This window comes from Chroicocephalus ridibundus, chromosome 1 (assembly GCF_963924245.1).
Source record: "Chroicocephalus ridibundus chromosome 1, bChrRid1.1, whole genome shotgun sequence".
Lineage (NCBI taxonomy): Eukaryota > Metazoa > Chordata > Aves > Charadriiformes > Laridae > Chroicocephalus > Chroicocephalus ridibundus.
The window spans coordinates 67491730-67635908 of record NC_086284.1 but is presented as its reverse complement, the minus strand read 5'-3'; positions in this window follow the sequence as shown (position 1 = coordinate 67635908).

The following is a 144179-nucleotide window of genomic DNA, read 5'->3' as shown; positions in this document are numbered from 1 at the left end:
TCTAGAAACTCTTAAAGAAAATCTCAAAACCTTTAATTTCTGACAGTACCTCTTTATATCATGAGGATAACCAGTATTTTCTCTAACAAGCTTGACGCAAACAGAACATTTAACAGATTTGGTGTCCTCATCCCGATTTATTACTCCTTTCATTCCCTGAAAGCCTAGTAGAACCACTGATTCTCTCAAAAACATCCGGTTCCACAGGTATTTCCATAATGCGTTATTTTGTGTTTTTCTATATGTGCTCCTCAAGTTCCCTCTCAGCTTTCCTAATTCCTATCCTATCTTTTACCTCTCGTAAATTGTGCTATTTGCTTCAACTGGGTTTGAATTCCATTCTCCAAAAGACATGGCACTGATACAATGACAATCTGGAAGCCTGCCGTCTAAATGTGTTTTTTTTTAAAGAAAACTGTCCTTTTTAGTTCCTTTTTTGTTTAGTTACCTGTGCTTCCAGTTAATCAATTGTAACATACCCAAGTGGTTACCATGCTGATTCTACGTGTCTGCTAACTCTTACCATAGAGCGTGAAATTAGATGAGAATTAAATATGAATAAGCGTAGATTTGTTTTTTAAAAACATTATAATCTCAGTTTTAAATCTAAGTAAAGTTTGGGTGAATTTAGCTCTAGGTCAGCATGAGTTAATGCTCTGTCCAAAGCAGATAGAGCAATCCTGTCCAAAACTGCAGCGGCAGGAATGCTATGTACAAACACTAGCGTATGGTTATTTAAATAGAAATCCCTCCTGCTTTGCAGTTTTCATTAGTTTCCTATATTTAAGTGAAGAGCCTGTGAGTAGTGACTGAAGTAGAGAAAATGGGCTGTTTAGGTCTTTGAAAGGATTCCAATGTTCTCCTACTTGCTATGAATAAAGAAGTCAAATATAGCATATCTAGTGATTCAGAGATCTTGTAGTGATTAACATTGCTTGGATGATCCGAAACACATCTTGATTTCAAGACTGGCTTCACTGCATGACTACGAAAACTTCAGATGGAGAATAGTATCATTTCCATTAAGATGCTTAAGGCAAAGACATTTGGATAAATGTATTAGCATCATGAGTTATGAAAACACCTTTCATGCCAAACACTGTCTCTTTTCATGTTTTTTAAATGATTCTGTGATATCAGAACCTTTAAAAACAAATTCTCTTGCACTGTCTGCCAATGTTCAGAGATATACATAGGCTAGATGTCCCAATTTAATTGCATGTATTGAATATTGTCAGAATTATTCTTCTGGTGTGTCTTTTCACTGTCATAAATGAGGAGAAGCACTGCCTGAGGAAAATATTTCTATTCACAGAATTCTATTCACATTTGAGTTCTCCCCTACAGCTGTATGTTGAAATCTGTGAAAAGGCAGGGGTGTGTTAGTGTTGATTGCTGAGGCCATCAGGTTGCCCTTCAGCCCAGCATTGTTCCTCAAGGTAGCCAGGCTTCTGCAGCAATGGGGGGAGAACGCAAGGGTCCTACAGAGACCTGTGGCAGGGCCCCATCAGCTCAGAGATCTTCAAGAAAAATCTGTTCAGTGCAAGAATGGAGAATGATCCATGACTCTGCTCTTGGCAATAAATATTTTTTGTTCCCTCAGCATATTCACTTCATTTGGTGTCCTTCGAAGGATACTGAGCTGTGTACATTTTTTAGCCTGAAGCTGGCATGGCCATACTTTATTGCAGAGGCAGATGAATTGACCAAGAAGCCACCTAAGCTAGAAAATAAAAAAAGATGAGGTGAAAGAGCTGCTTAAAAAGACTGCAGTTCTCAAGAAGGCTCAATGTTGTGCTGCAACGGATTGTTCCCTATGTCTCTGCTGTGAATCTGCTCCTGAAATCAAGTGTCTGTAGAAACCTGACCTTTTCCTATCCTTTACCTTTCCCTTCCTCCCCTACAAATAATAATCAACTCAATGACAGTGACAAACTCATTACCAAATAGTTTGGGAGAATAAGAGAGGAGATCACTCCAATCTCTTCTCTGCCTGATGGAGCTTGAACCCCCTCCAACTATGGCAGGATCCAGGCACTAAGTTCAAGGTTGTCATGTCCCACCCTCTTCTGACGAGACCTTTCCGCTTTGCACATAACACTTCAGCACACTAAGGAATTAGAATGGATTCCACATTCCTCTTTCTGGGTCAATGACAAAATTACTAAGCTAGTGAGATTTTATCTGACTTTCTCTCAAAAAAATTCAGTAACTTCTGAACTACTGAAATGTTTAGTAGGAAATGAGAGATGGAGGGGTACCCCAGCTCCCAGAGTACCCTGCCTTTTAGAGGGCAGTCAATTTATGGGAGCTGAAGCATATGTAGTGTTGTCTCTTCAGATACAGGAAGGAGCTGAAGCTAGCTTTCCATACAGACAAGTGTTCAGACGGGAGGGCAAAAGGGTGCTATTTATGTTTTGTGCCACTGCCAGGCTAGTGGCATTTTTTTTTTAAAATTCATTTGGGTTTGGGCCTTGTGGGTGAGATGGGTGTCTCTTTTGCAAAGCCCTCAAGGCCTTAGACAGAATCACGATGCCTAGGTGCTCCATGCTACTGGTGGCTTGGCTGCACAGGTGTGTGTGTAGTCACAGGGGTGAAGGTACCTTTGGGACTTCTCTGGTGTGTGTACATAATTGTAATGCTTCGGTGATGTACAACAGTTTTGAACATCAGTATTTTGAATCCAGCCTACACCCTATAAACTTGTGCTTCCAAAAAGACCTCTGTTGGACAGGCAAAGTCTTCAATGCTTTCAATTAAACTAGTGCCTTCAGAAACTGAATTCACACATTAAATGATGGGTGACTGAAAACAGAGTGAACTAGATGAAGAAATTCATTGAAACGATATTATTATTATAATGCAGAAACATGCCAAATCCCAGTTTCATTCTCAGTGTCGTGAATCCTGTGCGCTGAGCCCAATGCTAAACATTGACCATACTAAGCCATGCAGCACTCACAATGTATGTCTTCTGTAATGTTTCTTCAATTTTCCCAAATATTTTGTGGTGTATCTGGGTCCTAAAAGAGATAATTCCAGCCAGTAAATATAGCAAATAGCTGTGTTTATATTTTAAGACCTGATGAGAGATAATAAATGTGCTGTCATTGAGTTTTGTGTTCCATTCTCTCCACATGGATGAGCACTGCAAACAGCAACCACGCTGTCATACTGTAGTCTCATTATCTGGAGTCATCGCGCCTGCTTGAATATTATACTGTCACCTAGCCCTCTCCCAACACTTCTCACCTGCCTTTGTCTCTTCTACAAACTGAAATATTTCTGAGGCAAATACTGCTTGTGTGATGAATATATGAGCCTCTTGTGTGTATAAACAAATATAGCACTGATGGTTTTTTTTTTATGTCTTGGGGGAGGGATATTTTTTACATATGTGAAAAAAGAACCCCAATTCCCTTCTAGCATGTCAAAGAATCATAACAGTAAATCAGGTGGACAATGACTTCTGGAGGCCATCTGGTCAGTCCTGCATTCAAAGCAGGGACAACTTAGTAGTCAGATCTGGTTGCTCAGGGGCTTGTCCAGCAGCATATTGAATATCTCCAAGGGGGGAGATTCCACAGCCTCTGTGGGCACCTCTGCCAGTGCCTACCCACTGCCTCCTTGGCACTTATTTTCCTTGCCTCCTGTCAGAATTTCCTGTGCTGCCTCATGTCTTTTCTATCATTATCTGTTCACCTTGCCCCACACTCCAAATCCTGATTATTTGGTTTCTTACAAGAGGACTTACCCACAGTGCAGATACCTAGTTCATATTATTCTATGTTAGAAAATGTCAGTTGCAAACTCTCTTCCTGCGGTGCCTTTCTCCAGCACCGGGAACTAGAAGAGTTCTAAGAAGTCTGTGTGTATGTTCTTCGCTCTGATGCCTCTTAACTCTCTGAAGACTTAAGGTTTATGCCAGGTTATCTATAAAAGTGTATCCTGTTCCAGGACATGTAGGCTGCTATGTAGCCCTAAGGGCACATGGCTCTTAGAAGCTTATGGCTGGAACGGGGGGGTCCCAAGGCGTGGGTCCGTACCACAGGGCAGCATGTCAGAGACCTCGACTCATGGCAGTGTCTTGGTGCTGTTTAAGCCCAGATGCGTCAAAAGCTTTCAGGTCCAAACATGGGCCCGGCTTAGAGACCATCTCCGGAGGCAGGTGACTTTCCAGCAGGTAGCGACAAGATATAGACAAGGACCAGATACAAATGGAACCTTAAAAGCTGCTTTTGAGCACATCCTTTTTACCGTTACAAAACAATAAAGTAGGGAAGGTGCATTTAGCCATTCATTATTTCTTTCATTAAAATGCACGTAAGGCTCTTCAATAGGACACTATAATGGTGTTGACACTTCCCTATGATGGTAGCACTATGTCAAAATCACTCTCCAGTGAAGAACCGCAGGGGATTTGGAAGGCTTGAGGGGGCTTTTTCTTTTTAATGTCATACTTTGTTTTTTCTATTTCATAATGCTAAAAATGGAAGGAGAAAATCAGGTCTGTGACCTTCTCCAGTTATCCATGTAGAGTTAGTTCTAGTTTTCCATTTTTTAACGTATTTATTCATGATAATGCCTGAATGGGTACTATTTTAATTTGCTTCTCTTGCACTTCTTTCCTTTACAGTTATGTTAGTTAATGCTACTTTATGAAATACACTCATCTCAATATACAGGAATCTGACAATTGTAATCTTCGGTGATAATGGGAAATATATTTGTATGCCTGCAATACACTGAATTAAGATATTACTCATTAACAGTTCCCCCTCCTCTGTTTTCTCTAGATATGAGCCTAGATTTTGTCCCTTCCAGGACTTCTTTGTCTCAAACTATGATACAAGCTTTGTTTTAAAATAATCTCACTGTATTTTTAAACAGTAACTATTCCATGTTCTGTATTTTTTTCTGACTCCCTTTCTTTGTGTTTGTGTTTTCATCTTACACAGAAATAAGCTGTAGAAAGTATCTCTCTCCCTCTCTCTGTGCATGTATAATACATATGATATATCTTTAGTATTTCTAGAGGCTCATTTGTATAGGCACAAAGAGGTATTTTGTGGAATATTCCTCTGGGATATATTAAAGTACCTTGAGAGGGAAGGGTTTGTAGTATGCTTTATAAAAAGAGAAACACAACAAAATTTCTGGATATTAATTACTCCACTCTGCAGGTGGTCAGAACATGGAGGAGCCTCTCCGTGGACCTCGGATTTGGTAAAAGCAGAAGTTACATAGGCTAGAAAGCTGTTGTCAGTAAGTGTGCTTTGGAAGTCATGGCTCAAAGGTCTTCTTCCCTCTTTCGAAACAATCCAGTTTGTTCACATGCATAAACAGTGTGTACCAGTGAGTTCTCAGGAATCACTGATTTGAAAGATGGTTCCCACTACTGGCTTTTGAAGCAACTTGTAAAGTACTGTAGCACGTCTTCTCTTTAACAGGAATGATTAGTATCTGCCAAAAAGTGTGCCTTTATATTTTCCCTTGGAATAAAGGGTGAGCACAAATCCATGTATCCACGGATACATTCCTTGTGACCAAAAATCTTATGTATGTGTAGGAAGAATAAATTCTGGAAAAACTTTATTTTGTATAAAATGATTAGAGCTATTTTATACACCAACACAAATATTATGACCAATAGTCGGCAAACTAGTAAACGGGTAGTAAAAATACCGGTACGACTACATGGATTGCAACGAAAATGTGAGACCTGCTAATTATTGATGTCCTAGGTCTGTACCTCTTCTCAGTGATGGCACAGTGGCACTGCTCCTCACTGTCAAGGACTGTCCTGCAGTCCTTGGTGGAGGTTTAAGATCGGCGTCTGCCTTTACCTCACCTGCATGGCAGTAGTGCCTCCATGCCTGGATAAATATGTATGTGCCTGATTTCTTGGCCTGCCCAGTGACTGAAGGATAGACTGGGGCTGGAGGCAGTAATATGTAAGGAGGAATCATAGCTGTAGCCTCCTGGCACGCAGGTCTATGGTAAGTCTTGCTGCAGGGTTCACGGGTTAGGTGATGAAAGTGAGAGGTTTGCCAAAGTATTTATTTCCAAAAAGATCAGGGGGTACGGAAAACTGAATTCAGGTGGTTTCTAGGAACAGGCTGAGAGAGCTCCACTAAGGTCAAGTGCCCACAAATTATTCCAACAGCTGGAGATGGGACATTTCCTCATTCCTGAGACCAGGTCACTGCTGTCAGTACTAACTAGCAACATTTATTCTCTTTGTAGTTCCAACAACTAAGATACAGCTGTCTGCTGTGTAGTGCTCTTACAACATGTAAGACAACCTCTGTGCTTTTAAGGTGAGCATAAGCCATCCTGGCAAATACTTTTATTTTATTCAAGTTCTAGACACATATTTTAAAGAAAAATATGATCTTTTCTTTATTCCACTTCTATTCACACCTCTGATATTTACCAATAGAGAAAAAGAGGATGCCTACAAAAATGTAACATTTATAAACTGGTAAACAGTTAAAGAAATATGATAGTTTCTATCCAATTTGAAAGAGGTCAAAAAAGCAGGCAAGAGAGGTAAAAGTAGAGTTACTAACGAGAGCAGTGACATGGATAATATGGAGAAGTGGATGTGGCTTGCAACAAAAACAAATCCCAGTGAGCATCTACCATCAACTGTAGGCCACAAGAGGCTGCTGGCAATAATACTTTGGGGAATAATGGACATTTTGTTGCAGGGCTTTTCTACTGTTTTTCTCCCCAAATGCCATCATTAAATCAAAAACATTCCCAAAAGCTATTACACCTAATGTGTTCAGAACTGTTTCTGAAACTAGCTGTTGTCCGTGTTCTGATTTCAGTTGTTGGGTATCTACACCAAAATCACTGCGTTTTTAATTGCCATATGCTGACAGATTTTTGCCGCATTTTATAGACAAATACGGAAAGTTAATTCCCCTCTCAGCACTATGCTTCATCCATGTGACAATTGCAAGTCATTTTTAAGAGCAGATTTACAAGAAAATAATATTTCAGGATAGATGATCTTGCAGTCCTGCAGGACACAACTTTTTTGTTGAACTGTACTAGTGAGCAATACAAGCAGGCAGTCTAATATTACCTGAAAGCTGCTTATGTGTCCGCGCAGAGTACTTTTTGTAACTGCTTCCTATAGAGAAAGCATATGACATGTGGGGCCCAGAGGAGAATCCAGGGCCACAGCTGGAGCATACTGGCAGTGATGGCTGCTTGGAGGAGTTTACATTTCATCTGTTCTGTGCAGAGGGAACTTGAATGTCTAGCGGTGGCACTCTGGACAGTCCCTGCCTCCTGTGCGCCATGATGCTTTCAGAGTTCATTGTTGATCAATTCTTAGAGCCAGTTCAAGGCTTCATAAGGCCAAACCCAAATTAAATCCATCCGAGGGATGAAAAAAAGCTTAATTTTGGGGCACTATCTTTGCAAAGTTGGGGAACCGAGGCTGAGTGAGTATTGCTTGCCCCTAATGCAAGCAGCCCTTGCTCTGCTGCCTGGGCAGCCAGTCTCAATTTGTGCCTGGCAGCAAACAGCCTCCCCACCAGCCCTGGGTGAGTGTGTCTGTCCCTCAGGCACTGTGAGGTGCTCCCAGGCAACTGAAAGGTGCCACGGCCAACTTCCACTATGCAGCTTCCTTTGTCTCCTTCCCTGCTCTTGAAGCATCTACGAACTGCACAGCCAGGTCCCTCAGCAGCAGCAGCAGCAGGTCACAGGTGGAGGCAGGCACCAAAAAGGGAACAGCAGTGCAGTCTTGGTGGTCTGTTACTTCAGCTGGGGAGCTCACTCCGTCTTGACGTCTTGTAGGTATTGCAAGAATAGGTCACAAGAGCAGTACCTCAGAAGAATGAGGCTACAGCTATGAAACCGTGGAGTTTTCCCCCTCTCACTTTAGACCATGATTTTGTTGCTGGTATTTGTATGCCGTGCTAGGAACCTGCTGCTTTGCTTATGCCTAAAGCATACCCCCTCCATGACATGACCTGAAATGCTGGCACAAGTATAGCTTGGTTTTGCTTCAAGCTGCACAGAGGGATAAGGAATGAAAATTCCGAAAAAGGTAAGCATTTTGTCAATGGTGTATTTGAGGAAATTTGACATAGACATTTCCCTCATATACTGCCATCAATTTGCATTTAGTATGGACAGATAAGACTCATTAGACTTCAGCTCTATAGATCTTCAGGACCATGATTCTGGATATGACTGGCCGTCAAGAAAAACAGTACAAAAGGCAGAGAAAAACAAGCAGCAAAAATAACTCTATAGGCTAATAATAATTTCTGTAGAATCTACTGTAGAGACGCGTAGCAGTGTTTACTAGCTCCTAAAAGAGTAGCTTTGTAGAGATAACAGATCATTAAAATGAGAATAGCAGAGAACCTGAGTTATTTTGCTGATTCATGAAGTCTGCAAACACAAATGCTGTTAGAGTAGTTATTCAGTGTGCTTCCATTACATTAACAGAACTGTTCTGGGTATTACTACTAGAAAAAACAACCTATAGAATCAAGTACTTAGGATCTGATTTTCAAATTGCCCTCCTTTTTGCATTTGCATTGATGTTTTGCATTTGTTTGAAGCTTGCATCTGCTTCCAAACAATAAGCACTAATTTTAAACCTGTTTAGTACTCATTTAACCCAGATAGTTCTTTTGTGGCCATTTCACATGCATCTGGGATTCAGTGCAAAGAGGTTGCATGGAACAAAATGAGAGGAAAATGCTACTAACCGGCAGCTGCAAGAAAGGGCCAAAAGAAAAAAAAGTGAAAACACCATACGAATATGCTACCGTTATGACTTGAGAAGCAGGCACATAGATTACGATAGGTAGACACCGCTGTGGATGATGACTGGCACCTGGGAAACCTAAGCTTAGTTTGTGTGAGATATACTTCTCACTGCTTCAATGGATCTTTGACGTGCTTTAAATAACTTGCGTTACTTACACATCACTTGAGGTTCAATGAAGGTGGCCAGAGCTTTACACTCAAAAAGATATTATAAAGAACAGAATGCCAGATAATATAAACTGGCAATATCAGGACTCCATTTCCTATATCAATTAAAGCATCCACTGGAAATGGTTCTCTTGTGGAAGTTCCAAAAGGATTATGGGATTTATTCATTTAAGGGGCATGTGCTTGCAGTGAGACATGGGCTACCACCATCTCATTTCCTATCCCTCTGTTTGGTCTGGTGCCCAACTTCCAAACACTTTGTTCACCATATGCTGATATAGATTCTCCTTCTATTGGAGTCAAGATTCCACTAGGATGCCAAACTGTTGCCTGAAATATTTGGGGTGAGGGTGTGTGTTCCCATCTGCTGTCTCTGCTGCCAACCACAGGCAAAAAGGCCGTAGAAACAGTTGGTTTTTAGAACTTAGAAACAGAAGGAAATCAGCTTGTTAAAATGCTGTTCATTTGTTCCCTGTATGAGAGTCAGAACCCAAAAGTACCTAAACGTCTAGTTCACCTCTGACCAAATCTATGGTCACTTTTGATATTTGTAGTCATAAACCCCAAAGCCGAGGACTGAATGGCTGAATGCATGTTACCCAGATACACCACGGTCCAAATGCAACCCTCTTTTAATCAGATTAACTGGAAGCCAGTGATGTGACCTAATCAAATGTCCACTGAGGTTAAGGATGTATGTGCTCACTTAGATTCCTACATTAGGTAATCATCATGGGTGAGAGGTGAGATGTTCACTTGGTGTAACCACCCGTAACACAATACAGCGTTGCAAAGTCTTCGTGGTCCAAACCAAAATAGATGCAAGTTTGGAAACTCTATCCACTGGTGATCTTCTAAGGTAGCATTTGTCTGCTTTCATTACATCAATGTTAATGAGACTTGTGGGTGACGTGGTCCTTCTCAGCCTAAAACAGGGGTTGTATTCCCAGAGCAGCACCTGTCGTAAGGTGAGCTCTTGCAATCTGCCACCCCTGCTCCCACACTGGATTTCTTATTACCTTTTTCCTGCAGAGACTCAATATATAACAGTGTGATAGACATCTGGAATAAGTCACGGTGCCAAATGCCACATCTGCAGTTCCATTTTAAGGCAATGAGAGGACTTGATGTTAACAGCTTCTATCTGCTGTCAGCCACTGACATCATTTGGGAAATTAATGGGAAAACAGTGATGCCAGAAATTTCCCTTTATGTATATCTGAATATGATTTCCCTTTCACCTGTCTGCAAAGGTAGTTGATAAGTTGTCTACTTTGATTCCAGCATATTATCTTAATCTTAACAGTATCTTACCATTATCTTAACACAGTGAGCCGATCTTGCTCCGACTCAGATAAAAAGCAGGGGGAGTGTTTAGGAAAGCGTACAATCTTTCGGTACCTAGAACTTTTTCCCTGCTGTACAGTAGGAAACAGAAATGAGGGTTTGTGTTTTCAAAGTAGTGTGTGTAGAAGTGAGACTTTAGAGTTTCATGGTTCTTAAGCAGCTGTTCCTCCTGAGATTTGTGGGGATTTGCAGGAGTTCAACACATTTGATACAGTTCTCTTATTTAATGCCACTCAGGAAACTTAGAAATTTAATTAAAAAGATATCTTTCTGGAAATTTAGCCTTGAATTAGTTCCTCTTTTTTAAGTATGGAGAAGGTATTTATACAAAACAACCCCCACCTTTTGCACCTTGCTTTCATGGATAAAACGAACAGGTCACGTAATAAGTAAAAAAAATAAAATAGATTTTTTTAAGCACCTGAGTTTACTGGCTGTACAATCTAGTGCAGCAAAAATGGGTCTCAAAATAAAAGCAGGAGACCATCAGTTGCCTCTCCTTCACCCAAGGCTTACACGTATTACTAGATCAAAAACATGAAACCCTTTAATGGAACACTACCCAATACAACACATGTAATTGAATAACCTTGAGAAGAAAGATTGGGGAGTTAAGGGAGAAGATCAATTTAAAATCACTTAATGGATGGAGGCATTTAAAATTTCATAGACTGAAGAAGGTGAAAGGTGCTATGGAATAATTGCTTCCATCCTCTGGAGATAGTGTCTTAAGATGTAAATGAGAGTCCATGTTCCAGTGATTTATCGTATGAGAAATATATCATCACCAAAGGAAAGAAAATTGTAAGATAAAGAAAGAGTAATTTCTGAGCCCTGGAAAGACAACCTCACCTGAGGCTTGGTCCAATGTCCACTGTGATTAGTGGGAGATTTTATTCTCACTGAAAGATGCCAGTGGAGTTCAGTAAGTGTTGCATGAGACCCCTTATGATGGTATAGTTTTACAGAAGAGAAATAAATTGTTATGAAATAAGTGCCAGCTCCTGAAGCTCAAGCCCATAGCACAAACAGGCTCCCTGAAATGAACACATTTGGCCACAGCAAAAGCAAAAGTTTTGGAAGCAGACAGTCTCAGAGGGTCTCTCTAAACTGGTGGACATGGGTACATGGCCTCCTCTCTGCATCACATGCACCGCATCTTACAATGTGCAGCTACATTGTAAGACTCAGGACATCTGCAGCTCAGTAGATTACATATCCAATAACACCTTGTTGTATGCAGCATCATGAATTTATAACTAGGGCCCTGCACTGGCTGGTCTGTCATCAGTTTGATGTTTCGTGTCTAGGAGGCAGTCTTGGGCATACGGCAGTCTGAACAAGTCTGGTCAGTCATGCTCAAGTGTGGTCCTTCCATGCTACAGATAGTCATGGATGTTTGGGACTGTCCTAAGGTTGGCATAAGCCCAATTCTTTGCCTTGCTATGTCCTGGAGCTCATACACATTCCCTATGTGAAAGCATCCAAGTAGTATCAAACCTTGGGACTTGCTGGCTTCAGTATATAACTGGGCCTACTCTTAAAAAGCGATATATACCTTGCCAGAGTACGTGGGAATCTGATAGCCTTCTACGATGGCATGACTAGATGGATAGATGAGGGGAGGGCGGTAGATGTGGTCTACCTTGACTTAAGCAAGGCGTTTGACACGGTCTCCCACAGCATCCTCATAGGGAAGCTTAGGAAGTGTGGGTTAGATGAATGGACAGTGGGGTGGATAGAAAACTGGTTGAAAGATAGAGCTCAGAGGGTTGTGACTAGGGGCACAGAGTCTAGTTGGAGACCAGTGACGAGTGGTGTTCCCCAGGGGTCAGTACTGGGTCCAGTCCTCTTCAACATATTCATCAATGACCTGGATGAGGGGATAGAGTGCACCCTCAGCAAGTTTGCTGATGACACCAAGCCGGGTGGGGTGGCTGACACACTGGAAGGCTGTGCCGCCATACAGAGAGACCTGGACAGGTTGGAGATCTGGGCAGAGAGAAACCTTATGAAGTTCAACAAGGGCAAGTGTAGGGTGCTGCACCTGGGGAGGAACAACCCCATGCACCAGTACAGGTTGGGTGCTGACCTGCTGGACAGCAGCTCTGTGGAAAGAGACCTGGGAGTCCTGGTGGACAACAGGATGACCATGAGTCAGCAATGTGCCCTTGTGGCCAAGAAGGCCAATGGCATCCTGGGGTGCATCAAGAGGAGCGTGGCCAGCAGGTCAAGGGAGGTCATCCTCCCCCTCTACTCTGCCTTGGTGAGACCGCACCTGGAGTACTGTGTCCAGTTCTGGGCTCCCCGGTTCAAGAGGGACAGGGAACTGCTGGAAAGGGTGCAGCGGAGGGCTACGAGGATGATTAGGGGACTGGAACACCTCTCTTATGAGGAAAGGCTGAGGGATTTGGGTCTCTTCAGTCTGGAAAAAAGACGTCTGAGGGGGGACCTTATCAACGCTTATAAATACTTAAAGGGTGGGTGTCAGGACGATGGGGCAAGGCTCTTTTCAGTGGTGCCCGGGGACAGGACAAGAGGCAATGGGCACAAACTGGAACATAGGAAGTTCCACCTAAACATGAGGAGGAACTTCTTTACCCTGAGGGTGGCAGAGCACTGGAACAGGCTGCCCAGAGAGGTGGTGGAGTCTCCATCTCTGGAGACATTCAAAACCCACCTGGACGTGTTCCTGTGTAACCTGCTCTAGGTGACCCTGCTCTGGCAGGGGGGTTGGACTAGATGATCTCCAGAGGTCCCTGCCAACCCTATGATTCTATGATTCTATGATTCTATGATTCTATGAATCACTCTTTGGGAAAGATGTGTCTTGAGGGTGGAGTCAGTTGAGACACAGCCAGTCCAATTTTGGATAGCTTCTTGCACATGGTGCATTTCATCTCATACAAGCAAACACAAGAATTCTGTAAACAGCTCTCTGTGGCTGGCACATGTCACACTTTTCAGCTGATAGGAACTATATGACATATTCCCCTTCTTCTAACATATATCAAAGTATTGCACTAAAGTCCTATCCTTTCTTTTCCTTTCTGTGTTTTGTATTTACTTTATGATTTACCTTTCCCCTGGTGACTAACCCATAGGGGAAAAAAATCACATAACCCAAGAAAGTTTTCTTCATGGAGGAACTGTAGTGTGGAAAACTCTCCCCACTGTATGCCTCTCTCTTTTTAAGTGCATGTCAGCTAATCTCTGCTGGCCTTGCCAGAGGCTGAAGAAACAAATTTACAAGGTAGATCCTCCTAACTGCTATCTATCTCACTCTCCCAGGCCCTGCATCTCACAGGAAATGATTCTTTCTCTAAACTCTGACACTGCTGCTGCTGAAGTACACTTCATTTTTGAACACGTTATTCTACCATTCATAGGCCTTTGATCTGTTGCTTTTAAATGTGGCTGTTGAATTAATGAATAATTTTGCCAGGTGTTAGAGCACATGAAGGGAATACCAGCCATACGCATTGGTTGATCTGTGCTCATTTTTACATTACAAGATGTTTATTACGGTAAGATAAAAGGTCTGTCTCATTCCCATACCTTTAATATGAAATTCAAATAATGAAGAGAGATAGGAAAAAACTTTTGAGAAATGAATAAATAAATGTGATTTACAGAGCCAAGGCAACGAAATTATTTGTTTATATGCAAAACTCATTAAAATATTGCTTGTTTAATATGACTTAGATTAAAGGAACAATGCTGTTATACCAGGTTGCCATCTTTTCTGATGAGAACCATGACATATTAGTGACTACAAAATACATAAAAAATAAAGAGACTTCAAGTGTTATAACACCTGAGGTGCTTGATTTTTTGGAGGAAACTGAAAAGAGGTTTGGTTGCCATTCATTTGCTGGTAAATGAACATCTATCTTTAGACTTCTGGCTGGCTGCGGCAGAAGCCATAGAGGAGTAGATGAACTGCTTTTGAGTGGTGGCATGGAAGTAGAAGGATTTCTCGTCTTTGAAGTTTCAGAGGAGGGCCTCACCTAAGCACAAGCTCTGAGTGGGTGGTGGTGCCGGAGGTGGAACTGTTTGTCTTAGTCTGTGCCTGAACTTAGGTTTTGATGTATGCTATGACATGTTTAGAGGTCCTAGTCTCCCACTTATCCAGAATAACACCTCTGTAGGACATGGTCTGTTCTAATCTGGGTTACAGGTCAAGGTTTCCCCCATGTAGAATTCAGGGTACAGGGAACAGGAGAACAGTATCTTCCCAAGTCTTTCTCCAGCATCACCTGTGTATACAGAACTGGAGGATGCTCACTGTGTGAGCTGGTATAGATTTAGCCATAATGATACAAAATACCTCTCCGTGGTCACCTGTCATGTTTTGCTCGCAGGCTTACTTTAATGGTCACCACTTTTGTAGTCCAGAAGGAACATTTTCTCTTAACAGGATTGACAAAGTTATCAGTCTCTTTTATTTTCTTCTGACATGTAATCCACTTCCTGGGATGCCTGGATAACTGACAACATAGACCATAGGATATTGACTACCCTGAGATCATTACCGTTCTTTTCCAATGGCAAGGCATAGCTTTTGTGGCTTTTGATCATTTATGCTACAGTTTATATTTCAGTACTACTGATACTTAGCTTTCCTGATGTGCTTTGTCATCATGACCACTATGGCATTTGAGTTCAAGAGAGCAGCGAAAGATTCACACTATCTGGTCTCCGGGGCTTCTTGCCCCTGGCTTCCTCTAAGCCAGTGAAGAGAAACAGCCTTGATGCTTAGGCACTGGCAGTGACTTGCTGGAAGGGACTTGCTTCTTGTGATAAGGCACTGCTTTGTGGCCTGTTGGGTAAGTGTCCTGGGGAAGTCTTCTAGGTTGAATCTCCATTATATGCCTTCCTCTAGTGTGTAGGGTTTGGTGGTCCCTTTCTAGTCTGTTTGCCAAATCCTCCATGCGCACAATTCTTCCCCCGGAGGGTGACAGGACAGAGAATGAAGAATGTGCAACAAAAGTTGGTCTCGTTGCTCAAGGGCAGCTCAGCATCTGGACACACAAAGGCAGTGTAAGAAGCTACATGGGAAATAAACCTTACAGGGAAAATCTGAGAAAACATGATGAAGAAATGTATAAGCCACAGTGTTTGTCACTTTGTGAAGTTTATTATGATGTGCTTAGATCAACTGTTTTGCTATCCAAGAAACAGTGCTTTCCCCTCCGCTGGCCTTTCTTAGCCAACAATTGCTACTTAACACCGAGAAACAGGCATCTTAAGGAAAAGGACAAAGAACCTCTCCTTGAATACACTGATATTAAGATAATGAAAGGTTTCAATGGTAGTATTATTAAAGGCTGACAATACTGGGTTTTATGATTCTCTTTATACAGTTCAGATAAATTAAATAAAACTTGCTCTTATCTGTACAGCTCCTAAAGCCACACTGTAACAATAGTTGCAAGGTCATCTTCAGTAAGATGCCTGAAATCAGGGCAGGTCTGTGAGGAAGGAGCGAATGTCAGGTGCAGTGTTCAGACTACTAAGAGAAGCACCAGCAGGACCTGAAGCAATGACCTACAAATTTCCTGTGTGTTGCATGTACATCAAAAACAAAGGAAGAGTGATCAAAGCAACATGGTAAAGATAAATACGACCAAACTTAATGGTGGGTGTAACACCACTGACGCCTTAACTGATAGCTCAGTGTCAAAGATATGATGAACATGAAGCTCAATGTAAAAACGTCAGCGTTTTTCAGGTGTGACATCTATGCAGGACTGACAGACACATAGGTCAAATTGCAGCTTCTGCTCCTTCAGCCATTCATCTTTAATGCAACCCCAAATATCAAGTGATTAAGTAGAGCCTAGGAAAGCCTTCAGATGAATAAACTATGTTTAAAAGCATCTTCAACTTCTCATTGGTAAACACTGTGTCTGTCTACTAATATGTATTGAGAAAATTAGTGTTTTCATGCAATGTTTTATGGTACATTACCTAAACTCAATGAGTAACTCACACTCTGTGTTTCATTGCTAACACTGGATCACAATGTTTCACTACCAACTATGGGTGTCACAGCAATAATTTGACAGGCAATAAAAAGAGAATATGCTGTTTGGTGCAGTTTTTACAGTCTATTCTACACAGTTTCAGTCACTGAAGTGGAAAAAATGAAGATGTACAGCTTAACCAGTATGTTTACATGCATCTAACTAGGTATTTTCTTTAAAAATTAATTGAATTACGCATAAAAATAAAAATGCTTTGGTTACGGCTTTATGAATATGAAGGAGCTTTGAAAGAACTGTCAAGTTCAGAAAGGAAAAATGCTACATTTTTCTGATACTGAAAAATGGCACTTTTTTCACATGATGAAAATGTCTTTTTTCTTTGCCAGTTTCCGTTATACTAAACCTTGAGTTCTTCATTAACTATTAAACTAACTGTGTGATTTTTGATTTCCGGATGAAACTGAAAGAATCCCATCAGATTCACAAGAGAAAAATCTCAAACTGTTTTAAGGATGGCCAGTATTGTCTCAGCTCAGCAAGGTACTTGGACGTATAAAATCCAATTGGATGGCGCACTCAGATTGGGTATGGGCTGATGGGATCCAAAGCAGGGCACGTCTGGCTGTTTGTTTCTTTAATACAGTTCCTTAAAACACTGTTAAAGTTGCACAGGTAACAATTAAAAATCAAGAAATATGGGAGAAATTATGTGTAATTTCCCCATCTCGCCCTGTACCCAGCACTGGTGAGGCCCCACCTCAAGTACTGCGTTCAGTTTTGGGCCCCTCGCTACAAGAGGGACATTGAGGTGTTGGAGCGTGTCCAGAGAAGGGCTACAAAGCTGGTGAGGGGTCTGGAGGACAAACCTTATGAAGAACGACTGAGGGAGCTGGGGTTGTTTAGCCTGGAGAAGAGGAGGCTGAGGGGAGACCTTATCACCCTCTACAACTACCTGAAAGGAGGTTGTAGAGAGATGGGGGCTGACCTCTTCTCCCTGGTGACAAGTGATAGGACGAGAGGAAGCGGGTTCAAGTTACGTCAGGGGAGGTTTAGATTGGATATTAGGAAACATTTTTTCACTGAAAGGGTTATTAAACATTGGAACCGGCTGCCCAGGGAGGTGGTGGATTCACCGTCCCTGGAGGTGTTTAAAAAAAGGGTAGATGGGGCACTTAGGGACATGGTTTAGAAGTGGCTTTTGTCAGGGTAGGTTAAAGGTTGGACTCGATGATCTTAAAGGTCCCTTCCAACCTCAGCAATTCTATGTGGTCACTCTTATCCCTTATGTAGTACAGCACAAGGTTTAGTTAGTGGTTTGTGTGCTATTCCTTCAAACTACATGACTTAATGCCCAAGAACTGTCCTTACATGCTTGATGGAGAAGGCGGCAGTTGGAGCTAATGGGCTAACTCTTTAAACATCATCATAGTCTTTTTGCAACACCCAAGATGACAAAACTACAACAAAGCCTTTACGACAAGAAGAAAAAATTTCCCCAAATCTGGGTAGAAACCACTGGTGGAAAATGCTCATGGCCTAAAGGGATTTGTTATGGGTGCCTCCATACCCTTATTGAGCCTTACAGAATGACAGTATACTTTTTTGACCAAGACGACTTTTACAGTAAACCACTTGAAATATGGGGGTAAAGATGCTTCTGGCTGTAGTGACTGAATGGTTTTAAATGAACTAAATTCCTCTGGTGATTTCTTCATAACCACATAAAGTTCTTGATACCTAATTTTTGCTGAATGACCTTTAAATTTTATAATCCTTTGTGTGGATATGGATATGATACCAAACTGTGTGGGGCGGCTGACACCCTAGAGGGCTGTGCTGCCATCCAGCATGACCTAAACAGGCTGGAGAGCTGGGAAGAGAAGAACCTAATGAGGTTCAACAAGGACAAGGGTAGGGTCTTGCACCTGAGGATGAAGAATGTCAGGCACCAGTATAGGTTAGGGGTGGACCTGCTGGAAAGCAGCTTTGAAGAAAAGGATCTGGGGGTCTTGGTAGACAGTAAATTACCCATGAGCAAACAATGTGCCCTTGTTGCCAAGAAGGCCAATGGAATTCTGGGCTGCATAGGGAAGAGTGTGGCCAGCAGGTCAAGGGAGGTCATTCTCCCCCTTTACTCTGCACTGGTGAGGCCACAACTGGAATACTGTGTCCAGTTCTGGGCTCCCCAGTTCAAGAGAGACAGGGAACTGCTGGAGCGGGTCCAGCGTAGGGCAACTAAGATGATTGAGGGACTGGAGCATCTCCCTTATGAGGAAAGGCTGAGAGAGCTGGGACTCTTTAGCCTGGAGAAGAGAAGGTTGAGGGGGGACCTGATTAATGTTTACAAGTATCTAAAGGGTGGGTTTAAGGAGGATGGAGACAGACTCTTTTCATTGGTTCCCAGTAACAGGATGAGGGGTAATGGGCACAAGTTGGAACATAGGAAGTTCTGATCAAATATGAGAAAAAACTTCTTTACGGTGAGTGTGACAGAGCACTGGAACAGGCTGCCCAGGGAGGTTGTGGAGTCCCCTTCTCTGGAGACTTTCAAGACCCGCCTGGATGCAGTCCTGAGTAATGTGCTCTAGGCAATCCTGCTTTAGCAGGGGAGTTGGACTAGATGATCTCTAGCGGTCCCTTCCAACTCTGAAAAATTCCGTGGTTCCATGATATAATACGTTGATGCACCTCCTCGGTGATTCTGGCACTGTATCTTAGAGTTTTTATCCATTCCCAGGCCTTCTTGAAGCTGCCTGCAATATATTGGGACCGCCTCCAGTATATTGGAGAGTAAGGATGACTGGAGAGTGAGGGGTGAGGAAAGACAGGGCAAGTAGGCAGGTGGCCTTGCAAATGGGCAAACACTGCTCCTTACGGAACTTAAGCAAGTGCTTTGCTGGTAGCAGGGACACACGGCTCAAGGACATCAGCAAGATCGGTCACTTAGAATTGAGACAGTGCTTGAAGCTTGTCCTAAACTGAGATAGGTTTCCTTTGAATATGTGTTCAAGTAGTTTTTTGAATCGTAGCCCCAATTTTCAGATAAGTCATCACTCCTGCTGCTCCTCTTCAATTTGCCAGCAGAAGAAAAAAAAATCTGTTTCATGAGATTTGTTCTAACAACTGCCAGTGCTTCCTTTTAACACGGAGGGCTTTTTGCCTATTTGGGTTTTCCAAAGCAGCCTTTTGTATTAAGCTATATAGAGGAAAAATTGGGAAGCGATGAGACATCTAAATTACATAACTTGTAAGGTTTTTGAAATAGAGCTCAAGGCCTTAACAATGCTATTAATATTATACAGCAGTATCTGCTAGTAGCTAAACTGGGTTTTTTTTGTCCCTAAAATCATACACTTTTAAAGTTGAAGACAAAGCTACATTTCTGTGTCATCCTAAAAAGAGGATTTTAATAAATAATGTATGATTAAAGAGGCTCATTGGATGAAAACATAAAATAAGTCCCTGGCTATTAGGAGTTCCACTGAAGTTTAGTGAAGTTTAGTAAACTGCAATATTAGCACACACGAGTAAACATTCCAGTGCAGACAGCCATATGTGAGATGAAGTGAGTGAGTTCAGATGTGGCTTAAATTCTCTAATGCTAACCTGAGTGGTACTTTAGAAGGATCAGCAGAGTACAAAGGGCGGAGCAGAACCAGAGGGAAACACGTGGGAGATAAACCATCCTAACACTGGAGTCCTTCTGGAAATGGAATTGACCTGGTAGCAGGAGTTAGCAATGAGCCCTGAAAGATTGTGCAGGAGCCTGCAGTTTGGTAGGTCATAAAGGAACTGACTGTAAAATATGCTTGTATCTAGAGGGTTTTTTTGGAATATATTGTGGAAATAAATAGTAATATAAATAATTGAATTCAGATTGGTCCAAGGTGTATTTCAGTCAGCAAATTTGTTTAGAATCCTAACGTGTTCTCTTTTCATTGCACTTGGTTTAGCTTTTTGGAGAAAGATTACCCTAACTCTTGCAGCAGAAGGGATATCTGGCCTCTGGAACTTGCATGGATAGTGGGGTATCCCTTTATGGTCTACCTATCTGAGGAGCGGGGGACATGACACTCCAGCTCTTTGCCTCTTCTTTTGACTGTTCAACTTTATGGCAAACCTGAAGATCTGTTAGGCCAGAGTTAGGAGTGATTAGGAAAAAGCACGTCTGGAACCTATCTGCTAGGCAAGCTCATATGAGAAGGGAATATACCTGTTTTTTAATCCTGCTCCAAGTAGTGGTTTTTTTAACTGTTTTATATATAGACCCTGTCTAATCTATGACATGAAAGCAGTTGCCGAGAGTGGACTCCAGAGCTCCTAGGCTGTTTCAGGACAGGCATGTGATTGCCCAGCCACAAGGCAAAAGATTGTCCCCTAGGCTGTACTTATCTCTTTTTTTTGGGCGCATTAGATCTTTAATTCATTAATAGAAGTGATACTGCTTCAGCACAAGGCACCCAGAGTTACTAAGTTTTTAAGCAGAGTGTAGTGGCCTCTGTACCTTATGTAGTACTTGCTCCAAAAGGTGACTTCAAAGAGCTCTTACTGACTGACTTGGACCTCTTAAGAGTCAGCTTCAAGAAGAAAAGAAATGCCTCGGTGGTAGACTACAGGGGCCTAGGTGTTTGGTGTCCATAATGATGCTGAGATACACACACACACAAACACACAAATAACAAGACAAATGTAAGACAATTTAAACGGCAAACATTAAGGAACTTCTGCAGTTAGCAGCTCAGTGGTAGTTTGAAGAGATTTGGATCTCCGGCATCTAAACCTCGCCGAAGTCTCACTAGGATTTCTATGCAGCACAATACAGTGCCTTGAGAAATACCGGTCATTTGGTGTAAATCAGCCAAGGCAGGGTATCGTACTAATGTGTCTGTCTGACATCTCGTGCCTGAACCAACTCATTCGGGGCTAAGTCGGGCATTCGTGTGTGCTATGTTCTGTACCATCTAGATGTGCCCTTTATGGAGAAATACCTGAAAGTATATTGCACTGCTCTAGTGCTCCAGAGGGAAGTCATCTGCTGCTGATATACAGTTACACATTTTCCCTGCTGTGATGATTCAACTGTGTTAGCTGGCACGCCGAAGGGAAGAAGCCAAATCTCCACTCATTTCCTCGCTCTTCCCACTCACTCCCCGTGAAGAAGAGGCATTAGCAGCTGTGCAGAGGCTCTGTTATGTTGCTGCCTGCCGCTACAAGCAGCCCACACAAAACCAATAACGCTCTTGCTATTAGTAAATAAAATAAATGCCAAGATCATTTAAAAATGATAAAATAACTCTTAAGTGAGCATTTAATGTGGGCTGACAAATAGAGGTAAGTTACAGTGACAGAGGTATCTACCTCACTTTATAACTCATTGCTCATAACAACGGAAATGACTCCATGTTGCGATGATGAGATTGCCAGACTGTCTATTTTTAAGGATATGTAGGAAAAAACCACCATAAACCTCCACAGAGGAAAGAACCCCAGAACTGGAAGGACAGATGCTGAAAGAGAGAGAGTTTCTCATACCTTAATTCTTCCTTCAGTCTCATGGGCCTGGGCAAAAGAGTCCTATTGCTGACAGCAGTGACATGGACTGTCAGGGCTGGAAGGGACATGACGGGATCATCTGCTCACTTCATGGTCCAAAGCAGAAAAACGTCCAGCGACAGACACCACAATCTCCAGACCACCAGCTGCAAGGCTTTACTACTCTTATCTTTAGAAGGTTTTCTGCACATTCAACCCCAGTCTCCACTGCCACATTAATTTAAGGAGAACAGATGCTCCTATTTTTGCTGTGCAGTGGTGTTTCATGTACCTGAAGGCTGCTACCTTCTGCCCCTGTCATCTTTTCTACTGATAGCAGCCCAAATTTTTTGACATTTCTTCACAGATTTTGCCTCTCCATCGCTGCTGCTCTCCTCTTGACTTTCTGCTACTGGTCAATATCTTTCCTGACATGTGTTAATGACAGATGAGTTAAGTGTTGCAGAAGGGACCTCAAGCTGCACAGAAAACCACAGAAGGTTTTCTCTTGTTGTTTTTAAGTAACCACTCCACTTCTTTTTTTTCTTGGTCTGTCATGGGAGATGTGTTGCAGTGAATTGTACCTGGTGTAAATGAAAGAGCTCACACACACCCAGAGGGATTTAATAAAAATTATTCCCAGCTGAGTTATTGTTTCAGACATTTCACTTCTATCACAGAAGTAATTACAATGATGCAGTTGAAATGCATTTTCAGTTAAAAATAGTGAAGACAGATGTTTTTCTTTCAAATTGTGCTGTGTCCTGTTGGTGACATGTTCATAATTAGTAACTCGCCTACAAGTCTTAAAGAAGATTTAGCAAAGATACCAGAAGAATTGTCTAACTGAAAGTACTTAAAACTTCTTAAAATTTGGGGAACCCCAAAAGAACGGAGAGTTGCAATGAAATTTGGCTCTTTAGAGGAGTCTGACCAGTGACTGAGGGCAGCGGGGTTGATTCACTTGTTTCATGAAAAGTTAATTTGTGATTCTAGCAACACAGACATAGAGATTAAAAATCTAATTAATGCCAGTCAGTATGGTATCATGGAAAGCAGGTCTTGTCAAACAAAACTGATAGCTTTCTTTGACAAGATTACAGGTCTGCTTGATAAAGGCAACTGTGCTGACATAGTTTACGTGGATTTCTCCAAGGCATTTGCCGCAGTACTGCATGATTAAAAAACTTACATTACATTGGATTAGCAGGTGCAAGTTGGATGGATTAAAAATTGGTTCAGAGACAGGTCTTAAAGTGTGGTTGCTAATAGGAAGGCATCAATGAGCGTTGCTTCCAGGGCTTCTAAGCAATCGTCCTTGGTCTCACAATATTAAGTGATTTTAATGAGCTACATAGGCCAATAGTTCCCAAACGCTTCTGCTTGTGGCTTTCTGCTCCCCTCAGACTTGCAAATATTTCCCTGGTATAAAGAACTTAATATCTGGCAGCACTCAGCCCTCTTACTCCGCGTTCACGCACACATAAGCACACACTTATTAACTGTTGCAGCCCCACTCAAACTCTAATTTGATTGCCACCATTTTCGGTAAAGGGAGACAATGTTTTCTAGCTAATATTTCTATGTGGCAGACTAGCAGATTAATAAATAATGTGGATCAGAGGGTGGACTAAAGTGGAATACACTGATATGCTTTATGTGGAATGCACACCTCTAGAAATAAACAGTATTATTTGGAAATCTAGGAATGAACATTATGTATGAAGATTACAAGTTCTATCTATAATGTAGAAGCCTGTCTTGGAAAACTCAGAGGAGGTGTTTCCATCAGTTACTGAGTTTTATTTGTGATGGTGTGACCAATGTAGCCCTTGGATAATTAGAAAAACGAAATAGAAACCAAGAATGAATATTTTCTTTGCCTTGATGAGACTTCTATAAAAATCTTTTTTTTTAAAATAGTTTTTAAAATTTTTTTAAAATAAATATAAAAATAAAAAATAGTTTTGCTATACTCTTTCCTAGAAGGGTAGTGAAACACTCAAAAGAGTTCAAAAATGGAAGCGCAATAATATCGCAGAAGACAGAAAAAACCCCATGCAGTGTCATTCTTGGGAAACTCCATCTATGCAGTTTATTAACAAAAGGGTTGATAGGCAACCTGATCACTGTCTTTAGTTTATCACACACGGAAAAGATATTCTGTACCAAGAACCTATTCAGTCTTTCAGACAAATGCATAACAATAGCTGGAAAACAAAGTGGAAAAAAGTATTTTCCTAGCTATAAAGTTACCTAAATGCTGGGGCTGCTTACCAGGGCAGGTAGCAAGCTCGTTAGTCGCTGGAGTCTTTAAAATGGTCTCTTGCTGCAAGACATGCCGTTTCTAGGAAAGGGACCATGTCCAGTACGAACAGGTGATCCAGCCAAATACTGCAGAGTTTCTGCTCTCAGAGTCTATGGATTTCTGAATGAGGGAATTAAATTCAGAAAGACTTTTCCTTTTTCTTTTTTTTTTTTGTGGGGGCTTACACTTTGAGATAGTCTGGTGCAGGGTTCACTCACATCAGCTGAAAGACTCGTTTAACTTTCCTACCTTTTTTAAAATTACGGCTTATAAATTCCAGATATTTTCATGATAGGGTATAATAGGTGGCACCATCGGCTGCCAGATACTGGTGGCCTAGTGTCCATTCTTGGCAACACTTTCCAAATTGTTGTAATGTTTTCTTCTTGTGTGTGTTGACAGAGATTAACACTGAGTAGAAGGATCTGTGTTAGCAGTTAAGCATTCTGTCTGCCGAGGTCTTATATTAGGAGTCACTTCTTTAGGCTGAATTGCTTGTAAGGATTGAGATACTGATGTTAAAAAATATCTTCCAAATTGCTCTGGCCTTGTCCAAGGTCTACCTCTTGTACCTGCCTTCTGCCTTTTCAACCACAATTAGTGTTTCCCATCCTTTCCATAGGAATCTAGGGAGTTTGTTTAGTCTCAGAACCTTGGGGGTGCCCCTTCCTCCTGGAAAAAAGCCATTCATTTTGGGACAGGGTTTGAGGACTCTTCTCAAAGGGCCTGTGAAAGATATCTAAGAAAGAAAACTCCTGTCAACAGCCACAACTTTGAGCATGGACAGAATTTAGGTTTAACTAATGGGTTATGGAAATGATGGGGAAGGAGAGAGCAAAAAAATTATTTTTTTCTCATTCTCACTCTCCTTTAAGTGTTGTTGTAGATCATTTATCCTCAACTGACTTTTAACTAGTATACTTGAAAATACATTATGCAGACTGTATTTACTTCTCCCACTTCTAACAGAGGAAAGCAAATACTAGTGGCTCTCCAACCACCGTAATGGCAATTGCTTACGCAAAGAAGCAAGGGAAGAACAGCAAACCACAGACATCAAGGATCAAGAAAAAACGAATGCATTTCTGAATACAATTACCAAGAGGACATGGCAAAAAGAAATTCAGTAAACAGATTAACTTGACTCTGGACAACTCCGTGTAGATTCTTCGTATGACTCCCATCACTGAATTATCTTGGGGATAATTGTTTAGTGAATATAGACAACAAACTAGTCCATAAACACAAATAGCAGGCATACTTGTGCCATGAGAAGGTTACAAACACATTAGTTTGGTGCAGGGATACAATTAGGAAACATTCTACTGAAATGGCAAGACTTTGGATGCATCAACCTAATTCAAGATTTACTGCTCTCTGCCTTTTTCCAGGGCTCGTATAATGTTCACCACTTCACTCAGTGAGAAAGTTCAACCACCAAAACCTTTCCAGCTGTACACAGACATAATGATACTAGACACTCCCTTGAGTCTAGGTAGCAAAATTCAATCGGAGCCAAAGAAAAGCCTTGAAGAATTATGTGCCATTCCTTTGAAATGTAAGTAAGTTTTGGTTTTCTTCATGTTTATGTAGAAAAGTAAAACTTAATTGTACTTCTGCTAGAAAGCCTGAACAAAAACAAAGTACGAAGACATTTTGACATTTTTTCATGGTGTTGAAATAGGCATAACGTATTTCTCCATTTCATGTCATGACATCAGGAAGATCACTTTGCTATTCAACTAATAGCCGTTCAATCCCAAGCTATTCAACAGTGACTAAGAAGCAACAGGAGAAGCAGCTTGGGGAAAACATTCTGCATCTCACCCAAGTATATTATCTACCTGCAGTAGCTGTTCTATAAGAAAAGCTTAAATTTTCGGAATTTATGAGTGGGGTTCAGTTTCACAGTCAGACACCTACCTGTGGGTGTCTGCAATGCAAAAGTCTTTATGGGAGGAAGGTGTTTAAACTCTCGTTGTACACAGGACATACAGTCAAAAGACCCTAGAGATTACTTTGGGTGACCAAATGTAGTTGTCTTTTTTAGATGAGCTAGACTCTACATTGCGTTCCAGTTACATCTACTCTGAGTCTGGAATTGATCCTACCATAGTTGCCAAATACCAGTGCTGGTGAGAGGATTGAGAAGGTGGCAAGGAAACATGAATTTATAGCTCTAATTTTGGTCAGTGGAACTAGAAAGTTAAGAAAAACGAAGAGGGAGGGTGTTTTTTTGTTTGTTTGTTTTTTTTTTTTCATCAACTAGAAAATATATATCATTTATGTAAACTGGTTAATTATTTAATTACAACTCATTCATGAAGTGTATATTAATAATACCATATTTTTAATGAGAAGATAAGATACAGCTCTATGCTCCTGAACAGTGAACTTTCACTATACGGAGACATACTGCAGTGAGTGGTTCCTAAGCTTTTCTGACCATAACCTCTCAGAGCTGAGTTCATCGTCTCATTTGGATTCATGTACCCTCCAATGTATCAGTGCTAGAACTTTGACTTGTAGTTAATGGTTGGTCCAGTCAAAGAGATGAAGCACAGAAGCAAGCAAACTGAGTATGGGTATTCTGCAAAGAAAACACCGTTAGGTAAGATGAAGATGCTCAGGGTGAAGTATGTATTTCATTGTTCTTCAACATAAAAAGTAAAAGCAACCACCAGGAAAGACAGTGCTTCAAGGGTGCATGCTCTAGCTGGAACAGGCCAGACTACTCCCAGCTCTTTGATGATGCACCTCTGCTGGAGTCCTGTAAGCTTGAAGGGATTTTGGTTCACTTTAGTAACAAAGACTAGTTTGGTGCATTGCCTCCCTGCAACGCCCTGCAACTTTTTTTGCCAAGTACAAGAACAGAAACTTTCCCACCCTGTGACATTTCCATTTAGACCTTGCCCAAAGCTGCATTCATTTGGTAAGACCAGTCCAGCAGAGAGCTATTGGACACTGCGAAGCCTACCTCTCCCTTTCTGCCCTCCTTCTCTTATCTCTGCTAAGACTTACCATTTTTAAATAGCCCTTCAGAGCAGAAAGCTGCACCCAGGGCGAAAGCAGTGGTTGGTGCACTGAACTCCTGGAGGATCACAGGCTACAACAGGTCAATGGGAATGACCAGCTGAGTGGGAGATGTTCTGCTGATTCCTCACAGTGATGTAACCTTTAGGAAATATTGATGCAAAATGCAGGCACTGGTTGGGTCTTCAAATGAGAAGATACCTCATTTGCAGGATTATTTTATTTTTTTAAGCAGAAGCAGCTGTGGTGCCTCCTGGGGCCTCTTCTGAAGTTAGTTGGAATATTGATAATCAGGTATCTGTTTAACTGCAGCCACAGTTTTTGCTGCAAATTGTTTCACAAAGTATTTTAGCTCAAAAAAATGCAGTTATTGATCTTAGATTTCTTTTAACTGATACGTTCTCTTTGTAACCACAAGAAACAAGAGATTTTTAACAGCCGTGTATAAAATAAACACAACTTGGATGGACTCTACACAGTGTTATCTATTAAAAAACCCCAAACCCTAAAATCTGACACGTAACACACTTCCTTATGTTCCTCTGCATATCATGGAAAGAAGACAGCCAATATAAGAATAAAAGCAATTACTTGAGTACGCAAGTTTAAGCAGTTTATCCTGAAGAAACAGAACAGAGTGCTCTTTGGTGCCCTGTTCAGTTCTGTTCTTGATGACTACAACCTACTTACAAGAAGGCATAAATATTACTCTGGAAGTGCCTCTGTCTGTCTCCAGAGTTTAGGCTGGACACTTGACTTTTGGATGACTACAGTTAGTTGAGATTAATCTTCCCCACAGTTAGGGTTGATAGTAACGTTGTCCACAAGCACATACCCACAGACAACCATTGTTGGAAGCCCTCAGATCAACCTTTACCAGTAATCTGGCATGAGATTCATAAAATTCTAGCTCCCATCTAGTCCTCCTTCTTTTAATATTTTACCTGGATTTCATTCATATGTGCAGGTTTTATGCGTAGCAGAGCACATAATGGGCCTTTTCTTAACCTCCTTGTCCTTCAGTTTCCCAGTCCCCTGTTCCTGTCTTCTGGCACTTCGGACTGTCAACTTCCATCTTTCTTCTGCCTGAGAAACTGAAGCAAGCAGTCCACAGCCTTCTTAGGAAGACTTTCCTCTACACTCTTTATCTGTATTACTCTGCGCTCATGGAAACATGATATCTTCTGGTTTTCTTCTCCCCTCTCTCTCTTTACTCTTCAAGACACACTTTCGCAAGTGATACTTAAAAAACTGAGCCAAAAAATAGTGGTGGAGCAGCTCTGTGATGACAGAAGTCATTATTTATTCATTTATAAAAGGGATACTTGAAAATTATTCAGAATCATCAAGCTGTGACATTACTAACCTATGTAATGAGTAGGAGCCCACTATTCTTTCTTTCTCTCCTTTCCTCGTGCATGCTCACCTCTGTCTTGGATCAAACTGGAAAGCAAGCTCTTCAAATCAGAGACTGCATCCTTCTGTATCTTGGGGACTTGGAGTGCAATAATCTTGAGGAACCTAGGTTATGTATAAAAGCTATGATTCATTGGAGGCATGAATAAATTGTGAATAATCAAAATTAATTATATACTCTGGGTCAAGAATGATGCAGCTTGTGAATGATCGGAATATTAGAATGATCAGCAAAATCTTGTATCTTCCTCTGGAGGAAGATCTCTCAGTTGTGGCACTGAGCAGGGAGGCAGAGGAAACAAACGAAAGGTGAAGTAGAAAGCAGAAAGTGTATGTTTGTACAGTAGCCTGTTTACTGCAGAAGAGTTTTGGAAGAGAGTGAGCAGTAAATGTGATCTCCTTTTGTTACAACGCCAAGTAAGAACATAATTATTTCTGTTACCCTGAATGGAAGGCAGCCAATATGTATCCCAGCTTCAAAGATGCTACCCATACCCTCCAATGTGAAATTGTATGTAGGCTGACAAATGCCTGTTGCATCAGTGCTGAGGACACTTTTGCAGAGTGTTCCCGAACACACCAGCAGGCAGAAGGGCCAAAAGACTGTATGAAAAGTTGCACCGTCAATCTGCAGTTTTCCCCACATTATATACCCTTCAGCTATCACTTACAGTCAGGTTGTTCCTTTCACTGAGTTTCAGAAGGTTTAAACAACAGTTCAGAACCTGATGTAATTTCTCGTGTTGGGCATTCATGTGGTAAGTAAAGTAATGGAGGTGATTTATCTGGAAAGGATACTGACTTTCACCACTGAAAGGAAGAGCAGGACAGGGACATCAGTCCCACGCGGGTATGGGAGAATGCTGAGTGTATACAGATCAGAAACCTGCCCTGGTAAAAACATTCCCTGAATAGCAAATATGGGCCCCATGGATGTGGAGGCCACGTGCTGGAAGAGTATGTGGTAAAGTTAGTTTCTTGAGGGTCTTGTCAAATATAGTGCTGATCAAAAAAAAATCTACATAAAATTCATACTCTCTAGAAGGACATTTGGTCTGAAAACAGCAATTACTTTTGGCAAGCGGTTTCCTTTGTGATTATAGTGCCTCAGAAGACCAAAAAAAGGAAAATCTCATGAAAATTTGATTCCCGCTGTAAATGCATATTTTATGGGAGCAAAGCTTAGCTCTGTCCACTAAAAGAAATACACATATGTGTAGATATGAAATACATATCAACTTCTTCCTACTTGTCAAGTCCTTGATGCACACCTAGCTTTCCAGTCAAAAAGGCAAATTTTGTGTTAAGTATTAGTGTTAGCTTTTTCACCAAATTCAGCATGGCCAGGATTTTGGCTACACACTAGTAGATATTGTGCTTGCTAATACAGTACATAGGATGTGTCTGTATGAAAGAAAAATTAATTGTGACTCATTGGACAAAATACTGTGGTTTCATGTGAAAATGCAGATCTATCAACTCCAAAACATTGTACATAAATATTTACCAAACTTGAAGTGTAATGCACATAAAATAGGTTTCTGTTAGAAATCTTCCTGATTTCTGGCCGCCTTCTCAGTAGTTTGCAGGAGAATTTGTTGCTATATATATGTAAACAAAGAAGATGGTTGATTTGATGTTATGAGAAGGGGATAAATAATTTGCAATTGGCCAATTGTATATAATATTTTTGTAAGTGACATGGTAAAAAACATGAGAGTATTTTTTAAAAAAATCACTTCAAAAGTTACTGTTACTCTGTTATACAGGAATAACGGACAGACTTTGTTTGGTGAGTTGCATCACTCAAGCAGAATTGTCTTCACTCCAGTAACAAGCATTTTTATACGGAAAATTTACTAGCCAAATTCTTTTCTGCTGTTGAAATTGAAAGTAATTTTGCTGAATAAAGTAGAGTCACACAATGGCAAATGGGAGAAGAAGAAATCTGACTCGTCGAAACACCCTGAAAATTGAAATGTGTGATAGCATGCCATTATACTTTTAAAGGAAGAACTTATGTAGTGCATTATATTTGCTTGGTAACACTTTCTACACACCTTTAGTCATAAACTGTGCTAGAGAAAAACAAATCACTGTGTCTCAATAACAAAACAGATTGCGTAAAGGCAGAACTTCGACCATAGTTAGTAATTTTGAGAAAGATGGTAATTCTACAGAATTTTCCTAAACTGTGCTATGATTTGAATCATGTGATACATCTCCTAATCCTACCAGCAATTAATATGATCTTCAACTTTCATTTGGGTACTGAGCAGCAAAAGAGAATGAATGAACACTGGTACTATGTTTGGTTGAAAGGATGCTAAACGTTACAAAAACATTAAAGTCAGAACCACTGGATAGTTGATATTTGTGCCATTAACCAGAACCAATAAGACCATTGAGCAAGTCTGGGTTTTGTTTGGCCACCAGTGCGTTTTATTTTAATTGTATGATATGTCCACCAACATGCTGATATCAGTGAACAGATCCATGTTGGGCCACTAAATTACCAGGCATCCAACTTGAAATTTAGGCTCCTATTCTTCTCATTAAGATATGTAAAATGAGTAAAATAAAAAGAAAATAAAAAATAAATAAATAAGTAAAAAAAAGTAAAATAAAAAAAAGTAAAATAAAAAAAAGTAAAATAAAAAAATAAAATCAGTAAAATAAAAGAGTGGATTAGAGCACCGTTGGACTTGTCCACCCATCACCAAAAGACATTGTTGGGTTTTGCTCAGAAATCTGCAGCCGCAGATATCTGTTGGCCTCGCTTCTGACCCTTCGAGCAACTATTGATTTGTGAATATATTTTATTCACAAAAGTCCCTACTAGACTCAGATCCCAGTCACAGAGGTGAAATCCCCTGGCACTGATATGGAAGAGTAACCCCCCGCCTGCTGAGCACGCCCTTGCCTCTTGTACCACCACCACAGCCTCGAGCGCCTCATCTCAGATAATTATGCTGCACATGAATCATTTTTTAATGTTTGGTTTAATACACACAGATTCTTTAAACAATAAAAAAAAATCAGCAAACATCATCACGATCTGGAAATCTCTTTCTTAACTTAGAAAACGGTTTCTTAATGGCACAGGGGGAGAACACGACAGCAAGCTTGACAACATAATTAGAAGATTGTTACGAGGAAAGGGAAAAGCATTCTTTATACAGCTCTTACTACTTTCAATAAGATTATTCTCGCTGAATAGCTAATCAGCTTTTCTAGCTTCCCAAATCCATGTGCTTTAAGCTGCTCTCACAGTTCTTCTTAGTTGCTAAATGGCAAACAGTGACACCTCCAAAAGGGAAATTTAAAGTGTTAACCAAATGTGAGCAAACAGCATGATGGAGACTGCAGATAAAGAGATCTTTGGCAGATTAGCAGCAATTTAAGAAGATCACACTGTTACACCTGGGTTGACAAGAGCTGACAGGGTTTGTTGATCTCTGCTCCTATCTCCAATTTGAGTGTCATGTTTCAACAGAAATGAGAGGAATACAAAAAAAAAAATCCTTTCAGCACCGAACATTGGCTCCACAGCAAGTGTTTATGGCAGCTGAAACAAAAAGGAGCTAAAGAAGTAGATGAAAGGATTAAAATAAAACTGTTCATCTCTAAGTGCACAGTCCTTCCTCCTAATGCTGAGCATCCCATTCTCTCCCTCGACAGAACCTCGTCCCAGCCACTCACTACCTACTTTGATGTACAGAGGCTTTTTCTGCTGGCAAAATCTTGCAAAATAATAAAGGTTGAATTAGAACTAGGAAGGAGGAGGGGAATAGCAAAAAATTCTCAGTAAAAACAACAGCGAGGACCTGTTTTGCATTGCTAATGATACAGCTTGTTAGGAGTCTGGTTTTGGGTTTTTTTCTCTAAGTCAGCTACTGGGCATTTCTTTACTGAGACTCTGGTGCTCTCCACCTGCTACCTCCGTCAATAAAGGAACCCTCTTCAGCTGAACTTTGTCACCCTCCTCCCTTATTTTTAGAAACCTTTATTGCTAAGAATCCTTATGCTGGTTCCCTTCGAAAGAAAATAAATTATGACTCCTCTCTAGTAGAGAATGAGAGGGACATGAGGCTTCTCAAACACCACTGAACTATTTAGCCACATAAAATAAATAAGGAAGTAAGTAAGAAACCCAAAATATAGCTGGACATCTATAGAGAAACATAGCTGGGAATTGACTAAATCTGTCTTCCCCTGGGGCTCACAAGCACCATTCCAGCAAACTTAAAGTGGTCTTAAAGTGGGTATAAATATAACTTAGCATCCTGGAGGGTCAGATACATGTTGAAATCAAGTAAGTAGCTCCATGTGTACCTTGCTTTATCCAGCACAAAACCCTGCTGGGCAGATGGTGGAAAAGGAGCCTAACATTCCTTAAATAAAGACACTACCTTGGCACAAGAAATACACTGATATTATCCACACAGCGATGGGGCGAACCCCTAAAACATTTTGGGGTAGCTGTCATCCTGTGCAGAAACAACTTGAGCTCATCTTTGCTTTTCAAGGGTGTGATTCAACTTTGCGCTTGACCTAAGTGCAGCTACTGCTGACCAGTGCATTCCCAATTTATTCCCATCACATGCGGTCTCCCTCTGCCTCTTCCCGGGGCTGTGCAGCTGTGTAGTGCTCCAACCATGAAATACAGACTAGTTTTCCAGTAGTTCAGCAAGCTGATCCAGGTCCCCACATGGTCACTCAATGGACCAGGGACCTTGGAAGTGGAAGGAAGGGAAAAGAGAATGGTACTACCCTTTTGATGACATCTGCAGTTAGATCACAGTCAGCATGATATGAAATTGCACCATTAAAGAGTGGCTTTGGGATCAGATGAAGCCAGTCTAAATCCAAGCTTCTACTAGAAGCGGTGGCCGCGCTTCTTTCCAAACTTAGCTGTATGGTCACAGACCCTCCCTTGTGCCTGCACTGATTTTTTTGCAGCCATGATGCCATGGATCCATGGACTGGATCACGAAGCTTCCCTGCTTAAAAACCTAGCTTTTTTTTCCTAGTTAATTTTAGTGTCTCATATTTCGAGACGCAGCTGTGCGATTGCTTGCACCAGCAGGAGGAAAAGGTGACACATGGCATACAGATGTCCAGTCAGGAGCGGTGGGAAAGATAGCTGCTTCTTTGGTGGTGATTATAGCCTTAGTTGATCACTAAACTTTGGTAACTTTCTCCTATTATTACAAGCAAGTGTTATTTAATCTGTGGCCATTGCAAGACACTAGCTGAGGAAGCCAATGTTAAAACAGACCAAATTCCCACATCATACTTTGCATGTAGTTTTTCAAAAACCAAGATTTATAGCTTGGTCCTTCAGCCACTGCTACTGACATCAGTAAGTGGAGGTTCAGGCCTTTATTTCACAACTGTAATCTTGGAATAAAAGGTCTTTAATGCAAAAGGTTTTGTTTTGGTTTTGGTTTTTTTTTTTTTCTGCTCAGTATCTCCACAAAGACAGTGCAGACTGTACTTTCCCTTACTGTGTGAGCAGACAATATGAAATTTAGTCATACCATCTAAACGGAGAATTAACCAGTGATCAGAGGAATGGAAGACTGATGGAGAGCTGGCACTGTCAGTCATCTGCAGCAGGACTTTAAGGCCTCATTTTCCTAAGAGGGAATGCACTTTCCAAATTGCAGTGCAATTTTCAAAAAGTGGGAGCTGAATATTTAAATGCTTGCTTCCTCCGCACCACTGTGTTAAGCACCCAGCTGTGCTTTCACCTAAAGTCAATTTGGAAACAGCAATAAAAAAACATCCTGCATCTAGTTTACACATATAATGGCATCCCTAGTAGTGCACAAATCCTTCTAACTACATTAATAGTCCCTTATTTTTAATACACAACGTTGAACCCAATTAATGCCACTTACATTAGAAATATTAATATTCCAGGCCTCGTTCCAATAGTGGATCTTCATGATCGTGCCAGGTCAGCTAAAGAGATTACGGCCAAGACACAAAATATCACTGTATTTCATCCTACCTAGTCGCAAAATTTATTTTGTTTATTAAGGTGAGCTTTACTCAAAGATATCCTCTCCTCCCTTCTGGCATGATGGCAAAAACTCCTGGAAAGTAGGAAGGTGAAGTGCCTAGTTTAAATGGGCACCAGCGTTTTGGTTAGGCGGAGGCTGTAGAGTGAGTCTGAAGGTGAGAATGATGGCTGTTTGGGCTTGTTTTGGCAGATAACCAGAAAAGGGATATTTCTGACCCTCACCTCACAGCGAACTCAGGCTGCAGGACTTGGTACCTTTTCATTTAAAATGAAACACAGCAAACCCAACAGACATCAGCATCCATGTGTGCCAAAACAGATGTGAAATGGGACATTGGAAGTCACCACAAGTGATGTCTGTGAGGTAGGCTTGAGGAAAAAATAGCTTTAATCTAAAAATTTGCTAATTCCATTCAAATCGTTTTTAGCTGTCAGGTACGGCACCTTGGAGAACTGCGCAAACTGCAGAGCATACATTTTCATCTCTCCTTTTAACTGTCCTTATTCCCAGCTACAGCAACATCAAAACCTTACACTAGGACACTATTTTTTTTCCAGGGAAACTATAAGGCTCCTCATTTCAGAAGCCGCAGGGCACCCTCTAACTGGCGGTGGCTGTGATGCTCTCTCACCTTCCCACGACACTGGCTGCTGGCAGGCACATCACGGCGCCGGCAGACAGAGCCAGGGCCACCGTGTCCCCAACAAAACATGCTAATTGCCAGCCAGCCGATTTGATCCGGCTGTTGGCAGGTTTTGGGGGTGCACTTGTGAACACAGATTTTGCTCAGAAAAAGAAGGGAGGCCATACTTCAGGATGGGAGAAAAGAAGAATTATTATGGACTGTTCAGAGGCAGAAGATTTAAACCACCGTCAGCACAATATCCCTGTGCTCGTGGAGGAGCACAGGGAGCAACACTGGGAGCTGAGTGTGTAGCTCTGCTGATACACAGACCAGAATCTCGCTCGCCCTCACGTTCATCCTCTCGCGACCAAATTCTCCCTGAACATCTCTCATAAGTGACAGAGGTTCTGGAGTTAATCTGCTTATAGGAAGGTTAGGCTGGGGATATTAACTAACCGCTCCAGTTTTTTTCGCTTCACTGTAATTTGGCAAAGCTGTTGCCATTAGATTACCCAGTCCCCTAGTCAATTATATTAGCATTGCCAAAAATAATGCCAAGGCTGTATCGTGTTTGTTGTTGCCAGCTGAGGAGACTATAATGGCCATTATATTTATGGATTTTCCATATCTTCCGAAATAAACTAGTCTATCTTTTTAGACAAGCAGCCTTTCTTGTTTCTTTTTTTTTAAGTGATATTTATTTGTAAAATATAAAATACATTACTAAGGAAAGCCAGAAATATTTCACAGCTAATGTAAAATAGGAAGGTGGATTATTTATTTCCACTGCTGGCTTCCAAATTCTTTTTTTTTTCCACAATTTTAAAGGCAGCCTTCATTTTGCAATCTGAAGAAACAGCCCAAGGCATAAGAAGAAGATTAGCTGAATATTACATTGATACTGAATATATTACATGAGTTCCTACTCAGAAAGCAAAACAGGCCAAAGATTACCACAATGAGAACAGAAAACTAAACCAGGCTAATACTAAATACACATTGGTACCAGAATATGAAACGTGAGAGATGAAAGAGACGAAAGATCACGCAGTCTGTCTCCCTGTGAGTGTGAGATTATCTGCTCTATATTTTTGCCAGTGCTAGGTACATTTCAGTTTTTAAAGGCCTTTTTACTTCCCTTAGAAGAAATTTTCACAGCTTAACAATGGAGGAGTTTTTGCAATAGCCTTTTTCAGGGTTTTATTTATAGTGTCATCCATTAGTGTTAATTACAAAATGCACGGTAATCACAAGAAACACTTCCTCCTTGATGTCTATATCCACATAAATGGATATGTTAATGTTATGCCATTCCCTTATTTTCCTCCACTCCGCCTATCACCTTAGTCATTGCTTAATCAAGCAGCAGTTTCTATATTTACGTCTATGCTTCAGTCCATGCAGTCTTTTCATCAGTTGTATTGCTCCTCCAAATTCTCTTCAAATTGACAGTATCTTTCTTGCTAAGTCATGGATGGCCAGGGTTGACTTCAGTTGTCCAGGAGGACTCACAGAAGTTCCTTTGGGAAAAGGATGCCTTTAAGTAGGCAGTCCAAAATGGCATTCAGGATTATTCCAGCATTACAACAATGAAAACCCCATGTTGAGCACGCTATGCCTTCCACTCCATTTTTTTTTTTTTTCAGTGTTACTGCTTTCTGGGTTTCACCTGAACATTGAGTCATATGTTTCAAATGATTGCTACCTACAGTGCAATTGCTTGCATTTTCCTAAGGCAAACCTCATGTTATTTCCATATAATGCCGATGTTTTCAGGGTCTATGTGGTTCTTTATTATTTCTCTGTTTTGGCAAAGTTTGCAGTCTTATCTTTAGTAGTGCTAGATAAGGGGCTCACACCATCTTCAAGAGCTCTGCGGGAGTGCAGTGCCTCAGACAGCAAGGAAATAGCCACACCTCACTGGACAATCTGACCAGCTATCTACGCTGTGTGGCTACCTGCTTGCGCTCATGGGCATAGGGACTTCTGGAGCAATGTGAACATGCGGGGACTGTGGTTTGTCCTGCTGATTTTCAGAGAAGGGTTCTTGTACCTCTCCCTCCAGTGCTTGCAAGCCCCTATACAAAGGGCATTGGTGTTCTTTCCTTTACTCCTTTTTCATGATCCTTGGTAAAGATAAAACATGGGGACCCATCTCTGAACCCACAAAAAGTTTAACCATCTGTCTGACCCGGAACATGCAAAACAGATAGCATTCACCACGCAGAGTTTGTGGAAAAATCACTCTAGGTTGGGGAGCTATCACCCAGCACATCAGATATGCCAGACTCCAAACCAGGTTCCTAAAGATGTCAATCATACGAAGATGTTTTCTGACAGAGGAACACAGTGACTAGGACAAATTCTACAATTGCCTCAAAAGTGTGATTGACAGAATACCAAAACACAACTTACACTTTGTGATGGGTGACATTAATGCCAAAGTAGATGCGACAACCAGAGAATGGAACTAGCAGCAGGGAAACCTGGGAGAGGAACATATCAACCCAAATCCAAGGGACTCGCATTGTGCTTCATGTCTCACCGTGATCTCATAAGTAACCTTTTCCTTCTAAAATGCAAATATGCAATTTGCCAGACAGCAAGAAAATCCCAGAATAATGCAAACCTCTGCTCTTTTCATCCTCCCAACAGACCAGCCACATTGGTATCAATTTGAGATCCAAATGAACTTTGCCAGATGCAATGACCTGTGGAACATTCAAACCCAAAAAAAGCACCCTTGAAACCCGTGTGTCATGAAGCAACACCATACAGAGAAGGCAATGGTTTGTTTATCTAGGCAACCTATTAGTAGTCAAGGCAGAGCTTAAGAAAGGGGTAACATCAAATAGACAGCACAGAACTTGCTCAATTCACCAGTTACAAGACTAGAGATATATAGCACCAACACACGTCAACATGAGGTTGCAGGAGACAGTGATCTACTGTGGCATTAGACAAGAAACTGGGCAACTTTGAAAAGCATTGACTGTTTTAAATTTCTGGCCTTTGATGGAAAGACTTTATCACCAGCTGAGAAACTCAGGTACTACCCGTTAGTTATGAGCTCTATTAAAATCAGATGGAAGCACTGAATGTAGCTGGAGTACGTACTTTGGATACCAGCACACAAACTCTCACTTGAAGTCATCAGGTGGAAAAAAAACCCGGAGAGTACTTCCCACAGCAAACAAATGGAAATGGAGGTTTGCACAGATAACCTCCAGAATCTGTAACAAATAGCAGCAGCAACAAATAATAGCCCTTTGCCTGAGCTGCTCCAACAGCTGTGTTACCACTATCAAAAAACAACACCTGTAAAACTATCTGGATTTGTCCAAATGAGCTTTCATCATCGTGATTGTAAGTGTAAATACACTTGAAGCTAGAGATTGAAGGAGACTTGCAGTAAATGGCCAAATGGGGTTTCAGTTACTGAGGCAGATTCAATGGTTGGTATGAAGCCTGGCCAGAACTTTCTAAGCCTTGTGCTCCACTCCTAAATAGGGCTTCAGTAACATGAACAGCTACAGGACAACTTCGGCAGCATGAAAAAGCAAATATGGAAACATAACAGAAAATGGAGATCAACAGCGAGAAAGAGAACAGACGAGGCTTCTTCACAATTCTGTAGACTTTCTTCCTATAAAAAAATCTCTTTCCTAACTTATATGGATGAAGTTATTGACTAGTGGATTGCCTTGGAAGTAATTTACAGTTTCATAGATATCAGACTAAATTTTGTGTTGCTCCTACAAGCACTGAGCAGTGAAATAGGACAAGTGTTAATACACCTCCATTTCTTCTGGTTTCTTCATCAGCGACTCTGAGCTCAAGGCCAGCTTTTTAGGACAGGTCATGTGAAAAAGATTGCCTTTACATTAGATATTCTCCTGTTTACTTTAGCCTTTAGCACTCATACCATTGATATTTATATATAGTAATACTGTGAGAACATCTTCCTTTATTTAGGAATGTTTTAGTGATTAGATCAAGACCTACAAGTGCAAGAAGAGCGAAGTTATAGAACAGGATGAGAAAGTTAAGAAAATCTTACTCAAAAGAAAAAAAAAAAGAAAAAGAAAGAAAGAACAAAAAGGAAGTGATGGTCTGCAGTAATAGAGAGGCACTGGAACGGTTTACAGTATGTGGAATTAGTCTCTAATGAGATAGACAGCACTCCTTGATGTGCCTGTCTTCATTCTTGCTCAGCTCAGTGTTACACATCCAGAAAAGTATAATGTGTACAAATATTCAAGGAACCCCCTCTTCCAAAATTATGTGTGTGTTAGCTGTCACCCGCATCTGAACCAGCTGAATGAACCGCGCATGCTTTTTCAAAGAACAGATGAGGTTTCATCCGTTTCACCCAAGGACCTTTACCAGCAGCTGGCCTAAGCAAATCATTCTAGCACATCCAGACACGGAGGTAATGCTTCGGCTTCACCGCCACAGTCAAAAGGTTATCTGCCTTTTAATGTATAACACACCTCTTCTTTTTTTCTTCTATTACACGTGCTTCGGTACAAATATTTCATTCTACCATATCAGTTTACTGTGGAGTGTAATGTAACAATTTAATGCCAATGTGACACATCTAATACAAAGAAGTACATTACTTCTTGCACAACCAGATACTTAGTACCAGTCCAACTAGTGGTGCAAGCTGCTGAAGGCGAATGGACAAAGAAATGTCTGTTACAGATGCCAGCTGGCAGGTCATCAAGTACTCAAAGACGATCTCAACTTTCAACAACAGGAAAAGCAATCGGGTAGCTCTCTAAACACTGCTATTATCTTCCTTAATAGTGTCCACTGTAAAATTCCCTCCACTGTTATTTACAAATTAATATCCATTCGGGTATAACAGTGTAGGCAACATTTAAAGCTCAAGCTAGAAATGGTTTTCCTCCCATAGAATATCATTTGTGAGTGTGTGCACATACATGCTTGCAGACATATGTACAGCTACATCTGTATGACTAAAGACTTTTGAAACTTTGGCCAGTTTTGATCAAATTTGGCAGATTAGAGATCTCAGAGCTACATGTTGTATGGAAATAGATTGCCAAGTAGAGAAGAATGATTTTGCCATTGTGGCCCCTCTAGAAAAGGGCTCCTATGTGAGCTCAGCCATTACACAGACATCAAAAAATCTGCTCCTCAGTTAAGTTTTCTATTCTGTGTAGATTTTCAGGCTTTTAATACAGCGTAAACTGCAAATCTCAAACTTTCCCACATTTTCAGCATTTGTAACGTCTCTCCTGTATGGATTCTCTGGTGTTTATAAAGAATGTTTGTAAACTGCATCTATTAGTATAGATCACTTAAAAAGTAAATTAACAAGGAAACAAATCCATTGGAAACATACACTCCAGTTTTCAGGGAATGATTTCTTTATATTAGACAACATTACTTTTCAACTAAAACTGCTTAAAAGGATAATATGAAAATATGTTGCAACTGAGAAGTTGTTACAGGTTAACAAAACTCAGCTGAAAAGTCATACCACGAAGATTTTCCTAATTTTGCTAGGAAAATGCTCCTTAAGCATTCAAGCCCCTCCTTCTTATTCATTCCTTCATATAAAGATTTCTCCTCATATCAATAGGAAGACCTCCTGTGGAAATAGTTCTCTGGCAAAAATTGCGTTCTGTGTTCAGGCATTAATAGGGTTCATCCTGCCCAGTCTGAGCCACTCCACTGGGGAACCAGCACCAGGAGTTTAGTCAACAAGGGCTGAATTCTTCCTCTGTCATAAGAGAAGAGTTTGAGCAACTCCCAGAGAAAGGTCCCTGCGTCTCTGCATTGACTCATGAGGAAGTCCAAGTCAACTACAACAAAACTTAAATTTCTTAGCTATTTACATTTATTCCTGGCAAGATGATGAAACTTTATTAATATTCACTTCTTAAGTATCTGCACTGTGTTCCCTCTCTGGTGTTAAGCAGCTTAACTTCCATCATGCTCCAAGCCACGGTCCCCTGACTGCACATGCAGAAGTTTAGCTGGCTCTTGGGCTTGCTTCCAGCCTTTTCTCTTAACAAGGAACTGTGGGCACTGTTGAAAAGGTGACACCTTGCTTCAGGGTCTGCATCTGACAAGACGGTATGGATTCAAGCTGCACCCCAAGCTGGGTTCCCTGCTCTACCAAGAGTCCTCCAAAGTTACTTCAGTTCCTGCACTCTCAGGCAACTCCATACTCCAGTGTGTCATGCTCTGGAGCAGGAAAGCTCGTGTGATTCTACGAAAAGACCATCTCTGACAGACTGCAATATCACTTACTTTGAGGACCAGCTCCTTCACTGCTGCAGAAATAGGCATCAATTGCTGGGACAGAACATCAATCCCTGCTAGGAAGCTGTGTTTGACCCCCTGCCTATGAAGTGTGTTTATGAAGAGCCATCTAAAGCTATTGTAGATTATACACAGCAAATGACTTGCCATGAAAAAACAAGCTTGGATCTCTGGCTTCCATAGCTTCATGGATTGCTTACTTCCAGACCTCTGTCTCAGATGCTGCCTAACAGGACAATAAGAGAAGCCACATAAACCAGCCTGTTGCTGAACTGACTTCTGTGGCATTTACTTTATTCTTATTTTGTGTCATTTTTTCAACTGTAAGAAGCACTACTGCATGCTCCAGAAAAACAGATGTGAACTGCAATCTGCCATAACATACATGTATTTTGTTTACTCTTGTTCTCATCATTCAGTAACTTAAACATAAACATGAATCAGGTGCAAAGGTCTGAATCTCTCAGATGTGAGAAAAAAAACTGCAAATCCTAAACAGAACCTAAACAGAAGGTGGGAAAAAGAGCTTCGGCTGTTTTAGAGGCCCTATGATGCATTAAAAGTATGTGGATTTTGTTTGGGGATTTTTTTGTCCTGCCTTATCATTTTGACAGCTTGGGAAATAGGAGCATTATCATATGCCTATAAATTTGCATGCAGATATGGCAGAGCAAATCCACCTGAAGAGACACTTTAATGTGAGGAGAAAGGATTATGAAAATAAACGACAACAACACACTGGTTCTGTCTTAGTGTGGAGAACTGGACGGCAACCATAAGAGATATCATGATCAAGGAGTTGTGCATAGTTGAGCAGCCTGGGAGCAATCTAGAAAATGAATGGTGACTCAAAGTTGCAATTTGGTCACTTGACTTTGCTTGGCTTTATGTTGACAGTAATTTGAAGCAGCACCTTGCCAAGCCCAGCTTACTTCTTTCTATTAAATGGTGCAGTGAGTCTGGGCGGAGCCCTGGGAGATAAGTGAAAAGAAGGCACAGCCTATTCCTTTCTTGTGAATTCTCCATCCTTTTATGGTGAGCTTTCAGACAGATTGCCCACACAGGAATGCAAGGGTGAGGAATGATTTTGCAGCTGCAGAATGAATCCGGCAGAGTTTCTTTTCTCTCTCCCTCCACAGAATACCCGGTCTATCAGATCACACTTCAGCAGGCAGTCAGACTGTGAGATTTGGTGCTGGCCTCTGGCCAAAGCTCTTGCTTTCTAGCAGGGATCCCTTGAACCATGGGACCCCTTAAGTAGCATGCTCTGATTTCTAGACAGCTTGCCAACCACCCCTGTGCATTGGCATCCTGCAGACAAAGGTGACTTGCTGCCCAGGCCAGGGCAGGACCCCTGGGCTTGTGCTGTGAGCCACACACTGGAGGAATTTCATTCAGGAACTAATCATATGGAGTCTTACTCTCTCTGTTGGCAAGTCAGTTTTGATAATGGAACAAGTTTCCCTCATTTTCCGTGGATTCAATCTTGATATTGTAAGTTCGGACCAAAATCTGCCATCTTTGTTCATGTCGAATCGTAGCTTTCTCTCCGCATAGGATGCCTGCTCCTGAGGAGGGTGTCTCTAAGCTGTGTTGACAGTGACTTGCCAGGGTACCTCATGGGAGGATGGTTTTCTAAGGACCTGAAACAAGGCATCAGATGGAAACTGCTGGAGCCACTGCCCTGGCTAAGGGTGGAGGATTTCTTTCTACAGCAGCCAGGAGGTGGCTGAGACAAAGAGGTTTCACTGGGATGTGCTGCCAGAATGTGGCCAACATGACGTGGTCACCCAGACTTGGGAACTGCAAAGCGTGCAGGAATTGGGATGATACACACGCAGATGTCTCTCTAAAGTGGCATCCTCTCCCACATAAGTCTGGATGCAGTCTGTTTCAAGAAGCACTGTATCGTGCAACACGAAGGAGGCTGGTAGGAATTAGCTTTATATCTCATTCATTCCAGTCCTGAATTCTTTTTCACAGTTGTTATTTACAGTCTAAGCCTGTAAATTTGAGCCGGCAATATAATTATGATATAAAGATTAATTATAGAAAATTTCAAGAGGGAAAAGCATCTTTTTTTCAGAGGAAATTGCTAAAAGCAACGATCTCAAATCCCATCTTTTCACAAGCTATTACAAAGAAGGGGGCTCCAAGCTGCAGTGGCCTTACTTGTGCACAGACCGGAGGATTTATGTTAGTTTATATGTTTTCATTTATTGACTACATTTACAGAAAGGGCAGCTGTCAGTCCTGAATTGATATCCCTCAGACTTGAATCAGTGTTCGGAGAAACCACTGCAGTCACAGACATGGGCTAACACAGAGGAATGTACATTTACAGGGAAAAATAATCTGCCATCAGCTGTCTGGAAAGGCTGGCTTTTCTATTACATCATGCATTGCCATGGCAGGTGGAAGACCTCTCAGGACGGATTGTCTTCCCCCTCCCAGACCTCAATAAGCAATGCCAGATGCAGCATTCTCAGTTGTGTGTATAGTAGCAGCTACACAGCTTCCCCTGATTCCCTCAAGCAGCTGCTGCTGCTCCTGGGTATGTTTAGTTTCAGGGTCAGACCCTGGCATGGACTATGTGAAATGACATATGTGCAGGAATTACTTGACCACAGAAACCCTCAGAGTTAACAGAGAAGGCAGAGAGGATAGCCAGAGCTCAAGTGTGGTGAGTAGGACTAGGGAAGTGATCCTCCCCCTGTACTCGTCACTGGTGAGGCCCCACCTCGAGTGCTGTGTCCAATTTTGGGCCCCTCACTACAAGAAAGACATTGAGGTGCTGGAGCGGGTCCAGAGAAGGGCAACGAAGCTGGTGATGGGTCTGGAGACTAAGTCTTATGAGAAGCGGTTGAGGGAGCTGGGGTTGTTTATCCTGGAGAAAAGGAGGCTGAGGGCAGACCTTATCGCTCTCTACAGCTACCCGAAGGAGGTTGTAGAGAGGTGGGGGTTGGCCTCTCCTCCCAAGTAACAGGCAATAGGACAAGAGGAACTGGCCTCAAGTTGCACCAGGGGAGGTTAAGACTGGACATTCAGAAAAATTTTTACACTGAAAGGGTTATTAAGCATTGGAACAGGCTGCCCAGGGAAGTGGTGGTATCACCATGCCTGGAGGTATTCAAAAGACGGGTAGACGTAGTGCTCAGCGATATGGTTTAGTGATGTTTTTTGTCAGAGTTAGGTTGATGGTTGGACTAGATGATCTGAAGGGTGCCTTCCGACTTAGGCGATTCTATGATTCTATGATTCTAAGTGATACTTTGAAAATATTTGTTTACACCTTTCAATAAACTACTACAAGCACAAAACCAGAGGGCAGTCATAGAAATTTAGTCTGTACATTCATAAATTACAAATGACCTTATAAGTAATTTTGCTTTAGAAAAGGCTTTCAGAAAGACATTGAGGTTTTCTGTGTGCGTGTACTACAGTTTCCCTGCACACTGGATAGCTGACGGTGTTGACGTTTATCTGCACAATGTGAAGTTACAGGCTCAGTCCGTTGCAATGGGAAGAGGAAAAGAGGGTAAGTCCCTGAAAATCTTTTTTTTATCTCTTACAACATAAGCGCTTAAATTTTAATCCTATTGTATCAGCTCTTACAAACAGCGTTTCCATAACTGAAGGAGATTTGCTGATATGTGTGATAGCAATACTTTGAAAACTCAAGCACCAGAATAGCCTCTAATAGGCAGCTACTGAACTGACCTCTCATCCTGTCTTCAGGATTTCGTGGATCTCCAAGTACTGATGTATGGCCTATGGTAATGAAAAGTAGGTTCTTTTGGATTATTGCATCTGCATTTAGAAAACTGCATAAAGAAAAAAGGTCTTCAGGGAACTTGTTTGTATAGAAAACCTGTGTACTGCCTGGGGTGTGTATTATAGGGGATACCTGCTTTCATAGTTACCCTGCATTAAAATAAATGTATAACTTTATCACTTCCTATTTATTAATTTACATGTTGATACAAGTAACTACTCTCTAAGGTACTTGGCTTTGTCCTAACTTTCCTCACTCCGAAGGCAATAGTTAAATTTGTACTCACGTCAAAGAAAGAAGAATATTTAAAATGCATAAGGAAGTGAAAGGTAAATAAAGGAAAACCTACAGAACTTCTACTAAATCGGCAAATAAGTATTAATGAGCCAAAACCAGTTATGAACAATACAGACCTGATAAAACATTTGTATCATATTGCTTTAGTTTTAAGTCTTTATATAGAGTGCAATAGTAATACAGTTAATGTATTATAAACATGCATATGCTGCAAACACATTAGTGTGTTTCTCATTTCAAATCAGATTTGCTTTCTGTATTCCTGCCTTCATTTCCACTGAGCTGACCTTAATTATAGTGATGCTGGAGAAGAATACAGCCTAAGTTTCCAAAGGTGGTGTTGAAGATAACCAGGATTAATGCACAGATCAATCAAGAAGAGGGAACCAGAAGAGTTAAAGAGACTTAAGGAGAGTTTTGTAGTTAGTACGGCACTGAAATTTATGTTAGAAGGTCATTAAATGTTACATAAATGCAGACATATAAGTACTTAAATAGTGGCTATGAGACCAAAGGGGAAAGGTACGTAGGAAGAGTAACAATTTGTTCTCAAGGAAGACTGCTCTGCAGCACCGTTTAGCCCTGTATTAGAACTTGTTTGACCCAGGAGGAGGGATGTACACCAGGGGAATGAAATTTGTTGATGATACATACTAGGAAGGGGCAATCAATAGAAAGAAGAAGGGCAAAAAAGTCAAGATGACACTGACAGAATGTGCCCAAAGGAAGATAAGTGCCTTATGCAATTAAATGCAGAGAAGTGTAAGATAATGAGATTAGGGACACAAAATAAGAGAAGGCGCTTATGCCCTCTGTAATCATACGGTACAAGATACTGAGTAGAAGCAGGATCTTGAGGTAGACTGAGATCAAAAAGCTTCAGGATAGTGGTTAACAGTAATATAAAATGTTACCATTGATTCAGAGAGGTAACAATAATATCACAGATGAAGTTATTCCAGCTCCTGCATAAGGGATTTATAAATGAAGCTGCATTTGCAATACCGTGAGGAGTTTTGTATGCCTTATAAAAATAGCAGAGGCAAAGGGAACTGGACAATAGAATCAGGTAGACAGCAAACTTAATTTTTCATAAAGGTCAGAGAACAAAACAAAATTGCCTGCAGTCTTCACAGAGAAGAAGAAAGAAAGTGGATCTTACTGAGGAATTCGAGGTCTGGAAAATTGTAGTAAGGATAGAAGCAATTGCACTACAATTTGATCTACTAATAAATACAAGAGTAAAAACGTGGTTGGAAACAATGAAAAAGAAAAATGAACAAAAGTGCAGAGTGAGGTGTAATTAATAAACGTAATACGTTGCCAAAGCCAACAGCTGGATCAACAGGAATAAGCATCATTCCCTGGATAGCTATTTGTTATCCAGCTGAGATTTGTTTCCAATTTAACTTTAGGTAGCTAATATTTTTAGAAGAGCTGAATCCTAGATGAACTACCTCGCACTCTAAAAATTCCATTCTCCCACAATTAAATAAGTAGGGAGCCAAAATATATAACTGCTTGTAACTCAGACATGTTTGTCAGTTGCCTAAATTTTGGTAGCATGAATGTGGGTTTCAAGAAGGATATAAGTACTGGAAATGGGACCTCAATGGTATGCAAGTGTCTGTCGTAAGAATTATGATCCTGAACTCCCAGACTGAGCTGCCTCTTGACTTCGGAAGCACCTATATTCTGCTGGCATCATATTTAAAAGTTCTAATTTCCCTTTACGCGTGCAGATACTTGGTTTTGATAGAACTGCCTAGCATGGTTATGCTTAACTGTAACTGGAGTGCAGAAACAAAATCTTTGGGATGCATTCACATGAGCACACTGCCTACTGAATGCAGTTGCAGCTATTTCTTTCTGTTAAAATGTGGTGGCTCTCCTCTTTTAATTTAACAGCTGTCCAGCTAGAAAACCAACAGATATGGAAGCAGGAGGTCTACGGCCATCTTCTTTCATGAAAGGATGAGAATTTACATCTCCCACATGTCCTAATCGTGGGCTTATGAGCTCTCGTCCTGAGGAAGAGGACACTGTTCAGGTAAAGAATTCATTCTTTATGGGGCCCAGAAGGGTTTGATATATCCTTGCTGTTCAGAGATAGCATTAATAGTGCTCCTGGTCTCTAGGAACTGTATTTATTATTCAAAGTTAGTTCCATTTAACCTAAAAGAGAAAGTCCTAGGCGGTCTGATCATAACTCAAATCCCCCTTCTGAGGTGATGGTTAGACAGCAGTCATTCTCCCTTGGAGGAATGACTAGTTTCCCTTCTGATCAATTTTGCATTCTTTTCTTAATATGGTCACAAATTAAGCCTGAATGATGGTGACTGTCCCATGTACCCATGCCTGGAATAAATCTTTGAGCAGAGATTCAAATTCACTGACCTAACTTCTAATTTCCTAGGCAAGTTTTAAAGTCATCTAACAATTGTATAAAAATTTTATCGCAATGGCTCTACCAGCCAGGTTTAAAAGGCAAAAAACGAACTGCAAGCAAATGAGCCTATAAGCCGACCTTTAGCATGTGGGCTGTGAATGCCCAGGGAGTAGAAGGGGTTGCTTGTTTCTCATCTTGAGCAACACTGGGGAAAATGGGAGATTCGCCTCATCTGTCACGTTTCCATCCTGGCTCTAAGCTGACCTTAGGTACCTTAGTCGTGTGTCTTCTGAGCTCTCAAGTGCTCCCATGGTAGAGGCTCATATAACCCAGCGCAGCATAGTAGATCTGAGAGGTCTTAGAGATCTAAGGACTCCTGAACTCTCTTTATAGATTTAGCTCTGAACCCATCTGAGGATGTTTGTCTATGTGAGTACACGCACGCATGTGTGTATGTGTACTTCTGTAAGCTGAGGGCATGTGTGCATTCTGCCTCACCTTTCATCTAGCGCTTGCCTTACCTCTTCTATTTCTGGCTCTTTGATTTGAAAGCCTAAGGACTACTGCAGTGGTGTTTCTTCACTGGTTGTTGTTATCCTTTCAGCTTACAGCCTGGATGCGTTGGAACAGCTGCTCCCTCTTCACAGGCTAGGAAGGACCATATGCTTGATATCAACACATCCCTAGCATAACAGGTGGCAAATGTATTTTTGTTGTTAACAAATTCCCGCTTAGGTTTTAAACTGCCTGAGCTCCAACTCCCTTTATAGCCGTAACACTTCTGAATTCAAACCTTTGCTTTCTGGAAATCAAAATAACATGAACTGGTTCTGTTTGTTTTTACAGATTTTACCAATATAGTGTTTTCTGCTGGTACCCATATCATTACATTAATTTCTAACATGCCAGGTTATGACTGGTTTTCATAGATTTCTCACTTCTTTTCACATGACTCTGTTTATTACACCATTATGATACAATTAAACTATTATAATACAGTAGTGTGCACCGTAAACACAGGCTGCCCAAATTGATTAGCTTCCTAATCAATTCAGTCTTTTAACTATGAAATGCTGATAATGGAAAGGGATAATGTTTTAATGACGTCTAAGGCCCATGCAGGCATGTGCTTCCACCAAAATCTGTGGGAGCAAAGTCCCTTCCATGGCTTTGTCAGTAAAAACTTAAATGCTACCAACTTTCTCTCTTACACTGATTTTTTTTTAAAAAAATGAAACTTAAAGTGCACCCCTTTGGCATTTTTTTCCCCAGATATTTTCTTTTTATGAGCTACCTAGAGCTTGAAAAACTCTTGAAGGCATAGATCCTAATGTTTACAACAAATGAAGGCAGAAACCAAATAGTCTGCGTTGTTGACAAAAGGTATCCAAACTGGTAGATTTTACATTCCCAAAAGCTGTTTCTTTAGTAGATATTGCTGAATTGCACTCTTCAGCTCAGATAATTAACATTTACATTGAAGAGAAGGAAAAAATGCTATTTGCCAATTTTTAAGAGGAATTACTTTACTTCCTCCAAATTTTATCATCACTTTTTCCCCCTTTTTGCAGCCTTCATAATGGCTGGCAGCGTTTGGTATGTTTTTGTCATACATTTGCTATAACTGTGTTTCTATTACTGTGTCTATTTTCTATCTAAGTACATCAGGAGGCAGAAAGTGTTGCCTCTGATCGTCAGCAAGGTTATAACACTTGGATGTGCTAGACTTTATAGTAATCCATGAAAATAACTGATGAAAGTGTATCTTAACAAATGCTTTACCTCTCTGTAAACCCTTTATATCCAAATTTTAAAGTCTGGATGCCAGTCTTCACAAACACAGATGAGCAGTAATGGGTGGGTGGTGTACACGAAAACACCTGTGTATATAAAGAGGGAGATTCTTGCTCTATCTTTTGAAAGAGGAATAAGTATGTGATGTCATGAGAGGGTTTTAGGTTCGGGAACTTGAACATGTGAGGGTGATTGCACACCCATCTGGCGATGCCCCTCCTGCAGGCAGATGGTTGGGTGTCCACCCCGTCATGTCTGTCTCCTCCTCACAGGCACTGAAATGCGTCACTCAGGGCAGTAGCTTCCACTTGGGCAACCAGGGATATAAAAACAAAGAGCCGGCCCTTTGCCGTTGTGGTAGCACACCAACCACAGGATACCTGCCATGCAAATTTGGGTGCCCTGCTTCAGCTGAAGGGAACGAGAAGGTGAGGATTCACTTTGCATTGCAGTTTTAATTACTACCAGTTTGAAAGCTTGGAGCATAAGGTGGCAGTTTGGAGTCAATGGGTGACAGCAGCTGAACAGAGCAGAAATATCTGGATACCAAGAAAATGAAAGTGTTGATATTCAAAGCTATTGGCTGTTATTATATATTACTATTATTACTTATTGTGATGTATTAACGATCACAAGACAGGTAATTGCATTTTGAAATTTTCTTGATTATACTCAGGTGACACTTGATGTCTACATCATCTGTTTTTCTTTCACAATTCTGCTGCCTCTTTAAATTCCTATAGAACAATGCAATCCTACTGTGGAATATCATTTGAGATCCATGTGCAAGCAGAAGAAGATTTTAAAGCTTTCAGAGATACATTTTCATCTTTGGACTGCCATGAAGATAACATTTATTTGAACTGTACAAAGAAGAGAGATGCCTAAACATTTGAACTTGATATCTTAAGTTAGATTTGTTAATCCATTCACAAGCAACAAACAAAAATCAAGTTTCCAGGGGTTTTGAGCATGTCAAGATGGTTTGTTCCTTTGTGGGGAAAAAATGTTTTTAAACTAGTATTCTCACTGTCTTATAAAAGATTTTTGCAACACAAAACCACCAAGAGCTTCCTTTCAGGATCAAGGTCTCATCATGCTGAGCACAGTAAAAGCATTTCTGAGAATATGATGCTCAGAAGAATTTAATATCTGAAAATGCAGGTAACACAAAGACTGAGGAATAAAATTGATATAGTATAGTTTCCGTGTACACTCACATTTATAGAAGTATATAGACAGGAGTGACAATCATTGTACAATTATTTCTGTCATAACAAAATAACATTGTGGTACCAATGGGTCCTGAGGAAAGACTGGAAATATACGTGAGAAATGGGAAGGTTTCTACATATGTAGGAAGCAATAAGCTTTGTATAAATGAGATGACAAACAGGAAGGACACAGAACGGAAAATATGCTAAAACCAAATAAAAGACAATGAGAATAGTGTATGTTTGTGTGTGTGTGTGTGTATATATATATATACACACACACACACACACTTGGTTTTTGATATACGCACTCAGACACACACTTGGAAATGTATCATAGACTATTACAGAAGTAGCTAATATAGTAAAGATGCTGAAAATCACAACTTATTTTCTCCAGCAGCGCGGTCACAATCCACTTGAGAGTCAGATATTTACTACATCTTAATCTTGATCCAAAGCTACATGAGGTCAGCAGACATCACTTCACCTCCTTCCGTGGACTTTGTTTCAGCTCTTCATTTTGTGCCCAGGCACTATATGGTAATAGCTAGATTTAACACAGTCGCTATGATACCTTATTGCCACTCTGTTTATTGGTTCACTGGTCTTTACCTTCACAAAGCACTTATCTCAGGAGAGCATATGCCAGAAATGGGCAGTTGTTTCTGCGGAGCTTTGCTGCAGGATATACCTCAAATTTATTTCACGTAAACTGCATGAGCAGTTGTGGAGATCCAGCTGTGGAGCTGTGTTTGTTCCTGCTGAAACCATGGAGACTGTCTCTTCTGCCATCAGTAGTTAAGTTTCAGCATAAAACCCCTTTATCTTTAATTTGAGTTAGACTGACTATCATTTGCTAGTTTAAGGCAAGATATTGATTGACATGTGGATATGGAAAAAACATATTTGGAGATGGAGCAACGATAGCGGAATACCCATGACAGAAGAAACGTTATTCTTAACAAGACAGCACTTACAGAACAATGTCAAAGAAGACAGAGGCAGAAAACTAAACAGTTTTCTAAAACTACATCAGTGTTGAAAAAGAGATCAAACTTTGCATGAACCGTGAAACTTTAAAATGAAGTAAAGCTTCAGTGTTCAGCAATATCATCTTTAAAGAGATGTGCCAAATAGTTTGGGATGAATTCAAATATTTCCTCAAACGGAGACAAGTGCAATTGGTTTTGGAGAAGCTTGGCAGTGTAGGAGGATGTCTCCAGAGTAACGATAGATACAAGACATATTGCTGATGAGGGTGGGACTTGGTAGAAAACACCTTCTAAGCAAGAAATAGCAGATAAAGTATATTTTACAGAATAAAGTCCTTGAAATAAAGTCCTATACTGGGAGGAGCAGCAGAGGAAGACCACTATCCTTGTTCTTTTCTGTATTTTAGGCTTTAAATGAGGTTTGTCTTTATTATACATATTTTAGGATATAATGAGGAAGCAGTCATGAAGATTCAAACCCACAATGATTCTCTCCAGGTTTTATTCTCATATGAGATTGGACACTTGGGTTGCACTTGGCTGTGGCTATACTTGATTTTACCAAGTTAAAAAAAAGCATGGGGGATAGTAAAGTTAATTAAAAAAACCTCAAAACCTGCATTGTGTGAGGGGGTTGGAGTTACTGTTACAGCACTGCCTGGGATAGCTGATGGCCAAATCACACTGTCTCAGGGAGAGAGGAAAGTTACATCCTGTCTTTCCTACACAAGAACCTCTAATGGATAGGTTGTTAATGCCAACATTGTAATGCTGTTCCAGGCTGATCCCCCTTGCATTCAGGCAAGAGCTTCAGGGAATAACTATTAGAAAAAAAAAAAATTATTGTAATTTTTTGTCACTCACATTGTCAAAGATTGTCAGTATCAACAATGCTTCTGCCATTGTTGTCCACACCTTGCTTGCTGTAGGACCTCAGGGCTTCTGAAGCTTCTTCCGTATGTGTGGAGCATATGATAAGTAGGGCTGGACCTTTAATAAAGGTCCATCAGAGTGACACACAGTAAGACAAAGCAATATACATGAGTATAAAGATCTTATTTGATTTTGAGGTTTTTGCCCATTTATTCTAAAAATGCAAAAGTGATCAATAGTTACCACCTGAAAAGTGTCCATATTATTGACTGATGATAAAACTGCCCTCATTCATGAAGTGATTTAAGCAGATAACTCACAGATTAAACAGCTCTGCTACAGCCTGAACCTTAAAATTGGCATTTAACTTAATTTTTCCATCAATATAATCTACTCACAATTTCTACCCAATACTTAAAAGTCTATGATTATGAGGAAGTAAAGCAGACACTAACAGATTAAAATGAAATTTTAAATTTTTTCCTTAGTGTTATTCAATATATTTCCATGCTAAGTCTCTTTCCATCTACAGATATGAGGAGGAGATTTGCATCTTCTTTTTCTTATTATTCAAGCAATTATTCATCAGATATACAAAAAAAAGGCAGTAGGGAAACCTATTGCTTCATATCGGTCTATCATATTGTGGGGCGATGCTTTATCCCAGGAGAGAGGAGAGGGAGCAAGGCTGTGCACTTGCTCTCTGGGAAGGGGCAGCTAATAGCTGTGGCTGCTCAGCCGAAAGCACTGCCAACCGGAGTTGCTCTCCTCTGCTCCCCTCTTGGAAAGTAAACTCTTGCATTGGCCTGAAACACCGCTGCCAGGGGTCAGGGCTGGCCGTTGCATGAATCTTCCACCCACAAGTAGGGGGAAGAAGTAAAATGTCCTGCCACAGCCTGGGGAACGGCACCTTTTGTCCTCCCACAAGACCAGTGTTTTCCTCGGAGTGGCATGGGAGTGGTGGGTCAGGGGATTCCCTGGGCAAAATCTGGGACCCAAGCCCGGCACAAACACAGGGAGTAAGTACAATCTCAGGTTCTTAAATGCAGATGCCTTAAAGCAAAGTTAAAACTCCCACAGTTTTCTGACTGCAAGTTCGAAAAGACCTAACAGAAGCATGATAAAATCTTGCCCATGATTATATTTCTATGGTGAAAAAACACAATAATTGGATCAATCTGATGTTAAAACATGGACCAGTTGGCGCTTTAAAATGCCTAACTACTTAAATGGATGGAACAGCTGCTCCATAACAGTATCCAGCAAACCTTGACATCATGGGCTTTTGTGAAGTTTGATGTACTGGCAGTGCCACTTCAACGTGTCTGAAAGGACTTTAATATATTGTATGCTGAAACAGAAGAGATTGTGAGTATTGGAGTGGCATTTGTTCCAGACACAAATATGACTATTTTTAATGGAATACACTCTTTTCACAGACAGGTTTAGTCAAGCAGCTCTGATGAACCCAACAACATTTGAGGGCAATAATGAAATTGAAGAGATCAGCTCTTAAGTGAAGGAATTTATGGACTAATCACCAAAACAAGATGTGTTCCTGAGGAAAAAAGAATTCAATGCCAAGTGGAAATAGAGGACACAGATCGAATTATACAGAGCTGACATAGATTAGAGGTGATCAATAAATGAAAGCATTTATTATATGATGGCTATCTGATGATGTATCTGAATGGAGTTGGCCTTCGTAGGCTCCGATAGCTGATACATCAACTCATACTCCTGTTGGTTGAAATAAAAAGGTAAAGATTTAGTTGTCTTGAAGCTGAAGTCCCTTTCCTGTATTTGCTACATAGGCCCGGTGAGTAATCAAAATGTCTCCCACCAAGTAAGATTTTTAATGGGCTCAGAATGGTCCTAATCTGCACCTCTTTTGTCAATTTCCTTAAAAAGGAGTTATACTGTCAAAAAAGGTAAGCAAAAGTGAATTTCAAAGTTAAAGTCCTCTTTACTGAAAATTGCTTTTCAGTTCAAATGTATTAGTACTGACAAAAGTGTCACACAAATATGTTCCACAAAACAGTGTACTACCCTCACGCCTTTCCTGATCAATCATAAATAACCAAAATAAATCAAATTGTGTACACGCGTAGAAAATGGTACATAGAGTTTAAAAAGCTCACCCCAAACTAATCAAATACTTTGAATAATGAATAGATTAGACAAAATCATGGACTGCTCGTGCATATGCCACAATCAGACAGAGAGGCTAAACTCATTGGATGCATTATTCATTGTGAATTATTTGCTCTACCTATCGGTGGGGAAGCTTGCAAACACTACTGCTGTATCTGTGATCACCTAACAACCTGAAGAAGGAGATCTGATTGCCCTCATCATTACGTAGCATCTTGCCATTTAGATGAGGATTTTGTTTATTTATTTATTTATTTATGTAGTCTGAGAAAAATGTTGTCCATCAAGTGCTCAAATGTGATAGGGACAAACCAGAATGGCTGCTGTAAAGACAAATCATGTGTCTTCAATCTACCAGCATTCTTTGCAGAAGTCTGGGAATGGTGAATAAAGAAGAACAGAACATATAGTGGGTTTGGTCTGTCAGCAAAAGCTACAGTAATGGTTTTTCAAAAGGGGTAAAGAAAACAAACGCAGCATTGGTAAAGTTAAGGAACGGGCTGTAACGCAGAGAAAGGGCAAATAATAAACCCCAACATTCTAGTTTCAAAATATAAATGAGTTAAGGCTGTGTAAGGTAAAATAGCGATCTAGAAGGGAATACAGGGTAAAGTGATAACACTTGTACATTTTTATTTAGATCCAGTGTGGATTGATAGGGAGGAAATGATAGGAATACAGAATAGAGTAACAGATGAGAAAACAGTACTTCCACCACATACAAACTTTCATTTTCCTGTATTGACTGCATGCTGTTATCATCTCATGAGAGCATAGAAAAGGAACATTTACACATAGTGGAAATGCTCTTTTAAATTTTATACATGTTATGAAGTTATAAATGGACTGAAGTTCTTGAACATCTTCGAGCAGCGTTGAGGCTGACTGTTATTCAGAATACTGTAAGAAGGGGACAACCAGTGATACTGAAAAAGCCCCGGCAATTATGCTTAAAATTTTCTGACTGCTGCTAAATTTTATGAATTTTATCCACTGCCTAGTAGATCAACACAGAAAAAGACATCAAATATATATATGAATAATAAAAAACTCACTCATTTTTGTAGCCTACTTTTAATACGCCTTGTAAGTGTTGATCATATAATGATTCAGGTAATAGAATAACCAGCAACTTCAAGAGTATGAGCAAGGCACTCATATATGCAATTCCGAACCTGTAAAATCATGCATTTATAGAACTGTTGTTAACTGTGGAACATATGTATAATTTTATCAGCTTAATGATGCTAAGATATTAGACAGTAGTCTATTTTAGGTACCATGACCTCCTTTGAAATGTCTATTAATGGAAGGAACACGACAAAATGTAAAACAGTGTTAGTCTGCATAGCAATGGCAGCTTCTATACCACAAAATTGTCATCCTGGCCTCTTTTAAAGGGAAGAATGGACAGCAGTGGCAGGCCGAAGGAGTGAATGGCAGCCTTCCTCCTTTTCTCCTCTCTCAACCCATGGCTTTGGAGATATAGAAATGACAATCTACCAAAGTCTCCTCCCTTTCAGGACTGACCATCTTGATTTAATATCATTTTAGTTGTGCACGTATACTACTAACTCAACATGTTTCAGCAATAAATAGGGAGATGCCGTATCAGGATTTGGATGTGAGGAGCAATAATTCTGTACAAAAATGCTTCACTTCCAGGCAGCACCAAACAAATATCTCAGCATAAATTTTAGGACACTAATTTTGGGTGGTCTCCCTTCAAATAAGCCATAAATTATCTCTCCTAATCATGTCACACACAAAAGGATGTTATGTGATTTATGTTTCCTCTGTTGTCTGGTCACCAAAAAACCAAACCTATTTTAATATTAATCTGAATAGTCTAATTCTGTCAGGCAATTTCTTCAGTGACGATGTTTACTTAGAAATCAAAAGACAATTTGATCAATTTTAAATTAAGTTACATTTTCCACTTAAACTTTAATAACCACTTCTTTAAATTAAATGCAAATGACGTCATTAGAACTAGCCAAGATAACACATGCAAAAACTCAGGTTTCGGTCATTTTCTTCTTATGTGTTCCTTAATGTTCTGAAAATAAAAAAGAACAATACCCAGCGTATTGAAGGATTTCTAAAAATCGGAATATTGCTGTTGCTCTGCAAGTGCAAAATTCAGTCCTGCAGCTTCTTTGGTAGAAACCTGCCAATAACATGATCTTTAACAAAGCACTAGTACTGCAGTGGTATCAAAATGTGATACGAAAGGCTGCAGTTGCACCAATAGTTTAACACATTCTTGTTAAAGTCATAATAAACATTCTGAAAGATACAGAGTAGTTTAGGGTTTAAAAATAGCTGATATTATTGGGGTGAATGTGACAAACACTCGCATGACATCTTTCTTGCCCTCTCTAGCAAATAGATTGTAACGGAATTTTTCATTATAGTTTTCAGAAATTGGAATAATAGGAAAATACTGGTTGGAAGAGATCTCAGGAGGCCTCTAGCCCACCCTCCTACTTGAAAAGGAGTCAGCTATGTGCTCAGGACGGGTTGCTCAGGGCTTTGTCTCATTGGATCTTGAAAACATCCGATAACGGAGACTGCACCACCTCCCTGGGCAGCCCGCTCCAGTGTTTGGTGTCCTCATGGTGAAAATAGAAGAATATTAGTTTTGGTACCATCAAATAAGTGTCTTTACAAAGTTTTCATAAAAGCGTGAATTAAGGTGACTAAGAACAATCGAAACGCCTCTGCACCTAAGAGAGGTAAAGTTCAGAAAGTTCAGGTGGCATCAGACTACAGGGATAGGCAGGACGAAACGACAACTGTACTACAGTTATGCTACAAACAGAGGGTAAAGGATGACAGTGCAGTGGTATGTGAGATTTAGGTTTATGTTCAGGCGCATTAGAGGCCCAACAGGAGTTGGGGTTTTGCACCGCTTTCACAGCAAAAGGCAGTAGTGACGCTGCCAGCCAGTACGTGCACGGCTTCAGGAGAAGTATTCCCTTCCTGTGGCTTTGCCCTGCTCATGCAGCAGCACCCATGGCCGCAGCATTGTATAAAAGCTGTGTAGCAGTGAAATAAAAAAAAAAAAAAATCACATCACAACAAAGGTAAAGAACGGAGAAATTGGTGAGGGAGAAAGTGCACCAAAGCTGGTTGGAGGTGGTTATACCAGCAAGAGGATTTCTTTCATAACAGAGTTTGCCCAAATATCCAGCAGCTTGAGAAGACTGTCCACCCTGAGAAGACTCTTCTGCCTCTATACGTAGGCTTTGCTGGCACTGCTGGGTGAGTTAAGTCTTACGGTGTGCTATGGCATCGCGTCTGAGCAGTCTATACTTTAACTAGAGACCCCAAGAGACACAGAAAGACCTACATGGGCTTAAAGCTTCATAGCTCACTAAAGGCATTGAAGGACTTAATGTAAAATTAGTTACTGTTCCACTACTGTAAAGATAAACCCACAGGCAATGAGATTTTTTGCCCTTCTTTTATTTTTCATTTTTTAACAGGTTTTTACTAAGTAAGTCTTTTTGTCCAGCTGGAGAGTAGGGTACTGAAGAGGTTATATATTTTTCTGTGGGAAAATTCTGCCTGCTTCAATTAAAAATGCCATCAAATTCCAATGAGATCAAGAGCAGCCACCGCTGCTGAGCTTCCCCGCACAGAAAGACACAGAGGGGGCTTTGGTTTACTGACTGAGGAATGTCATCTTTGCCTCGTGAGACAGGGGAGTAACCAAGTCTGTGCTTAGTTGAACTTGTATCATAATGGCACTGCCATCGCCACCCTCCTCTTTTATGAGGCCATAATCCAGCTCCATCGGTTTTCCGCTCGGGGAAGGTGCTCCTGTGTTGCAAGGCGTGTCTTACTGTTTGGATGAATGTGCTTAAGTCCTCGGGAGCAAATGGGAGGAAAGCAACACCTGCGTTTGGGCAGAGCGTGCCATCGGTTGTCAATGGGAGGGGGTCCCCCCGAGCTGGAGAGGCAGAGCAGCCCCGAAGGGGGTCCCTGGACCCCCCAGGACCTGAGGCCAAGCTTGACCCTGCTGCAGACCACTTCTGGAATCGTCCGGGAGGAAGGTCCGGAGGGGTGTTTGAAGGCAAGAGCCCTCATGCCTCCACCGCCTCTGCCTCCGCAGGGTTGATGAGATGCCAGGGTGGATGAGACACCAGGGTGGACACCTCTGGCCTTAGGCACAGAGCTGGGGGGGGTGTCAGGAATTGGGCCAGGAGGGGGATGCTTTGCCTCACCTCTGTGAAAAACCCAGCAGGGCGTTTTCACTATGCTGCTCATGTCAAACACGAAATATTCTTCTCTCTGTTGCTTCTGTGGTGGGAGTGTCAGACCTTTCTTTTCCAACCCAGTTTCATTTGGTTGCTAAATTGCATTGGCCAGCCCAGCCGATTGAAGAGCAGCCCACTTGTTGGGATTTCTTCAAATGATTCTGACAGGTACATTTTGTCAAAAATACACCACAACTGTGACTGTCTAATCCCAAAAAGCCTTTATTTAATTTTGAATGTGTCAGTGCAAAACATGACCAAACACAACAAGCAACTATAATCAACTGAATGTGTAACATGGATGCTGAATTATTGTTATGCTTCAAGAAAATCTTTGTTATTCCTTTCTAAAAGAAAAAAAAATATATGAAAAGTATGAAAGTGATATTAAGCAGATGTTAGACTGGAGTTGTCAATCTTGTCTAAGCACGCAGGTGCTAATGTGTTATAATTATCCCTTCTGGCAGTTGATATTTAGGATTTTGGATCCCACCTAGTCAATCACAGCTGTAATTGTTAAGCTACTTACATAGCTAATATGCTGGGTAATAACCAGATCAAGATTTAATATTTGACGTTTACCATCAATTATCTTTTCTTCTGACATACATCTCCCCCACTCAGGTTCTTGCAGATCGGAACACTCTTCTGATTTCAGTAAAATAAATAAGAATCTGGTTATAGAAGAAGACTCAAATAAAAAAATATTCCTGTCATTGCCTCTTGTCTCATTGCCTCTTGTTTCTTAAAGAAGGGTAGGGTATCTTCTTGTTACAAGCTTTACAGGTATAATCATCTGATTCAGAACAATTCCTTCCCTTTTTACTTTTTGATGGATTTATTTACAGAAAATCTCATACCTACTGTTGCAAAAATGTGGTGTAAGTATGTTAACCTAAGCCAGGCATATTTTCAGATGACAATATTTGCTATGAAACAAAGCATTGGCATTTGTTTTGTAGCTTTAAAATTTATGTGTATGTTCACGCTCCATATGTTATACCAGAGGATATTTCCTGCTAAAAGCACTACAAAAATTAATTCTGGACTTAAAACATTTTAAAATTAATATTAATTTGCCAGTTCTGCAGTTTTTACTCTTCTACTATCTAAAACCTGTGTTATAAAATTTCCCTCAAGAAGCACAAATGGAACAAGAAGGTTTTTTTCCAAATGGTCTGAGATTTCATCCTGTGTGATTATGCTGAAGTTCACAAAACTTAAACACTTCCATTCCAAATCAGCATGCAGTACTCGCAGCGTGCTCAAAAGTTAGGTGTAGCTATATTGTCCAGAGGGCCCGCAAAGAACTATGTGAACCAAGTTTTCTGTTGCTATAATTGCCTGAAAGTACTTTACATTTGCATCAAAAAGAGTTCTCTATTATTATTTGTCTTGAGCAATATTATATGATTTTCCACTTAACAGAGAACAACTGGGGCTATTTCTAGTACTTCTAGTCCTGTCTCAGAAAAGCTTTGACAAAAGAGAAAAAAAGAAAATTCAGATTTGCATTTGGTCCTGATTCAGAAAAGTTTTTAAGCATCTGCCCTCGTTTAGATACACCCGGTAGTATTTTACATTGCCTGTTTCCTACAAAAAAAAAGTGCAGGTAGACAAACTTTAAGATGAAAACATTTTTACTCTAAGTTAACTAAAGCCTACCAAATGTCAGGAAGAACACATTCAGTCCAAGCTGTCACTTTTAGATACTTATACATTTTTTCTACAAGGATACATATTTTTATGCTTTTAAAGAATTTGAAGATCTAGCTTCCATATGAATGTGGTCAGGTAGCGTAAGTTAATTACAAAACTGCAATTTTACCCAATCTTTTCCTTTACAGGCAAGCTAGCACTAAATGAAGTAACAGTGGATAATATTATACCAATGGAAGCCAGGCGACCATTGAAAACAGCATTTTTACAAGCAAAGTTCTCCCTGTTGTCTAAAGACAGTGTTTTGTTCAAGGGGATCGTGCTCAAAGTTTGCATAGGCAAAGGCTGCAATCAGGCAGCCAAGGGACATGAATACTTCAAAGCGGAACAAATGAAACTGGACCTTGTCATTTTGCAATAAGATGTGAAGTCATGTAATAGTGCCCTTTTAAGCCACTAGTGACTTTTAAGACTTCAAATGAAATGCTATTAGCAGACAGATAAACATGCTAAGCTGTTATTTGCCTGGGGCGATAGCCTTGTGATTTGTAACAGGCAATGAAAATATAGCAGCCTAGGTGTTCAGGAAGAACGATATGAATACCAGTAATCTCTTCACAGTGATGCAAAGACCTTTGATAATAAATCCTCCAGAAAATCTTGGGTTAGTCACAACCAATGGGTATTTTTTTACCTTATTACGAAAGTTTTCTAAAATAGGAAAGCATTTCTAAAACCTAATGAAATTTGTAGAAAAAGAAAAAATATTTAGATCAACCTCAGATTCAGTTTTAGGTCAGAAATGAAAAAAAATCACTATGACTTTTTTTCAAAGAGTTAGAAACACCTGCCTTGATTGTACATTGCGGCACCCCAATTTACTTGCCTAAGCAGACCCAGTAAAACTGCTGGCGACATAACCTCTCTGGGAATTGTAACGCAGGGATTTGCAGAACCAGGAGCCTGGATAGAAACCAGACCATACCTGGTTAAAAACCTGTTCAACCTATGCAAATAAAGGAACAAGTCCCCATCACAACTTATGTGAAAATTTACTCCCTATTATACCTGTCCTGTACTCATGTGGACTGGAAAACACTCAGCAACTCTGTGTTTAATTTTTTCCCCAACTCGAAGCTTGTATGTATTTCTGGATAGAGAAAGCAAGAAGGATGCAATGTTGGATCTCTTCTCGTGAAGTTTTAGGGCGTGTAAACACGAGACAGAATAGCACTACTTTGAGAGGAGGCTGGGGTTTCCTATGAAAGGGCCCAGCCTTACGAAAAAGAAAAAAAAAAGTCAAAAAAGCCCCATCTTTTTCAGAGCTGCATCAGAGAGCTCTGCAAAGGAGGTGCCAATCCAAATTAACCTGGAGTGCCACAATAGGCCAGGGTGTAAATTTAAACAAAAACCTGGATGGCAGCTTCGTTTTTTAACAAGGGCAGTATATCTAGTCAGTAACTGATGTATGCTCTGTTTTTCCAGCTGGCAGAGACTCCCGGGGTATGCAGGCACATATTTCCAAGCATGTTGTTTTTCTGAGTTGTTTGTGCTTGGACCATAACCGCGGTCTCGGCAGCCAAAATAAAATATGCCAAGTAATACTGGCTGAGGGACAGACAAATTGGACCGAATTCCTGCCTGATACAATGCGCTTGCCATCAGTGGAGTCACGCAGTGACAGTTCATTGTTCTCCACTTTCAAACACAAAATATGGAGGGGGCTTTAAGGTAGGATGGCGAAGGAATTGCTGCCTTTGCCTTCATGAAATTGTCTTTGTTCTTGCCCGTAGCCAACAAGGAGTTATCAGCCATGAGGATTCCCCGTTTGACCACCTTTTGTGACTGCACGCAGACAGGGCTGGTGACCTCGTGTAGATACAGATTTACCTGGCAGAGGGCTGGGGGGCAGCCTACCAGCTAATTTCTTTCCCCCACCCCTCGGTGACAGTGTCGCAGCTCCTCCAGTTCTTCCCCAGGCACCTGCAGAGGACGTGGGTCCACTAAAATCCACGAGAAGATCCGTGCCTGGCTCGTGGATTTCAGTGGCGACCCAAGAAGTCAACCGTGTTTCTCTGCCTGGGTTCACCAGCTGCGAAATGGGTGTAGCAATGCTCAGCTGCCTGCGTGGTGCCTGGTACTCAGGCGATGAAACCAGTACAGGTTTTAAACAGCGGGTTTAAATAAACTTCCTCAGCCAGGATGTATGTGGGGCACGTAAGGCCCAACTCCGTTTCATCATTTGCAATGAAACCTGGAGGAATTTTCTTGGCAGGAAAGGCAGACTCTGGAAGGAAAAATGTAAAACAGTTTTCTCGACGCGCCATATTTTACGATTAAAATCTAAACTAAAGATATATGAGCTCCAATAAACAAAAATAATCTCCTATAGTTTGCTTTAAAGCACCATGCTATTGTCTCTTTAAATAATAATGAAAAAGGAGAAAATATTCTACAACTTCCATAAAAAAATGTCATATTTGTATAGACCCCAAATCCCCTCTGTTTAAACAGGGTGATTAATATCAGCTCCTGTAGGAAATTAAATTCAGGGAAGAACAGTAATATGCAGATATGCAGATTTCTAGGCAGAATGGCTAGCCCTGGGTAAGAGAGTCAGGTTGATTAATCTGCATCCTCAGAATACAAAATGAAATGCTGGGCTCTCCTGGGTTAGCACCAGAAATGACTTTTCCTTCTTACATTAGAAATAAATGGACAAACACATGCACGTATATTGCAAAAGGCCTTAATATCACATGCAGTGTTTACCAAGGTGATAAGAGTTTAATATTTAAAATATCCTATTTCATCTGGGAGGAGAAGGGAAAAAAAAAGAGCTGTTTCTCATTAGGTGAAGAGTTTTGTTTATGCTAAAGTAGTATTTTTTTAATCTTTTGTAAAAAACACAAAATTATAAGGAAATTCTGTATCAGCATGCAAGTGCATCTTTAATCTGTTCATAAGCATTTTACTGAAATAATATTGTCCGGGGAGATATTGGACACAAATGTGGTCATAGTGTGGAAAAAAATGGTATTGTAAAACAAAACCACTCAGTCCTAAGTTTTTCATATAAATTTCAGTGCACTTTCCTTTTTTCATGCCAAAATTACAAATGCAATGCAAAAGCACAATAGACTAAAAGTATGATTCCACAGGCTTAATTTCCACAAATATAAATTCCCCCATAAATATAACCTTTCTCTCACTTCAGAATTATTTCATTTTCACATTACCAAGAGTAAATATGTCATTTTTAATAATTTAATCTTTCAAAAAAACACCCCCAAAAACTCAGAAAAATATTTACAGCAAAATGCAAAATGTCATTTTCAGATTTTTTTTTCCCCTGTCGTTACTGGAAAACCAAGCCTGTTATTTAAAATCATTCAGGGTCTCTCCAATAATTGTATAGAAGTAGGCATTATGCTATATTATTAAAGCTGTAATTTCCTGCTGAATCTGGCTGGATGTTTCTTTTTATCACTTGGCAATTTCTATCTAGTTATGGCATAATTAAGTTTCCTGACCCTTGCTCACTCTCTTAACAGGACGCTTAGAAATATACTAGAATTGCAGATCTTCAACCTGATGTCCTCTCTCCCCACACAGTAATGGAATAAAATTATTAATCCAGTAATTGTACAGAACACATTACTTTGCATTGAATGTTCCTATTTCTCATTTTCTGTTAGTGACAATCAGGCAGAGGTACAAATCATTTCTGCAGGGAGCAGAGCCCTTGAAAAAGCCTCTCATTCACTCCACTGGAGCTACCTGTACAGCTGTGATTATTCAAAGTCTAACACAGTACTAGGCTCAAGCGAACAAAACAAAGTTAATAAAATGGAATAAGGAACAAGATATTTTCCTGCCTGCAGCCTCCTATGTGCCAAAATTAGAACCTTCCCTCCAAATGATAAACCACACTTCCAATTGCGTTTTTATAACAAGACTAATGAGTCTCAGCTAAGCATTTCAGACTTGGCTGGCGCTAGCAGTGGCCGTCTACTGTGGGGGCACGCTCTGTATGCTCGGACCATTAAGGGGAGGTGGGAGGGGAAGGAGAGGAAAGAAGAAGTTGGAAAGAAGACAAAGGATCCCTGTTCTTGAACCTGAGTATCCGGGAACCAACGAGGCGGGTCCACACCTATTAAAATCTCCACGGAAGAAATCCTAGCTGCACCCCAGTTAATCACAAAATCCCAGCTGAATTCGGTGGAGCTACTATTTCCTCCTAAGAAATTTGCAGTTTCTCCTGATGTGCCTTGACCTGAGACTCACTTTGCTCATTGCCTACGTGGGACTTCTGAGCCCAGCAAGTGATGTTTATCCCAACTGATGTTACGAGCTCCACAACTCAGCAAATGAATAGAGGCTTGGAAAACAGCTTGTTTTTTTTAACACACATCTCATCAACCAATCCCCCTGATAACTTTGTTTTATTTTCAGATTAGCTGGGGCGGGAAGCGGGGGGACGTTGTATTTTATCACCGTTTTCTAAGAACACAAGTTGAATCTGCTCCTGCACAGAGTGCCTTGACTCCAGCAGCGGATCTCCCTAAAATATGAAGTCATAATCTTTGCACTGGTCTCCTCCCTCTTTCCTGATTGCACCAGGCTTATCCCCTCTCTGCCTCTTAGAAGAAATATATTATCTCACTAAAACCTGCTGGTTTATTGGACTGAAGTCCTGCGAATATATCTTCAGTGTGCACTTGAATTGATGGAACAAGCTAGTGAGAAAGTCTCTGAAGCAGCGTTGCTCCTTTAATAAAAACCCTGATCTTAGGGAGGATAAATAGCAAAACAAAATCCCTATCTTCATGAGGAACTCTAGTGATTTTATGCCAACGCAATAACATATTTCAAATTGAAACAAGGCAAAGTACTGTGTATCATTACAGAAAAGAAACACAAATAAGGCATAGGACGCTGCATTAGGGTACTCCATTTGATCACATTTCTTTCTTTGTATTTTTCCACGCTCTTGCCTTGTCCTCTCATAATGAATATCTTTGGGTTTTTTCTGAAGAACAGACTGCACAGCCAGGGAGTGCTGGTTGCATAAGCATTTCCATTACAGACTGTCAGGTTTATAAACTCATCTGTGTTCCTTGCTTTACATCTGTACGAGAGGAATGTGTGCAATTTTCACTACTCCGGTAAATCGAACTGATCAAATAATAAAAATACTGTTCTAAAGTGCATTAGACAATAGGCCATTTCCAGTGGAAAACAATACTACAGCAGTCGTCTCAAGGTGGCTTTTTTTTTTTTTTTTTTTTTTTTTTGTCACCTGCTACAAAAGAGCTCTGGTTTTATTTCCATTGAGTCAGTCACTGCGGAAAAGGTAATCACTATAATCACAGGAAAGATTTCTGTTTGTCTAGGGCACTTAAGTGACTGCCATCACCGTAGTGTCTGAGCAGCTTCCAGAGAAGTCGTGTTTCATAGGAGGCTTGATATGTACTAACTTTGTTTAATTTATAAAGCAAATCATTGTGTCTGTGACTTGCACAGTCATCTCAACCACTTCTACAATTAATAGTCAGCTTTTACACTGAGAATACATCCCAGTCTGAGGTGATAAAGGAGAGATGGAGAAAATAAAGCTGTGAACTTTTAAACTATTTGTTTCTCTCTCCTGCACTGTCACTTTAATATAGCATACATTAATTGAAGTTTATTTCTTCTTCTATGTCTAACACAAAAGCTCCATTTACATAGATCAGGTAGCAACCAAATAATACAGTGATTTATCAAATTATTATCTCTGTGCACGTATTTGGCGAGTGATGGACTTGCAAGCGTATCACAGATAGAGATGCATGACATATGAGTGCATTATACAAAAATATACTCAGGTATTCATGCATAAAACATTTATTAAGAGTATAGCTTTACACCATTGGCTTGGCCTGAGGTTTTGCCTTTGCAATAGGAGCATGGTCAGCTCTACAGACACAGAAATTATATACTTGAGCAAATTGTAAACTTTTGTTTTATACAAAGACCTCTGTGCATATAGATAATAATTGCTTTAGCAAATCTGCAGGAAGCAGAGCGGTTATTTGCAGACATACAGGACGTTTGAGTTCAACTTATTCTAAAATGTGTGGTTTTCCAAATGGGAAGTTTTACATTTTCCATTCCAAACGTTTCCTTCTTTTCAGCACATGGCAAGCATACCCACGCACTGAGCGCTCTCTGCTCAGCCTGCTCTGGCTGTCCTGGCTGCCCTGGCTGCCTGCAGGTAGATGCACCGCATAAACTGCATCATTCAAAATCATTCAAACTCAGCATCATTCTCATTCTCACAGTCCGATGATATGATATTTGGGATATTTATGATATTTATTTGGGATTACTAAGCACCCTAAACATCATAAACAAGCAGTACATAGATCATCCATTCACCTAAGCAAACAACCAAATTGTTGCATGAAGTCCACAGTATCACGTATGTTCCCACAGTCAAACCATGCCAATGCTTACTTGATTTCACCTGTGTGAACCTGCTTATTTTTACCCACTAACAAGAAAGTAATCTTTAAAAATGACATGTTGATGTTCTGTAATTTCATTTACAGTGTTTTGCCTAATAAGAGACTGACGGCAAAACGGCCACAAATTCTCCAAATCAACTCCGAATAAATACACGCATGTGTTATGAGAAGGTGGCAGAGAGGAACTATCACTTAGCTTCCTATGGTTTCATTGATAAAAATGATCTTGGAAGCAGGAGAATATATTAATTTTTTCCTTTTGGATTTTTTTTTTTTAATCTAGAAGTCTGGAAGACATTTCTAAAATGGATCTATTTTCTTTTCATTCTGCAGAATAATGCATGAATGATTATAACATATGCTCTATCTCCAGTTTTTTCAACCGGTGGAAAAGTGCCTGACACAATAATCACAACTTGTTGGGTTTTCAATCTGATGCTGTCCTATTTTATCATGGTAGTTAAATGTCCATTCTTGTTCGGCGTGATAAATGTTATGGCCATTTAACAGTACCGAAAAAGAGAGACATGTTAAACCAAATATTGCTTCAGATTGTGTCTTTTATTCTCCTTTATCATCATATCTTAATTTATAGTATAATCATCATTATCACAACTGTCAGCCTCATTTAACCTTCCCTGCTCTCCCATGATTCTCCGCTGTCAGGCCTGATTGCCTGCCTTCTGCTGACGGGCTGATAATGCCTGACTGATTAGCCCTCCCCGAGAAGAAGACAATGATATATAGAACCGCGCCGCTCACTCTATATATTAATGAGGAGCTGGCAAAGCTTTGATAAGGCGGTGGAATAATCCATCAGCCAGAGAAGGAGCTTGTAAAACTGGTGGAACATTTCATGGGAAAAACACCTGGGAAGGATGTAATGACCCGGCAGCTAAATACCTCTCAGCCCTCCTTCCCCTCTTGTAATTAACGTCAGATAGCCGCCGCGTGGATAGCGCCCAGGGCGTTATCAGTCCCCAAATCCCGCTTACGTTCTCCCCGTTTTGCACCCAGGGCTTTAGGCCTTTACAACGTATTTAGCGAGCGGGCAATTAATAGCTCATTTTCCTTGGCGTTAGGAACTGTTTATCTTCTGAACTAGCTCTTATCGCAGGCCGTTACCTATGAAAGGCGAGAGTCATCGGCGTTTTTGTGCGCTAGTTGTTACACTTACTCAGCAGAGGCCTGCTTCGCCATTAGATACAAAGCTTCTGATGGCTACTTGAGTTTGAATGCACTGTTATTACAGGTATTATATGAAATTGCTTGTGTTATGTGAAGGGGATTATAGAGGTTCTGGATCAATAACTTCAGTGGATGTTGGGAGTGATTACAGTGCTCTGTCAATTTTTCCCATTTGGCTGTCAGTACTGATTTACAACACACCACCTCTTTTATTCACATCAAATCACTCATTTCATTGGTAAATTCTATATATCTCAATTTACTTTAAGTAGCTGATTTGTGTAAAATAAAATGACTTCCTCTCTTCGGCGTGTGTGAGAGTGTGTGCGCGCGTATAGACACAACAGACATAACCCTATAGTGCCATAAGTGGCACTCACTTTTACGAAGCTCTTTGTCCTCTTGGAAAGGACAACATGCTACATCATATAGGTCACCTAAAGAAAAACAAACACATATAGCTGAAACATTTCTCCAATGGCTAGGGTATTTTTAACATGTTTTTTTCTTCCTTCACACAAAGTGGCAGATCTGCTGGGATGCAGCTGTTCAGAGGAGGCAGCTGAAGTATTTTACATCGCTGGAAAACAAACAGATAAACAAAATAACTTGAGGCATGGGGCTTTGGAATAAAGAAATGTAGCACTGGATGAGCAGCCCAAAGAAAATGCCCGTGGCATTTCAGGCTTCTGCCTTGAAGCTCGGTGCAGAAGGTTCATCCTGAAAAGGGGGCTCAAGCCAAAGACGTGGGGAATAGTCAGGAGACCCACCTCCTAAGACTACGTGGATTGATTTTACAGTACTGATGGGGACTGATGGAGGTCAATTTCTAAGAGGAGGTACTAGGCATTTTGCAAAGGCCTACTGTGAAGGGAATTGCATTTTTTAAAAAAACGTCTGGCTTCCTGTTTCCAGAGACTTTTTAGAAGTGATAAAGCTTAGTGAAAAAAAAAAAAAATGAGGGCTCTTAGAAATGACCAGGGATAAATTAGGTTTAGCAAAAGGAAGAGCAGTGAGATGGAACATGATGAAACAGTCAGGTACAAAAATACCTGTTGAAATTCTGCATTAGAAGACAGGGGCATCATGTGCAAACCTTCTAACCAACGCCAGCGACGTACAGATAGATGTTTCCAGTTTTATGTTTCTGGCGTTATTTTATTTCATGTTGTGATATATATGCATCTGTTCTGTTAATTCTGGAATAAAAAGCTATCAGTGTTTTCTATTAACCTTGACATAAAAGAGGCCCTATATTTTTTCTTAAGTAATAAGCAACTTATAGAAACAGTCTATAAAGAGCAAACTATTAAAATCTAATAAAAAATCTCTAATTGGAAATGATTCAAAGAATTAAATTGATAAAAAAGTGGATTTACAGAACTATTACAACTCAGATACTTTCTAAGTGCTAAAGCCATTATACTGAAGTTATTGATTATACAAAAAATACATTTATTATCATTCCTGGAATAAAATGTTTTATTTCTTTTCATCGTTATTTCCATTCAAGTATACAGATTGACTTTGTTAGATTTGCAACTTTCAATCTTTTTCCTTCATTGCAACATATTTCCTAATATAATATAGAGATTTTAAAACATGGAAATATAGAACAATGCTTAAAAGTAAAAGCTCTATAAACTATGTCTATATTTCTAATTTGTCATATTACTCCAGGTAACACTGTGTTATAGAATATGACACCGAAGTAAGAGATCTTTAAAATCGTCTTTTTCTTTGAGTCTTAACACGAGTGCTTCCAGAGGAATGTTTAGCACTTTTACTAATACAAAACAACCCCACCAATTATATGTTATAATTACACCAGCATTAAACATTAACTGAGAAAAAAAAGGAATGAAATAAACCCTCCTTCTCAAAACACTCAGTTACTGTAAGCATTAAGAAAATAAACATGCGTCAAAAACATTATATCCACTCATCTTTTGAACGGCTGATCTGGTCGCAGGCAGAAATAATGATCAATCAAAATTCAAAGCTCAAAATAACAATCAAACTGATAAGCCATTTCTCCACAAAAATGCAGACTGCTACCCTTACTTGTACCGTATTGTATCTGTAGATCGAAAGTAGTTTTGCCAATATATCTTGTGGGCTGAGCTGGTGCTTGACAGGAGTAATGTTAACAGTACTGGCTCCTGACTTGCACACAATTTGAGTTCTTTGTGCCTTAAAAAGTTACAGTAAAATAACTTTGCACTGAGGCCTAGAGAACTTAAGCTTGAGTTCTGTGAGGACCCATGTAACTATCCTTGTGGTAAAATTAGGCCCAGTGTAGGTAGCTTAATAAATAAAAGCTCTGTCGATCTTTTGCCTGGATTTTGGCTCTACAACATTTGGAATGTGTATGACAATTGAGGATACGGGCTGCATTTGAATAACTTGTTTAATGAATATTTACAATAGCCAAAGTAAGAATTCATGTATAGATCCAACAAAGTCATCACGTTGTGTTGGCCGAAGAGTACATGCTGCCGAATGTCCTATAAACACTGATTTACAAATGGAAAACAATACTCTTGAAGACAGTGTTACAGTATATTGGTCAAAGATTACCAATATACTTAACTAGTAAATAGCTATTCCTTCAAGAAAAGCACAGAATAAACAGAAATTGATGAGAAAATTAATATTGCCCCCTGCCATAAATTTATCAACATGCGTTCACAGGTCTCAAGGTAGGTGTACGAAGCTAGTCCTGCCTTCAGTGCAAGCCTGCAAAGAGATGTTCAGTGATAGGAGTTTTTCTTAAATCTTTCTTCACCTTAAACAGATACGTAATATCTTGGAAATGTATTTTATGACTCAGATCCCTTTGCCTTGATGTATATATTCACAGATCATGCTCTTTTGAACACCAGAAGCACACAGTTTTCACTGTTGCATCAGCTTCTGCTCATTTGCTCAGTCATTTATGTTATCTGGCAAGACGATAGCTTTTGGGAGAGAGGTGCTGGATGTGGTGTGAGGGATGTACTGCCTTGGGCCTGACAGCTTCCCAGCTGAGACCCGTTATTCCCCACATCCTGCCATCAGGAGCTCCTCCTGCCACCTGCACCAGCGAATGGAGAACGGACCTCTCTGTCTTCACCTAAGGGAAACCTCACAAGAGAAAACCGTCTTTTGTTTCACAACGCAAATTTAGACTTTGCAGGAAGTTTCTCACTTTGGTTGCCTGACACAAGCTTGGATAAAGCCCTGAAGTATATAGAGCGGGGAACCAGCTCTAAACAGCAGGCAAGGTCAAACTCAAGGCTGATACAAACATGACCGCCCGTAAAACCTTGAGAAGGCTTTGAAAAAACAGTGTTCCATCAGTTTTAATTAATTTGTATTGTTTGTAAATCTCTGTCATGCTTAAATGGCATTTTTAAAAATATGCTATGCAAATGAAAGGCAGAAAAAATATTGTTTTGATGAAAGCTTGAGAACCTCATACAGTCATACGGTCTAGCGTTCAGGTGCTGTGAGAAAGAAAAAACAATTACGTGCTTGTGATGAAGCTGTCTGCCAGGCTGGGGCCATGGGCTAGATGCTGGGAAACGGTGAATTAAAAACTCGCAGGGTAACACGAACAATTTAAGAAGTAACTTTAGCAACAGTGTGACTATCTGAATGGTTAATGGCACAGAAAAAATCCTAAATTTAACAAGTGAAAATAAAAGAGTTTCTTTTCCAGGAAGTGTAGAAAGTAAAAATGTCTAAATATCTAAATGATACTTCAGTCCACACCATGCTGAAACCTGTCTTAACTGTTTTAATGTACTGATTTCTATGCACTGATGTACAGTGACACATTTGTTGACAGTGTAGCTCCTCAGCAAGGCTTCATGTAATTTACTATAAGAGTAGCAGACAATGTTTAAAAAGAAATTAGTTTAAGGTTGGTTTTGTTTTATTTTGGTTTTGAAGGAGAGAAGGTGGAAGTCAGATACTTATTTATATGTTTTCCCTGAAACTAGAATAAAGTTATATAATTTTTTTTCCTAATGTAAATTTATCCATTTTTTGCTGAAAGAATGTTTTCAGGGTATTTGGATAAACAAGTTAAGGCAGGATGTTCTTTGGACTCTGTTGTGATCAGTTCTTACAGAAAAAAGCTGTGAGCTACATGAGATCATTTTTCTGCAAAAGCCACAGGGATTGTTCCTGCTGATCAACTGCACGTGTGATATAGTTGCCTAAAAAGACAAACTTAGTTGCCTTACTTGCCCAAACAAGGAACCACTGTGTCTGCCATGAGAGAGGGTCTCCAGGCTGGCTCTCAGCCATCAGTCCAGAGCAGTGCTGGTCTTCCATATCTCCTGCGTTATACCTGCCGGCCACCATAAGGATGTCTCAGACAAACTGAGCTGCCTCAAATGGTTCTGGCTGTCGAGTTTTAGGCACCTAAAGCAAAGCCAAAGATTGACAGCCAGAGAAATGGGTCTTCTAATCATATCTTAGCTGCTAAGTGCTACTTGGTAACTTGCAAAGTTCTGACCAATACCTGTATGTGTAAGGCTCCTGTTCACTTGAATAAACCTATTGAAAAAAGGCTTCAGTTGCTAAAATTCCATTTTTGATTCCTTCTGCACGTTGGATTTGGCAAAATCCTGTTACAGACAGGTGACCATAGATTGCAGAAGTCAAATGATTTGTTCAGTCCCACACGGCAGCAAGTTCAGGAGTTATGCTTCATGACTTTCCAACCAGTGCAAGGTATCTCAGGCAAATATCTTCAAGGCTCTGATTTTATAACTGTTAAATCACACTTCAGCATGCCACTTCATTTATGACACTGTTATAAAGATGTTTTATAAAAGGTGTCTGCACTTATACAAGGTGAATATTACACATAGCTCCTGCTGAAATGCAGTTTTACGTGGACACGTCTTCCTTGAAACGACTCTGCATTTGCATTGCTGATCACTATGTCCCACAAGAGACTTTGGCCACGGACAAGAAATGATCTGAAAAGTGTGGGGCAATTCTTCCAGCTGTCCTGGGCAACAGCATGCGGACAGAGTACCTACGTAGTTGCGGGAGACATATAAAGCGGAAAATATACACAGCAGCTTGTCACTGTATTGAGCCATCGTTAACATTCTTTTCCACAAGTAACAGTATTTGTTTTTAGTACGATCTCCACCCGTCTCAAACAACACACGTTCATTTTAAAAGGTGTCCTCTCTAAAATCCTACAGCCCAAAGCTTCTTCTCCATCACTCCCCACAAATCCCTGCACTCCCACAAGTCGCAGAAGGTCAAGTACTTATGCCCCATGGCTTTTAATCCTACAAAAGAGGACCAGGGCTAGAAGGCTCTCGGGAGCTTTGCCACAGGTCATCCTGAGGCCACTTGTGCACAGTCCTGAGCCAGTGCGAAAGGTTTGGGAAACATAAATTTCCAGTTTTCGCTTGACAAAAGTAAATTTCAAAGAAGATACGAAATCAGTAAGATAGAGAAGCTTATCCTGGGATGACCATTCCGGGTATGCACTTGATGAAAAGTGCTTGTGAGGCTTTTGCTCATTCACTGGAGATGAGTGTGCCGTTCCAGCCATGCTCTGCGTGAGTACTTCTGTGCAAAACCAATAAATCCTCCTTATTTACCTGTATATAATTTACCTGTGGGCTAGATGACGATATCTTGTGGTTTCAGTATAGGCACATCATCTGAACTATGTGATGCGCAAACTAGGACGTACAAGTAGGCTTTCAGTTCGATCTGAACTGCTTTGCTCTACTTCAGAAATGCTTTTACCCCAGATGAATGTGTCTCAAGTGGGGCCGAGGGTTTTGTCTCAGCCCTTTGCTCTGAAGTTTTCAGTTCAACGCAGGGTTAGGATCCCAGCGCTCATGTTTAAATTCTGGTCTTAGCCGTCACTCAGCCTCGATCTCAGCTTTCTCTGCTGTGAAATGGGAATAATGACTTTGTTTTTTTTCCGGTAGGCAAAATGCCATGAAGGCCTGCAGGCTGCCAATCACCCTGTGCGCCATTTGCAGTAAGGTTTTCTGTCCCCCTCTGCAGAAAGGGCAAAAGCAATGGTTTGCGGGTCTCTGTGCCTGGCCCTGCAGAGGAGGGGTACCAGGCACTTGGCAGACGCGCTTCATGCAGTGCTCTGCAAGCGAATCCTCACCCGTGAGCCCAGGCAGGCTTCCCACAAAAGATGGGGCTGCCCACAGCATGAGTCTCGGGAAGCTGATTTGCAGGGGAGCTATAGGAGCATCATTCCTGGGCGTAGGAACGTGAAACCAAAGCTGGCAAGTGAGAGCCTGACCCCCATTTTACCTGCCAGCCCAGGTAAAGAGAAAGCTGATTTTCTGGCTCACGAGAGTGTTCTCACTCTATGGGGGACCTGACAGGGGGCACGAATCCCGAATACCCCACCTGATGCCACTTCTGATGGGCTTTGCTGAATGTGGGTGTGAGAGAGAGGTTGTGGTTGGAGCATTCACGGGGACGTAAAGTCTCCACACAAGGAATAGTAAGAAAGGCTAGTGACAAATGTGGTGATAAACTCTTCCTATGCCAACAGCTTGCTGTTTTTAGCTCAGTGATTGCATATCACTGTTTGTCAGAAACCCGCCATCCTCCATTTTACCTAATCTACAGGTCTGGACTTTTCCGCACATATGAATACGCAAGATTAATGTTTTATCATGAAAAATATCCAGTTCTTTGAAAACAGGGAGATATTTGAGGTGTCAGAAAGGCTGGGGAAAAAAATTGGCTAAAAATTTCACCTGGACCCACTAATTCTGGAAACGTAGTGCAAAACCAGGTAAAATGGCAGGATCCATTTTCAGCACAAATGTCCATAAGTTCCTTTGACCGATAACTACGGTGAATTTAGCAATAGTCAACTTCCTTCTGATTAGAGCCGTTTCAGAGACATACATTTCTCCCCTTCTCTTTATGACACCTGTCTTCTCCAGAAAACGGAACGAAAAGGGTGTTTAATATATTTTATTTCATAGCTTGGGAACACCTGGTTATCAGTTGCACACCTGGTATCAGGAATCACTTCTTGCCCTTTCTAGTAGTGACGCTCACATCAAACAGTGGCCTCAGAAAACCTTATGTTTATAACTTTAATATTATGCCTGTACATTTAAATGAGCATTGAAATGCACAAATCTGATTAAACTGAAATCAGTCCAGTATTCTGATCCTGCACTTAATTTATGGATGAACAGATACTTCAGGTTTTTTTAATACTGCAGGTGCTTTCCTCTCTTAACAAATACCAATTGGTCTTAATTTAGTTGCTATATTCTGCAGTGTTTTTGTTTGAACAATCTTCTGATAGGACAAAGTTGTTCTTTTTTTTAAAGATGGTAATCTATGTGGGTGAAAACAGCAATGGGGAATTTCTGTGTGACACATTTAATAGTTCAAATGAAAAATAATTGAATACTTTGCAGCTCAAAAGTGGTTTATCACCATGGGTATTGCAGTGTTTAGAGTTACTTAGTTTGACCATGTTAAAGCAAGAATGGATTGTTCAGTTGTGAAGCATATTATTTGTGGTCTATTTAGTCTGCTGTTTCTTCCAGAGAGAAAAATCCTCTTTATTCGGAGTAGAGAGCTCAAACCAAAATGTGTAGGGAGGGTAAAAGCTTGCCATAATAAGCCCTTACCTAAGGTGAAAACATTACTATTTTGAAAAACAAGATAATTTGGGAGCCTGCCTACACTTACTGATTCCAAGCAGAAGTGACACTTACTACCATCTTAGCTGTTAAACATTTTACAACTCAGCCTTCTATCATTTTGTTGTTGCTGTTGCCAATCTTCTGTAATCAGCTTCATGGAAGTGATCACTGAATTGGGTATTTTATTATCGTGACGATAATAAGCTTTCAGGTCAGCATCCATTTTTTGGCTTTGTTCCCTGAAGCACCCCAGTCCCTGTGAAGGTTCATTAATGCCACGTAACAAACCCATGACTTTGGGGGCAGCATTCTGTAATCTCTACTTACAATTCTTTTAATATCCGTCGCCCTAAGCAATGTCAGAATCCTCACCTTAAAAAAAAATCCCCCCACCGACCAATAACTTTGAAAACCGATGCCTTTTGCACCATGAGGGTCACAGGTTTGAGGGACCGTGTCCCTTGAAACAGCAGTGAAGATGCCTAAGCCATTTTCGAGTCCTGTAATAATCAGATTAAAATTCAAACATACCAGACCCTAGCTTCCCACATATAGGCAAGCACACAAACACCTCGCAGCTACAATGTAACCAGCTGATTAGAAGCGGCTTTTATTTCTTTTATTACAAGTTTTGCTCAATTTTAACCCTGAGATTTGCTTTATAGGGAAGTGTCTGCATACCGCCTTCCTTTTGTCTCAACCAGAGGGTTTAATAGCTAAAGTAACTGAAAAGGACTAGCACCAGAAAGGCTTTGGTTACCAGAGTAACCGTAAAAACAGACCCCAGTCTCCATGGCAAAGAGAAAAGCTATTTGCTGCAGCCTTTTCAGACCTTGAACAGACACTGACAGTTTTCCTATAATCAGTGCAGATTATTTGTAGCAACTAACTATATTATAATGTTAACTATAGGAGGTCTTTGAAAATATGCAGTGCAAAAAGGGAAATAAATATAAGGATGGTTTTTGCTAGGTTAGGTGTGACTGTATCATATATTTAAAAACGATAATATAAATCAATATAACATTGTATTCCAATCAAACCACCTCCTTCTTAATGTCTTTCCCCTCTTTTTGTTTTGCTTTTAATTTTCTGCAGGATATTTGTGTCTTTTGGGGTCTCTAAATACCTAACATCCTAGTGAAGAAGTTCTTATGATAAACGTATACGCTATAGTTTTATTGCATGCTGCCTTCTACATGTTTTTCCAGACACTCTACATCAGTGATGCTTTATCTTACTTGAATTACTTGATAGCTGATTCTTCCTGGTATCTGCTTCAGGATATGTTCAAATTGCACAATATATATTTTTAAAAAGATCTCTGTAATTCATGGGTCTACAAACCCTGCAATACAATTACCTAAATTACCCGTGCACATTGTAAGTGCTCCTTGTGGCTAATCATTCTGTCCTCAGTGAATTGCCTGACTTGCCAGTGGCTTATTCTCTGTAACAGCACCGTTCAGTCTCTGTCCTCCAAACCAGCCTCTGTCAGCAGAATCATTAATTCCAATATGAGTTACTACGAAACTTAAGTCTTTCCTGTTTTTAACTATATCTATTTAAATAGCTGATAATTGCATTGCGGAGAGATACACTACACGGTATTTCCCAGGTAGCTTAGTTTCAAAAGAATAATTTTAAGTGAGCACTCATTCTGCATTTTAACGAGTGAGGTAAAAACAGAGTGAATATAGAAAGCAAATATTTAGCTCATCTTAAAATGCATATGTGCATATCTAAAATAATGTCATAAACACGCACAGCAGCTAAAGTGTACGGCATTCTTAAAAATGGTGCTGAGGCCTTCTTAAAAAATATTTGACTTAATCTATTCTGTATTTTACTAGCAACCTAAACTTTAAATACATATTTTAAAATTTTTAGTTAAAATATGCAGTATCTGCAACATATGTAGCTATAGATATTTGTTTACATATTACAGATATTCATTAACTTAAATTAAAATATAAAAAACATACCAAAAAACCCCTAGAAAATTCAATGTATCTCCTTCAAACCACTTCATAAATTACCCTAAAATTGTATTGCAAACACAAATTCAAATACAAAATGATGCTTTCCTTTGAAATAAAGAAAAAGAACTATGTTAATTATGTTAAGCTTATTTTTCACTGTCTGTATCTGTGTTGTAGAGAAGCAAAGAATTGTCTAAATAATAGAATAAAAATTATTGCCAGATACCTGTCATGTCAAAAGGAAAGAAAGCTTTTATCATCTTCTAAAATGCCTTTGCCTTAAAGGAAACTGAGGCATAGATTTTTTTACCTAAAGCTACAGAAGCTTAAGCGTCAAATCTAAGGAAAGAACTCAGCACATTATGACCCCCATGCCAGGGCCCAGGATATGATTCTTCACCTTTCTTGTTAAAAAGCCATGTTTTTAAAGTGTCTTCCATGTTTTGATGCTGAAATGAAAGGCACACAGCTCTGTGAGCTCAAGTAGACTCATTTCTGGAGATGTGTGGTAGAAGAGCAGTGGTGGAAGGGTTGGAGCACTTCTTGGAATCAGAATGTGTATTTTTAACTGGAGGCATTTTCACGCAAATTAAAAGAAGGGAGCTTCACTGAGTTCACTGGAGTCAAAACTAGAGCAATGATATCATAATCTGTTTCATCAGTTTGTCTCAAAAATGGCATCTTCACATGACAGAGAAACAAAAAAATAAAACATTGTTTTATTAAAATCTACTAATTTCAGTTAATTATTTTTCTGGAAAAAAGTTATCAAATATCAAGTTCAAATAGAAACAGATTGAGAAGTCTTAAAGCCAGAAGAAGCAGAAACAGAAAATGTTAGCTCTTCCAAAATGACAGGTCAATGTACTTGGGTTGGAAGATGATGGAAGAAAGATCTTTAAGGAAAGGTCTCCAGAATAGGCAAAAATCAGTGTCCTGCTACTCTTGGAGCATGGAAGACATGCATCTGCACCACCTCCTGCAAAACCTTTTGGCTGTTCTAGATTTCTACCTCTCTCTAGTGCCACAACTCTTCTTAGAGCTCTTCAAAAGTCCATAAATAATACTCCCTGAGGCAGTTGTTAGAGGAATCTCTAGGCATCTGAACCTCGAGTCCCTATTCCAATAAATAGCTGCAGAGAGATCCACCCAGAAGACCTGACCCCCAACATGGTAGGCTAGTCTGCCTGTGGGTGAATGGCAAAGCAGACTTTCAAAACAGAGTTTCCTACAGTTCAACTAATCGCCTGGATTATGAGGCTGCTCTGAAGTCTTTCTTTCCTCTTCTGCCTTCTTTGTCCTGACGTGGATTGGGGCATTGGAGAATCTCATGAAGTTTTGAGAGACCCTGTGCCGAGTCTCAAGACTAGCAACCAAGAACATCACCTTCAGTTTAACTAGAGGAGACTTCCTGCTGCACCAGTTCACCCAGTGATTCCTAGGATATAGGAAAATGTCTTCTGATTAGTAAGGTGAAACTAAAAACCTTGTGACTTCAGCTAGTATTTTAAACTGCCCCTCCAGGATGTGAAAAGGTAGATGTACTTCACCAGATAGCCTTTTCTATATGGATTATGGCTTTTTTACGTTACCTGCTGAAATAAGTCTCTTGAAGATAAAAGACGCAAATGTAAAAATAAGTCCATAACAGATAAAATATAATGTTGAATTCTAAGTATAATGACGAGCACTCCCGATGCCCCTTATATATTTAAAATTGCCATTCAGTTGCATTGAATGTAATTCATGCTATTTTTCCAAAGTATAATCCCACAAGGGTTTTGACCAAACAAAAATGCTCTAATGACTGCAAATGGTTCAAATATTCTGTCCAGTGAGTTGAAGTTAAGTGATAAAAGTTTCCATGTTAAAAGAAATAATAAGTGGAATTTCACACATATTATAGTAATTGTGAAGCATCCAATTTACATAGAAATAATGTAAAAGAATTCTGACCATGATGGTTTAAGTGAATCATTACATGCATCGCTGATACATTTAGAAAACTGCAGCATGCCAGGTATGTTTCTTTTAGCATAATAAGTCTTGTAATGGAGCCTTTAAAAGCCTTAAATGTATAGTTAGATTAACCTTTCTGTTTGGATTAAAAAAGGGAAGAAGAAGAAAAAGAAGAAGAAGAAAACAGATAATCATTAAATAGCCAATTAAACCAACATTCATTTCCCTTTCCAAGTTCGTGCAGTTTCTTTCGCCTGTCCCTCTCTCCAAGAAACAGTACGTTATTTACTCTGAGCTCACATTTAAATAGTTTTGCTGTGCTAAGGTATTTTAGTTCCTTAGGAGTTCACGCCTCTCTGGATCAGTTACAGTTCACGGCCGTACGGGGGTACCCAAGCTGAGGTGGCATTCCCAAGTAGCTGTTTTGCACAGACAGATACTGTGATACAACTGCGGGATCTAAGGGCTCAGACTTCAGGCGGAGAAAGCCCTTCACCTGTACAAATTGCACAACCTGTGCTATGGGCAACCAAGAGCAAAGAAGTAAGTTGTTGTGAGGGTATCTTCAGGAGTCTTGTTGGCAACTGAAGGTGCCAAAACAAATTTTCAACAAAATGCATGGGAAAAGTGCCCTGCCTGGGGAAAGTTAAGGGGCTAAAATTTGTTAATGGTATTGTCTATGTGTGCAGGATTTTTAAAAGTATTGGCCCTGTTCTTGTCTTTTCAACACCACCTTTGCAGTTTTAGACTCCAGCTTTGTGCAGTTTTGTTAGAATGCAAAAGATTTTTCTGGTGCTGTCAAAGGTGAGCTGAAAAAAATAATTGAAGCAAATCAATCAATTCCATATGCCAAAGAAGTGAGTTTTTATTATCACTACTGCAGAGCTCTGAATAACATCTTAAATTACATGTGAAGAAATTTGACCATCACATTGGCAGTCCCTGAAAACCAGACCTCTCTCCCAGGCTGGTTCACCCCTATTTGGGTTTTTTCTTGTGTGGTCTGTGATTATCACACCATTTGTCTTTTCTGTTTCCTTCAGACCTCAAGGGAATGCAAAATAATACAGATCCAGAAACAGATTTGGATTGAATTTGACTCTTTCCAATAGAGAGTTCAAACAGCTAAAGAGGGTCACAGAATCAATATGCTCAAAAAACATGGGCATTTCAGAGAAAAACACTCAGTCAGGATGCGAGGGGGAAAAGCAGCTGTTCTCCCCTCTTCACCTTCACCCTTCCACTGTTGCTGCTGCCCTTCTTTTTCCCATTTCCCTCCCTTTTGGAAGCTGCTTTCCATTCTCTTTTTTTTTTGCGTACCCCTCCTCCTGCAGCTAGCCCTCTCCCTCGCCGGCTGCGGCTCTTCCCCAATGCTGCCTTCCTCTGCACCACAAGGCTTGTGTAGCTCTGCATGCTAATTCACAGGCATGAGATCACAGATAGACTTCAGGTTTAAAAGACACTTCTGTTCACTGGAAAAACAGAACAGACATGGAACCTGACCTCTTTCCATGATCCTTCATACTTTTAAGAGGTAACTTTTGAGCACGATGGAGGGGCAATATAAATGGACATCAATTATAACAAATCCAAGGCCCTGCAAGGTGGCAGATTTTGAATACTTCCAAATAAATAGAGGGAAAAAAACCCCTCCAAACTTTTATTGCAACAGATAAGTGTACAAGTGAATCAGTCCAAAGTTGTTGCTCATGGTCTCACTCCATGACTGTGGGTATAAAACAATGGTGCCTCCTTCAAACTACTCCTAACACCAATAAAACGTAATAAATGCTACAGACGCTTCTATAACAATTTTTTTAGCGTTCATTAACAGACAGTAACAACATTCATTTAACTGCTGTTGTATGGGTGTTTCTTGTTAGTGATGTAATTCACATTGATTCCCACTGAATATGCTCCACATACTAATGTACAAACACAGCAGCCTTCACAGTATCCCCTCTACCTTCGTGAAGCATCAAGTTGAACTTGTTTTTTGCCAAATCCAACCCAACTTTGTGGGCGTGTGGGAGAGCACAAAGCAAACAACATGCAGGCTTGAACACCTCTAGCCCCAGTGTGTCCTGCACTGCCATGAGCATATTACAGCATGGAATCACAACCAGAGCTTCTCCTCCTGGAGTCAGTGGAGATGAGATATGGCTGACAAAGGTAGACCTCCTGTGATATCTGCCTTTGCCTCCAAATGCCATTCCACAAGGGCACAGATCACCTACAGGAACCAAGCTACACTTGACAGCCTACTGCAAATACCTTGGCCAAGCTAAGGCACCTGAAATACATAACACAGAGGTCCAAGCTGGGTAGCTGAATCTGGCCTTGTCAAATTTAAATTTTCACCATATCTCAGAATTTAAATTTCCACAGCAAAAGAAAATGTATAGCCATCCTGCTTGCAAAGAAATTTAGAAAATATGACCTGTACTGTTTGAATCTGCTGAGAGCCAGGAGCATCTCTGAGAAATATTCACAGACAAGGATGTGATTGTTCACAGCACCCAGGTTTAGATGCTTAGCTGAGCTTTAAAGGGGTAGGGTAGCTGGCTAGTTTCCTTAGCTTGCCTATGCATAGAGTGATACCTATGGTGGTGGCAAACTGGCATGGGTAGGTATCAGTCTTTCTGCAGGCACCACATGATTACATCACGATGATGCTAACTTGACCAGTTAAATTCTGTGCATAACTCTGAGTGGCCTGAACAACATTATTGTCAGTCCCTGCTCTTTGGTGACATCACAGCACACATATATCCACAACATAAGGACCCATCAATGCATGAATAAGTACCTTGAATGCTGGTGATTTGGACTCTTTTTGAATCTGAGAAGGCCTCTACCTCTTCTGTGGGTGGAAAGAAGAAACAGTCTTGTCAGTCAGTCTGCAGGAGTAAGACAGGGGGAGCTGTGCTCTTGGTGTGGGAGTAGAAGGACGGGGCCAGCACAGAAGGTCAGAGGTCTGGGATGCTACAAGCTACTCCTTGACCAGAGGTTGGTCACAGCCAGCTACAGTATGAAGTAGCCACAAAGAAAGGACAGCACTGCTGATTTCTGTAATTTGTCATGTATATGCTACAGCAGTTCAAAAGACAATACCAGAGATTATTTCATAGTAGAAAAAGACTTTTTCTTCCTGTTTCTTTCACTCTTAAGAGGGTACAAATCTGACAAAAAAATTTCTCTCCTGGATTGTGAACAAGGATACCAAATGTCATCTACAGAAGTAGAAGATTTAAAGGTTGTACACAAGCAATTATAAATGACCCAGGGAAAGGAAGGATTTGTACACTGCTCTACCATACAGTGGCAATTTCCTAAGCCTTGGTCCAATGAAGGGATATAGCACTCACCTGACTAAGCGCGGCAATAATTCTACTGACTTGCAGACCGTTACTAGTGTACTTCACTTAGATGCATGTTTATATCAGCATCCTGTAAGATGCAAATGTGCTAAGAATCATTCCTACAATTTTCTGTGGAGCAAATTGTGAAAGATGAACTGAAGATAGGAACAACTTTTCTTTCGGAGATTCCAGCTGGCAGCTGAAAGGTTCTTGTAACCTTGCGGGCTAAAGAAGGGAAATTCAGGAACGTGTTCCACAGTGAAAATGTCAACATATCAGAGGAATAACTATTTTAAGAGAACACAATAGACTCTACCTATATGGAGTACTTAGCATTCAAAAATGTAGCATTAAAAACTATCCTTCAATGAGAAACTAAAAATGCCGTAATTGTTCTTGGAGTCATACTTTGCACGTTCTCTGCCATGATAGACTACCTGTGCTAATCGATGTAAAAAAAATATTCTATTGAAAAGCTGTGAGAAAACTTATACACTGAAAAAGAAGTTATATTGTAAAAGGAATATGTTTTAGAGTTATATGTAGAACATATTCGTTGCATCATTTAAATATCCAACGATGCAGCTTAGAAGAATAAATTTTTTTTTTTTGCAGTCACTAAACCTAGCGGAACATCATATTTCAACAGACACCAGGAAGTACCTCATTTAATTTTGTGTGTTGGGGATATGTGTAAGCCTGAGGAACCAGAAGTGATTACAGTAAAGTTATCTTTTTAGCAACGGCTAGAGCTGGTCAACACTGCCAGAAATATACCAGAAAGCACAAAGTGTTTCATTCATTAATTCTATGCTTTGATAGAAAGTCATCAAAATGTTCCATTTTATTAAAAGATTCAATGCTTTGTTCTTATCCAAGCAAAATATTTCAAGAAATGCCTTAAATAACTCAAAAATATTTTCAGAAGGAAATTTTGGCATTTTTTGGTTCCACGCTAAAAGGAAATCTTAGCAAGAGGAAGCATTTCCCACGAAAAACAAACAAGAAATTCTGGCCAGTTCTAAAAATGACTTGGAAGTGACACAGAACAGCACTGCATACAAGCCAATACTGCAATATTAGTTCTAAGCACCTTCTCTTCAGATGCTAAATCAAAATTGTTTCAGACTGACCATTTTCTTCCTCATCTTCTTATGAAACAATTTGAGAATGGTGCTTTTGCAATTCTTACTAAAAGCTCAGTCCCCCAGCTTCGTTGACACCATGGTGGAGAAGAAATGCCCGCGTTCTGTGGCACATATGGGCTTGCAAAGGGCATCCTTTCCTGATATCCATGGTGATGGCAATGGTCACTGTCTTACAAAGCTACTAGCGTTGATCACAACTGCTCCCCAAAACAGCTGGAACAAACTAAATATTAGCTGGGGGCCATGGCTCCCCGTTGCACTAATTTGATCTTTTGCAATCAACTGAGAGAATGGGTCCTGCAGGCAACAGCTGAAGGAGAGAGCGGTAAGGAAACACAACAGCTCAGAGCAGACAACACTGATTCTCCCTGAAATTTGCTGTCAAGAAAACAGGGTAAAGATGTAGGAAGAAATTTATCTTACTGTCAGACCAAAACTTTACGTTTTTTGTTTTTTTTTTCCCGTGTTGACTGTCAAATCTTACAATTCACATATGTAAAGCGGGAAATTTTGTCAGCCTGGCATATGATATAATCAGAAGGTAAGGAATGATCCCACACACAGTGCTTTTCAGAAGATTTTGGGGTACGCCTGGATGTACAAATTTGCCTTGCCTTGCTCTTGCTCTCAGCTGGCTTGATATGAACAAGCTCTAGCACGTGACTTGTATATCTGTGCAAGCATGGCACCATGCCCAAGCTGATAAATCCCCCCCGGGAATATGGCCAGCTTGCAAAACAGACAGGTAAGCATATATCTGTCTGCATCTGGCCACACCAATATGTATTTAAAGATCCATTCATCGCCCACAAGCAAGACTCTGTTCAATACACACATACACAAACACGCACGTCCCTATATGCATGCAGAATGGACTCATGTCCAAGTATGCGAACATCAGCAAATGCAGGAAAAATCCTTATATTCCAGCATCAACAAAATGAAAAACTGACAAACAGAGATGAAAAAAATGATTTAATTAATTTTTATTTTACCATAAAAATACCAGGCAGATAGGAAGAATACCAATGCCAAAATCTTATCAAGAATATTTTTTGGACTGGGAGATGTTACTGGAAAATACTAGAAAAGAGATATTATATGGTGTAATAAGTGCAGTTGCTACAGCACTGGGAGGACGGTGGGTGGTGACAATTCCAGCAGACTTAGCGGCAGCAGAGGAGGATGTATTAGAGAACACCAGACTCACTCACAACCAATTAGTAGCATGGAACTGAGGAGAGCACAGCAAGAAGACCTAATAATAAGCATTCTTAAATATAAGAAACCGATGCAGAGGACGAATTAAAGTCAAGGGCCATGATTTTTTCGGAAGCCAATTGTAGCTTACCATCTATTTAGTGTAGTTTCTCCTGCCAATTGAAGCAATGCTCATTATGTGAGATTAATACCATATGTGTTTGAACTCAACTGTGTTCTCCATGCTACTTTTTCTTATTATGATGGCTGTACCTTTTAAGCTAATCAGTAAAAAAAAAAAAAGATGATGATGTTGCTTAGTGATTTTTTCTCCTATTTTGTGCTATGATGAATGCTCATTTCACTCTGAAATGATAATTAAAAAACCGTATCAGTGTAAGTGATGACTATCCACAATAGAATCTAGTAATAAGTAAAGTTCTTAATTCTGGAAAAATAGACTGATGATTCAATAAAAATTAAAAGAGAGATCATCTTTCATTTAGATTTTATTTCATTCCCAGTCCAACTTCTTGTATGAAAATCCAAGTTCTTGTCTGGAAATGGAAAAAAAATCCAAAGAAATAATTATGACATTCTTAATAAGAGCAATGGCTAAAAATTAAGGCTAGCCATTTTTGAAGGAGCAAATCACTTTTGTGACCAAAAAAATAACAATGACTCTGAACAGGCAGTTTCTGAGAATGCAAGTAGGTTTGCTACTTGCATTCAGTTGACAGTTTCAGCCAAAAAAAAAAAAAAAATCAGAAATTTTAAAATTATTTACTATAGCATTTCTGAAACATTTAATTTTTTCATGTCAGAATTACAAGTGATTTTACAGTTTCATTCATATAGCTGCCAGTCCTGCCAAAATTGGTATTAGTTCATTTTTATACCAGTATAGCTTCAATTTGCAAAAGGCAATCTCAGGTTGCACAGTTCAGTGGATCGTTACTATTTATACTGAGAGATGCCAAGAGAACCTGGCTAAAAATGATCTTCATAAAAATTGGGATTAACCCATACACTCAATTTGTGTGACCCAGCCTATAACTTCATTGTGATTTTTTAAACTTCTTTTAGGTGACCATTTCATTTCAAAGAACTTGGAATCATAGAAAGCAAAGACCAGATATCATGACAGCAAATGTAATTTACTTAAAAATTACCTAGGAAAAATGAGAAAAAATCAGCTGAGTAAATTCTACAGTTTTGCTCCAGGTAACTATATGAAATTGTTGGTCAAAAGAGAAGTACACCGCTAAGTACATTTATTTTGAAGGAAAAATTGGGCAAAAACCTGATAAAGAAAAAGAAGACAGAAAAGGAATATTACCGTTTCTCTACTATTGAGATGAATCTGCTTTTAACTATAACTTAGTGTCCTTAGTTATTCTCATCAACTTATAATAATGTCCTGGAAGCTTATTATTTTAATCAAAGCCAAAAAGCAAACCGAACTTCCAGTAGTGACTTGCTAGCAAAGACATACAGCTATTTTACCCGGTGGTAACCAGTTTAAACACGTATTCATTATGAGAAATCACATTAGCAGATGTCCCGACTGAGTAGGAAGACACCTGTGAACCAGAGGAGTGGCTCATTCCATGGCTGGATGACACAGTTACCCCCATCTAATGTTGGACAACACCGTCATGGTGTGTCATTACACAGGAGCTGAGGGCAGAGGCCTTACCAGTGCAACAACTTATTATAACAGTTTCAGAAATTATGTGCGTGACACTGATACACGCATTTCTTTGATGCAGTCTTTTACTTGTCACACAGACCGGTCTAAATCCAGGAGAGGTGGAGGACTTGAAGGCAGTTTTCTCTCCCACAGACTCGGTACCGTCTTGATGACTTCCCAGACCAAAAAGACTTCTCTCAATGTTTCTCTAGGTCTATCTGGCCTGTGTCTAGGATTTCCCTTCCTGGTTTGTGCCGCGTCTTCTCTCTCTCCCTCCTCTTCACACCTGTTTAAACAGTATTTCATGAAGCCCGGTATGCAAATATTCAAGCAGTCTGTTGGAGAGAGATGCGTGCTTTGGTCCTGTTTTATGGTAAGCTTAAAGGGGGCTGGTTGCTAAATGCTCACCAGATGTTACAGGTTAATGCAGCCCACAGCAATACTTTTCTTAGCAAGCTCAAAGGAAGCATCTAGAAACTGTCTTCTCTAGTGCAACATGCAAGAATTTGTTTTACTCAACTAGAGCACTCCGTCCATCTATCTGGTCGTTGCCACTGCCTGCCTGAGCCTTGGGCAATTTACAACTGGACTTTTGGTTGCTGTATGCTTACACAGCTCTTGCACGGGACCTTCTCATTGGTAATATTGTTTGGCATTATAAGATAAAAACCGAAAGGAACACAAAACCCCCAAACTGTGCAAATCTATAAATCCAAACTTAATGGGGAAAGAGGAGCACTGGTCATCTTAGTACAGCTGAAATACCTACATTGTTCTTCCCTTGCCCAGCATGAGTAAAACCTTCCAACTGTGGCATGTTCAGCTAACACAGTTCTGAAGACTAGGTAAGTACCTGATCTAATAAAGGCAGGTAATTATGAGGATTAAATGATAAGATATGGTTCTGTGCCTTTGTCACATTGGGTGGGATAGATTTCCAAGAAATCTCACAGGTTCCATTAGCCTGAGGAAAGGAGAGAAAGTCTGGCACAGTCTGCACTAATGCAGGGAGAAAAAATACTGATGAGGTGAAGAAAACCTCCGAAAAGGTTAAAGAATGGCAACTAACTCATGATAAACAATTATTCCTGCTGTGAAAAAAATACTCCTCTAGTGACCACCATTTTACTGCTTGATAATGCTTACGCGTATTTTTGTAAACAGTGTAGTAAGAAACTCGTACAACGCTGTCAAAGGATGGGTAATAAATATCTGACATGTCAGCTGTAAGTATTGCCGCCTCCTTTTTCCTTTTTATGTATATTTATATGTCACAGTAGGTGCATATAATACATTACCTCCTGTTACTGAAATAATACCTTTATCTCTGTAAAAGTGTGGTGGAAACTGAGGACTGCACTAGATTATGCGTGCTCTGTCCTCTGAGATGAGCAAATAAAACACCTTCTGATATACCAGTAATAATATTTTCAGCTGTATTTTCAGTGTATTCTAAGGAATCAGAAAATTTGGGCAAACAGTCCTGTTTTCTGGGGAGGGGAAAAAGAGAATGGGCATCTGCAGATGAATGGTCAGAGATCTGCCTTCTCCCTCAAAGGGGCACTGGCCAGAACTGGCAACGAAGGAGAGAAAGAGATGGAGCAAGAAGAATGCTTTATAATACATTCTGTATCTATTGCTCTCTTTTATTAAACTGTCTTTTGGGAGTTTTCTGTCACCCCAACTTCTTTCACTAATAGCAAGAGGAAATGTCATAAGGAGTGATGATTAATAAATATTTGATGTAGCATTACGCTTTACCAGTAATACAATGCTGAGCACCAGCTGTGCGACATCCAAGGTCTCCCAGCTCCATTTATTACTTCTTAAGTTTCTAAGGAGGAGCAGAGCAAAGCTTACTGAACTTCTGCCCACCAACGAATCCCACTGAAAATCACGACAATCCTTTTTGAAACTGATTTTTCTTACCCCAATCTAGGGGAACTGCAGAAAGATTCTTCCCAAAACTTGAAAAAAACATGTGTTTGGCACAGACATAGTATTGTCTATGACTTTGAAAACGATTCAACAAACACCTCATCATACGGATTTCATTTCTGAACTCTATTTTGCAGCATACAGCTCCACCTGTTGAACAGGTTTTAAGAAAATAATCTCTACTATACATTTTCTTTTTCACCGTGCTGTTTGTGAGAACTTCAAAATAGAGAAGCTCGAGAAAAGCTGTTTCAAGGTCTCTTGAGCAACTGAAAAACCAATTATGCAATATTTTCCGACAACTCAAAGAGAAATAGACAATAAGAGACAATATACAGCCAACCTCAGTAACAAGTCAAAGGTAATTCCCCTCCAGTCAGCAGTACCGGTGGTGATGTATTTCCGACAATATTTGAGAAAGAGAGTAGTCCTCTCGGATCTTATTGTGGGAAAGAGTTTTATCTGAAGTACCCAGAAGATGCATATCAGAGAAAGCATGAACTTTACAGCAAATTAGCCTTTGTTAGAGGTGAGTTCCTACTTTTCAACACAATCAAGCCATGAAGCAGGCAGAATAAGTGTTACCTTTGCTTTGAAGTGCCCATATTTTCAGGACAGAATGAAAATGCTAATTGTCTCATTAACTTTAACACATGTAACAATTCAATCTGTTATAAAACTTCAGAAGAAAATTAAATCTCAGTATATTCTCAGCTACTACTAAACAGAAAACATTCCTAGTCACCTTAGAAGGCATGAAAATGCTGTGGGCCAAATACACTGAATTACAGCAAAGCTAATCAGGAACGTGTCGGCTAAAGTTGACTCTGACAGGGAGAGTAAAGGAAAGGGAAGCACAGATTTCTGCCAGTGCTTTAAACATGCTAACAAACTGAAGGGATAATTAGGAATATCCTGTACGTACCGTTTCTACCAATGACTCTCAATAACATAACACAGCAACTGATACGTATAATTATTATGTTTTGCTACCATCTCTCCTAGGTAACCTGCCGGTATGTAGGACAAGTACGCCACTTTCAGTTACCCAGTTATAAGGGCTCTGACCGGGCTTCAGTGGGAAAAACTTCCAATAACTTCAGGTGAAAAAAGTATTAGAGGGAGTATAGTGGGGCCTGGCTTTCAGGTGCCAAATGTCAGCAAGGCCACAGACAGGTCATATAATAAAAAAGTCTTAAAATAAAACACAAATATACTTAACTACATATTTCTAAGATTTTCCTTTTAGCATCTTCAAATACCATAAATAAACACATTCAAAGTGAGGAAGTAGAGTTGAGAGCAATATTACATCATATCAGAGATTTATTCTATCATTCTCAGAAAACTTTTCTGATGTCCAGAAGCATGTTGGTGTCTAACCATTAGGATACTAAACTAAGGTGGAGGAGTAGGAGTAACAGGGGAGAGATTACCACAAATTTATTGTATTTTTTGCTTCCTTAAAAAGGACATAGAAGTTCTTAAGAAATAATTAAAAAATTAAAATACTTTAATTACTTCCATTATTCTGAGAATCATGAAAATGAGAGATCTATGCTGCAAATATGGGGAAATTTACTTGCTACTTTTGCTGAAATATCTAAAAATCAGTAAAATAAACAAATTGTATTGTGTACGGCAGTCCCATGAAAGCTGTTAGAACAGAAGTTGCAAAAATGGGCCACAGGCTTCTTTGACTCCTTGTTCAGGGGAAAATTTATGGTAGTAGATCTGAGAAGCTTTTTGACCTGTCTCACCTCTCTTTTCAATGCTGATCTCTGGCAAGCTGACGGATGCACGTAAAAAAATCTTGTATTGTCAAACCAAGTTTCTACTTTGTACAAGTTGTTTTGGAAATAAAAGGAATGTAGTGTTGGCTGGTAAAAGTTTTTTAAGCGTGATCAGCTTTTGACCAATGTAAATTTTTTGTAAAAAGGTGCATTTTGCCTGAACTAAATTTGTCTAAAGATCCACACAAAAGCACATAATATACTTATATTTACATTTACATTTACGTTTACATTTATATTTGTTTTTACATTTATATAACATATTTTTACTGTATTTAGCATTAAAATACACCTGTGTGGTGTCCTATGGCATGCAAGATGCACCATCTCTGTAGACTGGTCTCACTAGCCGGGCTGTTGACGCACGGGTCCTCGATGCCCTTGTGGCCAGGGGCTTCCTCTGATGCACAGCATCCATTCCCTGACTGAGGAGGCTGCTGTGCATCTTGGGAGTTATACTGCCTGTCCAAGAAGCCCAGCTGCAGCATTTCCACTGTGAATTTCTGAGGTTTAGCCAGAAATATTCTGGGGTTGGTTTTTTTTTTTTTTTTTGGCTGGATTTTTGCTTGCTTCCTTTTTCTATACTGCCTCCTTTTAAGTTTGTTTTTTTTTTAAGGAAAAAATAAAGACAATAATAATGCTTCCCTTCTCCCTCTCCCCTAAGCTTCTCTCATATGCTGACAGATTTCTCAGCAAATTCTACTTCCTAGACTCGCCTTTTTTATCTTTTGATGAAGTTTAGAAGGCCAAAGTAGGTAAGATTTGAATACGTGGCTTCACAGCATGAACAATGCACGGTAAGGAACAACCTGCAAATTGCATTCATGTACTCCTTTAGCGTAGTTTCAGTCTTAACCGAGGGAAAGAGACACATCTCTAGTGTACATATTGTAGTGCCACAAGCAGAGCACCAGCAAAGAGCTGACACACAAGATATGTTCAGTTGACTTGCAGGTAATTACGATACAAACACAATGACTTCTTGAACCTCTGATTTTGTTGCATCCTTGCCGTGACATGGCTGTTGTCGATACACATGAGCTGAAATTTTCTGAAAGTCGGAGGACATGTCAAGCAAAAGTGGCTGTAGCGATCACTTACAAATTATGAATCTTTGGTAACCAGATGAAAACACATGTACAATTTCCACCCCCCCAAGGCTGGACATTCTGTGGTAAGGAGTCGGAAAGATGAAGTCTCCTCAGACTACTGAAAATCAGGATAACACAAAGCAAATTCACTAGATTGAGATGTGAGCAAGCTGCATTCCAGACATTTTAAACATGTTAAATGAAAATAGCAGGTTTTAGGTAAAGATCTGGGGGTTTGTATTATTTTTTCCTGTTGAAGTGTTCCCCTTCTCATCCCCAGTCCCTTGCGCAGTGCTGTACTATGCCTGATGTAGGATATTGTACTAGCAGGAACTTGTCAGATATTTTCTTTATAAAGCATCATGCAAATCTATAGTACTGCATAAATAAACCACAGTCCTATTAGCATAATGCTAAAAAAACCCCAGATTGCAGATGTCAAGTTGTGACTTTGGTATTCTGTCACCAGTATTTTACGCACTTTCTGTTTTCATATCAGTGCTTTGACAATTTTTTTTTTCTTGCATACTGGCATCTAATTGAAGAAAGATCCTGCAGCTGGACATCACAAAGGAAACTGATTTTTTAAGGGTAGTTCAATCTAAAGGTAGGTTTGCAGTAAAGAGTTTTCCTAAAATGATGTGAAACTGGGATTTTAGGAACCCTAACAGAACCTGAGATAAAAGAAATATCATTAGGAATGAAGAAAAATCCTGAACGGAGTGAAAAAGAAAAAAAAGAGATATCAGGTTTCATTCTTTAAGTCTGTTTTGCTGGGTACAGTTTTCGTGAAATGCGTGCAGCTAGAGGTGTTGATCTTGGTAAATATCAGCAGATAAAGACATTGTTCTAGCCTTCTCCGAAACCTTAGTGGAAACAGACTGTGATATTTCACTGCTCTCGTCGCATGAAGTGTATTAACCTGTCAGAAGTACCTCCAAACTGCGCCTGAGGGTAAGGGATCATGAAAGGGGACAGTGGACTCCTAGGGACTTACACTAAGTTCTTATGCCAAGGCTAGAGAGAAAAGAGGTCATGGGACATGGAAGCGTGGAGCTAGGCTGCTGTTCAGCGATTATCCCTTTTCTCTGCAAATATTGCCTTCAGTGCATTGTGTCAAGGCTATTCCCTTGAGTCTGAATCAGAGCTGCATTGAATGGCAGCTCTAACAAAGTGTAGGGGAGGTGGCAGTTCAATCAGGAAGGTACAGACAGTACATTCTACGGGTAATTGCAGGATTCCCTGTAGTATGTAAAGCAAATTAGAAAATACAAATAAATGAGGGGCAATTACTAAAATGTTTGCTCCGGAAACCGGAAATATTTTTTCTCTGCTATAACAGTTATTGGCACCTCATTCTCTCATGGATTTAGGAATGGGTCTAAAGCAAAATTTTCTGACAAATTAGGTTGCTTCGTGACCAGGGTGGGCTCGTAAAGCCTAGATTCACCTTCACCTGTCCGGTGAAGACTCTATGATGCCTAACGATACTGTTTAGCTGGTCTATAGCATATATCTCGTTAACGTGGCCGTCGTTTTCAAGAAACTTGACAGAATTTCATCTGTTGGAGACTTCAGCTCCTCAGTCAGACTTTAAGTGGAACGGGTCTAAGCATTCATAATTTATATGTCAGAGCTGCTTAGAGCAAGCAGGGCAGTCAAATAATCCACATTTCTATAGGAAATGATTAACATCGAACAGGTAATCTTTAACCAAATTCCCAAGTAACTATCACGGAATCAAAGCACTTCTCAAGAATATTTTACATTGAATACTTTTACAGTTTTGCCATGGCAAAAAGGCGAATTGGACGGGGAGAGTAGCGCATGAGATTCATCGCATTAACCATTTAACATTTAACTCTATCCACACTCTGAACCCGTGATAACTATTTTCCACTTGGATCCTGTTTATGCAACTGGATGTGAGCAACTTTCCAAGTTCCACTGACTGCTCTGGCTTGACAGTACCTGTGAGACATGATAGACATGATACACATGTCAGCACGCCTATCACCTCGGGGTTAGGCAAACGCCACAAAGCATTCCTGGCCTCAAACAATTTTGGAAAAAAGATAATTAGGCTGAAAAACGCACTCAGTCCTCTTTTTCAGGGATCCTTAGAGAACAGGCACCACAGTAGAAGTACTCTAAGAATTATTAGTTGAGTAAGTATTCACCACACTGAAGCAGCTTCCTTTTATTGTTTGAGGCTTTTTAAAAATCATGAACGCTGTTAGGGTTTGTAAGCACTCATTGAATACTGGGTGAGTTAAAACTACACCATGTCTCTGTTTTCCTAAAAAGGCATCCACTGCGTGTGCTTTGATGCTGATCCAAAAACAGCATTCCGTGTTTGTCTCATGCTGGAGGGTTTTTGGCTACTCTATGCCATAATGTACCATAGCAAACAGAATCAGGCATGTGACAGTTTGCTACATCTGTGCAGGGATAAGTCATTCATCTCAACCTGACACTTCTCTCTTTTCCAAAGTGACACTGCAATAGAGAAATATGCTTGCTCATTTATGGGAAGGAGAGTAATCAGTCCTGGCAAACAGAGATGAATTTCATTCATACAGTACGTAACTCACAGTTTGTACTTTCATTAAATTTCCATGGATAGTATCCCACTAATTTCAGCCAGAAAGCTGTATTTCTAAAATTATTCTACCATTGAGCTGTAAAATGGGGTCCTGCGAGGTACTTTAAGAGACATTCTGTAGCATCAGGAGTAAAAATAGCAGTACTTTCTTCAGAAAAATTATAGCTGCCAGTTCCAGATTTTCTGTGGTAATTAACCTAGATGCACTCAAGTGATGAGTACTCTCCCTAATGACTCTATTGGTTCAAAAAAGGAACATTTTCCTGTGATCTCCTCTGACAGTATCATCAGGATGTTGTCAGTGCAAACAATACCCTTATCTAGCTTCTTTTCAAGTCACCTGATTAACTGGAGAAAATAGAAACAGAAAGAAAAGAGCATGTCCTTGCACAGAGGCTGTAAATGTCACTGAAAGGCCAAGGGACCAGTTCCACCTGTCCTTCCTTCGTTAGCTCAGCTTCTCCTGCTGAAGTGGCGGCTTACTGGGGTGCTTTATTTCCCAGTCTCTCTGCCAGAAGGTGGATCTTTACTGTTAGAAACCCAGTTCATGTGTCCTGATCACAATGGCGCCTTTGTAAAGGGAACAGTGGGTACAGGGCTTGAAAAACAACTTTCCTTCCCATTTAGAACCCTATAGGCTCATTATTCAATAGCACAGTGGTAACATAATGCATTTTCATTTACTTCACCCTAAATGTATGTAAATTAAAGGGTGTTTTTTTTATTAAAAATAACACTGATGTGTTTTTTGTTATTCAGAAAAGAAATTGTATTAGTGAAAAACAGCACTAATGACATTTCACATTCAAATTTGCCACTTGCTGGAAAAAGGCAGGTCTCACCCTGTGCTCAAAATATAAAAAATAAATACAAAATCTCCACTAATTGGTACTGTCATCCATATGGTTAGTCCATATGTGTGTTTCACTTGTTTTAACTTATGATTGTCTCTTTAGATGTAAGATTGTATCCTAATAAAAAATGCCACTCTCTTTATAATGAAAAATAGATTTGAAATGAAAAGGCAGAATCGCTACATGCCATTGCTGGAGGGGTTTTGGGTGGAAAAATATCCTCTTTCCCAGGAAAAAATACATATTTATGACAGTCTTTAATGCATTAGGGAACCAGGGACACTGCAAGATGTGGCAACTTGTCTTTAACGTTTGAATTTTTGAAGCACCTAGGCCTTGAAATCTAATCTTATTTAGCCCAAACACTTAAATGGCTACATTGTAAGATCCTGTTACCTTGCCCGGATTGAGTGTTTGGCTTCATAATCAAATCAAGTAAAGATACTCTTCATTTAAGGCTGCCTCACCTGTGTGAGTTCTGCAGATAGATGATGGATTGTCTAGGTAATTATGGAGCATAGAGAGACAGTGTATGAGCACAGATTGAAGTATTTACTCACATCTAATCTAAACTCCTTCTAAAGCTAGAACATTTACCAGCCTTCTCAGGTTTCTGTTTGAAGCTCTTCAAGTCACATCTTGGGAAATGATGACCTCACGCACACAAGTATATACAGAAGACGGAGGAAAAAAGGAAAAATAAAAGACATTGACTACATGTGTTGCTGGCAAACTGGATGAAAGCTAAACAGAAAAATTGGAGTTTTGCATTTTATCCTCAAAATGTTCAAGCCTGTTTTTTTAATATTTCACGATAAATATTTATATTACCTACTTCAAGGTCTCATTTTTGCTACTTTCCATTCCTGTTACAGTTCTTTTGATTCTACTGGAACAGATCTGTCATGAAGGTCATCTCTGCAGAGGAAAATATAATTGCTGAAAGAGGTAGAATCAATCTCATGGAGAACCGTAAAAATCAGAGAGAGACCTTGAACAGGGATCAGGATTCAATGGGGCGAAAAAGTGAAGAAACACTAAGATGTGTTCACAATTGACCTGCATTGTCAAGCAGGCAGTCTGCTGCTTCCTTGATTAGTTGAAGCTCTTTCCAAGGCGTTTTGTTTCATTTCAAATATACTGAACCGAAACAACCTAGCCTTGAAGCCAGAGCTACGTAAGTCAGTAGGGCCAAACATCAGTTCAGTCACAGAAAGCAAAACTGCAGATGGAAGGTCAGAAATGTTTCGTGGGTCAAAGTGTTAGGACATTGAGCAGCCTCTAAAAGTCCAAAAGAACCTACTAAGTGGGGAAGCAATTTAGGAACCTGAAGGAACATACCCTGAACAGTGGGGGAAATACTAAAGTAAACAAGTTCTTGTTAGTACTGCCCCTGAATTCATCTGTAATTTTCTGGGTTTTATCTTAGTACCAGTTTTGGCTATGCAGTGAAGAACTGCAAGATGTCTCTTTTAAGCAAGATACAAAATAGATCTCGGGAAGGGGTCACGGAGAGATAGATGCCTACTGCTTTTGTCTTGACTGGTGTTTTTCCAGTATTCTTGTCGTCTTTATGTAGACTTTGAACACTCTGGGAGAATTAGGAGTTTTCTGTTAATCAGTGGGCATGAATAAATATGTGAGCAAAGCAAGCCAGTGGATTTTTATGAAAACAAGGAAGACAAGATACTTTTCTCCAATCTCTTCTGCCACTTGGGGACTGGGATGATTTTATTCAGTTGCCGAAGACAGTAAAAGGTTATGGTTGCCCTTATCTGTAAAGCATAAGGATGGATGTGAGGTTTCTGTACCACATCTTGGATTTAAGTTTGATTGGTGGTACTGACATCTGGCAAATGACAATAAATTACATTTATGATAGTCCTCAACCACATTACTGAGCAGAGTGACATCAGACTAGGTGAGTTACTGTAAATAGCTTGAGTTACTGTAATCATTTTTGAGAATTATGGTTGCTATATAGCCTACTCTAGGTTTCTCTATTTTTACTTTTGGATGTAGAGATTGCTGTGGTCACAGGTAAGCAATTTCTTTCATAGCGTCCTTCTGCTACTGGGGGCTGTGGAGGAGCAGTACACTAAACTTTTAGAAGAAAAGGTATTACATCTTCTGATACTGAAATCAGACAGTTCTGCCTCATGATCCAGGATTCCATCTTGACTAGGGCAATGATACTGAGAAATAACAGTCCTTGAAATGCAAGAAATGCAGTTTCAGGGCTAAAGCTTTGAATTAGGAGTCAAACAAACATTTTACCCTGTAAGGCATATGATACTTGCTGAATATGCTTGCCTGTTGTTCTATCACATTTAATATTAGTCTGAAAAATGTATCGTTATCAGTTTTTGCTCTGACTTCTCCTCTTTATTCCTTAAGTATTTTTGTCCTGACTTTTTCTCTCACAGGTAATCCAAGAGCTGCAGAGAAAGAAGCCCATTGACAGGTGTCTATTGTTGTGATTAGGGAGCAGCACAGTACCTCAGATGTCTTACTCTTTAGATTTTTTTTTTTGTTGGAAAAAGCTGGAAAGCAATACAAAAGGGTTTTCTGTGAAGACTTCAATCCATACTAGATATAGCACAGGCCTTGTTAACTTGCACGATTTAACATGCCTAGTGGTTTTTCAAAAAAGGGTGCATCTCTATGCTCTCTATTTTTTAAAAAAATTGACAAGCCTTTACAATTCTAAAATAAAAATATATTCCCATTAAACGTTTTAAATAAGCCTTGGTTGACACCTCATCAGCGTCTAATTTGGATACACAAATGCCACATTTGTATTTATGAAATGGTATAGTGAATGAAAGTCAACGTGTGATCATTCATAAGAAATGATCAGCTGTGGATGTATATTTCTTTGAAAATGAGGCCCAATTTTACAGCAAACACAGATATAGCAAAGGAAACTGTCTTTCAGACTCTGTCTTATGTTCTTCTTTTATATAATAAGTCAAGGTTAATCACTAATGAAAATAAGCTGTGAAGCACAGCTACTGATTAAACATCAAAGCCATCTGTGCCATGTCACTAAGGTCCAATATAAAATAACCATAATTATTAATACCTTTTGGTATGCTCTAAAAATCATTACTTGTGAAATGAATTTTCCACATGTAAACTCACTTCCAAGGAACAAAGTAAAGGTCTAAAAAGCCTTTGTGAGTTAATGCTGGAATTTAATTAAATCCATAGTGCTGCCTAAAGTGGATCCACAGTCTCCAAGTATGCTGAAAAAGAGAAACTGTAAAACTAATTTTCTATGTCTTACTGGTATTCTAGTATGAATAAAAGCTATTAGAGTAATAAACTCAGTTCTAATTAGAAACACTGGAACTCTCAAAGAGAACAAACTCTGGAGTTCAATAAATGCGGTATTTTTGGAAGGGTATATATGAAGTGGAAATCTTGATTTCAGTTATCCCATATTGTACGGAAGAAAATGTAAAAGACCAGAGAGCAATCCTGAGAACTGTAAGTGAGAAGTTGGTTGCTTTTGGCAGTTGCCCTTCTGATGCCTTATAAACTCCACAAGATAGAGTAAAACTAACTTATTCTAAATAGACTGGCTGAGATAAAACCGACACTATGATTCTGCATGGATCACACCAGCTTGCTGAAACCCGGTGGGGTAACATCTACTTAGGAAAGATGAACACCATTATAAGCCGCTTTCTTAGAAGTGATAATATAATATGGCTGGGCAAAATCTGAGCACAGAAAAAAGTGGATTTTGTGTAAATGAGACACTTGCTACCAGCCCCACCTCAAAATATTCCTGGGAAGACTGTGGCTTATGAATTCATACGTGTCTAGTAGGCCAATAGATGTACCTCTTGTTCCGAGGCAGTTGCAGCATCTCAGTAGGATCCAGCTGTGACCATTTCCCATAAACACTTGCAGGTTGCCCTACAGGGCCTGCTAAAGGGTAAATGCTTGCTGGTGGGATCATAGAATCATTTCAGTTGCAAAGAAACTTGAGGATCATCAAGTCCAACCATTAACCTAATACTGCCAAGTTCACCACCAAACCATGTCCCAAAGCATCCCATCTACGTTTCTTGTTACTTTGGAGAAGAGACCAACCCCCACCTTGCTACAACCTTTCAGGCAGTTATAGAGAGTGATAAGGCATCCCCCAAGCCTCCTTTTCTCCAGACAAAACAACTCCAGTTCCCTCAGTTCCATCATGCTTTACTTGTGCACCATAGAGCTCTTCCCCTTGTCCTTATCTAGCCTGGAAGGGCAAAGTGATGGATTTTGACCACTTTATGTATCACTTCTACACTCTAGAGATAGTAAAGAACCATGCAATCTTAAATTAGAACAGAATTAAAGGTAAATCCAACAATGTTTAGCCAGTTTGTAAAGACAGGGTGAGACCCGGCGTAGGTATGTGCTAGTCTCTGATCCCACATGTTCCTTCAGAAGGGAAACATGGCTATATGTCCCAGGTCGGGCATGACAGCAGCCACTTCTGGGTAACTCCAGGCGCATCTCTGATCACCTTTGGTACTTTGGGGCTCAGGGATTGCAAATACCCACTGACTGATTGGTGAACCACAATGAGACACGTCGCACCAAAGAATGAGTTGGTAGGCCCTTTACTCTCTAAAACACTGCAGTTGGAAGTCTTCAGACAAACTCTGCAGTAGTACATATTAGTTTTGCTCTCTATATAAGAAAATATGCCAATACAGACTTAACCATACGCGCGGGGGACAGAAGAGCAAGCATGCACCATTAAACAAGGGCTACCAGTAAATAAAAAGCTGAAGTAAAACAAGTTTATTGGTTTCTTTACCTGCCTTTGTACCCTTTCAACACCAACGAAATATGTGTTACATCAGCTTCTAGTCATACCACTCACCACTATGAGCATTTTATATACTGTTTTTCATTGCGTGGGGACTAAACTCTTACTGATGTCATTTCACAGAAGTCCATTGAATTGCACCACAAATTAATTTGGCCCTGCACCTCTGCAGCTGTGTGGAAGATGTTGGCTTTTCACCAAGTTCACACAAAGATGGAAATATTCATTTTCCACCAGTAATTTGCAGCTCCCACATTTGTCAAAAGCAAAAAGCATATTTTTACTTCCTTATTTATTTTTCCCATGAATACTGTTTTTGCAAAGCACAAATAGAAAAAAACACAAATAGAAAATATAGCTATCTCCAACCATAAAAATTCTCCAAATTAATGAAAACTTGCAAATATGTTAAAAGGCACAATTTGAATGTTTCAAAGTGTATTTCTGTAATTCGCAGAATTTTGACAAAATTTGTTCTCTATGAAATCCTAACAAACTCCTTCCTCTGCTTTCACCGTGGTCCTTGCTTATGGCAATGAACATTCATACCAGCTCTTTATCTTACAAGATCAGGCCCTAAAAGTTTATTTTCAAAAGCCTGCTATTGAGACCCATGGAGGCAAACACAGAGACAAAGTTTGAGGGGAATGGGTGCTGACATTGAATCAATTCTGTCCTCAAGAGTCAGCTTGAACTCCATGATCTAGCAGTATGGGATTTTTTATGGATCTACAGTCAACAAGGGCTGGGCAGAAACTGTAGGTTGGAACTGATAGGGCACAAATGTGCTAAAACAGCTCAAGAATTAACAAATACTTAAACGAGCATTAAGAAGAGGTACGGCTGTACTCTGGATCAAGTAACACATGAACCATATTCCAGTACAAAGCACAACACCTCCTCAGTTTTTAGCTCCACACGGCTTAACCTTTCTAGGGGGTGAGATACTTAAAACATCCAAACAAGACACAAAGATGGGAACATTCACCCAGGGAGAGAGTGTGACACAGCTGACAGGGGTGCCCTGACTGGTGAAGGGTGTATTTGAACCTGTGTTTTCAGTGGACTCACGAGGGATAAGGGTTGCCTTCCACTGGTTTGACATATTATGTATGGTCATGAAGTAAGTCTTACATTACCCAAATTCCACTGTCCATTTTATCTGTCTTATTTCTTAATTTTAAAATACAATCATTGTAGCTCCACCTTTTTAGCTCTTTTATATTTATACATTATATATTTATATAAATTATATATCTGCCTCCTTTACAGTTTGATTATTTTGTCAGGGTCTGTGGCAAGGATGCCAGGAGTAGTGAGAAAAAGATGATTCCCTGGATTTCAGAGACTAAACTCCCAGAGGCTTTATTGAAGTTCAGGTTACATCCCTCAATAGTATGCTGAGCTCTGCTAAAATCTTGCTGTTGAGGCTAGGGCTGAGTCAATTTATCGTTCTGTGCTTTTTCTTCTCCCAGATTGTCGTGCTCAGACTGTATACCTCTGTACCAGAGAGTCCCTTCTACATGCTTGCTAAAGGTAGTTGGGAATTCTCCAGCAAAGTCAAAACAGTCCTCGTCACAAGATAAATTCAGAAGCATTTCTCAATTCAGGAAAAGTCTGAAAAATATTTTGAAATTGTCAGACAAAAATTTTGACATTTTCCAAGACGAAAATTACTTTCCCACTTGAAATGTCATCGTGCAAAATATCTAGTAATGCTTGCAATTTTATATGTAGCATATGTACAGTACTATATAACACAATTATATCTTGTTTTTAATATATACCTGTTAAAAGATAACAAGAGCAAAAGGTGAAGGTCAAACCATACCAAATTATTGCAGCCAAATTTTTTAATTCACTGAATTCAAAATAATGTCTGGATGGGCTTTCAAAACTGAGTATCTCGACTTTTTAAAGTTGAGAATGGATTGGGAAATTTTTTTGTGTGTGTTTTGAAAATTTTCATAGGATGGAAAAGTTATTTTTGTACAGCTGTGTCAGCTTATACAAAAATAGATGAAGAGTGGAAATGTGGCTTTTCCTTGCTGACTGGGAACAGTAATTTTTTTAGTGGGGAGTCATCCCGTTACCTTCCCCAAGCCAAGCAGTTTGTCAGAACGGGGATACAGGGCCAAGAACAAAGGACTTGTGTCTTGAACATCTCCCTTCCCTAACTGGGTTCTCAGAAATTAGAACCCAGTTCTAATTGGTCTAGTAACTGCAGATTTCCACCATGTGATGTGCTACTGGATCTTCTCAGTTCCCATTGCATTCACGGTAGGAAGAGCATCCTGAACATCTTATGAGGTGCAAGCATTACCCTGCACGTTCTTTCAACAGAAGCTGAACAATGTCTTATGGACGTTATATCACATTTTTTATAGTAGAACTTTCTGGTTCCTACATATTTTTTTCACTATTTCATTGTAAAGAAGTAATTATTTTCCACCGACCCTGCTCTTTACAATTTTTTTCTGATAGGAGACCTCACCAAGTACCAAATTCTGTTAGCCTTGGTCATACCAAACACCATGCCATGCCAAGATTGGCATGACTTCAGCAAAAACGGATGTGTAACACCTGCTGGTGAATGTCTTTCACTGTCCAGACAGAGCATATTTTGTAGCAAAGATGCGGGATACAGCTTTCTAAAGTGCTAAAGTAACTGTGTTTGAAAAGGTCTGAAAAATGTTGAGCCTACCCGTGTTTCAGTGACTTCAAAACACATGAATAGGTTTTCAACACCTCAATAACTAAAGCCTATAAAATGAGAGGGTCGCGTTCGTCAGGTGAAAAAATTAATTAATACCTTCACGTCTTCAATGGAAAACACAATCATTCAGATTTTGGCTTTTTTCAGCTGCAATGTGGCAGCTACCCGGGGCCAGCACTATTGATGCACCATGTTTGTGTCATTCCACTTTACCTGACTTTAATCTGAGACAGAACAGCACAAACCTCAGCCTTTTCACAGCCCAGAGGCTTCCACTGCTGCTCCCTCCTATACGCAAGTAAAATCTGGCATGAATGAGGACAAGCATAAAAAAGAGGGAGCACAACCCCACTTTTGAAAATGTAGGTATTTTATCTGTAGGCATCCCTATTGATTCTCAGCCTGCCATACTGGGGCCAGTGCTTGAAAAATGGCTGGAGTTTGCAGAAGTAACAATAGAAAGTTAGACACTGCTCAGTTTCATTGGTGATGAGCTTAATTAAAGAAGTTAAAAGCAATGTCTGTAGAAAATTCCCCATTCAAATGTCCCTGATGATCTCATGCGATGCTTGAAGTAAATAAATAACTAACTGGGAGACAGTGCAGTTTTACAAGTTTTCCAAATAATTTCTCACTACCTGGTACAGCTCTCTGTCATGATGTAGAGACACTACATCAGAGGAACGGTCCTCTAAGTGAAGAGAAAGGATATAGGTGGTCCTATAACCATAATAAAAGGTTAACAAGAATATTTATTGCTAAAACTATTGATAAAATACAAGCGTTGGTGCACCAGTAGGAGAGTAATGATTAAATTATCTGATTCAGAGAAGATACCTGTATTGTGTAATAAACACTAGCATTAGAGCCTGACTTGTAGTAATAACAACCAGCAACTGATTATAAGCACTTTGCCTTCAGTGTTTATTTGTCTGCACCTGGGTATTGCTGCTTGGCAATAATTGGACTCTAATCACTCAAGCAAGCTTTAAATTTACCAAGTGTGAGCAAAACACGCTATGTTCTGTTTACTCGAGAACAAACTGATCTCATTCAGAGAAAAGATGCCTGGTTACCTCGCCTGACTAAGGGAAAAAAATAACTCTGCGAAAGCAAATAAAGTCGACCATTTTCTTTCAGTTGCCCATATTGAACGTACGTGAACTGTTGTCCAGATTCTCTGGGGTACAGAGAATCTTTACTACACTTTTAGGAAACCTGGTAGTAATCTACAACGTGGAGGCCGCCAATACACCTTACTCTTGGCAAGTCTTTCAGAAAAACGAATTTCTTTTGACAGGGAGTATATTAAGAAATGCCAGTCACCTGATACTGCTATGAGTTCTCAGGCAGCTAATGAATGGATGCCATCTTTTCAGAGCGGGGTTTGTTGGTGGTTTGTTTTTTTTTTTGAGGCTAGTTCCAGAGGAGAAAAGAGATGGGATCAAACATTTACGGGTAGCTCATTAGCACCTCTAGTGTTTGCCAAAGCCTTTGCTAGATCAAATATAACTCCTGCATAAATTGTGTATAAACGGCACATTTAGGAAAGCGCTCATCCTTTTAAAGGGAGGAAAAATCTCTTGTAAAGACAAACTAAATTGTTAGATTTATAAATATTCCCTTAAATAGACATTTATATATATTTTTAACCAGTCGGGCGTTATTCAGCGTACTTAAAACCTGTCCTATGGACTTTGCTATGACGGGTGCTGGAGAAATGCATAATTAAAAATGAAAAAGGCTTTTAGAGCCTGTTTACTTCGGTGACTACTGTGAAACAAATGTTTCTTTCTCCTTGCATCGCCCACCCACAGAAAGGGAACAGAACAAAGATGGCTCTGTCAGGCCTCTCTCCACTAGAGAACGCCTTGAGAGGCCAGAATGTATTAGGGCCCTGCTGAGCCCATTCAGCTTCACATAACACTCATACACACCGTACAACTAATTACATGTCAGATTAGCGATTTCATTATTACCACAGTACCACTAATTAAAACTGCTTTGATATTGCTCAAGTAGTTTTGTGTGTTTACACAGTTTTAAAGTCTGTTTTTCTGATTTTTTTTTTTTTTTTTTTTTTTAGAAAAATCAAATTACTGTTATTTAAAGGGCAAAAATAGCGTTAAGGAAGGAAAATCTATACTGGCACTTTTCTCCAGCAAACCAGCTTTTTTCCAAGTGAATTCCAAGTGCGAAGTCCCAACCGTACCTTAATCTGCAAATTGATAGATTCATGTCAGCTTTCCGTTCCTAACGCTGCCCAAAGCTTAAGTTATCCAAGTAAGTAAATAACAAAAGTTACATCATTTTAATCTACATTCATCATTTTAATTGCCTGAATCTTCACTCAGACAAAGTAGCACTGTAGTTTTATGGTATTTGATTAATGAGGGCAAGAAAATTGAAGTTTTGCAATAAAACTAAAAAAAAAAAATTCAACAGACTTTTATAGTTTTTTCCCTTATGATTTTAATTTAATGGCTCGTGTTTTCATTACTGCAGAGGCTGTACACTTTAGCTTGCAATTATGTCCCATCTGTGAAGCACTGTGTTATTACAGTTTATTCTAGTAGCTTTTCAATCACTTTTGAGTTGTGCTTTACAAGTATTCTTGCAGCAGGTGGGCTTACTGGCATGGGACCAGAAATACACAAAGCGCAAAGCTGGAGTTTAATGGCAGCCATATGCATGTGGCACAGAGCGCCAGCCTTCCCCCATATGCTGCTAAGCAGCCCCTTCAGCCTGCCAGTCACTCTTCTTACTGACTACAGTCTCTAAGTAGTTTTCTGCCAGGGAAAAATATACCAAGGCAGCAAATTTCTCCAGTGCACCATCCTTATTACTGAGACAACCCTGTCATTAGCAAAAGCACAATGAACCTGATCTGGAGATGCATACCAATTAGGTTGCATGGAGCACTTTTCCTTCTTATCTCTATGGAAACTCGGCCTCCCTGGCTGCAGTGGACAATCAGTAATGTTTCATCCACCCATATGTCACCTAGTTAACACTGTACACTTTTATGTGAACCAAAAATCTGCTCTAACCCTCTCAGCGACGCAAAGCAAAGAAATTAAAGAAAGGGAGCGAGCAGAGTGCCCCGCACGTTTCTGAGCAAGTGCGCCTTTGCAACGTACGAACCTGCACAGTCAGCACTCCTGGCTGCAGATAAAGCGGACGAGAATTGTAACTTTAGCGGCGGCAAACACGAAAATCTACATTTAATTTTCTAGGTCTAAATCTGAGGAAGCTTGTGTAAGTAACTCGAAGCCAACTTCCCCGTTGCAATAGGTACAGTCTTTAAAATCTCATAAAAATGCTGCGCCACCTGCTTTGTCCAGGAGAGTGCTTTATACTACTTTCCCCCTCTTACCATCCTTAAGTGTATTTTTCCCCCACGTACCTAGAATTTTTTTTAAAAAGCTAAATTTTCGCCCTGAGATTAACAAATGCTTCTGTTCTTATGTGCCTGACTAAAGAAGAAGGTCTTTGGGAATAAACAAATCCACCTGATTCACTCCTCCTCGGCTTGTTTTTATGCCTGTTTGCCATTTAAGGCTTTGCTCTCATTTTTACATTTCTCTTTGTTTAAAAGCAGCAACAGAAGGGATTGGGACAAGATTGCCGCGGTATTGATTTTAGCCTCTACAGGTTTTGTCTGCAGTTTAATGTAAGAGAATGGGTACCAATAGACACACCATAGTTGTATCCAGAGCTGCAATTTTGATAGTACATACCATATACACAAATAACGTACAGTCACTTCAAGGCAAGAGAAGGCGCTTTTTCACCGTTTACAAACCATGTTTCTCACCTATAATGTATCACCTCCATTTGCTTTGTTCTACAGCATTGTTTCTTCATTTTGTATAATAGATAGCAAATAATAATGTGTGGAATAGCTGTACTCCGTGTCCTTTGGGCAACAATGCCCTTCCTAGGAAAGAATTTCGTCTTTATAGCGATACTTAATTTGTAATTAGCAAAGGAACACCTCATAGATGCATCAAATATTGACAGAAAAATAGAACAGGTCGTAAATGTCAAAAGGAAAAATGGAAATCTCCTTGTGAAAACGTGCAGGTCTGAGTGAGTACAGACTTTAAGAATACTCCGGATTAAATGCACTGAATGTGCTTGATATGGGCAGTGGCACATCAGGAGAGGAACTCATATTCCAGATGAACAAACATTTAAAGAAGCTGAATGCAATTAAAATAGCACCTATCAAACAATGGATGTCAAAAAATAAAGCCAAGCCGAGAACTGGTGGTGACTCAGGAAGCTGTGTGAAAAGAAAAAGGAAGAAAGAGGAGCTCAAGGAATGCTGGCTTCTCTCGCAGAATTGACTAGACTTAGTCACTGCTGTTGGTATTCCCATGATACTGTCACTTACAGAACATTTATTTTTTATTATAAAAGCAATTCTGGATATGTGTAAAATTCAAAGTCTTCTGGTGGGAGCAATTTAAAACTGAATAATGCTGTCCTGAGGGGATTGTACTACTCTTTGGGTTTTGTTTTTAGGTTTAACTCATCGCAGGAAAAACTTCTTCTCCAGAAGTGATTATTATTAGTTGTGACCCTTGAGAACAATGGAGAAAGAGTTAGTAGAGAGTTGTGAGGGAGCTGTTCATTCAAATGTTAAATACACTTTTAGGAAAACAGAGAGGGCTAGAAATCAGATTGAAATGGGCCAGCAGAATTTTCGCCAGCCTGGTCAGGGTTATTACCAACCTGCCATTCAACTATTTACGGGTCGCTACAAGCAGGGATTCACATGATTTCTGTGGAGATTTTATTTTATAGATACAACAATATATTTTATATTTTTCAGTAAAATATGTCATACCTGGTGTGAGCTTTTTTCCTTTATCAGTTTACGAGAGAAAAAGAAAGACAGAAAATAACTTAAAAATTTCACCTGCGTCTGTTTTGGATGAGAAATCCATTGCGTTTCTCAGCCTGCAAAATGAGCTCTGGTATACTTGATGTATTTTTACCCTATAGCCCTAGAAGGGTAATGTTACAATAAGGGCCCGATTCTGTGTTCAGTGAACAGGGTAAGGAACACTCTTTTAAAATGAGCTTCCTTTTCTATTTTTAGGAAGCGGTCATTATTTATACACATTTTAGTCTCAAAAACAATAACTGAAAATACACTGCAAGTGACTGCTAAGAAAACAGACAGTAAGAATGAGAAAAATAATTTTATACCCATGGGATTTTTATTACTATTAAACAGAGATTCGGGTGTCTTAAAACTAAGCATTTTGCTAAATAAGAACCTTACAAATTTGATGCAAAACCAAAACTTTTTTCTATCATGCCCAAATGCAAACTATTTACGGAGGATGGACATTTATACAGTAGAATAAAAATAACTACTTTACGGTTCAGAGTCCCTGGAATTTGGAATTTGACAATCATTCTTGCAACTTAGCAGCTCTGTTGTAGTTATGTGGTGCCTGTCATTGCTGTGTAATGAAATACAGTAGTCCTCATATATAATTGGCGTTCAGGTTATGAAGATGTGTTCCTAGTATGCCTTTTCAAATATGTCCTTCATTCCTGCCAGGATCATTTAAATCCTTGTATCACATAACCCTTTTTTTTTTTTTATTGATATATTTCACACTTTTTCTTTGCTTAAGTCAAATTCGCAGACCACTTTTGTTTTTCAGGGAATTTAATGGGACACTTATGAACAGAAGGATAAAACCTGATGCTTTACCTTGGTGTTTATGATGCTTATATAGAAACCTTTGAATTCAGAATAGGTCAATTGGGATCAGAGGTTATTTCAGTAAAGGAAGGAAGGAATGTAATTGTTGATCTGCACAGGCATAGGATAAAATGGGCTTCAGTCAGCATAACTATACTATATTTTTACTTAAAGATGTGAGGACCAATTCAATATAGCACGGTGTAATTTTTTCCTTGGTATTATACCATTGGCATTTAGTCAAGTTCAGTATGTTTTACTTGCTGGTGTTGCCATACATCTCAGTGGGCAGAGTCTCAATGCAAAGCCAGGCAGACCAATTTCTGTGATGTGAGCCGTGTTCTGCTGTGAGAAGTTGAGGGGAGGTGGAAAGACATTTGAGCTGCTTTTCTACAGTGTGACTCCAGAGCAATCAGGAGCACTGGGGAGATGGGTTGCATCAACAGCAAAATTCCTCTAGGAAGCAGCTGAAGTGCAAAAAGTTTAGCTGCCTTCTGATAAATCCAGCCTAACTTCAGATACCTTGTTGAAGAGCTGAGTTAGGAGCTTGCCAAACTCATCTCCCTGTATAGTCAGTGGAGAAGAAAGCCACCAGCCCAACAGCAATCTGAGCCATCTTCTAAAGGTGAACCTTTCTTTCCACTGGCAGTTGTGAAGCCTGGGACAAACACATTTCCAGCATTAGCTCCTCCGCCTAACTTTGAGTGGGAGGAACCTAGACATGGGCCACTGATCATTGCCACAACATGGCACACTGCAGCAGCCCTGTCACAGGAGTTAGGGAGAAGCCTCGCTGTATTAAGTCTGTAGTTAAAATACTACTGCGTTAGTGGGTGTTTCATTAGAGTGAGTTTACTATTGACGGAAACAACCTGGGTGACAGGCCTACCAGATGAAGTTGTCTGCTTACACCAGCCTTTACTGAAAGGGCATTTCACTTTCCAGCTATTTGAAACTGTATTTTCTTTTTCAAGAAGGCCAAGTATGGCTTGTTATTGACAAAATAAAGAAGGTTTTTCTGTTTTAGTTCGGTTTGTTTTCCCCAGGGCAGAGGGAGTGCACTACCTCAGCCAATCGCTTCTGATGATGTTAACTGCTGACTAATACTGAATTCAACTTGGGTGTAAAATAAGACAACTTGGAAAGTTACTGCATATTTGTTTGTCTTTACCATCCCATGTGAAAGCAAAACCTATTCAGCAGCTAAAAGTCTAGTATACTAATATATCCCCCCCTGTAACTAAGGGGAATAAGTCATGTGAGTATACTAATGAAAATTAATACTGAAAATGCAGAAAAGGTAAAAGGAAAAAAATTCCTTGGGAAACACTGAAATGCACAGTTGTGATCATTATACAGTCTTAAGTCCATTCCTGCCATGATTCCTGAAAAATACCTAGAAATGCAAGTGCAATATTTCCATCCATAAAATAGGCCTTTTATGATTTGTATCCCTGCAATGCAAAAAAAGGAGGTCTTTTTCTGCAGTTTTACAGAATCTAGCCTAAAGGTATGACATCTCCTTCATTATTCCATCAAACAAGGACAATAAAAAACTCTGTTTCTGAAGGTCCAGGATCCAGAAAGCAGTAAAATTATTCAAGAAAACTAAAAATATGGCTTCAGCTCCTTTGCATATACGAAGCACAAACTGATGCAGTTTTGTACGTCACTGAGAAAGGCTTTCCCAGTAAAGGTGTCACTTCCAGAGGTTACTTAGAGCGGTGAAGTTGAATACCGTACGTAATATAGCAAATGTGGTACAAATGTTGGAGTGAATTTACACTTTTCAGAGTGAATGTTCCAAATAATGTCTCTAATATGGAGAGTTGCGAAGTTAGGGTTGAGATGGAGTATCACAATCATTGTCAGAAATATTGTATAATTTATGATAGCAGATATGAAATCAGTATTCAGGCTGAAAAATTTCTTCAAGATTGTTGTCAGACTTGATGGATAATGCAGGTAATTTGTATTCACAAATCCTGAAGATCTTAGAAAAAGTCTAGGTCCAAAGGTAATCTTATAGCTGAGATAAATTTATGAAGTGAGGAAAGTGATATCTTACGGGACTAATAGTTCATAATTACTTCAGTAAAATTAAGTGGAGTCTTTCAGATTTTCTCATCTTTAATTATGTTTCTCCTTTGTTTTTTGGCTAAATCATTCCTTATTAAGCTTTTTGACACATCAACGTTAATTTCAGGATCTCCTCCAGAGCTGTCTGGTTAAGCCTGTTGTTTCCATATAATTTGGTACCACCCATAAACAGACTTCCTGGCAAATTCGCAACTTTACAAATCTTTTGCTAAGTTTGTGGTGAAAAATACCGCTGCATTATTTATTCAGTTTTAATTAATGTAAATTAGATTCTTTGTTGATTAGCATTTTATGGTTATGGGTGGCTGTAGGTTATTTTTACTAGCACTTCTTTGGACGTTTATCCAGTTGAGCTACATATTTAAGTACCGAAACCATATAATGTCATTTCTGTTCCCTTCTTGAATGATCCAAGAAGCGCGCGCACACACACACACACACATATATGCACTTGCAAATATACTTGTCTCTGTATATATACACATTTATATATGCTTTTACATTTACATACACCTATATATACAGATACACATACATATGTATGTGTACTTGCACCTAGGCACATACACACCTTCCTGCCATGTCTGCTAAAATCAATCATTATTTCCTATACAGAAAATTATTTCTCCGTCCAATTAAATTCACTACCAGTCCCTCGCTTTACTTTGCATTAGCATGCTCACAGAAAGTGGCTATTCTTTGCGGGACTTCATGAAAAAATGGAAATCTAGATACTGAAATGAAGACAGGATTAAGATTCACCCAAAACACTATGGCTCTTCTTCCCTGGTTACTGACTCACTTGCTATCTTATTATTGCAAGTATTCCTCTTGCTGGTCCAAACTAGGGTAACATGTTGTCATCCGTTCTCCAGCAGAAAGGCAAACATACACGAGAAGTTTAAGGTGAACTGGCTTGCTTCTGCTACGTGGTACATGCACTATATGAGAAAATTACTTACCTTACATTTCTGCTTCTGTGAAAATGCCTTGCATGAATCTTTTTTTCCTGGCTCATGTCCCATGCTAAACCCAAAGCATTTTCATCTTTTAAAGACACCATTGTCAGCCAGGAGCACCCCAGGAGAATCAATAACCCCCCGCAGTAAATGCACACTTCTCTGGCCTGACATATCCAGCCCATCAAATGTTCCTCTGCCTAAAAGGAAGGCCGAGCTCCCCTTCCTCGTCATTAAATCCATTCTTCAAATCAATGCACATATATTAATTACATGCACAATTAATGAAATAAAGCAAATGCTTTAAAAGCAAAGGCGGTATCCAGGCATAAGGAGTAGCTGAAGTAGGCAGTATCATCTCCAGGCCTGGGCAGGAGACGTGCAGCATGCTGTCTTCAGGGGCAGGGAAGATGCATGCCCCTTCCCTGATCACTTCTCATTTCTGTCTGTCTGCTAGGTGGTCAGAGGGAAGCAACGAGAAGATGTGCCTATAGACAAGTTAGGACTGACAAGCAACTAGCCAGGCTGATGCTGTGGGTTGCCTCTGTACCGGTGAATTGGACGGTGGAGCTCCACTTCCTGCATTGCTAGTCGGTGTGACAGGTGGCCTTGGCCCATGCTTTCCACCTGGTCTGCTCCCAGCCATGCCTGGGGACGGTTCCCAGTAGCGGCTTGCACCCAGCACCAGTTCCAGGTGCTGGTTTGCACGTGGCCACCCTGACCTGGACCTAATACCATGGACATGGGTGGCTCTGTGGCTCTTGGGCTCAACACCAGAGGACTGCCCCCGTGTTTTGCTGGTCTGTCCGTAGCTGTACAGACCTACTTGGGCTTTTTTGCTGTTAACCTGACTAATGCCTGTCATGGTTACCAGTGGTATGCCAGCGATATTCTAGGGTTGGCTGTTAGTTAATGTGGAAAGCAGTATGTCTAGTGGGCAGCTGGACAGGAGAAGACTAAAAAGATGAAACAAAGGAAAGAAAAGAAAGAAAGGTCTCTCTTCCCCACAGATTACACTGGCTACTTAGTCCTCTCCAGCAAGGTGAAAGAGCTATCCCAGTTTTGCCCTTCAGGAACATAGCTTCCTTAAGACTGAAGTATGGGATCACTCCAGCCATGTGTGACTTAGGTGAGGGCAATTCTCGACCCTGACTTTCAAAGGCAGAATAGTACAGCAGGACAATATCTAAAAGGCAAAAACTGACAGCAGCAGCAACAGAAAAATTTAGAAAAGGAAATGGTATTTATAGAGTGTCCTTCAATGAGAGAGATATGATCTCTCATGTGAATTGCAGTGTTGTCCACTTTCATGATTTCATTCTTAGTCTTGCAATGTTTAGTGTTGTTTTCTTTCTTAAAGATCCCATCTGAAATGATTATATGATTATGTCAGCTTAGTTTTTAGAACGTAGTCCTGGATGCAAAGAAGAGTTTAAAATTTAAATCACATTTTCCTCAGTGGTACAAAATACGTCAAATCACAAACCAAAACCTTGAGTTTTGTTCATTATTGGTTTTAGTATCTTGATTTGTAGCATGATCTATCATGTGGAAGTGAGCAGTCCTGGCACTGCCCAGTGACACACACCCCCACGCCGGGTGCCAAGACCAGTCCAGGAAAGTATAGAGCCTGAAACAGGACAGACTTCCTCAGGCTGCCCTAAAATGTTTCCTGAGATTATTTCATGTTCCCAGAAGTTTGTTTCTAGCCTTCGACTCTTGCAAAAATATTGCTCCTTAGGAACTATTATTTATGTGCAAAATGTCTGATTGTCCTTATTCTGGGTTTGCATTATTGGGAAGTAAAATTAGAAACATGCCTGTACACTGTGATGGAAGTGTTTTCCTCTATTAGGTTTAAGAAATACACAGCTTTTTGCAGCTTCTTCCATTGTTACCCCTGTGCTGAACGGATGTGCGTAGTTTTTCTAGTCCATTTTCAGTGTTTCTAACCTGTTTTCTTTCCCATAATTCAGGTAGCACAGCAGGACAGTCTTCAAATGCTGACTGATAAATCTCAAAAAATCTGTGTTCAGCCGAGGAACGGAAAACTGCAGTTTAGAAGTTTGAAAACACCAGAATTAACTACATAAAAGGTCAAGGTCCTAAAAGGGTCCTATAGAACATAGGGTTTATTATTAAATATTAAGACAAAGTGACTACTAACATACCCATTTGCTGGCTTTCAAATGTACATTACCTGTCTCCCTTTTGTGTTGCTGTATGTCTGCTCAGTTCCTAGAAACCTACCTAAAAATATGCTTTAAAATTGCATCTATATTAAGACTGCAGATAGCAAGTCACATCTCCATCTGAGCTAAACCATATGACTAATGACTCTTCAAAAACGAAGTTTTTCATGGAAATGCCCTTCTGAAAAACAGTTGACCCCTTGAACACTGGAAGCACCACAAGCCCCACAGTGTGGCCCAACTTGAAAGCCAACTGAAACCAGTGCAAAGGCATCCATTGACCTGGATGGCCTTTGTACCGTGCCTCTGAGGTTATCAGGGTACCTTGTCATACACAGAGGGGAAGTAAAAATGTTTATAGCAAAACCCTCTAGAGCACAGGGAGAACTTGTTATGAATCAGCTATTCAAGATTTGTACAGCTCAATCGGTAGCATTTTCTCTTTATGAATTTTCCCCTTGCAGGGGATGTGCATATTGCTTATGGACCATAAATAAAAACTCTCTGCATCATCACTATTTTTTGCATTCGTCTTACTTTACACATACTATGTCTCCACAATATTTATGTGTAGGTCCTCCTTTTATTCTGGGTGGAAATAAACAGTTATGCTAAAGGTGGATTTTTAAGAATATCTGAATAATACCGTCATTCCCCACCAGTTCATACAATGTGCATACAACAACAGGCCTAATACTCGTTTCTCAACAGCAAATGAAGTGGATTATATTAGAGACGTATCTGAAGTAAAACATCCAGTTTAAATGCCCTCTGGCAGATTAAACTGGAAAATGGTAGGCTGGAGTCCAATGTTACCAATTTTGCTTTTTTGACCAGAAGCAGATGAATCAGATTGGCTGTGAACACAGGTCCACTTTGTACGTAAGCCTCAGTTTCTTCTCATCCCTCTGTTTCACAGATACATGCATCTTATCTGCAGGATTTCAGAGCATTTTGTAAGCAGAAGTCCCAATTCTGCAATTGCATCCACAGCTTTGGAGACAAAGAGATGATCTCATGGGACTGGAAGGCCAACTGGATTTCAGTGCACTTTCTTGTCCCCACAGGATCTGCATCTGTGCAGAAATGACCACACACTCAAGGGTTATCTATGAAAATCTGACGGAAAGTAGAAACCAAAGATCAGGCTACAACATCAGTTGGTAAAAAATAGCGAAACAAGAGAAAATTGGCCCAGAGTAACCCTGGGAAAAGTGAAACTTCCCCATCTACCCTTCAGTTCTGCCTGCTGTGGCTTGAGTATTTATTGATCAGTTGAAACAAGCACACCAAACAAATAAACTATTGTTTTTCTTTCTCAGAAGGATTAAATCATCTTTGTGTTTTTCAGGACTTGAGGTTGCTAGCTAAAGTAGTTAATTGTCTGAGAAATTTAATAAGGAGCCAGAAGGTGAAGTCTGTGGAAATTCCACCTCTATAACAACTGATGCTTTCAAGTTTTGCCCGGAGATGTTCTTAAATGCTCACTGATGACTTGACTTTTCTCACAGTGTTCTATTCAGTAATTTTTAAAGAAAGAAAAAGATAAAAAAGATATATCCTTTCTTCTTCCACCTCTGTCCATTAAATGACTGATTCCAATTTAATGCATTGATGTTGAAGGTCTTTGAAATTCAAAGGTATGTTTCTCTTCCCATCCCTAATGGGATAATAGCACATTCTAATGCACATGCATTTGTTCTTTTAGTCACAATTTCGTAAGAATTGCAAGTTGCAAACATTATCGCTTTATGATTATTGTGCAATTAGACAAAAGAAGACACATATAGAGACAGACAAATGGACATGACAGAAGATGATGACATCCAATAACATAAGCTTTTTTTTTCCAGATTACACAAAGTTCCATCTATAGTTTGCATATTTCTCAAATTCACCCTCTCAAAGAACTTCAAAAACAAATACCTAAAATCTAGCATACTTATATTGCTCATTTGTCCTTAAACCCTTCACCTGATACCCAGCAAAAAAGAAAGCATGATGTCCTAGTATAGTCATGTAAAAATGTACAATAAATTACTTTAAAAAGGAAGCACTTTAATGCTAGCAAGCACCAGTGATCTGCTTCGGAGCTGTCACCAAAGGACACTTTAGACATTAGAGTGCATTATTGGATAGTAATAGTAAATGGCTGTATAGAATCTCACTGATCGTTACTGCCATTTAATCATTTTCTTTCCTGTTTGCAAAATGGATAAATGAGCATTTTCATGCTCTCAGAACAAATGGTATAAATCAAAATTGATAAAATACTTTTAAATAGTTTTCACTTTAAAAAAAGTATTGTTTTGATCCACTGCAACACTCCAGCTGTATGTAACAGCAGCGTATCTTCTTCTGTTTTATTGAATTTAGCTCACTGAAAATTTAAAATGGACTTCTCTTCTTCACAGTTTCAGGCTCATAGCATTGTAGTAAGCTCAGGAATTTGACTCCTGGATGGTTGTACCACGTAGGAATTTGTCGCAGCCCAGCAAGTTCCATCTCCATCTCTTAACTTCTGCATTTATGAACTGCGTGGACTTCAAATGATACTTATATAGAACATTTTTCTTATGATTGAAGCACAACCATTGCAATGCTTAAAAAAATACATTTAATAGAACTCCTTTCCTTTGCACTGAGTGCAGTTTTGGAACAGGTTCTCATGATCGCAATGACTTAACCACATGGCAGCCTATGCACCTACCTTTCATTCAGAAATGCCTGTCCTGAAGTTGTAATATAGAAGCGAATAAATCTAAATACACTGCATCATTTCTGCATGTGCAAACATGTGCTTCAGGGTGCTGACAGGGATTACGCTCGAAAAGGAGGAAAATCGTGGAGGTGGGAATAAGCTGTGATTACCATCCATGAATGAAAGAAGCGCAGAGCACAGATTTGGGCTCCAAATGGCCCTATGTTGGCTCAGCAGGAACGGGGTGTGCTGTGGCTGGGAAATGCAGAAGGCTGGCCTGTCCTTCTTAATTTTTCCTCACACTCTAGCAGTGTTCAAAAAATATCTTTATCAGAGAAACTAAGACAGACTTCACTTAAACAGTGAAATCTTGTCCCCAAGGAAGTCCAGGGAAAGGTCTGGCTTTCCCGCGATTACTAAATCACCCAGCCCACGTTCGAGACACCAGCATTAGTCACAACACACAGACAAAATGCTTCTAGGATTTCACTTCAAAGTATTTTTCTGTTCAAAAGAAACACACCTCAAACCAAAACAAATAAAACCAAACCAAAACAAAACAAAAAGACAACACCAAAAAAAAAAACCAAACAAACAAGAAAAAAAATCCCCAAAACCTCAAACAGAAGGAAAAGATAGGAGAAGCTTATGGAAACACTGCTCTTTCTGCCCGGTGTGGGAGACCGGAGTTCCGGCGTTATGCGGAGTGAGGAGCGCTACCACTGCTGCAAACGCGAACAGCTTCTGTCAGAAGGAAGCGCAGCTGATTAATCAACTTGATATTACCCGAACTGATTAAACAATGAGACGTCCTGGGGTTTTGCTGTCTGTCCTGATGAGTGCTCATCATAACTATTAGTACAAAACCCCAGCACGTCTCCCTTGGGAGTAAACTACCTTCTAATGTTTTTCCTCTAAAGATTAATTCCATTGTTATGGAACCTGTGTATTAAAGGAACTATAAACTAATCATTAGTCATTTTCAAACAATTTGACCTTCCCAGCTTTGACTGGTGGAGTGTTTTTGGAAGAGGTCTTGTTCAGTTTCCCTTATTCACGTAAGCTGGTTTACTTAGACAAATAGAAAAGGGACTGATATGTTTGCAGTATTGTGTTCATTTCTAAAGAAGAAAAAATGGACATTTTTAAAAGAACTTTTTTTTTCTTTTTTATTTACTGAAGTAAAGTTTAAAGGATTAGCAGCTGTGGAAACCGTGAAAACCTTTGCTTTGTTCCACCAAATGACCCAAACCTCCGACTAACCTCCAATATAATAAGTCCTCTCTCTGAAAGACTCCATTAAACTTGAGTGTTACCTGCAAAAGGAAACAGTTTTTTAAACAGAAGCTAAACAGTGTATTTTTTTCATGTCAATAAAGAATTTCTAAACTTGGATAAAATGTAAAAGTCATGCTTGAAAGACATGTTCTTTGCATGTCTGAAATAGGTTTCTCTTGTCTATCAATCTGTTTTTTAACTCGTTACTGATGTGTTTGTATGGCAATCACTCAGGTGCAGAGAGCAAGCGTGAATCAATTACCCAGGAATTCCTCTTTTTAGGAGGTGAGAGAAGGCCCCAACTTTCTAATTCACCGTATATCCTCGGAGGTGTTATGGAGTATCAACTTTTCACCTTCCTTCAAGACCATTCACAACTTTCCTACATCCCTGCTTGTGAGAAAGATTCAATCTGACTGAGACCAAAGGCAGGAAAAGGCAATTACTTCTAACTTTGTATTCAGGCTTTTTCTTTTTCCCCCTGATTTCCAGTGATAGCAGCTTTTAAACACTTAACAGCTTTGTTAGCTTAAAACAAATTTATATCAATTCTAATTCAGATGTCTGGTTTCAAAAGTGGGAAATATTTTTTTCTTATTCTATTAAACCTTTTAGCCCCTAGGGAAAAGAGTTTAAAAATAGTCTTACGCATGAAATTCTCAAGTAATTTTGACTGGATTCATCAATGAGCGTTCTACCATGCACATCTTCTGGATTTATTTTAGGTAACTTCCTTTTTTCTAAGTTTTCCTGATATGTGTGCAGGTCAGGGTAAACAAACCCATGAAAAACTACCAGCCCAAGCCCTTGAGCACAAAGGACACAAAGAGCAGCCGGTCAGCTTCATCCCTGCAGGCATAATAGCAGTAGACTGGTGATTCTCACCGCTCCAGTTCCCCACAGGGGCATACATCCCAGCACAAAAGCTTGCAAGGTTTGGTGGTTTTTTTATTATTATTATTATTATTTTGTCTTTTTTTTCCCTTTTTTAAAGGTGTGCGCTAGCTTAGAGAAATGACATAACAGGGCCCGCTCGTATTCCTTGCTCACAAACTACCGGGTGCTCAGATGCAACAAACAGATTCAGAGGCAACAGCTAAAATTTGTTTAGGTTCCAAATACTGCTGGTATCTTTCTGGGTTATTTATAAGCCTTAAATATTCCTAAAGCTTTGCAAGTCTCTACTTGTTAACCTTCCCGGTAAGCACCAAAAACCAAATCCTATTTCCTATTGGCTACATAAAACGGATACTGATTCAGCACACTGATTTTTTTGTAACCACTGTTCTTTAGATGCTTATGCTCTTCCTCATTTTATACAGTTGTCTTTAAACATCGACACATATTTAGGGCTGTGAATTTCACACAATTACAATGTTTGGCATGAAAAATCCCTGCCAAGAAAATAGTCCCATATGCCTGACAATACACCCGTGGAAGGCAACTGGAGTTTTGTTCACTATTCAACATAGGCTGGGGTTTAGGCCTTAACATCAACACGTTTATTCCTTCGCTTCACAGTAACATTGTAACCTTTAAGAAAGAACTGACTTTTAATTTCCATTAGAGTCTGTGGAAGTTTTGTTCAAATAAGAAAAACAACCTGTGCTTTTCAAACTGTGCTCGTGAAGCCCAGCGGTCTACACTGTATTTCTGAAGTGTGTCTGAAAGCTAAGGAAAGACAGACTATTACCATATTACCATAGACATTAACTGGACATGGGTCCACTAAAAAGTGTTATGAGGTCCTCAGTCTAAGAAAGGCTTGACTATAGAACTAGATTTTCAGTTTGTGGACAAATCAGTTGAGCTGAAGTGGTTCCAATTGAGATATCTTTTCTGTTCCCTCAAAATAAAATAAATTTATAGATATTTTTCTCCATTAAAAGTGTTTTTAGAAGTGGAACCTTTATTTCAAACCTCCTCTCTGTGAAACAATTTCCTTTGATTGTATTGCTGGCAATTTAAAATACAATTTATGATTAATCTTTTAACATGTTATTTTATAAGATTTCTTTCAACTGCAATTGAAGACTTTTAAAGCTCTGAATAAGGCCTGTAAGAAATCAGCTCCTATACAAGTGTCTTTAAAAGCTAGTAATTTCAGTTACCTGTGCAGTAGGTGACTCACAGTCGGCTTAAAAACATAAACTAGAAAGTCCAACCCTGTCCTCTCCCCGCCCCCCCGCCCTGGCAAAAAGTGCTGCTAGCAAGATTTCATTACTTTTTTGTTTTATAATCAATAAAATCTATTAGCAGACAAGGTATTGCAATTGCCAGAACATCGGTACAACTAGTTTACCTTCAGATGCTGGTTGACTTGAGATGTCAAAGCCCCCACAGTTGTTGGGAGTCTGGCATTAAAAGAACAGATACAATCCTAAGCCTAAGTGTTAACAAAGCCAGTTGGCATCCCAGAGGAGATTAGGTTGCTGATCTTGTAAGGATCAGCTACTTACTTAGTGGTGTTTACACTGACATTGATGTAGTGACATCCTGATCTAATTACATGTCAATAAACCACAGTCCTGATGCCCTGAGAAGATCAGGAGAGGATTACAAGAACTCCGTTGCTGATCCTTAAAGGCTAAGGAAGCAACCCTGTGATTTAATTACCATGAATTCAGTAACTGTAAAGCTATTGTTTTAAATGGGCCAGTTCTCTTCATAGATTGCATCCCTCCCTTTAACCCCTTCACCTCCAAATTTTGCAAACATTCTGCACACAATTCACTGCTTTAGCAAACACTCTGGAAACTTGTTTAGATGCCTTCAGGCTGTTTGTGTCTAAGATACAATTTTTTCTCTGAGTCCAAGCACTTTTAAAGGTTTTGTTTTAAATCCATGTTATTATTTTCACGTTCTCTGGCACGGTGCCAGAGAGTAACTTCAGCACTATGTTAATTCTGGCAATCAGTGGGCGTGTTTATCTCCTTAATATCACCAGCACTGGATGACCTATGCTGCAGTCTTAGGGATGTATGGATGGCTGCTCCTGCTCAGGAAAAGGTGGAGTATCATCCTCAAGGTGGCAAAACATAATTTTGCCTGAACAGCTGGGAAACCTCATGACAGTTTTGCTGTAGACTTGAGAAAGGTTCAGGTCTGTGGAACAAACATAAGTACTATTACGCATCACACTACGGATGAGGCTGGTACCCACTTTTAAGCACTTCCAGCTAAAAGAAGTACAGCTTAAGCAGTCCAGAACAAGTTACCCAGAAAGATACCAGCCGTATTCGGAACCTAAACAAGTAACAGGAATGGCAAGCGTCACTGAGTCAGAAATTCATTCCCTACCCTTCCGAAAAGCTCAGAAGATCTTTAAAGGTTTGACTCATTCAGAGCACTGTGTCTGCCTCGCGTGCAAGTAGGATTTTGGTTACAGTCTTACTAGAAACGCCAGACCTCTAATGTATTAGTGAGGCGCAGGCAGGATCCCGCAGCACAGAATCCTCTCCCAGTACAAAGTACCCACAAGTGCTCTGCATTGCCGCCAGCAAGATATTTTGCCTGCTTCATTTCTTAAGCCCTGGGAGGGCAGGTGGGGCTGTTGGAGTCGGGGGAAGAAACCTAGCTGGTTTTGCATGATTAATCCTCCTAGAGCTTTAGAATATAATTTTTGTTTAAAAAGGAATGCACCATATTCTGTCTGCCCTGCTGTGTGTGTGGGGTTGAACCAGATGACTTCCAACTTAAATTATTCTATGTTTCTACGTCAAGTGGAAAAACCTATGTACAAATACATATTTTTTTCTGCTCCTCCAGCCTTCCCTTTTGCTTTCCCTAGTCTCTTATTTCATCATTTTATTCACCCTTCAAGTAAACTACCAGGTAGCTATGTATAAAGCCTTCATTATGATAACCAAAGCACAGCTAATTCACATTACTGGAAAGGACACAATCTTCAGGAGCAGTTGAGTAACTTACAAGTCTAAGGCCCACTTTTAAAAATGACTTATGCTCTTTGAAAGCCAACGTTGTAGTGCCTTTCCATGGGAAATGACAGCTTTCAAACATCTCCTCCAATGCAACAAATTGAAAATAAAGGAAGTTTTCTTTAATGGTAAGCTTTCGAATGATGAAAGTGCTTGGGGGGATATGGATGATATTGAAAACTGACTGTCAGGGTGTTTCAGCGGCTTTGCAGACAAACATGTTTTTACGGAAATAGGCCCTTGTGTGAACTTAGCTTGATTCAGGTTCAACCCTGATTGATAGATTTCTACTGGCCTCATTGAATTTACACCAGGGATAAACATGGCCCAAGTTATTTCAGAGTGAGTATGTGAAATAACTACTTTCCATGAATACTTCCATTCTGCATACCTTCAGTATGCTCCATAATAGTAGTAATAACACCAGGCACTTAATGCTTTCATCTTCAAAGCACTTTGCAAACATTAGCCAATAAGAGAAACTCTTATGCAAGTGTAGCTGAAATTTCTTGGAGGAATAGATAGATTTTGTTGTACACCAAATGAGCTTTTATAAACTCAATGTTTTTCAACTCGTAAAAGACTGCAAAAAGAAAACATTTTACTGTAAGTGCATCTAGACTTTATTACTGCAATATAGGACAAAACACCTCCAGCAAAGGGTGCTGTATATCTTCCTGACCCACAAAGCTCAGTTTGATGCTGCAGGATACTAAGCTACGTGCCCTTATGTTCAGCAAGACATGTAAGCTTTTATTCACCTTTCAGCGTATGGACCTCCTGCCTTACCCGAGACACTCACTTGGTTTCACTTTAAGCGATCAGCGTGGCTGCTCTCATTACCCTCTGGAAACTCCTGGCGCTGTCTGGCACCTAAGGGAACCTAGGTTTCTAAAAGCAACAATTCCGAATCACACCTTAATGAGAGACCCAAACTAGACGATGTGGATGTCTGCTCTCCTCTGAGGGTGTCTGCTCCTCTGTCTGAAGTTAATTACCCGCTTATGGACTTTCCTGAGACCTTTGTGGATAAAACCGGTGTGCATTGGGACTAAGAGAGGTTCTAGAGTCTCTGTAAAGACACAGGAGAGTTGGTGGAAAGCCGTTCACGTACAGTCAGAAGATATCAGCATGGAAAAAGAATAATGGCATAGTAATCACTCCGTATTTAGTTCACTGGCGGAATAGCAACCAACCCTGTAAAATCTGTTTTCAACTCAATGGATTCAAATGGGAAATGTGAACAAAAATATCTGCTTACTTAAAGGAAGAAAAAAAAAGTCAGCCTGAAGAAAGTATTGTGTTGAACTTGAAGTAACACATTTAATTTTTCAGTCTCATAAAATTCAGGTTTGGCAAATATCAAAATTAAATGGTTCTGTAGGCATAAAAAAATCTGGGAGAAAAAGGCCATCTTTAGGAGTTGGGGGAGAAGTTGCAAAACCTCCGCTTCTCATATGCTGCAGCATACACAGATTTTAGCTCTGTGGAATCTTGTTCAACGTCACAGAATACTCTCTAATACTTCCATACCACACCTCAGTGGAAGGCTGGTAACATGGGGCTGTAGTTTTCCCATTTCTTGCTGTCTTCACCACACTACGGATTCCTGCAACTAACATTTACATTTTGGGAGTTTTCCCATGAGGAAAGGGAGCTAAGTTACCAATCTACCTTTTCTCAGACACACAGAAAAAAGTTGCAATGGATATGTTTATTATCATCACATCAATCTAATTAGTTTCGCTCTCCCCCACAGCTAAGAACGAACTTGTAACAGATATGTGATGAAGAACATCAATGGGAAGGGAGCGTAATGGTGACAGAGACTACATCAAAAAAGGAACAGCTCAGAAGCTGAACCCTGAATTAAATTCTGGGCTCAATATATCTGTTTGTCTAATTTCCTTGCTTCTGAAATTAAGCATTATATAAATGTGTCATAGTGTTCCAGTTGTTCATCTCTTAAGAAATGAAAAGCCCTGAATCTCGTTCTGCATATTTAAAGAAAAATAAATTGCAATCAAGAGATATAGGGCTGACTGAAATTGGATTCAGTGTTTATTTAAAGAGGGCCTCCTTTCACTGCAACATGGTCAGCATTAGGATACAGCCTACATGATCTCCATCTTCTTCAGTACACAAAATGAGAACAGTGAAAACATCGCCTTTGTTTAGGTTGTTTTTTTGACAGTATAGATTTAGTTTGCTCCATAAGATTAAAAATTTTGGTAGGGTTTTTATCCACTGTGTGTTGCAGAATATTACAAGAAACTTCTATCCAAGTCAAAAAAGCACACTTTTCTTCAACCACAAGTAACTACAAATCCCGCTGTAATCACAGCCACAGCTATCACAGAAATAGCTTGTCAGTTCTTATGCACACAACTTCACGGGCCCTTCTAGAAAGTGAGAGAGCTTTACAACATCTGGAAAAACTGCAGATTTCAGTTAGTGCACACACTGACAACATTTAACACACTCATGCTTCTAAACCACTTTCCGTCAACGCAAGTTATAATGCTTATTAGCCAAATCGTCCTAGCCTGTGCAATGAGCTACACAGTGAGCATGCTTAGGAAGTTAAAAGAGCCACAATCTTTCAAAAGGAGCCTCAAAGCAGCTCTTTCACTGATGCTGCTGTAGCTTTAGGATTGCAGGGGGACCGACAAATTGAACCCGTACGGTAGCAGGCACTGTCTGCAGTTTCATCCCTCGTTTCTGCCTCACTCCCTCCATTTCCGAGGAGTTCCTCTTGTCTGCTCAACGCAATGCACACTCCTTGCTCCCACACCTCTCATGGAATTGTTCACAGGCAGGCAGCTCTCTCTTTTCAAGAACTTTGAGAAGTCTTTATTGAAATGCACCACTTAAGTATTTGTTGTTTTTAAATCGGTTTCAAGTGTATAACCTATACTTCTCAGAACAGTAAACATAAAAAATACTGTTTTATCACCTCACACCTTGCCACTAGCAATCACAGCTCTGTAGAAATTAAATTATAGTAGCTCATATAACCTGTACTGAAGTGAAGAGGTCTTGTTTGAATATAAAAGTACAGAGGTACAGTTACTGGCAATAGTGTCAGTATCTCCTGACTCTTGGCCACACGACAGAGTTGCAGGGGAATCTCTTGGCTTCTCAGGCTGCTTTTGGTTCTCCTGGCAGTGCTGCACTTACCCACACTGGCATTTGAAGCCCTGGTCTCCAGCAAAGACATTTAATTGTAGAGGGGCTGCGCAGGGGGAATCATGTGCAATTGCACAAGGTCAAAATAGAAAAACTGCTGGGTGGGAGTAAAGAAATTCCAGGTAGTACACAGGTCCTTAGGGATGCTTACAGTTAAATAAAAGAAGACCAAGAAACCAGCTCAAAACCAGAACCCTAATTTTCCTAACTGCTCAATAGTTAGCTCTCACAGTAGTATTTTTAAAAACTATTTCAGTAAATTTTCTCCAAGAAAAACCTGAACGTGTTCTGGGGATAATTTACTCCGGAAATTACTGCCCATAAAACTGAACTAGATTTGGCTCCTATCTGTCTGTTCTATCCCCCAAAATTATTTTTTCTCCCTCACACCCCCTCATATCCCAAGGCATAAAAAAGATGCACTGCAAGATACAATGCTGCAGGAACAATTTCATACTGCAAGAACAATTTGGTGTTCACACAGAACTCACAGTATTTCAGATATTTTGAGCTGAAAAAAAAAAAGAGCAGCACAAAAGCACTCAACATCTAGTATTTTAGTTCCTTTTGTGGATTACAAGATATCCAGAAGTATTAGAAAGGACAAAAAAGAAAAAACAGATGTTCCCAAATGCTGAGAATTTTGGAGTACCTGAGCACTAGAGCGTAATGAAGAGACTAACTGAGTAGTTATGTCAGACAGCGAAGATGCTGAGCTGCTGACAGAGGAAACCAAGCAGGCCACCACTTTTTATTGGACTAGATGTATTGCACTGCACAACCAAAAATAGTGCACATGAGGAAATATGGGAAGCCCTATGTGTTTATGAAGACAGTTCACTCGTGGAGTTCACACAAACCAGTGGAATTCTCTGTCCGTGCATGATCATCACGCATTTTCTAAGTCTTTCCAAGTCTACATAGAAACTGGAGCCATTTCTGCTGCTACACATCTCTTTACCATTTGCAGGTCACCCAAGCAGGAATCCAAAAAGGCGTCTCAGTTCTTCTCCGGAGGGACTAGAGTTACAGCAGCAGCATCACCTTCTTTTGAGCCGCTATTTCATTACTTTCCATCCAAGACTTCTTAATCTTTTACCCATTGTTGTTTCATCAATAATAATTCTTTTAAAACATCCTCTCAAAATTCTTAAGTAATTCTTAAAGAAAAAGGGGAAGTTGTAGTAATTTTGTAGCTCATATCACTAATTTTAATTCCTGGGACTATCTTCTCTCTCATTTAATTAGACTTCCCTCTGGTTTTATATTTTAAAAAAAGCAAGAAATGTCTTAGAAATAGATGGCCTCTATCCTAGTGGCTATTTCTGGAATGGTAGATCCTACCTTGTCAGAGCAAACAGGAGGCAGCCTGCAGGAGCAGAGAAGGCAGCACTCTGGAAATATTTTGCTTCCTCCTGCATTGCCTGGCACAAAACCCACCCCAACAGGGCAGCCACAACACAACACCCACTGATAGACGGACAAAGGTCTAACCCAACTAAATGCAGACATCGAGTCAAGGTGTCTTAATCAGGGTTGTAGTTGTTCCTATAGTCTATGGAAAGAAAAAAGAAGCTTCAAGAGGATGATTCAGTTCACCTAAGATCTGAATCACTTTCTGGAACTGTACATTTCTCTCCACTGCTTAAGAAGGAACATTGCCCTAAATAAGGCATGTTAGCTGAGTACTAAATTTAAATGGAGTGAATGTGGGCCAAACCCCCCGTTTCCATTAAGTAGCTGGGCCAATATTTTAGCTCATCTCCTTTTTTTATGAACTGATGCACTGGGACGCATTGGGGCATCAAATCGATGGTACAAAGGCATGTATATATCTGCACAGGGCTGCCCAGCCTCTCCTTTCATAGGAGATCTGCATGGTTTCTGCTGCTGCCCAGAAAAGAATAGTCAAAATCTTCCCTAAGTAAATAATTGCAGAAAGCAGAGGCAGAGAATAACAGAGGCAATGGTTTCATAATTGCAACAGAAGGACACAGAATTATGTAAATGAAATCTAACCATCACAAAAAAAAACAAAAAACCAAAAAAAACCAAACCACAAAAAACCAACTGTGTAAAAGACCCTGCATCAAATAAAAACTCTAGATACAACCTCCTCCTCAGACTGACAGAACTGCAAACCCTCATTGAGCTCACTGTGCATAAAACTGAGCTACTGAAACATTTACCCATTAAATCCCATTTCTCCAGGAAAGAAGAGGGGGAAAAAAATTGTCCACAGTGATTACTTTAACAGAGAAGCAAACAAAGAAAAACAGTCTGGGAAAACAGATTTTTAACAAGTTAAGGACACGCTGCACTGTGACCAGTTACTAGCTTATAATTAAGGCATCGTCTCTGCAGCAACAAGCAGAATGGAAATCTTCCTGAGCAAGCAGAAGAGACCTGTTTACACCTTTTCTTACTCACAGTCAGCTTTTGCTTGTGATTGTATATTTTTTTTATGGTTCAATATTTACAAAAAGACTGCAAAATTAAAAGAGATCCCACAGTTACAGAAGACAACATAATTATAAGGGTCAACTTGATAAGACATATAATCTTCAGAAACCTGCAGGTTTGCCTAATAAAATATTTATATCAGTCACTGTTGGACACCAAGTGAGAGGAATGGAAATGAATTCCTCAGGAGTAACTTTTCAGCACATGTGAAAATGTCAAAGAAATGTCGTATTTGGGAAGATTTTCAGAGGAAGCCAGTATTTTTCTCTTTTTCTTCCTTACTTGACATAATTGCAAATTAAGTTAGCACTCTCTTTTGAGGCATATTGATTTATTTCTTATTTAACTGTCAAAGGATTTTTGTTTATACACTCCACATATTTGCAGTTGGTCATAAATTTCTATAAAACAAGTCAGTCTCTAGCAGCTTAAGATCTATATGCTCAGCTACAAAGTAAACCCTCAATGTGCACAGTGGAAAGCTTTTATTTTTGTGCAACCATGGGACACTTGCAACAGAAACAGAATAATGAAATAGTAAATTTAAGCTTTAAGCTTTAGTGAAGTAAGAAGGATCTACTTTCAAACTTATATTTTGAATTTAACCATATTTTTAAAATATCTTGATACTAACTCATCAAAAATGGAAATACTCATAAAGAGAAGAAAGAACAGAAAGAGAAAAATTGCAAGCCTAATCAAAAAATATGTGAGGAAAGAAATAAAGAGAGATCCTAGGCTTCTGGATGCATTAGTGTCAAGCGTGGATCTGAGAATAGATCACTTTTAGGAAAAGACGAGGAAGAAACAATCAACTTGCTGTGAATCTAGTTGGAAGCTATTTCTAAAAACTCTATCAGAGGAACCAAACATCAAGTTGTAAAATCGCATTGAAAACACGTACTGCAGTATCTAAGATAGCAACATCTGTTGTCTTGCAATATTACTGTGGCACTGCAGCAAACAGGGGCTTCTGGTTCCTCTCTTCATTTGAAGTGTGCTAGCAGAAACCGAATTTGGGGGCCTACTTTTGAAAAGCCAGACTTCCAGGTACATGAGACATATTGGATACTTTTATGGAGACGTTGCTGAAAGGAGTAGCTAATAGAGAGCTAAGGTGATTGCAAAGCAGCGCAATAAAACACAAGAGTCATTTAAAAACAATGTTGGTCTTATGAGGATTTTAAAGACTGAAGGCAGGAGCTTGGTTTTCATGGGAGACACCACCAGGGTCAGAAGCAGGTAGAATGATGAAGGATAAAAAGAGATCTCTTGGCAGACATTTCTGAATGGGCTAAGCCAGAAGCAAAGGAGTTGTTTGGATGAAAAGACAAGGATTTCACAGGTGGGAGATGATGAGTGGGGCTCACAAACTTCCCTTCTGCGGTGTAACGCTATGAATGATGTGGTACGGCAAGGGGTGTCGGAGGTAAAATCGCATAGATCTTCCCACCTCCTCTTTTCACGCGTGTGTGCGTTTTTGAGACGTTGTTCTAGAGCAGTGCAGACCCATTAGTATCCAGGCACGAATCTTTACAAGAAGTCTCTTTTGTAACCTTCTGTTTTGTGCTGAGACAAAAGTAAAAAAGCAATCGGTGACGAGAAAAGAGAGAATCAGCCAGCTCGGAGTCTAACAAGTGTCACCGCTGAGCCTCTTCCTGGGTGGTAGGAATTACAGCGCACTTCTCTTCCGGTACGTTTCGAAATATAATTGCAAATTAATTACCATGTGACAATAAACAAACAGCGACAGTACGCAGCATATTTACTGTACAGAGCTTTATTCCATCTCTCTAGTACTCCAAACAGGTGTTCAGTGTTACCTACAGCTAGAATTGGGGCTACAAATCAGCATGAGATTCATCAAAACGGATCCCTGCCACTTCACACTATTACTCCAGCAGATATAATTCATACTGCTCAGCAGTGGAAGCATTATATGCACCTTCCCCCAGCCTCTTTCTCCCTCCTTGCAAAAATGTCAGGAGAGACAGAGAGAGAATATTGAAGGAGATCCTGAGTGTCAATGAAATACCCCACAGTGCTGAAGACAGAGAAAACATTGGCAAGCTGCTTTAATAAGGGAGCTCTGCCGTGCCATATCCAGGCCCTAAAAAGAGGGAGCAAAACTATGTGGGGAGGGGGAAGGTAGGAGGAGAAAAAGAGGTTATATATACTGGCTACAAGATTTAGGTATAAATTTAGGTATAAAATCAGGTATAAATTCCAAGCATTTAGGTATAAATGCTTGGAATCATGTAATGGTCCGTAAGCCATTTATCTGCAGCAGGCACTATACCGATATTTCAAGACTCATCGTTAAGAAGTTACAGGAGGTACTAGGGAGCTATTTAAGGACGTACTGTGTTGAGGCTAAATTATGAAAACAGTATTGTATCTTATTTTAACAGGTGACTGAGACATGGTTAGGTTGTGCTGGTTTAGATCCATATATGTGGAATTTTATTCCATGCTGATTTGCATGTGCTGACTGTTGCATAGGCAAGTTCCATCTGCAGGAAATCTGGAGATAGATCCAAAATGGGAAAATGAATCCAGATGCCCCAGAGCCTTGGAGGACTTTGATTCGGCCCAGTGGGTTTTAATTCTTGCTGTAAGGAACCCACACGACTTTGCAGATCCTATCATTCAGATGTCACCTGAAATGCCTGACCTACTATGACAGATCATACTCAGGCACTCTTCTGTGCCTGACTTTTGGCCCCTGTCAGTATCAGCTGTACTACTGCAACGGTCGGAAAGTCTCATGCCCCGAGAAGTGACACTGGGATAATTCCTCGTGGAAATCTGTGAGATATTCTTTACCTTTAAGAAGACTGTGGTTAGGGACCTCCTCAAGTGAGACTTTCCTGCTATCAGTCTCCATCTCCTGAACCAGAGATTGAGAAGGATGTGGGATGTGGGCATCCATCTCTAAAAGTACGGGCTCCTACAAATTCTGGGACTCTCACCAGTCTGATGCCAACCCCAGAGAAGCTATGAAGACTGTTCTGCTGCTATTCCTTTGCCATTTTCTTTCAGAGAAGGCAGGTGATAGTGGTTCCATTTGTACTTGTCTCAATGCCACTGTAGCGTAGGCCCTCCTTTCCATCAATTTTAAAGCCCATTTTAATCCAAGTTTAAGATCGCTTTAAATTTCCAAAAGAGAGCAAAAGTGACATCATGGGTTCAAGTCATTCATGCTGATCCCTGCAGCCCTTTGATATTGGTACCATGTGCATGCACCTAAGATAGGTGTAGTGGAGCCCTGCTCCTCTTCTAGGTTGTCCAGGAAATAGGTGGGTTATTTTGATTTGCCCAAACTATCCTCCACAAGCCTATTTCGGCGTCATTCCTGTTCAGCACAGGTATATGACGCAGCAACAAAGGAGCAGCCTTCCAGCTCCTTGGAAAAACACCAAGAGAGAGACTGTCAAAGGAGACCCTGCGCATCAGTAAAATATCCAGGGGTGCTGAAACCAGTGAAACAGCGGCATGCTGTTCTGTGCCTTCATTTATACACCTTGGCAAGGTAAGACGACTTCAGTGTTACCAACAGTATTTTTGTGCATAGACAGAAGCTGTGATCGGGACAAATGGGTATTTTTAGTCTGCATATAGCAAAAAGAGTAATGCTTTTATTTAGGCATAGACCCACTGAGGGCTAGCCATAGATTTGCCAGTATAAGTTTAGTACGGGTTTATTTTTACAAATAATTCTGACCTGATTGTATCTTATTCTGCAACATCATCTCTATATAGCGCTGTTGACTGAGGGCTGATGGAGAGGTTTGATGCAAAACATTCAAACATGCATACCTAAATTTGAGGCCCTTAATCTATATTTAAAGTACCTAGAATTAAATGGCCTGATTTTCAGATGTGCTGAGCACTCACAGATGTTTCAAATACCGGTGGGAGCGAGCATTAACATGCATACAGTAAACTGGTTGCAGCCACAGCGCGGATGTGGAGACTGCAGCATCCGTGCCACATGTCACAGAGGTGGTACCTGTCTTGGAGGGACGAACAGCAGCCAGGGAATAAGAGAGGGTGCCTGCCTGCTTCCTGCCCTCTCCCAATAATCCATCCCTTCACAAAGACAGAAGCAAATTTATAGAGTTTCCAGTTCATGAGGTGGTAATGGTGTTGACACTACTGTCAGTATTGTTTTTACTGGTTCCATTACCACTCTGTTAGTGGCTTACATTTGAGTTTCTGCATGCAGTGAAGTACAACTGCCAGTTCCTCAGAGCCCTGGCTCCTCAGAGCCACGCTCCTCAGAGACACAGTCATTTCAGTGAGGAGTTCCCAAGAAACTTCGCCTGTGTTCTCAAACACAGGGAGATCAGATCCCCATTTTAATATCAGCACTCTCAGCAATCCTGAAGTAACGCATAAATCATTCCTCTGTGTTTCCTAATCTATGAAGAAAGTTTAATCTTTTCCTGCCCATCAAACATGCTTCAAGGGTTTGTTAGCTTACTGGTCAGACTCTCAGCTGATGCACATCAGTATAATTACGTAGCTTTGTGCATCAATGCATATAGTACTTGGAAAATTAAATAATCCCAAATTTTCTATAGCTTTATGATCTACCTAAGTGCATAAAAGCAATGGTAACTAGAAGTGCTCTTTGTGAGAAAAAAAGTGTTCCAGGAGAACAGAGGGCAAAAACCTGTGTTTTAAACTTGCTGCAGAGAAGGGTGAAATCCTTTCAACCCTTTAAGAACTTGTGCATCCTTGCCTGTCATTGCCTAGTTTAAAAACGATTGAATACTTGACATACACGAGAATCAAAATGAAACCCATGAATTTCAGCAAAACAGCTGTTTGCAGATTGTGTTTCCTTTTGCAAAGGAAAACAAGTGTACATATAATCATATCATCTTTTCCCTCTCATGGCTATCTACTTGGCTGTGCGAATCTAAAAGGTTAGGCACAAAAAGTTCAACCAGCTCCTGTATAAAATTGTTTTTAAGAAGATATTGAAAGTAACTTCATAAATTAAGTCAGTGCTGGGTTACGATTTGAACAAAAAGTAGCAGTTTCCTACTGTTTTGGGTTTTTTTCTGCTGAGAAGGAAAAGACAATCTATCGCATACACAAAAACATGATACTCGGCTTCTTCAAATATATTGCAGTCACAAAAACAATTTTAACTATTCATTTCAATTAGATTCTGCAGTGTAGAATAAATTGTAGTGTCTGGAGTTATGCAGACTTAAGGCTCTTGAGTGGGAAGCAGAAATAAATGAAGTTTCAGAATAAAATGTTCATCACAACTATCTCAAGCTTGACACAAGAAAAGCTGCTTCTCCTATTACTACAAGTCAATACATAGCAGTACAATATAAGTGTCTTCCATTTTCCCCTATTTCACGCTAGATTTGTCTGATAGATGAGTGTACTTAAGTAAATAGCACATGCAATTTTAATAGGACAGGTGCTCTGAATGTACAGGGAAGGTCATTCCTATTATTTCAATTAACAGCATAAGCTACAAAAACACATGAGGGTGAATTAATTTAAAGCTTCAATTTAATGCTACTAGTAAGGACATCCTTAGGCCTCTTGGTTGTCTTGACAACTCCTGCATCCCAGCCAGCAGAAGCCAATCTCTGCTGCTCCCCTTCTCAGCATACAAACAGTTCAGATAGTACATTAGCAAAGAATATGATGCCCATGTAAATGTTGAAATATTTTTGTTGCCATAGAGATAAGAAGAATGGCAAAACTACAGGAGCACTTGACATACTCCAAGGCAGACTTTTAATTAAAAAAAGCCTCAAATGACAATGCCAAGATGGCTGAACATACCATAGTGCTTTTATGCTAACTTACTGCATACAAATTCTGAGTCCGAATAATCTACTTGCTGCTGAGAGGTCTAAGAATCACAGATAAATGGTAAATGAAGAGACCCAGGATTTTCAAGAGGTGAAATAATAATGATTTTTTCAATTAACCATTATAAAAGAACATGTTTAAAAATGGTAGGCGATTCATTACAATACTGTGATTTTAAATATGTTCAGAGAAACAAATGTCGCAAATATTCGTTAAAAAAAAAAAGATCCAAGATGGGAAACAACAGTAATTAATGCGCTTTAATTAAAGTAACCCTGCCATTAGTCTTGTAAATTGTGTGACTAGGCAAAAGAGCCTTGTACCCAGCGAGGATCAGTATTTCAGCTCTACATCTATTTCAGATCTATGTTCAGTTCCACACCTACACTTGCAAACTTGCATATGAGCAGAAGTCACGCCAAAGCCAGGTGAGTCACGGCAAGTAATCAGTTCAGCATCTACATTTTGAACATGCCCGGAATGACTTAAACTCAGCGTGCTTTTCCCTGATGAGACAAAAACCTAGGCCTGATAAAGGATAATAAATTATCATCCTATTCAGTGACTTCTTGTGCTCCTCTTCAGTCCCACTAACACTAACACCTTTTAAATATTTCAAATATTTGACTTTACAGCCAAAGTAAAAGCAGGGAACAGGGCTGCTCTGGTTAATCCCCAACAAAATAGGAACCATTTTGGCTTGTGATTAATATACAGAGAATCCCAAGGGGTCAGAAAAGTATGCGCTTAATTAATGCTGCTGCCATTTCGCATAGAGCCGTTTGACTTCAAACTTGCCATAGAGATGTCTTATTTACACTAAAGACATGGAAATGTTGGCCTGAATCCAAGTAAATATTTTACGCACTTAGTGTAAGACTGGAATTCAGTTCTGGGTGAAATACAAAAGTTTTAACTTACAGCATATTTTAGCGGCCCTGATTTGTTGCTTTTGGGAATTTTTTTCTCTCTCCTAAAGTTTGCAGATGGACTCACTTTCTAAATTCTGACCTGCATAGCTTATGAAGAAACATATTATAAAATGTGTTCATGCTCAGGTCTATTAAGCTCATGCTAAGATTAAGGCTGAATTTGTTTTCTTTTCCTATATTATTGCAAAGCAGCTGCTCTAAAAATTCACCAAGACAACTCTCCTACAACATCTGAGATCTCCCCTGTTCATGCGCGGACCTTAGGGGTAACTTACAAACATCTGCTTCACAAATTTGTATCCAGCATATCTCAGAAACTTAGCTGAATCACAGATTTCTGTAAGAACCACTTGGCCAGACTGATTTTGCCACCTCAGAAAATGGTATTTCATGTCATGATAGCTCTGTGGTATATATACATACATGTAAATATATCAAAAAATCTGTTTGTGCAATCTTCACATAGGCATGAAGAGTACTAGAAAAGCCTTCCCCAGTTTCACTCACAGAATACGGGAATGCCAGCGCAGAGGAAGGAGCGCAAAGGCTTGCAGGCTCTTCCCAGGCACAAGCACTAGACTGTGTTCCCAGTGACTCATATTGTCTGTGTGAAACTGCAGTCAAGAGACGGACAAGATGTTTTTGCCCTTGAAATGAGTAAACATCCTTTCCTCTTGGATGTAAGCATTATCAAATATAGCAAATCACATGCGCTTCACTCAGGTAGCTTCCAGCTAATACTTGTGAGTAATGTAATGTCTTCATTTTAACTTAGGGTACCTCTAATGTTCAGGTGTGGGGTAAACTTCTGACTGCCCTTCTTCTCACTGTCTGAGGCTGCCAAAATCAGCTAAGGTGATTAACTTCACACAGCCTAACCCTGGGGTTCCCTGGACCTCCTGGCAAGGTATTCCTTGTAAGGATCCCAGACTCAACATCTCAACTTCCCTGTTGCCCTCATGGACATTGAGGTTTTCAGCATTCAGGGCACCCTGGGAGCCTAAGTGGTCCCTAGGGCTTTTGTCTAGGGATAACGTCAAGAGAAGAATGTGTTTTCCTAAATAGTATTCCTTCCTGAAACCTGCAGAAAGTCTTAGTTAGTCTTAAATGGTCAGTATATAAACTTGTTTTCCTTTGAGATGCTCTGTATGCCTACGTAGAGGTACAAGAAAAGGAGGTTCATTTATTTCTGTAACTCCTGGTTCAGTTGCTTAGCTTAATACATGGCGGGCTCTTCTCAGGTGGAGGGAGAGGTCTCTTTAGGCAAACCACCCCTGAATAAGTCAAGGATCAAGGGAATACATTTTATGCCCCAGGGAGAGAAGAAAAGCACGCTAGCGACAATAGCAAATTGTCTTTGAACTTTGTTGAAGTAGCAAGTAAATGTCTTGTTAAACTGACTTCTGCTGCTGCTGGTGTGCCTGATACTCAGTACCACCATATTACCTGACCCAGATTGGCACAGAGAAGTACGATGTTACTGAGGGAGGCTATGCAAGTAGACTTATGTTGCAGTATAATTTCATTTTTAAAAGAACCACAAAAGCAGAATTGCACAGGAATACATAAATCCAATTGACTGGCAGATTTTGTTAGCGAAATCTGGTTTTTTTTATTTTGATTCACAATAAGATTGAACATTTTAGTGATTCTTAATGAAAGCAAATCGATAGCACAAGCTGTGGGGCAGACCTTCTGGTAGTTTGTCTCCCAGCCTCACATTTAGGACGCTCAAGCTGGGAGGTGGCAGGGCTCTGCAATTGCAATCTTTCCAGGAACCTGCCCTCTGTTTCCAGCCATCTCAAAGGAGTGATGTGGTCTCAAGAGAATGGCAAATTCCAAAGAAAGAAGTATTTTGTCAGAATTTTTCAACCATCTCTGTATATTTCTTTACCAAACAATTTCTAACTGTATCAACTACCTATTGACTAGATTACATCATAAAGTACAAAAAACATACTCTTTTCTAGATATCCTGTTTGTGGTTCGTCTCTAGCACCGTTCCCATGGACAATTCACATGGTTATCTTTCACTGAGTGCCATTTTCCAAACTGCTATCTGCTTGAATAAACCGTTTTCTGAAGTAAAGCTTCAGTGTGAGAAACGGTGTCTTGATCCTTTAAAAAATTCCCTCTCTTAAATGCATTCAGATATTAGTCCCAACTAACAGTTTTTGCCTGTGACCGTTGTAGTGAAAGTCCTTGAGTCAGTCTTAGAATACCTGCCAGATGTACCACTCTTTAAGTATTATGTCCAAGTAATCCATATTGACTGTGCTCCCAGTTCTTACTCACAACATTTGGCCAACAATTTTACTCTTCAACACTTAACATCTGTACAAATATTGGAAAGAGGATGCACAGAAGCCTGAGCCATGTTTATGCTGCACTTCTGCAAATTAACATGTAGATCTTTAAATGATGAATGCAGTGCCAGGTAAAAATGCTTAATGCATCTCTGAATATCCATTTTAGCTTGGCATTCACATGAAAAGCCACTTAGAATTGTTACGCTTCAGTAATTCCCAATCAACTTACTGACAAAAAGATGGGTTAACAGGTCTAATTGGTCTTTCCATTTCTAATACCAGTAATGCAATGAACAGATTGTTCGTAGTAATAATAATCAGTACAGTATTTATGACAAATCTCTCCATGTGTTTGTAGCAAGAGAGTCTAAAAATTGTTTTGAAAGGATGTGGGGAGAGGTAGGAGACTTAAAGGTATTAATAAAATTAATTCCAAACCAGTTACACTGCTTCTCCCTTGTGTTTGGGTAGGAATTTAAATGAGTAATTTGGGGGCTAAATAAAAGGCAAGTTTGCAGCCCCCATGCGTGATGGCTTCAATGAACTTCTGTGAGAGCCTTTCAGTAAATGGTTCCTGTGGTGGAACAAGGTCTGTCTGTGTCAGAATTTAATTGAGAACTTGGTTGTTTTATTTCTTTCTTTTAATAAAGAAAGTGGATTCCAGAATCTTTGAAGGCCTAGAATGGTAAATTCAAGCTAAGAAGATATGGGCAGACCAGCTCCTTATATGGAGTCTGTTCTCTTCACGCTCAAAAACTGTACTGGAAATGCTCAAGCACATTGAAAACAAATATAGCACTCTGTAAACAATGAAATCATACACAATAAGATGAAGCAAAGATGTGTAATAGCTTATTTGTTGCAGGATACGATGGGTAATTTCTGTAGCATGTTACAGAAATGAGAAAAGGAAAAAAACAAACCTATCATATGACCTCACTTATTTTCTTAACAAAGCAGAGTTTGGTGTTGTGAGAAGCAGATCCAAGAAGCTCTCTGTTTTGATTAGGGTGTAGATGGCAAAGTTATATAATTTAATACTTTCTTCTGTTATTGATATTTTTCTGTATTTGTTAACTCCAAGTATCCCCCTCCCCAGTTTCAAGTATCCAATAGCATTTTTCCATTCTTACTCTTCTCCAGCCTTCGTGGTGGTGTTTGGATGATCACATTCATTTTTTCTCTGCCTTCGTTGCCTGTATTCTCACCGCCACTTTTTTCAGAGCTGCCTTCTATCTTGCCAGCATTGAAACTAATTAACTGTATCAGCAGGTTGCAGTTACAGCCAGGATGCCTTCATCACTTCATAATATCATTGGTGCCTCTTTCTTGTTTCTAACTCTCCTTTCACTCGTCTATAAGCACTTCAAATGGCAGGGTTTGTAGGGGCAGGTAATATCATTTATGAGACTAACTGACCGAGTTGGGAAAAAAATAAGATATTTCCAAGACCATAAGCCATTTCTCGGGTCATTTTGACATAATACTACCTATAATTTCTTTTCTTCCCAGAACTACACTTTCTGTCTTCTTTTATATGCAGAAATAAAGCAGAAAACTTTGAGCTAAGCCATACCCCTGTGTTTCCTCAGTTCCCATCCACAATAAAATAGCTGATTCCTTGCTGGAAACTTAACCGTCAAGTGAAAGAAGTCTTTGAGAGACAAATAAAATATTCCAGAAAATAGATTACGGGCAGCACCTAGGGAGGTGGCTAGTGGGAAATGGATGCGCAAACATACTGGCAACTTGTAAATAGAATCCTGGAAGCAGGGATCCTGCTGACTGGACCTGGGGAACACAGGTTACAAATCAATGGTCTACTCAGAAGAGTAGAAGAAAATGCAGGGGAAAAAGGCAGGGAAGGGACACATTTCAGGGAAAGGCAGAAAAGAATCAGTGTCCATGTTTGTGCACTCTAGAAGTCCACTCAAAAGCTTTAGGACCATTACTAAGGAGAAATTCTCATTTTTCCACTGATAATCAACATTCCCTGTGCCTGCAAAGTACCTGACAGTTCCGTACTGTGGCGTGTTTATGCTGAGACAAGTTATTTTATGTCAATTAAAATGGCCCCTCTGATGGCTGGGGATCAGAGTAAATAAGCTTTTCATTCAGAGATATAATCCCACCTCTTCTCATTCTCCCCACAATAAAGCAATTCTAAAAACATTTAATAAATGCCTGTGGTGTATCCCTATGTTTGTTTTGTCTGTAATCTCTGATGACACAGGAAGAATGCACGTGGACCAAACCTTAACCTCCATTTCTGTTGACCTGTATAATTCACAGGTGACTTGGTCGCTGATCCCAAATGATACACAAACACACTATTGTGTGTCCTCATTCTACGGATGATTAGGTGAGAAAGAGAGGGAGAGACAGAGACAATATATGATGTCATGGTACTGCAAGTCTATTTGGGACGGTCAGATTGCTCACAAGAGGCACAGCCGATTCATTGTGCTGAACTTCTGTCATTCACGCAGGTTGTGAAGCAAAGTCCTATTATCTCCCGTGCCACGCGGCTACGAGATGGCACTTTGCTCACAGGCAGGGATTGTGCATATGCATAGCAAAATGGGTTTACAGAGTATCTCTAGAGATACCCTCTGCAGAGGATGTGCCACAACATACTTCTACGAAGAATAAAAGACTCACAGCTGATACAATAGCTTGAGAAATGACTATATTCAAGATCAAAAGAAGCTGAGCTGCATAATGTCAAGGAAAGGAAAGCAGAGAAGAGCTGGGTTACTGAGGACAGGAGAAATAAAGGCTTAATCATCCAGGAAGGCTGAAAATCACATCATGAGCTGTCACATGAAGGCCTCAAGTTTGCACCACCTCGTAAGCAACGCTACTCCTATCTGCAGTGCCGCCATAGGAGGCAAAGTTGTGCGTCATCAATGCGCACATTGCAACTTCCAGGGTAATTTAGCAGGTGTTTGGGCATGTGTGGTGGGGAGTGGTTTAAAATGCCTTTCCAACCACCTCCCGTACAGGAGGCAGGTGTGCTTACACTCCTTTGTCTGCTTTGCCTCCAGCTGCCCTTTTTTTGTATAAACATGCGTACAAGTGTGGAAATTACAATCTGAGCCCAACAGCCTCAGCATCTCCCAGAGCCCAGGCTGGAGCAAGGCGCTTCTGTTCTCCCTTCTGCTTCAAAAATGGCATCTTTTGGCCTAATTTTCAGATGTGACTAGTGATGTTGATCACTGCACTGATCTACCAAAGGACGAATGCCCTGCAATTTCCAAAGAATAGGCTGGTTTAAATCATCTAGCATCTTTTGAAATTTTAGGGCACATGACTTGCCTAAATTGACACTTATGCAGGTGTGTGTGTACAGGGATGAGGGAGGCGGAATTCATGTATTTATGAGAGGATGCATTAGTCCACTCCTGAAATGGAACATGAAAACTGTCTGATTAAAAATAGAAGACTGTTCATCCACCACTAAAAATAACATTAGACTACTTCTTCCTCATGCAGTGGCCTAGGCAAGCTCAGCTGAGGAAAACTAAATTAGAAATAAGAAAATGGAGGTAAAAAAGAAAAACACTCCAACAGAAATAAGGTCACAAAGAAAAAAGTTCTTCAGGTGTTTATGTAGAAATGCTGGAAGCGAGGTAAAGATAGCAAGGGACCTCCTGTAACTGCACATAAAGGGATTTTACTTTATGGGTGAATGAAGCAGAATGATTTAAAACCTTGGAGGAAAAGGACACATAAGAAGAGAACACAATATTGAGGCAGAAATTGTTGCATGTCTAAGGTTTTTGACCCACTGTCAATCACCAAGAAATAGCAAAAATAAAATACAAAAAAGGTTGAATTGATTCATACATGTAACCAAATAGGAAAAATACCACTGTTCTTCCCAGACCAGATGTTGGCTGAACATCATTCAAACAAAGTTCAGCTCAGGAATATTAATTTGACGATTTCTATGCAAAATATAACAAACATCTTCATACTTTCTATGGGATCTTCACCTTCCTCTTTATGAAAGGTAGCAAGAAATAGAAGATATTGAAGAAAGACAAACACTTCACCTCATTTTGTTTGGAAAAGTAGAGGAAACACTTTCCCTCATCTGCTGTCTCTGTTTTTTGGAAAATAGGGGCTTCTTCTACTCCAAACAGTTACATGGAAAAAAATAATCACAACTTTCCTCTTTGGTATCTTCTTTATTGCTCCTCTTTGCAGCCTGGGAAGATAGGTTTAGAAGAACAATAGTCTTCCTAGTTCTTTCTATCAAGGAAAATTAGAACTTTATATGTATCCAGAAGAGCTAATTCAAAGGCGCTTGGATTAATTTCTCATAAACTGGGTCAATGCAAAAGAAAGACCAAAAGAAAACCAGGTACAAGCAAGAAGGAAAATATAAGTTTTCCTCATAACTGTGAATGCTTGAAGCATCACAGAAACAGCAAAGAAGCTCAAACAGCAGCACATGAGAGAGTTTTGGTGAATGCTGAAAATACCACAATTTTGCGAGGAAAGAAACCATAGGAAATACTAACAGTAAAATGATAAAAGGGCTAGCAGTCTAGTATGTCTCTTCATGTGTTGGCCAAATTTTCCATTTTGATGTTTTAGGGGGGGAAGCTTTTTGTTTTCCACAGCAATAATCTTTTAATATGTATATTCCTCTCATAACGACTTGCTATATAAGCTGCAGACCAGCAGGGCTGCCATAGGTTTAGGGCAATATAACAAACAGGCTTTGCATCACTTGCAGTGCCTGGGGCTTTGAATGAGATGGACTGAAACATCTCAAAGGTTCTTGTTCATACACACACAGAAAGAGACATTGTAAAGATACATAAGGTGGGGAACATACTAGCACTTTTTCCCTCCTGAGCCATGCCTTGAGTCAGACAGGCTCCTTCCAAACATTGGAGAAGACTGAAAAACGGCTGGTTGTCCATGTAACTTCCCATATCACAGAAAGAGAAGTGGACACCCTCCCAGATTACGAAAAATGCAATAACCTTGGGACAAAGGAGAACATGCCATGACAAAGTTCAGATAGCCTACAGACTCCAAGAGCGATATTTGCAAAAGTTAGAGCCTTTTTACCCATTCATCTGTATGTTTGGTACATAGAAAAAACAGTAGATAAAGAGGAATAACCTCTTGAGGAAATTGAGCAAAGCATCCTGTGTTTCCATTTTGCATTTCAGATCCTAAAGAAAAAAAGCAAGATATTTCCCCCATTTCATCAAGTTTAGTTGTTTTGCCTTCATTTTGAAACCTTTACAAACTTTTTGACATTTTCTAATACAAAGGTGTGCATAAATTCAACACCCATTTTGCATTTCAAATTGTACATTTAAAATAAAACAAAATCAGAGGAAACTTAGGAGTCGATGCAGGCACCATTGCTTCCAACAGAGGAAACAGTACCTGAGCCTAAATTAGTGTTTAGAACTATAATCAGCAACTCTGCAATAAATTGTTCTCAGTCTAAGAGTTCTAAAATCAAATCCCTATACTATTTTACATATACATCTGTATGCAAATGCACACACAGAAAAGCATAACTTTACCCATACTCCATACTTAAAACTAAATGTTATTATGACAATTAAATATGTATTACATTTCCCCTGGAACAGGTTGCCCAGAGAGGTTGAGGAATATCCACCTTTGGAGATATTCAAAAACCATCTGTATGTGGTCCTGGGCAACCTGCTGTAGCTGACCCTGCTTGAGCAGGGGGGTTCGACTGGGTGACCTCCAGAGGTGCCCTCCAACGTCAACCCTTCTGTGATTCTGTAAATCCCCTGGGTTTCATCCATTATTCTCATGCCCAGTGTTACTCCCCATTTGAAATTCTAAAGCCATGGGATTCAAATCATTGTCAAAACTTAACAGCATTTTTTAATTTTCTTAGTAGGTCACTTCTGGAAGTATCAACTACATTACAGTCACTGCTGGAAATACTAATCACTATAGAAAAGCATTTTAAAAGGGATGTGAGCTGAGAATAAACTGGAAACTGAATTGGTCTACAGTACATTTCAACTTGGAGCTAAAGCCTAGATTTTTCTTGATTAGCTCCAGTATGGTATCAGTAGAAAGCATGGAAGGTACAGCCAGTATGCCTCAGATTTATATTTTATGCCGGTTTTCTACAGGACTGTGTAGAAATAATGTATAAAATATTTTTCTCCTTGTGAAAACTTCTTACCCAAGCAATAATGAATGACCACAACAATACAAAATGTTATCACTCAGGATGCTTTTCCTCATAGTTTTGGATGCTACAGGTTTTGAAGGTCATAGCAAAATTTCAGCTTCAGTCACACATGTCCAGGCACTTTGCCCACGAATAAGTACATTACAGCTGACATCATCCCATTTTAGCATATTTTTGTAACTTGAAACTGAGAAAGCCTGTCTGTATTCAGCAGGCAAGTATCCATAACTAATATTACAGGAATAAATTCTAAAAGAGGATCACTTTATGATTATGAAATATAACCATCTTTCAGTTTCCACTGAGGGCTTGAGATAATCACTAATATAGTCAAACTAAGCACAAACACAAATGCCACCCTACCTCAACTAGAGAAAGATTAACACGTCAGCGTTCATTAACTCTGTTCTCAAAGGAGCATGTCCATTTTTATTGGCACACAGAGGAGCTAGGATGACAAACAAAATAATGTCCTATGAATACCATCAGGAGTTCACCACACCATATCAAGTAACGTGACAATCCAATCCATGGATTAAAAACCAAGATGCTGCTTGTAAGAATAATTTTTAGCTCATTCTGTATATCATTGTATTTCCCAATCTGGCACCGTGAACCATAAATAATCCTATCATTTATTAATTACATTTTCTAACCTAGTCAAGAAGAATCCTGCAGTGTGAAGCAGCAGATCATGAATAAATGGTTCATTGAAAAGCAACTCTTATTGCCAAGTAGTTGTAAATTAGGGTTGTGATAATTACCCACTTTAACCTTTTTAAACAGGTTCCTCTAAAAAGCTCCAGGATGGATGTTTTATTA